At 42.3% G+C, this 143,609-nt stretch overlaps 7 protein-coding genes across 8 annotated transcripts; 2 read left to right on the top strand and 5 right to left on the bottom strand.

Moving 5' to 3' along the window:
* Nucleotides 1-17,777: 17,777 nt before the first annotated feature.
* itga3b (integrin, alpha 3b) lies at nt 17,778-45,100 on the top strand. The gene is made up of 25 exons (XM_061095083.1): nt 17,778-17,956; nt 31,018-31,145; nt 32,254-32,336; nt 33,292-33,541; nt 33,733-33,834; nt 34,050-34,254; nt 35,370-35,563; nt 35,925-36,013; nt 36,108-36,244; nt 36,499-36,585; nt 36,668-36,735; nt 36,913-37,058; nt 37,168-37,314; nt 37,419-37,516; nt 37,963-38,131; nt 38,312-38,386; nt 38,485-38,564; nt 39,216-39,293; nt 39,436-39,538; nt 39,847-40,023; nt 40,993-41,127; nt 41,520-41,633; nt 41,862-41,960; nt 42,054-42,179; nt 43,543-45,100. The coding sequence occupies exons 1-25, from the start codon at nt 17,778-17,780 to the stop codon at nt 43,708-43,710; spliced, it is 3,237 nt and encodes a 1,078-aa protein (XP_060951066.1). The 3' UTR covers nt 43,711-45,100.
* Nucleotides 45,101-45,480: 380 nt separating this feature from the next.
* Nucleotides 45,481-62,539, bottom strand: ace (angiotensin I converting enzyme (peptidyl-dipeptidase A) 1). The gene is made up of 25 exons (XM_061095288.1): nt 62,306-62,539; nt 58,886-59,053; nt 58,708-58,795; nt 57,693-57,836; nt 57,419-57,610; nt 56,893-56,990; nt 56,558-56,727; nt 56,166-56,389; nt 55,921-56,065; nt 55,198-55,296; nt 54,374-54,496; nt 54,081-54,286; nt 53,629-53,765; nt 53,188-53,346; nt 51,911-51,998; nt 51,494-51,637; nt 50,704-50,895; nt 50,164-50,261; nt 49,741-49,913; nt 49,133-49,356; nt 48,891-49,035; nt 48,647-48,745; nt 48,288-48,410; nt 47,752-47,945; nt 45,481-45,674 (listed from the first exon to the last, which is right to left on the bottom strand). Exons 1-25 carry the CDS (start codon nt 62,537-62,539, stop codon nt 45,481-45,483), a joined length of 3,861 nt encoding a protein of 1,286 aa, XP_060951271.1.
* A 6,981-nt stretch (nt 62,540-69,520) lies between these two features.
* abi3b (ABI family, member 3b) lies at nt 69,521-72,285 on the top strand. The gene is made up of 5 exons (XM_061095457.1): nt 69,521-69,759; nt 69,861-70,028; nt 71,087-71,266; nt 71,354-71,415; nt 71,895-72,285. The coding sequence occupies exons 1-5, from the start codon at nt 69,613-69,615 to the stop codon at nt 72,283-72,285; spliced, it is 948 nt and encodes a 315-aa protein (XP_060951440.1). The 5' UTR covers nt 69,521-69,612.
* Nucleotides 72,286-78,534: 6,249 nt separating this feature from the next.
* mpp2b (MAGUK p55 scaffold protein 2b) lies at nt 78,535-100,851 on the bottom strand. 2 transcript variants are annotated; one of them, XM_061095180.1, is made up of 12 exons: nt 100,761-100,851; nt 93,899-93,999; nt 87,166-87,318; nt 86,735-86,890; nt 85,231-85,458; nt 81,607-81,738; nt 81,229-81,331; nt 80,166-80,234; nt 79,905-80,066; nt 79,439-79,641; nt 78,938-79,066; nt 78,535-78,711 (listed from the first exon to the last, which is right to left on the bottom strand). In XM_061095180.1, the coding sequence occupies exons 1-12, from the start codon at nt 100,849-100,851 to the stop codon at nt 78,535-78,537; spliced, it is 1,704 nt and encodes a 567-aa protein (XP_060951163.1). The 2 variants fall into 2 exon arrangements, with proteins under 2 accessions (XP_060951163.1, XP_060951164.1); XM_061095181.1 differs by lacking the exon at nt 100,761-100,851 and having other exon boundaries at nt 87,166-87,320; nt 93,880-93,997.
* A 12,531-nt stretch (nt 100,852-113,382) lies between these two features.
* On the bottom strand, nt 113,383-116,057 carry pyyb (peptide YYb). Its single transcript, XM_061095087.1, has 4 exons — nt 116,037-116,057; nt 115,601-115,788; nt 114,044-114,124; nt 113,383-113,407 (listed from the first exon to the last, which is right to left on the bottom strand). The coding sequence occupies exons 2-4, from the start codon at nt 115,786-115,788 to the stop codon at nt 113,383-113,385; spliced, it is 294 nt and encodes a 97-aa protein (XP_060951070.1). The 5' UTR covers nt 116,037-116,057.
* Nucleotides 116,058-124,018: 7,961 nt separating this feature from the next.
* tut1 (terminal uridylyl transferase 1, U6 snRNA-specific) lies at nt 124,019-129,996 on the bottom strand. Its single transcript, XM_061095196.1, has 10 exons — nt 129,920-129,996; nt 129,113-129,303; nt 128,322-128,528; nt 127,718-127,832; nt 127,473-127,600; nt 127,156-127,382; nt 126,944-127,053; nt 125,939-126,061; nt 125,560-125,652; nt 124,019-125,425 (listed from the first exon to the last, which is right to left on the bottom strand). Exons 1-10 carry the CDS (start codon nt 129,993-129,995, stop codon nt 124,329-124,331), a joined length of 2,367 nt encoding a protein of 788 aa, XP_060951179.1. The 5' UTR covers nt 129,996; the 3' UTR covers nt 124,019-124,328.
* Nucleotides 129,997-130,686: 690 nt separating this feature from the next.
* mki67 (marker of proliferation Ki-67) lies at nt 130,687-140,154 on the bottom strand. Its single transcript, XM_061095455.1, is given in 15 exon segments — nt 130,687-133,523; nt 133,882-133,965; nt 134,060-134,647; nt 134,961-135,101; nt 135,189-135,366; nt 135,940-136,055; nt 136,249-136,587; nt 136,628-136,924; nt 137,049-137,678; nt 137,856-137,931; nt 138,050-138,119; nt 138,473-138,588; nt 138,823-138,904; nt 139,514-139,618; nt 140,027-140,154. Coding segments are annotated over 14 exon segments (5,430 nt in total). The 5' UTR covers nt 139,603-139,618; nt 140,027-140,154; the 3' UTR covers nt 130,687-130,899.
* Nucleotides 140,155-143,609: the final 3,455 nt, after the last annotated feature.

Here is a 143,609-nt window from a genome sequence, read left to right as displayed (position 1 = left end):
TCCAACAATACACGCACCTTTTTTTCCCATTAACCTCCTTATCATCCTGAGGCTGGCACCAAGGTGTTGCAACACAATGGCGACCCAGAGGCTTTCTTAAAAAACCCAAACCTGCAGCCAGACCGTCACCTTAATTGTTTTATGCAATGTTTTCCTAACAGTGCCTCGAGATCACACTTTATTCAGCCCATTGAAAGGCTGCCAGTCAGACTCGCACACCGCCATTGTCATTCAAAGGTGTTAGCGGACAGTGAACTTACCGTGAAAGAGATGGAGCAGATAGGCAAACGACTCTCCTCTGAGAAAGAATTCCTCCGTAGCCTGTGTGCGTGTGTGTCTGTGCCTGTCTGTGTGCGCGCGTGTGTGTGTGTGTGTGTGTGTGTATATTAATGCAAATTTCATTCACATTGTTCATAAGGACATTGTGTTATTGTTTGAGGTACAGGCTACAAAGGAAAATTATTTATTCTTGATTCACTTAAAAAAAACTGTGCTTCATTTGTAAGAAAAAAAAAATCAAACAAACACTGATAAATAATATGTTCTGCAATATTATCTGCGTCTATTGCTGTCAGTCGAAAGCACGGTCTGCAGCACCCCCTGTTGTATTTCTTCATAAATGTAACTTTAGTTTCTTCAGTGTAAAATACATGGATGCAGATTAACACAGCTGAATACGTATAAATGTATTTTTATCACACTCTCCATTGTTTTACAAATTTACAAACTTCACAAAAGCTGTAAACTCATGTTTATAAACGACACGCTGATTCGATCTGTATTTCCCCCTTTAGCCCATAATGTTTGATACACTAGCGCCATCTACTGGTAAATGTGTGTAGCACTGAAGTGGCCTTTTAAAGGGTCAGTTCACCAAATTGTAAATTAGACCACAAAAAATGTATTTCTAGCAGGAATTTAGAGTCCCAACTTAAAGATAACACCAATTCGTTTGGACCCACTACTTTATGAAATTTGTCCGAATTAAACTTTGGTATTTTTAGATTTTGTTTCCACCCACTGTCAATTACAGCACAATATATATGACCTGGGTCCTGCAAATACTTTGTTCTGAATCTGGACTCAGACAAAACTATATTGTATTATTATTAGTAGAAAGTATTTAAACGTTGTCACATTCCATCTCTCGCCATTACGGGTCGCCATTTCACAGTAGCTGCAGTATCTTCACCCCTGAAAGATGACATGAATGTAGAGGCTGATTTTATTGGGTTGTTGTAGTGTCACAGAACAACCGTTAGATGGGGCCTATGTCCCATAATTCAATGTGGCGGTGTCTCTTAAAAAATACTATAGTGTTGTATATGTTTATATGTACCTATCTATACATATATGTACATTGTCTGTGCATCATAAAAACATAGTAAAAATATATGAAAGAGAGAAAATATAACAGAATGTAACCCATTATTGTTCAGTGTTTGTTTATGACGGTGTAGTGCGTGTGTGGGAGACTAATGTTTGATTTTATAACTGTCCATTAGTTTAGGTAAAAAAAATCGTGTGTATCAACACCAGGCTCCTCTTAAGGTTGGATTAACATTAAATATTGAAACATATCGAACGTTGTTTCAACTCATAGACATATTGGTTCATAGTGTGATCTGGTGTCTGTTTAAAGTACAAATCTTTACCTTAAATAATGGTATTTTTCCGTTTGAGAATGGGATTCATCCTCAGGTGAAAATCTATCCTGCTCACAGTCCAATGAACCCTCTGCACCAATCGTCCACCAATCAAAACGCTCACCTCGCAGTAACACGAGACACCGTTTGGGGACATGTTTTGTACTTTTTCTTGTGGTAGTGAGTAAAAAGTGGAGCAGCTGGCTCGGCTCCAACAAGTGCTCAGACCCGGCAAAGTGAAAACCCAGCAATTACTGGCTAACTAGGTCTAATCAGTGTCTAGAAAATAAAATAAAATAAAAGCTTTTGTTCTGTACTTTACAAATGAAGCCATTTTCCTTCAGCGAAAGCAATTTCCCTCCAATTTTAAACTGCTCAAATCTTCCTCAGTTAGCAGTGTGATTAAGGGAAGTGCTTAAGGCCGAACAGAGCAACACTGATGGCAGTGACCCTCAGACACAAAGTATGTGTGAGAATCACAGGCATACCAGTCTAGTACATGTCTCGGGACCTTGACAGGAAGACGGAGGCTGAAAACTTATCACTTCAAGTACAAGATGGACATTTTCTTTCCCAGCATTTCGCCCTGCAGCTCCCCTCGGGTTTTTCAATTTGAAAATATCAGCTCCGGCCTTCCTGATCCAGACTTCATAGACTGTTATGAAGTGCTCAAAAGGAATATTGCACATTCTGTTTTCCCGTGCTCCGGGGAACACTCTCTGAAAGCTTCAAGGGGCTGCAGGTTACATTCAGAAATGCGCTGCACCTGTTTGTTATAGAAGAGTAACAAAAAACACACACACCGAGCATGTATAGACCTAGAACCTACTGAACTTCAGATCTTTGACCCAGCTCTGAACTTCACCAGTACATTAACTTAATTTAAAGGGATAGTTCACCCAAAAATGAGAATTCACTCATTTTCTACTCACCACTATGACGTGTTTGAGTCCACAATACACATTTGGAGTTTCAGGGATAAAAAGCTTAACAGCCAAATACGAATGCGGCTTTGTAGGAGGATATATGGGGTAAAAAAAATTTTGTAAATGACACTGTTTTCCGCCAAAGTGTCTTACGGACACTTAGATGACACCACAGGAGCAGACAGGTGTCATCGGATGTTTTTATCTTTTTTTTTTTTTTTTTTTACATTTGAAGGCTTTAAAGTTATTTCCAACTAAGGAACCTCAACAAACTGAAACACTTCCTCTCTTTTAGTGACCTGAGGGTTGTCTTAAATGCCTTAACTTGGTTGTGGATGAATTTACTTTATTTGTGCATTAGCCCTGTCATGTCTGTAGCTGGTGCAGAATGCTGCTGCCACACTGATAACTCAGGAAGAGACACAGCATCTCATCTGGACTGACATCTCTGCATTGGCTTCCAGTAAAGATCATTTATTTGTTATGTTATTTGTGTGTTCTTTTATCGTGCAGCACTGTGATCTACTGTGGTTGTTGACTTGACTTGAACTATAAGGACGTCTATAGCCACAGTGAATGCTAAATTTAACCCCTACACAAATAAACAACTCATATGGATCCCCACCAGCGCAGCAGTGTGCACACACCTACACTGCAGAGGATGTTTAGACTATAAACAAACTCGGTTCATCGCTTCCCTCCCATAACCATCCACGCAATTTCATCTCCCTTTGAAAATCTCAAGGCAACAGCGCCGAGCTCCCCGGGATAATGAAACGCCACTGGCTAGTTTGTGCTGATCTGATTGAACAGTGGGAGTCAGTGGCCTCTCGTGAGTGGGAGACTCGGAAGTCTATTAACTCTCTCTTTCTCTGGCTCTCTCTCCCTCCCTCTCCCGTCCTGATTAGAGATAAAGAGAGAAGATGGCAATGAGTCAAGGACTTTGAACCATTAGTGTTGTGTGCAGACATGAAAATCACCTGATGCTTTCCCTCTTTCATAAGTAAACTCTTGTCAGTCTTTACTCCAAATGTTTCCAGATACTGTTAAGTATATATTAAGGTCTATTAAGTACAAGAAGAGAAAAATGCATCAAGCTAAACACTGAGCTGCATGAACAGAGTAAGGCACAATGTGAAATACAAGGCTTTCCCCTGAAACCAGCAGCTACTTGAACGCTCCCATCCCTCCAAACTAAAAATACTCGACGTGAGATGGGATTTTCCTGGAAGAAATGATTGTTCCAGCCTCCCAGCGGTGTTGTAAGTTGGCTCAGCTACATGGAACCAGCAAGGCCCTGCGCTTTTCCCAGGCTTCTTCACACCAAGACACTGTGTTGTGCAAAGATATTGCATGTGTGTGTGTGTGTGTGTGTGTTTGTGTGTGTGTGTGTGTGTGTGTTTGTGTGTGTGTTTGTGTGTGTTGCACATTTAAAACCACCAGAAAAAGGAACCATGCAGGTAAGACCTGAGTAATGTGGTCCCAGGGGTCCCCAGTTGCGAAGGAAGTCAGAAAGCTAATGGAAAACACATGTGGCCAGATGTTAAAAGGGCATGACCTTTTCCTTAAATAAACACACACACACACACACGTTCATAAAGATATCCAAAACACTTTCTAAAGCTCGGCTAAATGTTCCCCTGTGGAGCTGCTTCCACCCACACTGAGACAGAGAGGTTCTGCTGCTATCGGCCATCTGATGCCTCTAATGGGTTACTAATGACACTTCTCTCTCTCCAGTCATGCTCAGCAGTTAACACACTTCCTTTCACCCTGTTAGATATTCAGTACCGGTCCCATTTATTGTGAATATGTATGTTCGTAGGCTTGTTTCTAATTGAAGGTGTTGTTTTAGCTAAGCATCTGCATCTCACACTGAAAATCACAAGAAGGTGCACTTTTTCATAATATTTTATCAGAACTGTAATAATGTAACAGAAACATTAGTTTAGTTAACTTGTGGCTGAGTTGTGATTCAACATTATGGTGATACTGATCATATTCTCATATTGTCTAGCATATCATATCATTTGGATGAATGTTAAAATCAAATGTAGGTTAAACTAACAAAATAGATTATTTTCAAAAATCAAATTAAATCAAATTGTAAGCCCATGTTCACAAATCGAAATTTGCCACATAATGCTTAACAATGTGTTGATAGCAACTGAAAAAAAGCCAAAATGGATCCACAGTATAGGATTTGAAAACAATATTGAAAAGGTCACAATACACTGGTGAAGCACATTTTATTGCAGTAAGTACTTTATGGTATTTGACTCTTTGTCAGAAATATCTAAGCTATTGTACTCAGACCTCCTGTCCATGATACAAATATTCATTCTGTTCTCTGATTAGATGTGGGGATGTAAACAAAACAACCTCCTGGATGGAGACAACAGGCCTCTGACCTGAAACAACATTCCATGTCAATCAGCTTTTGCAACAGTGCCCTGTGCTAATTGCGTTGTCCGGCCCGACTCTGTTGTGGGCGCAGTGAGCTGGCAGCCTGACAACCCACTAGTGTGTGTGTGTGTGTGTGTGTGTGTTTATATAGATAAGCCAAGATGACCTCATAAAGATGTGACGCAGTCTTTGTAAAACAATAATTTCCTGTGTCATCTGTCCATCGTTGGTTTTTCTGACGCATATGATGCTTTTTCAGTTTTTCTTTCCTGTGTTGTGTTTTATTGTTGTGTTTTGTGTACATCTGCAACGTTCAAGCCACAAGTATTTTCTCCCACAGTGTTTTGCTGAGGAACCTTCCAAACTATATGAAATGACTGGGGAGTATTTCAGCGGCCGCCATAATAAGAGCTGTTCGAATTCTCTAAATGATAAGGAAAGGAGCTTCAGTGCTTCCTATCTTATCTCCTTTAGCATAGGAAACATCAGACCATCCTTAATGAAAGGAAAGGAGAAAATTCCGCCCCACAATTATTTGCAGCAGCAACATTTAAAGCGACACAAGCTCGTATTTGCATCTGGACACACCCACGTAAATATAAAGAAAATGACACGACCCAGAACTGAATCCTCACATGATCATCTGAGCTCCTGAGTTAATCATCACAACATCAACAAATCTATATAAAAGTTATTTGAATTTGATGATTGTAGAATGGACACAATGATTTTTTTCTCCACTTATGTTCCTCAAATTATTATATTATTTCAACAATTCAGTTTTGTTCACACTGTGGTTTGTCGACACTGTGGTTCACCTTTCCTATCTCCTTTCCGAACTCCTTACGTCTTCTCCTTCACATCTTTCCTCGACCCTGTGACGTATTCCATCGGGGGTCAAGGAATAGTGGTTAGGAAAGGAGATAATTCTGACTTTCCAATCACAGCCCCGGTAAAGCGAGAACGGAGGTTGACGTTTCCTGCATGCGCAGAAAGTGGTTGACCAATCACAACAAAGGGGGCCAGCTGGCCAATCAGAGTAGAAGGGGGGGCTTAAAGAAACAGGAGATAAAACCTAGTGTTTCATACAGAGGCTGAAAAGAAGAGCTACAGCAACGGACAGAGGAAGATTATGTTTTTTCTGAACGTTAAAACCTTTTCAAATAATAATTCTTCTCCTCCCTCTGACGTCTCTCTGTTTCCGCTGACACCCGGTGCTCCCTCACTCCGTCCATCACCTCCTAATGGTCCTCTCCACCATTTCCAGTCAGCTGGCACCGGCACCAGATGCTGCACAGAGCCATCCGCACAAGTGTCCCCATCCTGGCAGCCCCTCACTGACACGAATGCATCTGTTCCCCGGCTCCACTCTGCCAAGAGCGAGTGAGTACGAGTGGCCTGCACAAACAGCTGTCCAGGGAGTGATCAAAAGAAAGAGAGACCTCTTTGATTACTCCCTCTTTGTTCGCCGTCCACTCAAACTTCCGTATTCACTGAGGCCTCTGTGTGAGTGGGCTGCAAGCCAACGGAATGCACGAGGCAATAACTAGCTTTTTTTTGGGTTGAGGATTTATTGGTGGCATGTGTTTTCATATTTTAGAATCTATCCTTTCAATTTTATCCCAGTGATGCTCATTAAGGTTTGCAAATGTCTCAGTGTCCCATGACTCCGAGTACCCAGTATCCCACAGTTCATCTTGACCCTTCACCCCTTTGTCACCCACTTGTTGGTGCTTATCACTGGAGAGTGCATTAAGTCGCCTTGGTTACAGATACACTCTCTGAGAGTCTTCCAGTTTGAGATGCCCTCTCCCAGGATTCTCACAGGAAGCTCCACCCTAATCCAAGCCTGTTTGTTTTGGCTCAGACGGAGATGCACGGAGGACTAGTTGAAACTGCTCTCCTCTATCTGGTGATTATCTACGAGCAGAATAACACCGCTCAATCAAAACACAATCAGATGTTTCCTGGTGTGTTCCCTTCCCTTTGCTTTTTCCCTCATCCTACCCTCATCACAGTCTTGTGAAAATGGTGTGAAAAGAAGTGGCTTTAACACCAACGGCTAGGGTCTTAAGTATAATGTAAACAGTCAGTCTTTAAAGACTCCAAATAAATAAAGCTTCTTTATCTGCATCTTGAGAATATAAAAATCCCCCAATATAACATCTGAGTTTCATCAATTTTCCCACTAGATCTGTTTTAGGACATGCTTCATTGGACATTTTCCTGGAATTTTCTGGATTGACTGTGCGTGAGAACAAAAATGTCTGAGTCAGTTGCTTCGTGCATATTCGGCGCACCTTTCCTGTACAGCTCCCTAGTAAAATGTGCAACTCATCAGCTCGATGAGAGAATATGGCCGACAAATGTCTGTAAAATTCACAGCATGTGAGTGAGCATGTTTTTTTACACTTGATGAGTGAAAAACTGAAAAAAAACAGTAAAAACAATACAAATATCTCAGGATGAAAAAGACTTACAACAACGTAGAAGACAGGTTAAAACGTGTGACATTTAAATGTCCACACCTCCTTTTAAACTACATATAAATGATAAACTATTAATAATGACATTAAATTCAAAAGGTTTCAACTGTCACAACATTGTGACGCACACGTAAAGGAAACCCACAACCTTATTTGTCTTAAACAAAATTTGTATGTACTCGAATGCCTGGCTGGGAATCTTCTGTAGAGAGGTTAATCACAGTCCTGTGTGAAACATCCACCTAGTTATTTGGTGGGCTTGTTCACGCTGGGTCGAGAGCTGTCATTTTTCTGGGCATGCCTGAGCACAGCAGACGTTGGGAGTTCCCGTTCTGCCCACTTTTCCCTCCTCAGCTTACACAAAAACCTCAGAGATGCTTTCTCAACTCCAACTTGTAAACTTGCAGTCATCTCTACTAAATCAAAAGTGGCACAGTGAGTCAGTCAGGCTGTAAAGTCAAGTTGAAACAAAGTGCGTCAGACTACAAGACGCTCTAATCCACCTGACCATGAGTAAGTTTCTGCATTAACATTTAGCCCCAGGAGATTAGCTGCCTCCCATCCTCATCCCTCCCCCCCACGTCTCCCTTGCAGGTCTTTATACTGGATCTGGTGTCCGCAGGGGAGGGATGACAAAATGACGTGTAGTCTAGGAAACAGGGGATTCACATGAGGAGCTGCCCGGCCTTGAGCTGTGATTCTCAGGGTACCTCAAGGGTCGTTTCTGCAGCTGCTTGAGCAACGCAGGCATTTTGCACATGCAGCAAAAAGCTGTGGATTAGCTCAACTATGAAAATACAGAAGTTATATTATATTCACTTGTTGATTCTGCAGTAAGACGAGCACACTGGGTGTTAAGAGTGCATGAGAACTAGTTAGCAAGGTAGCAAGAAGCAAATTGTAAAAGGTCAAAATAGCTGAAATTAAAATAGCATATAGCGGCACAACATGGTTCCTCTGAAAGGGTTGAGGGAGATCATTCGTTACTTATCGACTGTTTATAAAGATGGATGACATGATGGCTCCCTAAAAGTGAAGCCAAAGCTCCTTAAACGCCCCCTGGCTGCTGATTGCAGTATAGGTCATGAACCCTGGCAGCTCCATGTAAGCAGATGGGACAGTGCAAGTCAAATAAATTGTTGGTTTCTGTCATATTAGGTAGTTCAGTGCCAATTTTTCCAGTAAGTCTGGTTTTAATTATTTATTTGATGCTATAAATACAATGTGAAACAACATGATTGACAGCTCAGACTGACTTATGATTGGTTGAGCGTGTGTATCAATAGGATCTTGATACCATGGTGATTTAGTTAATTTCTAGATTTAAACATGGGCATTCAACATATTATTCCCTATATATACCAACGATAAAAAACTAGAAATGCTCTACGAAGTGCCATGCTAGTTCACGATAAAATGTTATTGATTAAAAGCTTGCATGGAAGTTGCGACCACATCGGAGCACGACATCTCAGGTGCTACACATGAACGCTCCCGCCACCCACAGTGTTACAGTTCACAGTGTGAGGGACAGTGCCCCCCCCCCCCCCCCCCCCCCCCAGCCAGGCCTCTCTGTGTTTGGTTTGCTGCCGATTCCCCCACCAGTGTCCCTTGCTAATGAATGGACACTTAATGATCTGAGAGGGCCATTCAATTGAGTGGAAAATGTGCAGGTCTGTAGAGTAAAGCCCCCCCCTTTTTTCATCGGAAACAAAGGGCCTACCTCTGTATTCCCACACACACACACTCTCTCACACACACAAACGCACATACACACAGACACACACACACACACACACACACACACACACACACACACACACACACACACACAAACACACATTAAAGGGGACTGGAGTGGATTCATGCACTCGCTTGAGAGGAAGCTGAACACACAAATTGCAGGCATGCACTCTGTGGGTTTTCACACACTTCCGCACAAATCCTTCACAAATGAGAGCCTGCACAGGAAAGACACCCACACCTGTTGTTATGTTTTTCACGTAGAGATTGAAAGTGATATTCAGCACTATTCAAACACATTTAAACAGTTCTACCAACCAAAATTGTAATGATTGTACCATAGATACTATATAGAGATGGAGGACAAAAAGCAAAGCCAAAGGGGAAGATGGCGGAGTTCGTATCCGAGATATTTAAGCTTCATTGCCTGATAGTGGCAGGAAGAGGAGGCATGTCATCCGTCTTCAAATACAGTCCATACAGTTAAACAGTATCCACACATATTTCTACTTGTATATATTTATTTATATATTTATATTTCTGCTTCTACTGTTGAAACTCAACCACCTAAACACACACACACACACACACACACACAGTTTATTAACGTGATAGCAGTTTTACCACCAATCAAATCTGAACCATCTGCCACTCTCCACTCATTCAAAACAAACAGACAACGACCACCGTGTTTATCTTTCGAAAACCAACACACATGTGCTCAATAAAAAAAGAAAAACATCCTTTTATGTTCCTACATGAACTCGCCGGTCACCGACGCCCAGTCATAAACAAAGTGGCACCATGTGGTTACTTGGGATCGACTGCAAACAGCCGATCAAAAGACTGAAAAAAAACACGTTTGTTTACAGGAGGTCTCGGGGAACCAGTGAAGTGGAGGGGTCGGCCATTCAAACAGCCTATATGCCGCACAGACAGGAAGGAGGCTTTGTAAGGAGCATTGTAAATCATAGCAACTCACTTTGCCACAGGAGGGAAGATGAGCAGTGTGGGAGTGAGCTTGTGTTTGTGTGTGCTGGTCAGATTTACTGCAGTAACCCTCCAGATTGTGTCATTATTCAACGGTCTGTCGACGAGATTACATTAGGCCTGGTCACAGCCCCGTGCATCAGATTAACTGCCCCATATATTCACCTCTTATCCACGGTGAGGAATAGTGAGGCTGTTAACAATTGGATCAGGTGAATGTAGATATAAATATCCAGTTTGTCAGTGTCGCTTACAGACATTTGTGAGCCAATATTCTGCATCATCTCATGATATTAAAACTTAAAACGTTTATATTTAAACAACAACAAAAGCTGTTGTGTTACCTAGAATTAAGCATAAACGTCATATGGGCAGTACTTGTGTAGCACTTTATTGGACCAGTGTGTGTGAACATACAAGGATCTTGAAAAATTGTTAACTTGGGTCTGAAGATTGTTTCGATAGCTTCACAGACCTAAAAATAGCAGACATGGCAAATATGAGAAGGAAAAAAAACAGTTAAGTCAATAATTCAAACTTAAAAATGAGCCACACACATGAACGGTAATAAAGTAAATTCGGTTTAATTTTATGAATAACATTCACCATGAAATCTTCATTGCAACTAAACCAGGTAGGATGAGCACGGAGATTTCTAACTTCACTCTGCACAATAGACTTTTAAAAAGCTCTGTACACAGAGTCCAGCACACAAACAATAAAAAGAAACAGTATATTTCATTACTGTTTGAGAAGCACTCAACAATGACAAGGAATAATTCTGAAGTGGCTCCACAGCATTAACACAGGACAAGAAAGTAGCCCATTCCAAACAGGCAGGTTCAGAACGGGCACTGCATGTAAACAATAAATGCTATATGCAGACAGGGGATGGATATGTGCCTGAGAGTAAAAGTCACCCATTCGCTCACAGATCCATACAAAGCCTCTATACGCAGTGTTTTTTCAACATGTCGCCTCATGTTTTTGTTTTCCTGCAGTGTGCCCGTAGAGGTAATGCAGCACTTTCTGAAAGAGGATCCCAGACAGAGGCAACTGCTCCTTTGGTAAACAATGCACACTGGTGACGGTGTGGTCTTCTCAAGGTTGTTAAGTATCAAATTCAGAGTTAACCCGTCCCGTGGGAGGAGGGGCAAAACCTTGACAAAGGTGAAACGCTCCCGTGACCTTTTTGAGCTCGTGCAGCAGCCAATCCTCATAACTCGGTGGTCTGAAGGAAAAAGTCAGTGAGTGTCCTGTTATGACTGGTTAAAGGTCATTCCCCATTGAGATAGCCCTGTCATCCACCTACCCCTTAAGGTCTTGCCTGATATATACCCGACAAAGCTGCACAGGTCGAATAATAAATGTATGGTTTTAGAATTGTTTTGCAGTGGCTATTGCGTCTCTGAAACTTTCAGACTCAAGAGCACTTTGCCCAAGGTTATCAGTCGTCTGGGAACACAGCCAGATAAAACTCAGACATTTCTTTCTTTACCTGCGACTCCTCTGCTTTGAATTGTTCGTTTTAACACAAAGAGTCTCTATGGGTAGGGGAAGGAATGCTGAAGGAACTCCCTTTTTAAAGATTAAACATTACTGAGCGTGCACTACTGAACAGCCAGTGTTTTAATTCAAACCTGCCTTCAGTGAATCATTAATCACACATTCCTGTAACTTTTAATGCAACATTTACCATAGAGGATATTTTTTCCAAAAGGTGCTTGTTACTACTGGTCCTGATGTTCTTTTCCAAAAATGATTATTCTCTTTCCTTGGTGCTTTGAAAAATGAAAATAGGCTACAGAAGTAATGAACTGCCCAGTTCTAAGTATATTTCTATCAAGTTATATCTCCATTAAGAAATTCATCTCCAACAAAGGTTCTGCTCTGGGTTGTTACTATTTGGTTAGCCAAGAAAACTTTTAAAGGAATATTTTGAGATTTTGGGAGATACACATGTTTGCTTTATTGCTGGAACTTTAGCCCCTTTTAGCGAGACCCCTCCTTTCGCGGCCTATCTTTATTTGCAGTTGACCAAACAATCTAGAAAAATGCTGCCCCCATGTGTGTTTTTATAGGTGACTTGTAGTGCCTGCTGCACACTAGATGGTTTTCTAGTGGAACAATACAATAGATGTGACTGATTCTTTATCTTTTGATCGTGAGAACGCACACATGATGATGCAGTCGAGACGGATCACCACATACCTGGTGTTTGAACACACGCTTTCTGAGTGGCAATTCCAGAGACTTGCATGATCAAACCGAGGATAAAGCAGGATAGAAACAAAAAATGATGGGGACTAGCGCCGTTTGTGTAACGTTTTGGAAAAACAACAGGACACATTACACAGGCACACAAACTGTTCCCACAGTTCCAGAAGTTTGTCCTCCATTTAAATTGTACAGGAGACGAAAGTATTGTCTGTGCTGTAGGCAGCCATGCTTTGGTTCAGTATGCAACATCCAGTTGGTGGTTTCCCATCAACTTGCTCTTCTTGGCTATTGCAGGTTTCTGTTGCTGTGTGTTAGCCTAGCTTAGCATAAAGACTGGGAACAGAAAAAGGGCTAGCTCTGCCCTGTCCAAAGGCATCATCAACTTACACTAGCACTTATAGAGCTATGTTGTTTCATTCTTAATTGTTGTAGTAGTGATTAAATGGCAATTCAGGGTTCATTATCTTGCCCAAGGACACTTCAGTTTTCAGATGGGGAAGACTGGGATCGAACCGCTGGCCTTCTGGTTGGAACATGTACAACATGTACAGATTAGACAAGATATGGCGTATAAACAGATGAGCCTCGGAGATGCTGCTGGTCTGATTTCACAACCTGCCCTTTCCAGTCTTTATGCTAAGTTAAGCTAACCAGGCTCATGGTTGTTGCTTTGTATTTAGTAAGTCTGGTATCGATCTTCTCTAACTCTTGGCAAGATGTCAAATAATCATAAATCCAAAATGTCAAATGAAAAATTCTGGAGAGTTTACTATTTGAGTTTGTGTAACAGCTGTTTCGTGTCCAGAGCACAGTGACTGTGTCCCGCTGTCTCCCATCACTCTGTGTGTCTGTCTGGAAGCTAATCTGAAAAACAGGTGCCACCGGACAGTGGGAGAGTGTTTGGAGCCACGCCTTCCACCTCGGGCAACACATTCCTGCACCTCAGTGTGAACTGAAGACCCCGAAGAACAGCGAGACCGCGATCGGGTCCCAGAGCCCCTGCTGCATCTCCTTCCTGCTACATACACTCAGACACACACACACACTCGGACACACACACACACACATACACAAACACACACATACAGCCCCCTCACTTAGATGAACAAATGTGAGCATATACATATACTCATGGATATTTACATACACACACACATCAAAGACTCAAAGTACACATGCATGCTGACATACAACCCCCCTCACTCAGATGAACAAGTGTGAGCATATACTTTTTACACACACACATACACACACCCACTGGATCCAGGAAATTTAAACTTGGTCTCAAAGGGGACTTTCGGGCCTTGGCGGAGGTATGCGCTCTACTGAGGGCCATTCTATTCATTTTTATACAGTGTGCAGAGCCTTAATACTGGGAGGAATATCATATATCAAAAGACCAGCTGTTCCATATGAGATATTGTTTATAAAAGCAGCATATGTGGTCCAATGTTGCAATTCCATCAAGTTGAATCCCATCTCTCCTTTCATCCAATGACAGATCAAATAGAAGTAGTACAAACATGTGGGATTGCTATGAAGCTAAACATTATTTGTGTATTGTCTCCTGCTTTAGTGGACAGCACTGAGTGGATCATGTTTTATTCCTGTGAAAGGTCATCTGAGCGCAGCAGGAGTCCTGGCTGGAGTTTAAACAGATCCACACTGTCTTCCTCCACAGAAGCTACCACTGCTCACAACATACTGGCTTCATAGCAACTCCCGGCTCCATGGCAACGCTCGTCTCCGTCGTCGCCGTGCAGCGAGGACTCGGTGTGAGAGCGTGCTGTGTTTCATATTCAACCAATGTCCTGCTCGGTTCGTGAAAGTTCATCAGTCTCAGTGCTGTGGATTTAATATTCATGGAAACTGGATGAGAAGCTGACATGGAGTTATTTTGAGGCCTGGTTTATTTTCATGCATTCTAGGCTGCAGTGTACAGTTCTTTTCTAACCCACTGCCTGGGGATTTCACACAAAGCCCACTGAATAAGTAGAGTAATAAGTCAGGGAGATAAGTGTAATGGGACTATAATGGAGCATACTGATGCTCTGCCTTCTCCACAGTGCTCTACAATAGCATGTCCATTTCTGTTATCACATATTCACATCAGGAACTCAACATGGCATCCCACTCACCCGCCCCAAACAGCTCGGTTTCAAAGGGTGCCTTCAGAGGAGCCGTGTGGCGTATACGACAAACCACAAAGCAGCTGGAAAGTTCAGCGGGAACATGATATAATTATGTAGGCTTAACCTACTCAATTAAACGGTGAGAATGAGGCAGAAACAAAATCCCGAGGAATAAGGAGAAGAGGAGGAAAGGGGGGACGGGGGAGGACGGCGGTGGGTTTGGTGATGAAAAAAACAGGAAGTTAGGGGATGAATTGCAAATTGCATTCCATATGTTTTGTGTGGGCTGTAAGACCGAAAGGTTCCAGAGTGGAGAGGACTCTGGGGGCAGCAGCAACTGCACTCGGGTCTTTGTCCCCACAGCTCACACTGACTGGTATTGGTTTACAGTTGGGTCTGGAGACTACACAAGGCCAGAACTGGAACTCTAATTACTGTGACGATATTCGAGGGCTGAAACTGAACTCTACTCTTGTGGGAAAAGTGATCAGATACATATGCTCATTACCAAGCAACTCTATTTTAAAAAGAGTGGTTTATGGTGTATTTACATACCTCATGCTCCTCCATGTTTGTATCGCTTTCTGGCAGGATAGAAGAAGCCAGTATCATCTGTCACTTTGCAGGAGTGACACTTATCAGATGTAAATGGGTGGTTTTAGAACCTAGAGGGGTAAAGGATCAGGTACTCAGCAATCCCCTTTTTGCTAAAATACACGAGAATCAGTCACACGCAGGGAAAAAAAGGGGGAGGTCAGACTGCTCGTCTATTGTGGTGCGCTTGCTTTAAATTCCCATCAACTCTCATCTATCTCACGACGTGTATTTAGTGTCGGGTCAGGGCGGTCACGATAGGTTTTTATTTGAGCGATCGCGTGGATCTGCTCAGTGTCGGCGCCGTGACAGATGCATGCCTTGATAAGGCAGCAACAGGATGTTGATACTGTATACACTGGCATGTTGTTTGCTCATCTTTAGGCTGGCAGGGTGATGTGATAAGGCAAACACAAAGCTGAAGCCTGGATTTACACTGAAAAAGAGTTGAAGGATAAAGTGAACTTCATCTGCTGGTGTCAGTGGGTTTTCACTCCTTTTTGTTTCCTGCATTATTTTTTGTTTTCTGGAATCAAAAGGTCAGCTAAACATGGTTTAGAAGCTTGTCATAGGGGTGGCACGGTGGTACAGTGGACAGCACTTACAGTAATTAGCTTGGCGGTTTGAATCCCAGCCTTTCATTAGTTTGCATGTCCTCCCTGTACACGTGTGGGTTTTCTCTAGGCAATCAGGCTTCCTCCCACAGTCCAAAGACATACATTAGGGTTTGGTTTTGAGAATAATTGACTATAGGTGTGAATGTGAGTGGGAATGATTGTTTGGTCCTAATCTTAACGCTGTGATACGCTGGTGACCAAACACTAAAATGTAAAAAGGGCAACTTTAGGATGGTTTACAGATTTCTTGGCGACTTGTACAGGAGGAACTCAGCCTCTCGTCCAATGTCAGCTGGAATTGTCTCCAGTTCCCCCTGCGACCTTATAAACAGTATAGATAATGAATGGACTGAAGCATATTAAAATAGCAACACCTGAGCCGAACACGCTTGAGAACATCAGTCCCTCCACATGCCAAAGACAGTGTTTGTAAGTCTGTGGAATGTGCTCAGTGAACTACATTCCCCACTGGGCATTTTTTCACTTGGGATGGAGAAGAGTCCACCTCCGGGTGAGAGAAACCCCTGGAGCGTGAGGAGATGCAGAGCGGGAGCTATAAGCTCATCAATTAGAGGAGGTCAGAGATTCCAGATTTCCGCCTGGAGTCGGCCAATAAAGCAGATGCGATGAAAGAGTACTGCATGTCCGCTGTGCATTGGAGATACAAGCGAACGGGGGTGGTTTTGGAGCTGCAGCTGGTCTCTCCACACCACTGGGTTCCAAAGAAAGACAACGAAAAAGAAAAAGGGAAAGGGGGCACTGGGGGATTCGGAAAGGCAAGGGTACTTAAAAAAAAACAACTCTAGCCTGTTCCATGAACTCTCTAAGGGGATTAAGGGTTTAATGAACTGCCTATTGGAAGCCAGGAGTTTGAGCGATAGGCAACGGAGCAGGGGAGGGTGGCTGTCACAAGAGTGCTCATGTGAGGGCGGGCCATGCGTCTAATAGTGGAAGAGTTTTGTAAGGAAGCCTGACTTTCATAATATATCCCCCCTCCTACTCAAAACATCCTGCTGGGATAACTGATTAAAACACAAATCATTAAGTTGAAAAAGCTTTTCTGGGTCTTTTCTTGAAGACAAGTTGAGTTGTTGACTTTTATTCATAAAAAAAAAGTAAGCCAAATTAATAGAAGAATTTGATTTAAATCAAACATAAGATTCTATAATATACTATACTTTACTTAACCATAATATACCAATATATAACATATCCATAATATATATCCTGTATTGATAATTTTTTATGTTTTGTATGTTATGTTTTGTTTATTTGGGTGTGGATTTCATCTAAGCCATTACTCGTTTCTACCAAACCCCACAACTATTTTTAATATTTAATGTATGTATTTTGTATTAAGGTTGTGTGAACTAAACTAAGCTAAATAAATCTATTAAATCATTTTCAACATTATCCTGATTTCGAGTTATGCAACGCACGTTTGGAGGTAAGTTGCAACATGGGTCAGGAGAGAATGCATTATATTTCGGGATGGATTTTGGCTGTTGGGCCTTGGTGGAGTTACACGCCATTCTACTTCTCAAAAAAGGTTTATTTATTTTAGTTCCTTTTTGAGTTATTTGGGGGTTACGAGCAGTGAAACTTTTAACTTCCCAGTGTTAAGAGCCTCAACAGGTGGAGAGTGAAGGAGAGACAGGGGCAGAGAGAGGGAGGGAGAAAGAGAGAGACTGAGTGTGACTGTGAGTGAACCTCTCTCTACAGTGTGTGAACGCTGTACACTTGCCTCGGATGTCTGTGGAGGTGCAGAGAGGGAGGGGGACGGAGCAAGGGGAGGGCAGCAGAGGGAGGCACACACCGACACCTAGGCAGTATCTCTCTCACTCTCTCTCTCTCTCTCTCTCTCTCTCTCTCTCTCTCTCTCTCTCTCTCTCTCTCGCTCTCTCTCTCAATGGGGAGGTCTCTGTGAAGCAGCAGCAGCAACAGCCTACCTGTTGGAGCTCAGTGTCGGACCCACGCTGATCGTGGATCTGCGGGAAGCCCAGAACCAACCTGAACCATGTCTCCCAGGCTGTTCCTGTGCGCTCTGGTTTTGGCGACGCACCAGTGGACGCAGCGCTGCAGCGGATTTAATATAGATGCTCGGTTTCCAGTGATCAAAGAGGGGAAGACCAAAGGCAGCTTCTTTGGGTTCTCGGTGGCTCTGCACGAACAGACGGCGGGCTCCAGGAAATACCTGTAAGTTCCACTTCTCTCTCATTTAGAGGTTAGAACACTGACGCGCTAAACACCTGCTGCGTAACGAAAAAACACCATTTCACTCGCCGCACTTTACGCACACTTGTTGCGCATAGATCCGCCACGACTGTATATGTTTTGAACACGAATCGCCTGTTTATAACCTGCTCTTAACGCACTTGTTGAACTCTTCGCATCACACACGCCCTGGCCCTACACGCAGCAGCATATAGTTCCTCCTCCAGTCTCCCACCTGTTTGTTAAATCTGTGCGGATTGATCCAGGCCTGTGGACACAACTGTTAGTAGCCTCTGTACCAAATCATCACAATGGTGCTCTGTCACCTTTCTGTTCCCCTGTTTTACCTGAACATGTTTCAAAGGAAAGTCTTAACCTGGGTCAGTACAACTGCATTTCAATTTGGAAATGAGTCCACGAGGAAATAAAAGCAGGCATCTGAGCTGTGGAAGCCAGATGCCTGTTGCAGTTTGACATCAATCTCACTGGTTTTCCAACAAACCAATTCTCCCTTTCATTCTTGACATTTCTGTATGGTTTAGGGTTACAGCTAGGGGTGTCTGTATCATGCATGAGCACACACTTATTGTTAAATCTGTGATTAGGACATTTTATAATTGCTGTTACACACCTCTCTGACGGTAATTGTACAGGTGTGGGTGAAACAGTTTGGAACTTGCCTGAGCCTCAATGTTATCATGGAATGTGGAATACTAAATGTAAGTACTTCAAAAAATGTATTTCAGATCAAATATGATATCTCAGATTCATCCTTTCCATGCATACATGGCTTCAGTGTTCATATCCAGCCACTGTGGAATGCAGAGAAAGTCCTGACATAGCCTGCTCTACTTTCTATCCACCTATCCTCAGGCTATCACATTCAGCCGAGACACAACTGGGTTTGTATTTCGCAATAACAGCGAACGTGCATTGGCCTGAAACACTTGTACGTTGTTATTACCACGACATGAATGCTCGTGGATTTAACCGTGTTTGGGAGGATTTACATTCCTGTTGAAGGAATAGCTCATGTTCCCAAGGAGACATCTTTCCTCTTTCCCTATGCGGCGTCTTTAATGAAACCTCCTCAAACTGTATCATTGTTTAGTGTAGGATTTCCCCACGGCCAATTACAGTGGCCCCCCCTCATCCTTCCGCATCCATGATCACACGCCGTGTTCACTGCTGTTATCTGTGTCCCCGTTCTGCTTTGAAGAAAATCACAAGCCAGGCCCCACTTCCTCTGTGTTGTCACCAGTGGAGTGAGTCCGAGCGCAAGTTTATTAGCCTGCTCTCTGTCAACTGGTGCACTGGTGTGCATTACAGAGATTTCCCCCAGTTAATAGAACGGATGGCAGTGTCCATCTGACACAAGATCAATGTGCCATCTCGTCCTCGTCCCAGGAGGGACGGAGTCGCTGTCCGCAGACTGAAACCCAAGAAGGGGGGCACAAGGCGGTGGTAATGAGCCTGGAAGCCTGCAGGGACAAAGAGGTTGTAAAAAGTCTCATTCGTCCTCTGCAAGGTAAAGGGGCTGAAGCAAATTTGTGATCAGTTCTGTTTCATTAAAAGTGTATTTTACACTAAAAATGAATGTAAACTTCTGCTGTCTGTAGGTTCATATTTACTGTTCAGAAAAGAGAGTGCTGTCAATATTTTCATCCCACTCTTGGCAAGACAAAAACAAGCGTATTAAATGTAGTACTGCAGTGACATGTTAAACACGGCTGTTTGTAGTGGGCTGTTTGCTGGGCCTGTGGGGATGATGAAACTGTAAAAGCGACCCGCATGAGCCGCAGCGAGTAAAGACCTGCTGCAGATCCCAGTCCACAGAACCATGAAGCTGCACCACAGCTGCTGCACAATGAGCTGTTCACCTCAAAACGTGGTGAAAGCTAGACGCAGCGCCTCAAACTGGAGAATCCGTTTTCATCAATGTCCCTCTCGCTGATGAGTCTAAGGCAAACCTGCTACAGATCGCCTGTATCGCAAGTTCTAAATGCACCGAATTCGACAGTGCGCTTCCTTGGGCCCTTAAGAACACGCATGCCCACTGTGACTGACTAAATGAATGGTTCTTGAGATATGCATATCACAAGATGACAGACAGAGATTTCTTGAATTATCATTACTTCTCCAAATTGCTCTTGTTTTGTCGTCTAATGTCGGCGAGGCCTGTTTCTGAATTTAGATTGCAAAAAAAGTGAGACTCTAGACAACTGTGAGACTTTCAACCTCAATGTGGTTGTGACCTTTTCTTCACACCCACATGTCTGCTACCAGGAACTCTCCTACTTTACACCAGATGTATGTATGTAGATTCTACTATTTGTATTTCCTTCAATAGCACCTCCGGTTCCAAGAGTGTTCTCGCTACCAGCCTTGGCTTGTAAATCTGTGGAGCCACCGGTGATAACGTCTTTCAGTACTCAGACATCCCTCCTCATGTACTTTCTGACTTCCAAACATACAGTAAAAACTTCTGGATGTTTGTTGTTGTGCTTTTACAGCCCTGTCTGTTTCCTCTGCGTCTGGCTTCTTTTGTGGCATCGTATCTGTCTCACGGCACCACGGGGCTGTTTGCTCTCGTTTACTGGAGCGAGGCAAGACAGTGAATATTTGAAAAATGCAACAACTATCCATGTAAACCAGTCGTGACATGTACCTGTACGCTTTTCAAAGTGGCCCCTCTTTCTTGGTCCATTTGTCAGACAGAGTCCAGGAAGAAAAGAATAAAAAAAGCAAAGACAGAGGGTTTCCTCTCCCAGTTCTATAATTAAGTGAACGTAATAAAGTTTTTCTTAAGATGTGGGCTATTATCCCATTAGGCTGAATCTACCAGTGTATCTTGGCTGAGCTGAAGCAATTTAAAAAATGTATTTTGGATCCTGGTGAATAATTAGTGGACTAACTTCGTTGGGGAAGGGCTGCACCTGAATAATCTATGGGGGCTACCTGAGGCCAATTTGTTCAGGGCATTCACTCCCCTTCTTCTCTTTGAATTCCCCCGTTTAAAGAGAGATTTATTTTCCTGTGAGGGCTTTTTTTGTTCTCTGTTGTAGCAGGGAGGAGGGACTGGGCAGTCAGCTGGCCACCTATTGGCTCTTCCAGTCCCCTGACCCCACGGTATGCCTGGAATGTATTACCCTTCTCTGCACAGTCACAACCTGCCAGGTTTCAGGTTGAGACAAGACAGGAGTGAGAATGATGACTCTGGGGACTGCTGGGAAACACACCCACCCACAGCCAAACTAAAAAGGCTCAGCTAAAGTAAAAAAAAAAAATCCCCTCATTTTACAGATGGGAACCTCTGTGAGCTGGGTCAAAGAATTTAATTCCTCTGACTCTGACTGATGAATATTTAATCAGTGCTGAAGTGCCTTCGCCTTTCCAGCTCATCTCTGTCTGACTGCTGTGGCCTGAGGGCATGAAAGTCAGCCATTTAATTTGACAGGGGCCTTCCCGTTTTTTGCTGTGAGATGCATATTAGATTGGTCGACTTGCTGTAAGGTTTATAGTCACTAACAATCTGATTCTCGGTTAGGTTCTGCTTTCCCTCAAGTCTCTTACAGACTGATGGAATTAAATGTCTCCTGTTGCCTCGAAATGCGGCTGCAGAAGGTTTGCTCCCTGAACTGTGGGACGGCCTGAATACACGACAGTCACAAAGGGATACAATGTATTCCAATGGCAGCGAGGTCTCACAGCAGGAAGGAGTATGAATGTGTGCTCGGCCTGGTAGTATGGTATTGTGTTGGGCCTGTGAGCTCTGAAAAGCTGCTCAACAGTACTGTGACGTCAAATCTCTCTTGAACGTCTAGTATCTCATTGCACAGCTAATGTTGGAAAGTAGATTTCTGTAGTATAACCTCAACTGAATGACCCACTGTGATATATTATATATATATTACACTACGTAATTGTGCTAATGTAAATGATGCAGGTGGGTATGTCCAACTTGGCCACGATCCAACATTCCTTGTCAGTGCCAGTGGTCTTTGTCTGTGAAGTGGGTCTGTCAGAGCACAAGTGTCATGCCAACATTTTCAGATAAGAACCCTGCTTTGTGATTTACACCCTCATACATGTTCTTCATGAGAACCCGGCATGCATTGGAAGCTACATAAAACACTGTATATTTAACACCTATTCCTAAACCCTTGGCAAAAGAGCACTTATACTACTATAGTAAAAGTGACGTTCACCCATTCATGTACACCTACAACATTGTTTCTATCACACATCATTCACACACTGTCACCATCAGGGGAACTTTGGGATTTAGTGCCTTTTTATCTTATCTTGCCCAAAGACACTTTTGAACACAGCCTGGAGGAGCCAGGTCTATTTCCTGAGCCTCAGCCACCAAAGCATTTTATTGAAGTAGTAAAATAAACCTGATAGGTTTGTCAGTTTAATGTCATGGTTTTTAATGTTGGGTCCTTTTTCTTATAAAGAAGCCCTTCACGGAGATTCATGAGTATTCATGGATACTCTAAGTTATATATAATAATCATTTATATATGCTTTACAGATCAGTCATAAGTTGAGCCTAAACAATATGTATTTTTGGGGGGGATGCCAATATCCATATTAGGAAGTAAAAAAAAAATAGTTATTGTATATATATATGTATATAAAAATTGGCAATAATTCCTTATGACAAAGAAATGTAGATATTCATTGTAACCATAGACTTTATCCTACATTGTATACATTTTTTTTACATAAATACCAATATATCTGTTTAAAGAGATATTGGCAAATGTTATTGGCCAAGCAATATTATGGGCAAACGTGTTAAGCTCATTTGACCACTTGTAACACAAAAAATTAACATTTTCAACTACAGAAATTATTATTTATATCAAGAGAGAAACTCAACACACACACCTGCCTTTGGAGTGAGTTACAGCTGTGCTATAAACCAATAAAACCATGAAATCAAAAACAAACTGAGGTGCCAAACAGCAAAAGGTTTGTACAGTAGCAGGAAATATGTATTTGGGTTATTAAAGGGTTTGGGACCAGATACTTTAACAGCACAAGACTTTGTAATAATTCCAAGTTTGTCCTGGTGACTGAGCCTAATCTTTTCGCTACTTATTGCCTGTATCCAATCCGTTGGTGATGGCAAGGGCTGCATTTTGTGTAGTGGCCGAGTGAATGACAGTGTCTAATAACACGTTGAAATGGATCCCAGCGGGACCCTGGGCCTCCTGCTAATCTCCACAGAGGAGATTCTGTATGGAGGGGCTTTCATTGGGAATACCCGCAGTGAGGACTGTGTCTGTCCTAACAAAAATGTAAGAGATCCCCTCATCTCCCCCTGATTGTACAAATGCCCTGGAACAGCAAGGGAAAGCTGGTGGGGTTGGCCTCTGGGCTAATGATGGTTACCTGTGGCTAGAAAAACTATACGCTTCCAAACCTTTGTGTCTTCGTGCCATTTATCATCTTTGAAAGGGAAATGATCCTGAAGTATTGGTTTACACTTGGTGTGTGTGTATGCAAAGGACAGTGTGTGTGGTGTCTTGTGGCTCCTAACAATACAACATGTTTTAAAAGCCATTTTAGTATTTTCTATGCATGTCATTTATTGGAGGTTTTCCAAGTTTCAGGAGACACAAACAGATGTTTCCTGCTCAAACCTGCACTGCTTTTAGATAAGTTGAGTAATATGTGAGTGAAAACTTGGCACTTGGCTGGAGCGCTACCTCAGCTCCATTAGAGCTGTGAGGTATACGGCCCACCTGTAAACCCCCAAGGTCTCTCTCTCTCTCCCTCCCTCTCTAGGGGTCAAAAGGTTAATGGATACACTGTTACTGATACTGTGTGTCTCGTGGATTCTGCTGTGGCTGCATGATGTAAGTCTGCAGGATGAATGTGTGCTGGTGTGATGTTGGGTCACTGACAAACGTGCATCCAGACTCAGTCCAGCTGTGCTTGCGTGTGCGTACGTGCGTGTACGTGTATGTGAAGCCAGTCTGACATCATTCAACCTGCAACAGAGGATGCTGGGTGGCCACAGTGAGCAGACCAACCAACACATGTAAGCCAAATAAACGTTGTCCCTGTCAGACATGCAGTTACTGGTTGCTAATGAAAAGCGAGTTAGTGTATTATCAGGGGACGACCTGCCATGTTTGGTTTGTCGCACCGGGGTGAAATGAGTTTGCTCTCGTGTTACTGTTTCACCCACGGCAGATGGTGGTCCTCAAACAGGATGTTTGCCCAGCTGAGACGCCCGGATTGACTGTAACGTTCGTGTGTGTCTGTGTAGAGCGCAGGTGCACAGTGATATTTAGTTTTATCGTAACACAACCTCTTGCTCTGTGGCATTTCCTCTCTTAATCAGCACTAATGCCTTGCATTCAAATTCCATCAGAGCTTTTCCCGTTGTGGCTAAATTACTATTTATCCAACCCACCTTTGTTTTCCTACATGTAATGCACAGTCTGCTTCTCTGTTTAAAACCTCTGACATGAGCATGAACACATAGATAGATAGATAGATAGATAGATAGATAGATAGATAGATAGATAGATAGATAGATAGATAGATAGATAGATAGATAGATAGATAGATAGATAGATAGATAGATAGATAGATAGATAGATAGATAGATAGATAGATAGATAGATAGATAGATAGATAGATAGATAGATAGATAGATAGATAGATAGATAGATAGATAGATAGATAGATAGATAGATAGATAGATAGATAGATAGATAGATAGATAGATAGATAGATAGATAGATAGTTGCGTTGTCTATAGAAAATGTAAATGTCTTTAGAAATGAAGACAGCTACAAGTGAAAGTCCTGAGAATCAGGTGGTGCCATAAAGTCTGTACAGTCGATGATGACCAATTCCAGGCAGCAGGTCGATACCAACAGGTCACTGTTTGTCCAGAGACGACTCATCTGTCTGCATGTTCCCCACGCGCAGGCTCACAGTTAGTGTGTTAACAACAAGGCGTGCGCCCTGTGAATGGTCTGATAGCAATGTTCATTCACCGCCCCACCTACTGCTTTGTAAGTGTTTCCTGAAATGACAAAGACATGGGTTTATCAGAGTGCAGCTGTAAAATAATCACACCGGGAGCTGACACACACTCCACACACACACACACACACACACACACACACACACACACACACACACACACACACACACACACACACACACCTACCTTCATCATGTGACTCTATGTGCCCTGACCATTAGCACAGCAAGTGCGGACCACGCTGTAACACGTTTTTATGAACTATCCTCTAATTTTTCAGTCAAGTCATTACACCATGAAAAGAGCATAACATCTCAGTCTCAGCCCGACTCCTCTTGTCCTTGTGCTTCATTCAATCTTCAAATTGAGTCACTCAATTCTATATTGTCTCCATGTATTTGCTTTGTGGCTCTAAGTGGCTGTGTTTCTCCTGGATTCAGTCTACTGCTATAGCTTCATACCATTGCAACAAATACCAATGATGCAGTATAGGTGAGTGTTTTTGTGACTGTGTGGGTTAAATGGATTTGGGATTTAGAGTATCCGTTCCTTGCCTGCACTTGTTTGCAGTGTTTGGTAATTTTGTGTGTTGCAATGAGAGAGTACTACCTTAGTTGATTCACTTATATTCCTCAAAATGTAGATGTATCCAGTGACACAGACATAACTCCACTTGTCTTCCTGCTATGACTGTGATGCCAGTAGATAAAGAAATGGCTCATATCTGTCTCTCACTATTGTCATTCACAGCAGCCAGACGGCCTTCCCCTTTCTTCAGCTGATCCCTCTGTGCAGATATAGTAAGCCAAATGTGTGCTCCCACTGTGTGTTATCAAGCTGTAAACACACACTCAAGTTCCTGAATTAAATCAAACGAAATGCAGCAACGGCAATTTGCTACAGCATTTATCATCATACAGAGTTCAGTAAAAACATACACAGTTTAAAAACAAATATAGTTCAAACTTCTGTCTCCGAATTATATCACTGAAACACTGAACTTCCCATCCCCTCTAATCCTCGCTCTGGATCTTTGTACAACCTTGTTACCTGGGGCAACAGTTACGTGTGTCTACTCGTTTCCATTAGAGATTTTTAATTGCACAAGAGGACGGCCTGTGGATCTCTGTGTGATGCAGGAGAACAGAGGATTGTCTTCATAAGAATCCACATCCTGTGTATGTGCCTTGATTCACAGAAAAATATAATGTTACCTTCTGTATTGTAAAGAGATTGACTCCTATAGAAAGAAATAGATGTCGTAACTACTGTAAAACACAGTAATCTGACAAATCATGACTTCTTGTGACCTCACATGTTTTTGTATATTTTATATGTCTTTTCCAGAGTTAAAAGAGTTCACTGACAGTGAAACCCACGCCCTGAGGTTCTCTTTCATGTCGCTGCAGATTTGGTCTTTTTCTCTGCCCTGAAGGCCACAGCCACACCCTGTGACAAACAGGTTGTCCTAAGCCTTATCCGGACACATCATCCATCCCTTGCGTTAGGATCAAATACTGGCAGTGTGTCCATAGTCTCATTTCCCTAAGCCTCAGCCTCTTTGTCTGCCACTTTCTTTTACTTTCCCATTTCAAATATTTACATATTCTCATTTGGTAGAAAGTGACTCACAACATGGGGACAATCCTCAAGCTTTACACTCAACATCTATTGCACGTCTCTCCGTTCAGGGCGACAGATCCCGCACATGTAGCTCTCTCTGAGGTTTGTACCGTTTTTCCCCCTGTTTAAAGTTGTTTTTTTTGTAGTATTTCCTCACTCTTGTTGAGGGTTAAGGACAGAGGATGTCGCACATTGTTAAGCTCTGTATGATGCAAATTTTTACTTGTGAATATGGGCTATACAAATAAAATTTGATTGATATATTTAGTAGGAGAGCTCGGAGGAAATGCTTTAAAATCAGTCATGGATCTAAGATTCTAGAGAAACTGTCATATTACTTGTTAGTATTGTTGCTAAGTGACTAGTTCATTAGAAACAATAATTCTACTGACAGGACAGGGGCTTTTTTAGGGCCTATTGTATTTCACCCGTGGCCAGTGGCCCCTGACTCTGCCCCTGGATCCGCCCCTCATTCCCCTTGACATTCACAGTAAGGACCAGCAGGGTGTGTTAGCTATACACCTCTATCACGTGTGTCATCACAGTCCTGTTCAGACTGGACCCATTCAGATGAAGACAAATGAGAGTGCGGTATGCTCCTCTGTATACGTGACTGACTGGTGCGGCACACCGTCTCTTCTTGTTCCTCATACAAATCTGGGATGGAGGAAAATGTATTGCACAAGGTTTTAGTCATCTGTAATTAAGTTGGTTTCCTGCTTTCGCTGCCAGTGTTGCCTGGATTAGTCAGGTACGAGGTGATTGATCGTTAACTTTAAATAACTTATTAACTAACGTCTGTAAATCGAACTGACACAAACTTTCGCTCTTTGTCTTTCTATTTGACAAGAAGCGATCTTCCTTTTGCCCTCTTTATAGCTACTGAGCTTTTTCAACACCTCCCCCTGCTCCTGTGTTCTTGGTTCACTGGAACCACTGGATACCTTTATTTAAGTAAACACCAGTGATATGAACATGCCACAGTTCATCTAACTCCCTTCTGCTGGAGTGTTTCTTACTCCTGAAGAATGCAGCCACTCTCACCTTGGCTGCATGGGCGTGTTTGCCACGGTAAATGTTTGGTTTAGACAGCCGTTCGGATCACCTCATTGGGAGAGGGGGGCAAATTTCAACATGTCCGCAGGAGGAGGAATTCAGCTGCCGGGTGCCCCTCTTCCCTTCCCCTCCCTGGGCCCTTGACAGCCTGTTTATGAGGAGGCGATGAGCAGGGAGGTAGATAGGAGGAGGGCACACATTGTTGCAGTTGCGGCAGGATATGAGATGGGCTGTCATGGCTGAGTCAACTGTTTGTATCTCAGGTTGTGGTCAATTTTATGAGCAGGTTATGAAGAGTGAAATCCTTTCACATCCCTTCTCGGTGAAGCCCCCTCAGAATCATTGAGCTGGTATGTGCTGTCCCGACTGCTCAGCACTGCTGGTACCTCCCAGGTCACAGTTTGTCACAAAGGGAGATCAGGCTTTTTGCTTTCAAAGCCCCCCCACACTATGGACCCCTGTCTGCCTACTGAACTCCCACACACCACCTCACTTCTTTCACATCTCGTCTTAAAACCTTTCTCTCTTTGAAAGCTTATGGGAATGTTTGATTTGCATTTATTTATACTGTTTTTATTGGTTTTATTAATGTCTGAAAAACAAATGAGTCTGTTCTGTTACATCACGTGGAGCAGCCACAGGTCGTCCTCTTCTGCAAAATACACACAAACTGTTCAACTTAAATTCAACAAGTTATATCAACACAACTTGAAGTGGAAATAAACCTAATTTGTGTGTTATCAGTTGGAGTCTTTTTTTAAAATTGGTCCAACAATTATTTTTTCAGTGTAGCTTCATATTCACTGTACAGAAGTTACAATTGTAATCACCTAATCTAATTTGTTGTAAGAAATCAAAAAAGCAAATTTCCCGAAACAACGCCCTGTTTCTTTGATTAGTTTCCTGTGTAAATGATCCGTCTCCAGCTCCACTCAGGCTGAAAACACCACAGGTCGGTTGTAAAGCGGTGGATGTAAAACCTGGTGGCATCAATCTGCTGTGCTGACTTACCACAACAAACACAGGTGACCCTCTGCTGAGACAGTAAGACGAATGTGTTATGAGTTCACGTTGACCTCTCCCTCCCTTCGCCAAAAGAAAGCACTCTCTGCCCTCCAACATTTCCCAAGCCTCCCTGAAGCATGGTGCATGATTAGCGCTGGACTTTGGGCCCGAGCTCTCCTTATTTTCCATTCAGTGTGAGCAAAGTTCATAGTGACTGGCCTCTATAAGTGTTTGATAGGAGTTGTGCCGCAGCTTGACCCCGGTTCTCTCTTGTTATTTCTTGCTCTGCGTAACGTGCCCTGGTTTTCCCACAACAAGGGCTAACCTTGTACGTCTGTGTTTTGAGACACGCCGGGCTGTAAAACTGAAAAACACATTGGGTGGCCATGACTTCTGATTTACTGGCCATAGAAGAAAGGCAAGTCATGTAAGCAGCCACTCGCTCATGTGCTTACACATTCTGTATGGGGGCACACACACACACACACACGCTCACACGTGCACACTCGTACTTCCTCACAGTGGGACTCCGTGGCCCTGGTCCTCCACACATGTGTCAGACCTACTACTACAAACCTCTGTGGAATCTGGGATGCTGTCTACAGCACTGAATGATTACCTGAGTCACAGCCGCTTCCTCCCAGTCCACTGGAAACTGCTGGCCCTCAGAGGCCATCTTGGCTCTTTCTGGTCGTTACCACTCTGGCAAGATAATTGATTAATGGCTGATAACCAGCTGGAGGCAGAAAGAAGGGACAATTGTACCTTTTTTAAATGATGCATGCATGGTGATGTCTGTTTTTTATGAATTAGAGGAAATAATTCGTCGTTGACTTTTAGGGATGTGAGTTTGTACACATTAGAAAGCAGAAGACACAATGTTAGCACACTCATGTAGTTCTGTTTCTGTTTACTTTTCTTCCTGGATGTAATGAAACGTAAAAAGTTAGTGCTTCTGCCTCTACTCCTGCACTATGGCCCCATATATGGATATTTTGCAAAACATACTTTTTCCTCTGCGGCATAAAAAATTATTTAAATGTTAACAAATGCAGCTATTCAAAAAACTCCAGTCTCTATGTTTCCTCGCCTGCATGTAAAACAGAGCATGTTAGGCCCACAGTTGCTTTAAGTTTCCTATTCTGTTCATGTCACGTGTCACATTCAAATGATTATATTTGTGTCTGGGCTCTTGAGATGTTCTCATTAATAGATTGTAAGTATTTATGGAGGCTTTTGTCTCTGTCAGGGTGATGCAGTGGTTGAGACCGGTGGACCACCTCACTCACAAGTCTCTCAACACAATCTGTGTTTAAAATCATGACTAACAAATTTAGCTAAATCTATCAAGTATTTGTAATTTTCCTCCTAAGTCATAAAACAATTTACCTATGATGATTCAACCTAAAACAAATATTCTATCTTCAAGTTGGAACAATGCAGAGTTGAGTCATGATTTTTTTTTAATGGCACTATGAGCTGCAAAATGTCTGTCTTCAGTTTACACCCATTATCTGAATTAGCTCTTGCTTATCAGTAAGGAAGGTAGCTACCCCACAGTTGCAGTTAATATACCGCCATGCTTGACTAATAGCTTGACTCTGAACTTTTCACCATTAACCGCTGCCAGTAACATGTCAGCATTCAAACAGGAAGACATGAGGGTTTTCACAAAGTTTGAATGAAAAGAGGAACGGGCTTCACATCCAAAACCCGGAACCATTCTGTCTCCCACAGCCGAGTCCCGCACGCTGGGAACAGGACTGTCTGCACCTTCCGCCTGCAAAGTGGAGCTAATAAATCTTGTGCTGACAGTAAATAGTGTGTCCAGGCACGGAGCCGTGCAGTGGGGGTAATCCCTCTACTTCAAAGTTGTGTAGTGCGTTAAAAGGTGCTGATGTAGGGAGTGTCTGGGTGAGTGGACAAAAAGAGCAGGTCCATCACAGAGAGGCTAGTTTGTGTGTGTGTGTGTGGGGGGGGGGCCAGACTTGTTACGGGTCATGCTCGAACTGCTCCTCCGGTCCAACTCGTCACATGTCCACTTTGTGGAACTGAACACCTTTTCAAAATCGTAGGTGTCCTCTTTTTAAAAATCCTGTACTTAATCATGGCAAAGTATCCGGTTTAAAAAAAAAAAAGGAACCTGCATGATTCTTTTCCTGTGTTTAGACCAGTAGAATTATCTGTGACATCGTCTAGCTCTTTTTGTTGCTGCCTGTGTCTCTGCTTTGTGTTGTCTAACACCATGACACGACTCTGATAATATCTGACGGTAATCATCTTTATCTGTCTTTGTGTGTTTGTGTGTGTGTGTGTTTGTGTGTGTGTGTGTGTGTGTGTTCAGGCTTCTTGCAGGTGCACCCAAAGAGAAGGCCAACTCTCTACAAAATGTCAATGAAACAGGTGCCGTCTACTCTTGTCCAATCAACACGGACACCAAGGACTGCTCCAGGATGGACCTGGTCAGCACAAGTAAGTATGATGGTATGAAGCCGAGCTCTCAGAGGTGATCAGCTGTTTATGTATCAAACAGAAGAATGCAGAGTTGCAGCATTACAGCTGAGTTGAGCAGGTCCTGTTAGTGATTCCAGTGAGTCTAAGGGCACTCTTCCCCCAAGCTTGTTTAGTCTTGATCTTCTGATCTTTCAGTTTAGTCCAAACAAAGGGATGAAAAATAGTTATCATTTGACTTATTGTACTTTAACAAATTTGTAATATCAGAAGTAAAAAGTTATAATACATGTCATAGGTCATACTACGTGTCATTAATGAGAAATGTGGACCATCTTGTTTTACTTTAGTATTGGTTTTAAAATGACCTAATGTATCCTAATCTATTCTATACCTTTATTCTCGTAAGATTATGATTTATTTAATGCAATTATCAGACAGACAAATAAACTGACCTAGACCTTTCTTAGTGAAATAGGTGGATTTCCCCCTTTGACACATACAGGTGATGTAGAGAAGAAATGTAAATAATACCCAGCCAATCATAATCTGGTAATCAGCTTACTTCTTCTTTCTTCGCCAAGGACAGAGCTAGTGTGTCAGAGAGTCTCAGAGCCTGATCTCCGGCGTGTCCCGTACCACTCGGGATCATTTACTGCACCTTCACAATGAGCGCCAGCATACAAAGCTCTGAAATGTGCATCTTTTCTAAATTGAAGGTTATTAGCTGATAGGCTTACTGCTCTTCTACCGTGAGGTGAATAAGGCCCCCCCGCAGGCTAAAAGTAAGAACCGTAATAAAAGGACTCAGCATCTCTTTGAATGTTGAGCTTGAAGTGGCGGTTGCTGCAGTCACAGCACATTTTTTGAGGTTGATATGTGTCAGGACATGACTCAGGCTGAATGATGCTTCAGTGTTTGGGTTGTTTCTTCTGTGACTATGATCATCATATAACGATGAATGATTTTTTTTCTTTATAATACTGGTTGATTGCACACGGTTGACTATAGACTGCATACTGGTTTGATTGTTTCAAATAAAGTATACATCATTTGTTCTCTGTATTTCCATGTTGATTCTAACATTTTGAACCCTCTAATGTAAATGATAATGATTTCCCATCCATAGCGAACCCTTCTGAGATGGTGGAGGGCATGTGGCTGGGTGTGACAGTGGCCAGTCAGAGGGACAATCTGTCCAGACGTGTGATGGTGAGGAGACGCCATGTTTGACTGTGTTACTCAGTGTCACAGGTGACATATTACCAACAGCATCCAGGGACTTTTCCTGCAGCATTGAGGGGCTGCAGCGGGAGATAAAACCCTTTATATCACATTATGTTGTGTCACAGGGGTCACAGTGTGCTTATAGCGATATTTACTGCAACACACACACACACACACACACACACACACACACACACACACACACACACACACAAACACACTTGTACTTATTTTCTTAGTGAGAACACTCATTGACAAATTACACTCCCTTGCCCCTTAACTTTACCTTTACCTTAACATAAAACTTACTCCAAAGAGAAAGAGTGTGGACCGGCCATATTGTCCTAACTTTCGCAAAGTGTCCAACTTCAGTAAGGTTTATGCACAAAATAGTCCTCACAAAGGTATAAGTGCAGGGACACACACACACATATGCAGATGGTAAATGTCATAGAGAGTCATATTCATCCTATCTTTTCCGGAGGGAATGTTTAACCTTACTCTTTGGGGTCTTTCTTTCTTTTGTTGAGGAAATATTCTTTAACTATTAATGGCCAATAAACACACACATATATTGATAAATTAACAATTCATATATGACGCTTTAATATACAGTACTACTACAATAAATAAAGAACATTTATTTATCTGAGCATTTATTGTTCAATTTTTTTCAAATATAAGATGTTTTTTTTCTTTTGATAATATAGTAAAGAGATCTGTAGGCTGAATTAATGTATTTTCTTTTGTGTTATTTTCAAGTCTGTAATGCAAACTACATTAGAATAACACCTACACAGTAGAGTACATACCTCTGCTAAGGCCCAATAATCACCTCATCATCACCACATGAGCCTGGCGGAAGTGATAATAGCATTTAATCTGAATGTGAGTACTTTATCAGAAGGAGTTAATCCATCACATCTTCTCTGGCTTGCAGGCGTGTGGGCATCGGTACGTGAAGATCATCAACGCCGGTGCTGGAGAGCAGCATCAGATGATAGGGAAGTGCTACGTGAGGAGCAATGACCTGACCTTTGACCAAAACGATTACTGGCAGACTTACAGTTACGAGGTCTGCAACCCCAACTTAGACATGAATGCCGAGGCCCTGTGCAACATGGGCATCTCCGGTGGCATGACAGACACAGACATCTACATTGGCTCCCCAGGCAGCTACACGTGGCAAGGTGGGCACTGAAGAGTTAACGCCGAAAGGAGCTCGTTTTGCTGCTTGACATTGAAATAAACGGGTATTAAACACATCCAAGATTGCCCGGTGTTCGTCTAACACTGGGATTATTCTCTGTTTTCGGAAACCTGTAGATGGTGCATTAAGCAGATTTTAACCCTGTTTTCTGATTCTGCTTTTATTCTAAAGGAAATGTTCACACGATATGGAGAGATCAGGATCCAGCAAATGCATGGGACTCCAGGAGTGCAGACTTTGGCGATCTGAAAACGAAACGAAACCGTTATATGGGTAAGTAGAGTGAGTTTTTACATCATGTAAATTAAAAATGGATTGATAAATACCCGAGTGTCAATACGAATAACAAGAGAACGAAATAAAAGGAAAAGGTTTTTTTTTTATCGCACAACATCCAGTTTCATCTGTGATATTAAAAAAGGTCTGTGTTACCTTTGCAAAGGTCAGATAACAGTTTATAAGTAAATCTCTTAATCGCTCCACCTAAGGTTATTCCGTTGTCGAAGAGAAGAAGCTGCTCAGCCATGACAACTACACTGTAGTGACAGGGTCTCCCAGGGATGAGCACAAGGGCTCCGTGGTGCTTGGGACAAAGATGGACAAACTGATCAACACGGTGCTTGTCATCCCCGGGGTACAAGTGGGCTCTTACTTTGGAAGCAGCCTGGCTGTCACCGACCTTAACAATGATGAGTGAGTTTCTCTACCCCAGATTGTGTGATTGTGTTGAATATATGCACACAAATGTATTTAACCTTTTAGCCTGTCATATTGTTTAATACTATATTTAGAATGTAAGGACCCATAGACTGTATTTCAAAGTGGATACCACTATCCAGAAATGAAGCCAAAATATTCTGGATACAAACGCTTCCATCTCATGTATTTAGAGCCAGAGTCTGCAAACTAACTATGGGGGGAGGGAGGCACGGTAGTAAGGTCCCATCCATAAACATGCTCAACCAATCCTGAACGTTTCACCCAAATATTATATCATCAAATACCTAAACAAAACTAAACTTACTAGACTAATAATCACCTGAACAAACACCAGTTTGATAAAAAGTACATAAACTTATTTGACATTAATTTGACTTGTCCATGTCCCCTACCACTAACCTGGAGGAGGCAGGATTCATGACCCGTACTGCAGCCGGCCACCAGGTGGTGATTGAAATGCTTTAGCTTCACTTTTGGGGAACATTCATATTGTCCATCTTCAGCTGGTCTGTGTTCGGACCTCATACTACACATGATTGGAATCAAAGTGACAGTAATTACACTCTATCTTTAGTTTGACAGCAATCTTAAATTGGGATTTAAATCCGAACGATATCCTCCACAAATAAACAAAAATCAAGAGTCTGTCCAGTGGATCCAAGCTAATTTGAGACAGCCGCCCAGCTCTCCACTTTAAGTTGCATTTCAGCCACATGCTGCTTAAATCCTAAATACACACGGTTAACAGACGGAAAGCAGAAGTGTTATGTTTGCTCAGTTAGTATGCTCTAGCAGCTGCCTGTAACTGCCTCTTGTTCTTTTAAGCGCCTTCATGGTCCAGTGCTCTGTAGCTATGATATGGCAGATTATGCAGAGAATGCAGGTCGATGATGCACGTTTGAGCTGAGATCAGAGAAAGTCTGTCCCTGCAGTAGCTCTGATAAGACGTTCATCATGACATCATGAGGAAATCATGCTCGATTTAATTCATGAGTCAAACCTTGTTAGATATGTGGTGCATTTAGGAATACGTAAGTACTGTTTGTGTTGGAATATGAATGTAATTTCGTTTTTTTTGCCTATGACAGCTGGAATGATCTGATCGTGGGGGCCCCGTATTACTTTGACCGTAAGAAAGATCATGGTGGAGCGGTGTATATCTTCATGAACGAGAACGGGTCGTTCCAAAAGGAAGCCAACGTCGTGCTGAGGGGTTCGTCGGGGTCCGGGTTTGGCTTTGCAGTTGCTGCCATCGGCGATGTCAACCAAGATGGATTCCAAGGTAGGACTGTGAACACAAGTTGAAAACAGCTTCAACTACAAAATGATCAGCATGATGAAAGTTTAGTTAAAGTCAATTCTATGATGTTTTTCCATCACATCTACGTTCTAAACTAAAAGGACTGCGCTGCTGGTGTAGAGGGGAATTATTGTATTAAGACTTTGTGTGATTGTTTACGCAATTATCTCAGCAGTGAAAGATTATAATGGAACTTGTTTCATTTCAGACTTTGCCAAAGCCTCGGCTGGCAATTTACCAATCGTTAGGTGGTGCACTGCTGCCACCTAGAGGGCGAATACATTCCTTCTGTCACTTGTTTTCAGCTGTTTCCTTGACACATTTCCATTCTTCCTGGCTGCAGACTTTGCAGTCGGGGCTCCATTCCACGACACAGGGAAGGTCTTCATATGGATGGGAAGTAAAAAGGGGATCTCGGAGGAACACAGTCAGGTAACATGTGATTCAATACATCGAATGCATTTCACATATAATCTTATCAGGCATCCAGATTTATTGTTATATATGCAACTGTTGCCCTCTACAGGTGATTGTAGGTAAGACATTAGGTAATGGTGGTTTCCAGACCTTCGGCTACTCCATCAACGGAGGGATGGACATGGACGACAACAGTTACCCTGACATCTTAGTTGGCTCTCTGGACGACCGCATTGCCCTGCTCAGGTAAAAGAAAAATGTGTGATAAATAAGGAATTTTCCCCCAGTTTTCATTCAGTTAAAACATTGGGGAATGTTTATAGTATTAGCAGGGTAATACAATCCTTTAATAAGCCAATGTTCAAACAGAAAATAAAAGTTATGCTTATACCGGAGTATGTCTCAGCTATAAATAGTAAAAACATGTACTTTTGTCATATGAGAATATAACTAATGTAAGGTTTGATTCTATGTTTAATTTTTTTATTTCTTATGCTCAGAGCTCGACCAGTCATCCACTTAACTAACAACTTCACTGTTAAGCCGGAGATTGTGGACACCAATCAGTGTCCTGGAGATACAGTATGGTGAGAAGACATGTCAGAATACCTCATTCAGATTAGTTACTTTTTTGTCTAAAACGTGTTTCTGTCTCTTTGTGCTTTACAGCATTAAAGTGACGCTGTGCATGGCTTTCACGCCGAGCAATGGAAACAAAGACTTCAGGAAAAATATAAGTAAGAAGTCTTTTCTTTTTCAACTGACTCCTTATGTGTAAATAAATATTATTTAAAATTTGAATGGAAAAAGGCCACAATTTTGAATCGATAGCCATACTTAAAATATATAGAATTACTGGCTTCTCACAGACCTTGCGTCCTGTAATGTCATGTACGTGTTTCTACCTTGCAAAGCGGTGAACTACACAGTGGAGGCGGACATGCAGAGGAGAAGAAGCCCCCGAGTTCATTTCCAGAACAAAAATGACAACACATTCACCGGCCTACTGAGCCTGCCCTCCTCCAAGGCCACATGTCAAACTCTAAACCTCGTCGTAGTGGTAAGAGTTCAACAAATATGTGTTATGCAAGTGTGTCGACTTGAAAGCTGCGGTTGCCAAAATCATGTGCTTATTTTGACTGGTAGTACATTTTTGGGTGGCTTTACAGGGGTCTGTGAGGGACAAACTGGAGCCAGTGGTCTTTTCCCTCAACATGGCTTTACATGAGCAGAAACCTCAAGCCAAACGCAAACTGCAGAACCTGGACTTCTACCCAGTCGTGAGCCCGGAGCAGAAACTCACACAAAGAGCTGAGGTACGGTGTGGTGCATTCACCACATTCATCAAACACATTTCATATAACTTCAACCGTGAGGAACATGTTACAGTATATACTTTGATTTCTTACATTTCCTGCAGATTGACTTTCAGAAGGAGTGTGGCTCAGACAACAAATGCAGCAGTAACCTGAAGCTCACGGCTGAGTTTGTCGACGACAAAGATAACCCTTACCCCCGGTGAGATGAAATTCTGAAAACCAAGCCTTCTTTTTAAAGAGATAAAGGGATAGAGAATAAGATTGATACCACCCTAATGAATGTACAGTACATATGAACCCATATAGTCCAGCAGCCATTTAGCATAAACTTTTCATAAAGACTGGAAATGGGGATGGAAGATTTTTATATTTAAATTGGTTAAATCAGTAAAACTGTTGTTTCTCCCTGTTTCACAGCTGTGTGCTGAGCTGGATTCATGTAGAAAATGAATCCCTAAAAAATAACGGTTTTGCTACACTAGTAAAGTAAAAAAGAGCTCTACATGCTTTGCTTAGGCTTGGGGATTGCGCCTGTGTCATCCTGTAACGCAATATATGTTATTTTGGTTTTGTTTTAGAATCATTACACTCCTAAAAACATCAATAAAGATAATAATCATAAAAATACATGTTGTCCGTGCTTAGGAAGGGCAAATTCCAGGTACTACAGTTCAGCAGCACTATGAAGATAATAAGACTGAAGGTGGAAGTGACTAACTTCCCTTCCGGGGGGAAGCTGGGTGAGGACGCCCATGAGGCCATGCTCAACATCACCATCCCAGAGGCACTAAGGTACTCTGGCGTCAGGTCAAAGGTACGTCCATCAGAGGGCAGCAGACGACTGAAAGATATCCATTTAATAGTTATTCCCTCTGTTCAAGTCTTAACTCCTTTTACCAGTATCACAAAAATACACTTTTGGATTGTTAATTTCGCTCATTATCAATGTTTGAAAATAGAACACACAGTTTTAATATTCTGCCTGTGCATGTAGGACGGTGAGGTGGAATGCAGTTTGGACAGCGAAGTAATTTGTGACCTGGGGAATCCACTCAGAGGCAACGAGAAGGTGAGTGAGCCTTTGTCCCTCAAACGGTTTTGACTCCTTTCTTTCTGCTGAGATACATTTGTGACAATTCTCATTCCACCGCTTACTCTCATTATCAGGTGTCACTCTTCCTCAAGTTTGAAACATCAGGGATTAATCTGAACACACAAGAGATCCTGTCTCATCTGCTTCTGTCCACGTAAGTGCTGAAGGTTGTTAGATGCAGGCCTTATTTAATCAGATTTATGCCCACATTTGCTTATATTTGGGTCCCTGGCTTGATTTAACAGAAAAGCATGACGGGCTGCTACCTATTAGTAAAACATGAAGTCACTTGTTAAAGGAGACATATTAAGCTCATACACATTCAATTTGGGATATTACTTGAAAATGCATCACTTTCCTTAAACTCTCCATTGCTGCAGGTTCTCTTTTCATGAGAAGCTTGGTTTTGTTTCTCCTGATAAGGCCCAGTCTACTCTGATTGGCCAGCCGGCCCGCTCTGTTGGGGTTGGTCAACCAGTTCCAGCGCATGTAGGAAATATCGGCCTCTGCTCTCCATTTACCTGGCTCTGTTAGAGGAGTATTCATAATGTGCATCGTGACAATGTAGGTCATGGAAACATCCAAACGGTGCAGAGGGTTTCAGGAGCCTCTGAAGCAGTGTGTTCTGTGGGAGAGAGGAGTTCCCTTTACTTTGCGCTTTTTAAAATTGCAGAACTTTTACATACACACACAATAAAAGGGGAAAAACTGGAAAAAAGAAAAGCATATGTCTCCTTTAATTAGTGCTGATGTTATTGTGGACACCATCTGGCAGGCAGTGTTGTAGTAAAGTCTGTTTCTTCAGTCTCAGTGAACAGAGTGACCTGAAGCCTGTGCCCGTGGCCCTGCTGATTGAAAACACCATCCATCCAACTTTATCCATGTGAGTACCATTACGTAACAACTCCTGACAGGCTGTACACACACCAAAGAGCGGAAGCATTGAGAGTCACATCAAATTATCCTCCACATCATGTTAGTGTTCGCACTTGTGCACAATCATTTCCAACTCTCCTCCTGTCCAGAGAGAAACCCCGCGTGCAAACAAAATTCGGTGGGACAGTGAAGGGCGAGATGGCCATGATCAACACCAGTGACGTGGGCAGTCTGGTGGAGTTCACCTTCGATGTGAGTCACCTCCACCGCTCTTGGTTACATTAGACCTCCGAGACTGTACGTTGCATCTACAACACGTGTGCTGCTCACTCACATTTCCCTGATCCCCACCCAGTCTTTGAAGCCAACACTTTCATCCTTCAGAAGTTAAATATTGCATGGGGGAAAGGGTTGTTGTGTGAGACATGGTTTGTGGTGTGAGCATGACCAGGGGTGGAGGCTATTTAGGAGAAAACGACAGTCTATTTCTGACTGTTATTGTTCATTCACACAATAGGTTTGATTTCCTCCTTTGTGCTGCGGACTATTTTCTCCTTTAGGTGAAAATGAGGGGCCAGCCTCTGGGAGACCTGGGGACCCTGGCTATTGAGTTTGATTGGCCCTATGAGGTTGACAACGGCAAGTGGTTGCTGTACCTGACAAAGATTGTCGTCATGGGGGAATCGGAGACGGAATGTAACCCTGCTGAAGCGGTCGTCAACGTGCTGAACCTCACTGTAAGGCTCTGTTCAATACTGTCAAAAGGAAATGGTAGCTGTGTTGATTTCCAGCCTTGGACCTTTTATCCGTGCCATGTTTTTGTCTTATAATATTTACATCTTTATAATTCTTTCAAGCCTACTACTGCCCACACCCATGATATATATACCAAAATGTCCCCTTTCTGAAAAGATACAATCATGGTTACAAATAAACAGAGGTAGAGGCTTTAATGAAAGGCCTTGGACCAACAGTAAGAGTGTACAGCGTGTGAGGCTGACATCAGCATGCTAACGTGCTCACAATGATATGTTTAGCGTCTCTGTTTAGCACATAGTCCATAAAGATGGACGACTTGACAGCTCTCTTAAAGTGAAGGAAAACGGTCTAGTAGCTAGCTGCAATACAGTTCATAAACCCTGCCACCTCCATGTTAGCATTTGGAACATGGGCTAAACTAAAAGGCCAAAATACAAGTTGTATCAATTTTCTCAAAGAAGGTTTCTGTCATTGTAGGTAGTTCTTCTCACACTGATGTTATACAAACGGAATGAAACGTCATAATTGGAAAAGGAGACTTGTGATTGATCGAGCGCATTCATGTGTGCGACCTTTCCACTGCTGGTCCACCTTGAAACTCGTCCTGACGTCAGTGTGAATTGAAGAAGTCTGAGCAGAATGAGTAAACATCAGTGGCAGAAAAGTGGTGTGAAAATGGGTTTAAAGCCAAACCACAGCTGTTCAGAAATACATTTTGGAAAAAACATGTGTCGCCTCATGCAAACCTCACAGAGCCCCAAAATAGAAAATAATTTTGCGTGTGGCCTGCATATAGACAGTGGAAATGAATATGCTATTCTGAGAAGAATTTGGTAATGTCTTTATCAAAACCAGTAATTACCACGTAACCCTCTGATGTAATGTCTCTGTCTCCTCTGTCTCCTCTGCCTCCCTCTTTCATTTTCCCTCCCTCTTTCGTCCTCCAGTTGTCAGGGAGTGGACCAAAGCGCACTAAACGGCAGATCGAGGTGGATGGCGCTCAGGATGTGACCCAGCCACAAATCATCGAGCCACAAGCTGCAATCTCAGTGGGCGCTCATCGAAAAGTGTCCCACCTATTGGTAAGAAGGGAACCGCCTGACATGTCACATGACGTATTCGATTTAATCGCCAGAGTGAGTTTTTCACATTTCAACTGTTCAGCAGATAGATGCAGAAAATCATGCAACAAAAAAAAACTTCAATTTTACATAGAGACACTATATTATCAATGTTTCCAGTAGATGGAAACATTGTTTACAGAGCGAGCACAAGTATAATCACAATTCATAAAATAAAAGATGGAAGGATGGATGGATAATGTTGTATCATGTTATCAATGTTGTCTCGCCTTAGCTCTTTTAGGCTCTAGAATTATTAGTATTTTACGTTTTTTCCAACAATGCCCGCATACTCAGTTTCGTACATGTTTGTGTCCCTGTGTTTAATCGTTCTCTCTCATGGTGCGTTGAAGGAATGCTCCAAGGGGACGGCAAGATGCGTGAAGTTCGCCTGCCCACTGCATAACATGACAGACTCAGCCAAGATTCTTGTGCGGTCACGTTTGTGGAACAGCACAATGCTAGAGGTGAGCTCAGCCCAGTTTCATCCACCCACACACACACACTCACACACACACACAGGATAAACACCTTGTGATTCAATGTCACGTTTTTTTATGAAACCCTTCCTCTGCTGGGAAAGAGTGTATCTGGAATTATGGAAATTTACAACGTTAAAGTTCATTGTGAAAATGTTTTGATGGTGTGTGTGTGTGTGTGTGTGTGTGTGTGTGTGTGTTTGTGTGTTCCTGCAGGACTTTTCCAACGCTCTGAGAGTGACAGTCAGAGGGGAAGCCGAACTGAAGCTCATTACAGATAAACCAACCATCAAGATTGAGAGTGTGCCCATCATGGTGCGTAACTGGTGATGATGATGATGATAAGAATTTTGATGAAGATAATGATTTTTGATGCTTTGAACCTGATTGCCTCCACCTTAACTTTAGTTCACAGTCGAAATAGAGCCGGAGGAGGGAGTGGAACCACCCTACGAGCTCCCGCTGTGGATCATCATCTTGGCAGCTGTAGCTGGAGTTCTACTACTGGGAATCATAATTATTATTCTGTGGAAGGTGAGCGATGCTGCACTGATCAAACCCTCGTACATACACACGCTGTGTATCCGCGGACAAATCTACTGGAGTGTTTGCTCACTCACAGCAGAGCTCTTCTCTGGGTCATGCAACAGCCGCTGACCCCCACTCATCTGACACATACAAACTCCATATCAAAGCGTTAGTCTAACTTTTGACTTACTCCCCCCTCTCCCCCACGCACTGTCCTCCTCCTCCTCCTCCTCCTCCTCCTCCTCCTCCACCCTCAGTGTGGCTTCTTCCAGCGGGCCAGCACAAGGGAGATGTATGAGGCCAAGTCCCAGACGGCTGAGATGAAGATCCAGCCATCTGAAACAGAGAAGTTGACTGAGGACTACTGAGGCCCCTGGGGGTCCCCAAACAGCACACACCAGTGGGGCTTCTGGGTAAAAATGGATTTTCAATGGATGCTAAGCACTGAGCTTAGGGGTGTGATTCAACTCACTATGTGGCTTTCTGAGTCTTTAAACTAACCTCTTCTAGTTACTGTCACTAACATTTCCTATGTTTCCCTCCCCCAGAGCTGTTCACTCTGCTTTCACTTCTTCATCTGACTTATTGTGGGTCTTTCTGTTACCTAACCTGAATTTCTTCTTCTCAATCCGTCATCAATCTGATTTGTTTGTTTTATTAATCTTTATTCAAGGGTGTGTTCTTTCAGTTGGAGAGCAGGACACGAACACAAGTGATTGCAGGTTCAGGTTTTCTAACTCTCTCACTCAAAACCCTGATTGTGCTTAGATGTCCTGTGCTCAGCTTCTGCTCTTCTCCTCGCGCTCACGCTGCTTCTGTGCAATTGTGAAACATATGCTGTCAGATTTTTTTCTTCTGCTCTCTGGATTCATTGTGCAAAAAGTGGCTGACAAGTGAAAATGTCCCACCCTGACTGTGGGTGTGTTAGCTTTAAGTCTTTAAGAGTCCTGTGTGGGCGGTTACTTTAACCAAGTCATACACTCCTGCCCTACTTGGATTTAAACCATTTTCCTGTCTTAATGCCTGAGGGAAAAATTATGACTCCTTCATAGAGTGCAGCAGATTGCTGTTAAATTTATTGTAAGGAGCTCAACTTTTTTATGAGATGGGAACACTGTTGCTTGTGACTATAAAAGCAAAATAGATGCCACCTTTTGTATTTTATGGGAACAACAGCAAAAGTAACCAAAACAAAGGTGGGCAAATTTAATTTGTCAGCTTATTGTGGGTCTTTCTCTTACCTAATCTGATTTTCCTCAGCCTTCGAATTCTAAGTCTTCTTCTCAACCAGTCATGGATACCTGCTCTCCTGCTGTTTGAGTGCCTCCTTGATCACAGTCACTTCCTTCTCTCCCTCTTTACTCTCCAGCTTGGATTCTTTAAGCGGGAGCTCTACTACCGGATGATGCCAAAGCACCAGGGGGTGAAAATTCGCAAGTCTGAGCGCTATCAGCTCAATCTGGGATTTCAGCCTGATGAGCCACAGAAAAAGTATTGGATAACCAACTGGACAGAGATGCAGCGTTACTACTACTGAGGCCTTAACTCTGAACTCTGAACCACTCCCGCTCCTCACGGGCTCGGGCCAAACAAAGGGCACTGGGTTCCGTTGAGCAACATGGACTTTGCAGTGCATGGACCATGGACAAAGCCCTGAAACTGTTTTTAGTTTTTTATTTCCATAAGATTTCATTGACTCTATCAGTGCAATATACTGAACATTTTTGTTTCAGAGATTGTAATTTCTTAAGTATTTTTCGAAGAATGCTGTGTTGTACGTTGGAATTGGGGTTGCATTCAGGAGTAATATGTAAACTGTTTTGATTCACGTTGCAGGATTTTATGTACTGAACTCTGTGTTTGCATGAATACTTTCATTTCTTTTAATTTTTTGAGCAAACTTACTGGACATTCCTCATGTTTATTTTGCACCATATCTGTTTTATTTTAATTTTCTGTGATTGCTCATGCGCTTTTCAGCTGCCAGGCATAGCGGGTTTATAACCTAAAACAGACCTTTTTTCAACTGCACTTAAAATATGTTGACAATATGTATTTTTGTTCATGTCTGTGTTTGGAAGGCATCACATAGAACCAGCATCTGAACTGTAGCTGTGGTTGGACTCTCATTTGCAGAATGGGAACTTTTTAGTTTTTAAAGCTACCTTGAAATATTGCTTTTCTAAATTCAGAGAGGTACAGAGAAAAAGTGGTACACAGCCGCGAGCTATAACGTTTTATAGCCAAGCTGGACATGTTTTAATTGCCCCTTTTAAAATTCCATTCCTTTAAAAACTTCCAAGCACCTCAGCAACACATTGAAAAAATGGTTCTTGTTTGTCCAGAATTATCCAACATTTTACGATGAGATCATGGGATCACTTGATATTTATTTATTACACTCTTTTGTGTTATTACCGTAAAGAACCTACCTGGATATCTTACATATATCCCACACAGGGAGTCACAACACTGGATTAAAGAACACACGGTATTATGTCTGTGTGGAGAAATTATATTTTAAGCTTCAGCATTAATAGCTGCATCATAAATTGTACATAGTGACAAGTTATGTTCAGTTAACTCTTTGAATGAATGCATATATGATTGGCCTTTGTTGTGTTACTGTCCAAAGCTTGTGTACAAGACAGTAGGAGGACCCTCTGGCCGACCCGCAGCACTGAGGATGTACTGGATCAGGAGAAGACGAGTCACTGAATCGTCTCTGAAAGGACCGAGCGTTGCATTGCTGCTCTGGTCTGTGCTACCTAAGAGCCCACAGCTCTCCTGTGGTGACAGTGGCCATTACAGAGGCTCCACTGACTCTGAGTGAAGAGGGAAAGGCTGACTGCACAAATCTGTCCTCTGTGGTGGTGTTGTTGTTTTCTAACTGTACAGTTTCAGTGGAATTAAATTGTTTTTCACGATCTGTGACGAACGGGAAACTTTCTTTGCTCTCTAAGGTGAATTTGAACACACAGGGAGAATAAATATTTCATCTCTTTATTTGTAGAAATGCTGAAAATTTTACAAAAAACTAAATCAAATGTTCAATAATGCTTATACATACAACTTTACATTCATTTTTTAAACATCTTCTCCCTAAACATTCAAATATAACAAATAAATTACAAAATAGTGGTGTGCTTTTGCATAGGCAAAGAAAATATACAAGACTAGGGAGGCAGACCATAAACAAAAGCAGATTTGATCATATGCATTGTACAGTACACAAAACGCATTCACATTGAGGTTGGTACTGTTCCACCTACAGTAAGTCCAGTCTTACTTCAGCCTTCATTGACGACTAGTCCTTTTGCTTGAGCTCCATCATGGATAAGGACTTTCCCTGCTTCCTTGACTTCCTGTATTTGTTGGCCAATAGGATGGTGGCCACAAGGAGGACCAGGCCAATGGCCAACAGGACCCACTGTCCAGCTACGGCAGCTGGGCCATTCACGCTCATGCCCAGGAAGTCCACTGTAGATGCTTTAGTTTCAGCTGTAGCTGGACAGACAGACGAGATACAGAGTAAGTGCCGTGCAGGATTGATCGTTTGTCATGAACTTGCATGTTTATATTTGGAAAGCAGCCGAATCTACACAAGAGGGAGTTGTTCAGTGATTTTCAGAGCTAGTCCACAAATGCCTACTTAAAAGCGGGATAGCCTGACGCAGCGATTTAAACATTGAAAAAGTAAGATAGACTTAATATAAAGCTCCCGAAGAGTGAAGCCAAAGCTTCTCGATCGCCCACTGGTGACTGTTTACAGTATAGGTGTTCTACATTTCAAAATTTTAAACTGTTTGCTAAATAATTCATGAAGGTTGAACACAGGGGCGTCGTTAGGCCTGTTTTAGGGGGGCTGAAGCCCCCCTAAAATGTTCTTCAGCCCCCCCAAATAATTTTTGGGATTTAAAAAAAAAAAAAAATTTAATTTTTTTTTTTTTTATTAAACTATTGCTTTACACATGGACAAGTTATTTATAACTCTAACATGCTACATATGTGAGTGCGTTTCTGCTTTGTATGTTTTCTCCAACTTAAAATTACAATCCAACAGCCTCTCATCATACTTAACAATAAAAGACAGGGCACTAGGACCTTGCATTGCTGCTGCGCTGGCTTTCTCACTCTGCCAAGTAACGTCTCTCATCAAGACAGCAGGATTACAGCCAAGGAGTTTAGCTCATAGTAAATGATGCACAGAGTGAAATTGTAAGTACAGGTGGTTACAGAATGTGACTATCTGTAGTTGTTAACGATTGTTACCTGCTTAAATTTAGGTTTACTTGAGGCAAATGAAAGGGAATATTGTAATGAGCTATGTTAACACTAAGCTAGCTAGCTAGCTATTTTGTTAGAAAATGTCTCCAGTGAGCAAGAGTGTGAACGAGCAAATTTGAAATGTAAGAAATAACTATCGACAGCTCTCTATTCTTTGCATTAATATCTATCTCTAGTATTTTAAAACAATAATATCAGTGCCTATAGAATGTTTTTGTTTATAATCAGTTAATGCTAGTGAAAACTAAATGTCATAGTGTCCCTCATAACGCTATTGTACCGGTATATCATCCAATTCATTGACCAGATGGATATAAGAAGATTCTTTAGCAGAGGTGACAGATAACTTCTGTTATCTTATACTGAATGAATGCAAGCAAAGATACAGAGAAAAATCACACTCTTTTTGCGCTGCGCGCGCAAATATTCAGCATCCTTAGGGGCTAAGCCCCCCCTTTCTTTCAATCCTAGAAACGCCCCTGGTTGAACATAAATGGATATAAAACGAAATTGAGCCTTGAGAATTTATTTTTCTTTCATGAAAGCGTAATAGTTACCTTTACAGCGCCAGATACCACCAACATGTAAATGTCAGTGTTCAACAAGAGCCCAATTCATAAAATAAATATTCAAGACCAAAGACGCACCAGAGTGGGTATAAATATTCTGTTGTTCTGGTCTCTACTGACGTTGTCTGCAAACTATCAGGAAAAAACACAAAAGTACACTTGAGACAAGATGCTACTTTTCTTAGTTTTTCATTCAACATGTCTAAATCTTTAAACTGCTGCCTCTATGGAGCTCATTGCTGCAGTTGCTAACACTCAATAATCCTGACAAACATATGTCTCAAATGTTTGAGTATCCTGTAAATGCCACCTAATAAAAATTGAAGCCAGCAAAAGTCATCTGAAGGAAAAAAAACTCCTATTTAGATAAAGGAGATATTTTCACATTTAATGATCTACTTTCTCGATCTCTCCAACAACAGCTGTGGTCTCCTTTGTGCATCTATCTCTTCCCAGCGCTCGTTGCTAAGAATCTCATTAATCTAATCTGTTAAACATCCTTTCAGCAGGATCTCATCAGTAAAACAAGAGGAGCCGCAGATTGATTTCACTGTATGATGCAGCAGAGGGGAATCACAAAATGAAGGCCCCTGTGAGCCTTTTTCTGGGAAGGAGTTCAAGAACCATTTGGCTGGTAGATTAGAAAGCTTGCTTCACACAAACCTCAAGTAAATAGACTCATGCATATGAAGTATTAAAGTGTGTGGATGCCTTGCATGTGCTGGACATACTTGATGGTTGCCAGGCGTACTCGGGCCACCCGCGAATTTCGTTGTTCTTGTTGTTCTCTACCTCCAGCCAGTCAATCAGAGGTTTGAAATACTGCATGAGTGGCTTGGCACTCATTTTGGGCTGGCCGGTGATCATGGTCATTGCCTCGGGCCAGGGCTTACTGAAGCCCAGCTTCATCACGTCACTGCAAACAACAACAACACAGGTCAGGGAGCAGGTCGGGGAAGACAGGGATCAGTAGCAAGAGTGTGTTCTAGAGATAATTACACACATGGTATGAAGAGCGTTTTCACTGCCTGCACTTACAATCTTTCAGCTGTCTAACGCCAGTGTCACAGTTATGTAATTTCTTTATAAAATAAGAAATAAAACATGCTATACATTCTTCTCTTGGTCAGTTCTGGTACGAATGTATATTTCTTTAATGGTGAAGATTTGACTGTTCTGATGTCTTTCATGTTTCACTGTTTCTTTTATGGAAAAATGTCCAGCGGTTGCACTTCTGGGTGAATGTGTGTGTACTAACCCGAGCAGCTTCCCAGCTTCTTTAGATTTATAGATATCACAGTTATGGAGAAGCCCAGTTTGGTTGGCAGCGTTACACAGAGCCTGGTGGAACTGGAACTGGACGATGAAGCTCACAAAGTACCTGGTGGAAGTTCAGCAAAGTACTGTCACGACCGCAACAAAACACAACGAAACACAAGCTGGAGCTGTGTCCTCAATTGCTCGTAATGGCGATTGATTTTTTTTGTGAGCCATGTGGGTAAGTGCACATTATGTTTTACCACATTTATATCTTATCACCGGCTGATTAGAGTGAGTTGAAGCAGTCTATCTGGACTCAATTATCAGCTAGTGGTTTGTTCCGTCAGGAGAATTTACCTGACGTAGGGCACATTAGCAGGGATGTGGAACTTTGCACCGGGGTCGAAGTCATCCTCAGTGCGAGTTACAGGCGGAACCAGCCCCTGGTATTTCATTCTGAAGCGCAAAATAAAGGAAGAGTATAATACGGATTTTATTCAGGGTTGAATAATTCATTTAACGATAAACCACCCACTCGTTCATTTCCTTCCATTTAACAAACAATGAATATGGCAGTTGTTAAAGTGCTGGTGAACTTTACCTGAGGTTCCACCACTCCTTATTGTACTCAGTGGATGGGATGCGTCCATCGAATACTTTCCATCTCCACTGGTCCATCAGGTAGCCAAAAGGCAGGAAAGCGATCTTGTCAAGTGCCATGCTCATCAGGAAGTTGATTTCACTCTCTAGGGGAAAGGAGAGAAACACCTTAACCATGAGCTGAACACTTATGTTACAACAAAACATTCTTCTGCAGAACACCTAGTGGTCATTGTCCCCCACCGTGGTTGTTCTCAACTTTGTCCAGGAGGCCGATGCTCTGCAGGTGTTTGGGCGTGGACACAGAGAGGGCCAGCACGTCGCCGATGGCCTCGTGGAATCCAGGGTTGGCCCCATCGCGGAAGGACACGGGCCGGTCTTTGTACTGCAGGAAGTACTGGACGTGGCCCATCTCGTGGTGCACCGTGATCAGGTCATCCATGGTCACAACAGTGCACTGTTTGATCCTGGAGACACAGACAAGGCAATAATTACAGCAAAGAACCCAGACCTCTGACAATTTCTGTACGGAAAATGATGTAACTCATTCTTATAAATAACTTTGGGCTGCTTTACTTGACAGGACTGTGGCGTTTTCATTCCAACGGATGAATTGTGACTTTGAATTCTGCATCACTTTTAAGAATGTCTGTGATTTTCTCGCTCTCTGTCTTATCTCTATAATTAGTTATGCTGTACTCAGGTGTTATTTGCAAATAAGACCTTATTCTAATTATTAGAAGTATTGTACATATATTTGATTTACAATGAATAAAAAACAGACTATCAGAACACTGCTAAGGGCCTACCAATCAATTAGGATCACAGAAAAAATTTAACTGAGGATTAACCTGAAGTCTTTCCGGTTGTAGAAGTCCCATGCCGACGCATGGCACACGACCTTACGTCCGTCAGACGGCTTCTCCAGCATGGACTTGTCCCAGAACTCTTGTGGCATTGGTATCAAACCAAGAGAGGTGAAAAAAATGTCTGATTCCTTAAACATTCTGATGGCATCCCAGCCCTGAACAAGGAAAAAGAAAGATAATCAACAAGCAGAAAAAGAAACAACGACACTGCATTTATTTAATGCAGTTAAAATCCTGTGTATTTATCTACATTCTGCATCAGCGTCCACTTTGAGTCTCATTTTAACTGAAACAAACTAATCCTACAGCTGTGATGTGAGTTGCGGGAGAAAGTGATTGAGTCCTCGGTTATTCATGTGTGCAGATGTGATCAATATGCAACAGCTGCTTCATGAGTCCATTCACCTGTGCCACCATGGCTGGTGTGGCGTCAACCTGCGTGGCATCTGGATAGGGGATAGCCAAATCCATGATGCCAGACCACGTCTGTGCCCACATGTTACCTGAAAGGACAGAAAACAGCATTGATATTTCACATTTTGAAGTCTGAGAAGTTATGGGGCAAGTCATCTTCTGCTCTGACAGTGTTTAACCAAGTAGGATTTATGACTGTGGGTCATTCCAATCCCTAATTGTGAGGAACTGTCAAACGCTATCTCATGCTTGATGCCTCTGAAAGCAAATTAAATCCCATCTAAACCCAAATACTTCTACAGCCAATGACAGAATATCTATGGGAGTATGCTCTCACACGAAGGGAGAGTTTTTGGCTGTAGTGTTAAAATCCTTTGGATTCCATAATGAAATACTGGCTTAAGTGACCTCAGCCTCAGCTCCTGACAGCCTGGTATAATCAAAACACATTTCTGGAGGCTCTCGCTTCATGGAATAATTTCCAAAAAGCTGCTGCTGCTCTTTCAAAGAAATTTAAATTTTGTTACCTACCGAGCAAATGAGCAGGGATGGGTCCCTTCAGGTTGATGTGCTCGGCGCCGTACTTTTTGTACAAAGCCCTGCGAACATAGGCATGCACATTCAGATAGAGAGGCTCCAGCTCCTTCCACAGACTCTCCAGGTCCTCCTCAAAAGTTGGGGTTTCATACAGGGAGCGCCAGGAGGCCCCATTGTCAGCATGACCTGTGGAGAGTACCACGGATAAACACAAGGTTGGTAATGCAGGTAGTGCTGAGTTTTTAGCTATCATGTCTTATGAGCAATACTGCTTATGAAGCAAGAGTACTTCTTGTTTATGTCCTCCTATTAGTTTGATACGGACCTTGTTAAGTCCAAAGCTAGCCTAGCTAAGTCCAAATTTGGCCTTGCTAAGTCAGAAGATAGCATTGCTTAAGTCCAAAACTAGCTTTGCCAATTCCAAGTTGCTGGTAGGCCGATTATGTTATCACTGGACAGGGCCATGCTAGCTGTTTCTCTCAGTTTCCTCTCTTTGTGCTAAGCTAAGCTAACAATCCGCTTGTAGTAGTTGCATATTTAGTCTATGGACATGAAACCTGTATCAATAATCTCATTTAAATCTCTATATGAGGCCTACTGATGGAACTGTTCAACAATGGCCCTTTAATTGCAACACTTTAACCTGACCACATTATCTTTGTCCTCAGAGCAACTCCGCTTCTCACTTCTCTCTGCTGATCTGATCTAAAGATGGTTTGGATATATGTTTCAAAATAGATGAGGGAGAAGATGGATTTAAGAGGATCCACTTGAGGTCACATACCATTGAGTGTGGCAGCTTCGTTGGCCAGTTCAACATATCTCTTGTAATCCTGACGAAGCACTTTTCCTGCAGAGTCTCTCCATCCCTTCCAGGCAAACAACAGCTCGTCATAATCCCTGGACTCTGCCATGATCTTCTGGAGATCTGAAACACAGCAAAGTTATTACAGCAACGGTACTTTACAGTGTAGCAGAGCACAATGTCTTTTAAATTGTGTTTTCAGGTTTTCTTGTTAAATACTTTGCATATCCCTGTAAAGTGACAATTACAGCACCTTTTATCGGTAATATATTATTTTAAGGTAGCTTTATGTAATAATGTACAATTATCAAACAATACTTTTCAATAAAGTACTGCACTGCTCTACTTCCTTATTAACTTAATGTATGACACTTAAAGATATAGGCATAGTCTTACCTGGATCCAATGGGTGGCAAGTCCCATCATCCCTGCAGACCTCAGCCACACTGTACTTGGTCTCCATGTTGGACAGGAGAGTGTTGTACTGACAAAATAAAAGTGTCCGGCAAAAATTAGATCACAGCAAAAATCATCAGCAATCACATTTCTGCAGGTGCTCTCTATAGTGGCTCAAATAGAGGGGCGAGGGTATGAGTGTGCAAGACAAAAAGTGAAAGTGTCTTAAAAAAAAGGAGACCTATTATTATTATTATTTTCTTCCTAATGACAGCAGCAAAAAGGGAAATTTAAATTTATGGCTTAGTGAGTCGATCAACACTGTGCATAATGGCACAAGAGACATGTGCTCCGACTCAGTCACCTGAACACTAACCCTCATGTATCTTCCTCTTTCCTCTAATTCCATTGTTCTTTCTCAAAATATTAACTATTTTTACAATCTCTCTACAGAAGCATATGTGCTGACCCTTTCAGTCTTTTCACTATATATATGCAGGATACATTTAATTGGAATAATAGTAGTTGTGTGCATGGAATTTAAGTCATTCAGTTGTGCATTTTAGCGAGTCTTCTGCCCCGTCGAATCTTTTGCCCCGCTCTCACACACACACACACACACACAGACACACACACACACAAAGCTCTTCCCAAGTAAAAAACAGTACAATTAAATTGTTCTCATTGACTCATTTGTGTTTAGTTTATTTAATGGGGTAATAATTAACATTTGTCTAATCTCCCCAGCTCAAGTTAGCCAAACATTAGCCACTTGATAACCTTGGAGCTTTCATCAAAATGTAATTATGAAAAATGTACTTAATAGCCTTAATGACGCTGCACAGCCCACTGGCTAATGTTAGACTAATTGTTCAGTCAATTAAGGGTAATTAGAAAAGTAACATAAACTTAAAAAGGCTTTTCTTTTGTAAACTTTGTGATTTCATTATAGACATTATTTAGGCAGCATCAGTATAAGTACTTCACTTGGCAGCAGATGAAGGACATTAGATATAAAAAAGCTAATTTGTGTATTCTGTGCTACAATAGCTGCCATTTTTCTTGTTTGCTGGCTAAGAAGATGATGTCTACCACCGAAAATGTCTGTATATGGGTTATCACTATTATATGTTGTCTGCTTTCCTGTTGCATCCACCTTGTTGATTATTTGTTGTGGGAACCACTTGCAAATGTTTGCCCTCTGTGATGCGCAACAATTCACGTCCCCCACAAGTCTTTGATAAAAATATGCTAAACTAAAACCATTTCATCAACACCTCTTCGAGCTTTGCAGGGGGAAGTGCGGCACGTTCGATGTCGCTGAGTTTTTTGATGATGCGTTTCACCGAACCGTCCTGGAAGTCCGTGGTGTCGTACTGACGGGCCTTCTGTCCATACTCCAGGGTGTGGGCTGCCATCTCCAGGCTTTTTTCAAGCTAGAGAGGAATAATGAAAACTCTTTAATCTTCCTGTTCAAACATTATGTGGCAAATGGAAGCAGTGTGATTAAATGGATGGATGCACTGGTTTAAAGATGAACAAAGAGGTGTATAGGTTAAAGTTCAAAAGTTAAATAGAGTTATGCATACATGCATTGATTAGTGACTCACTGACTCAATCAATAATTGATTAATTGACACATTGTTTTGATTAACGATCATTTTATTGATTGATTCAATGTTCAGGTAATCATAGTGGAGTCGGTCAGAGGGTCTCACCATCGTTTCCTTATTGGCTTCATTGATGTCGGTGTTGTACTTCCAAGAGGCCTCGGTGTAGGCGTTCCACACAACCTCAGCTGTGCTGTTGTACTCGTCCAGAAGCGTTGTTGCGTCGAGCTCGTCTGTATTCTTGCCTGGGTAAACAAAGAGAAGGAGAAATCAGCTCAAATGCAGGAGGCACGCTGTAAATAAAGACACGTGTAATAAAAGGCCGGAAAACGCCATCACATTTTAGCGAATTATGATTACAATGTGGGGGTTTTCATATTTTAATGCGTCAAATGTAGAAGACAACTGTTCTGTTTGTGTGTGTGAAGAGAAAATCTTTGATCAGACTGTGAGAAATCTGACTAAGGCAGAAAAACAGATGCATCAAATCTCCTTGTTATTTGTTACTTTACCGGTAATTTTGATTGCTACTATTGTATGTGCTGACGGTTCCGTCTTACCGATATCCGCCGGGTAGCCCTTAGGGACGGGTGGAACCCAGTCGAAGTCAGACCATCCCAATTCCTCTTTCACATTTTGCTTTTCAAGCCACTTAACAATGGGGTCAAAGTATTCCATCAGTGCGCTAGCATCCATCTTGTTGGTGCCTATGGCCTCCTGGAGCACAACAGGCCAAGGCTGGGAAGAGCCAGACTGGAGAACTTTCCTGTTGGAGGTAAACAGAAATTATTCATCTTTACTGATCTCATTAAGCATTATGGTTGTTTGTGAACAAGATAATTCAATCCCGTACTTCAAGATGGCGCCTGCTTCTTTGGACTGGTAGATGTCACATGTGTGCAGAGGACCAGTGTGATTGGCTGCTTCGCATAATTTTTGATGAAACTGGAACTGCAGGATGAAGCTGACAAAATACCTACAGGGGGAAAGATTGTCATCTCTTCAGTGCACCACATTCACTATATTCCTCTTCTTCAAACATTTTCTAAAAAGTACACAAGGAAAATATTATTAAATACTTAATAATACTACACCAAAATAATAATAATAACAAATAATAGGATCTGTTTTTTACCTTCCTTACCGACTTTTGGCGTAGCCTTACATATGATATTTATTTCCTTTTATTATATAATATAAAAATATGCCTGCTAGCTGTAGCCTTTAGTATCTGATTTATTATGTGCAGTCGCTAAGCCAAGTATAAGGCTAAGAAGGAATTCAAATTAGTCATCTACTTATAGATATAGACAGATTATTTTTTCATATTTTCATTATATTTCTAGAAATTCTAAAATCTTTCAAACGGCTTGATACTTTAACATCATAAGAGTGTCTTTGTTTGTTTGACTAAATGTGCGTTTGACTAACTGTCTTTCCACACAGTTTAAGAAAAAGTGGTCAGATACTTTTATAATAAGGTCCCCTGCCTCTGCAACAAGCTTCCTGCTATTGTGGGGTTGTTGAGTTGTTTAAAACCACAACCAAATGACAGGATTTCACACACAGGCCATCAATCCTCGGATCGCCAGCCATTCTTTTCTGCCAATTTTTTGTTCACACAATTATCTTTATCCCCTGCTGTTACACGGTGGTGTGGGGAAACCATGATGCTACCTGATGTACGGTGTGTTCCCAGGGATGTGGAATTTTGCCCCAGGATCAAAGTGTTCCGCGTTACGTCTGATGGGTGGACAGATGCCTTGATATTTTGTCCTTTAAAGAAAACAAGAAATAAGAAACAGATGAGACAAAACAGTGCACGCTGGCATGCGGTTACATAAGTCCTAGAAATAAGAAATAAATCAACCGTTATTTATTGTTGTTAAGTATCAGCTGGGTATGTGTGCTCTCTTTCCTGCAACACCTCACTTCACGGACACACGAATACACCTCAGTTTGCATTCTGGTAGTGCAACCGCTGTTTTCTACTGTTCCCACTGACTGCAAATTCACCCGAAAAGCTGGTTCACTCTCTCTGCTTTCATAGTTGGTTGGTTTTGGTCACAGCAGTCTGTTTTCAGCAGTAACGTGCTTTTAAAATGCACTGCACACTATCTGCTCAGCACCAAACAGCAGTTTACCAATCAAACACAGATTTGCATTTATAAGATAGAGCTCTATTCAGTTAGGAGATGGTGGAGACCAAAAACAGAGCAAACAGAGAGGGAATATTGGACTTAAATTCATCCGGTGGACATAAGCATTACCCCAAATGAATGATACTGTTGCTCTGGATCGACTGAGCATGTATTGCTCCTCTCATCTAAAGTTTAGTAAGAAAGCAAATGTGTTTTCCCCCCAAATTTGCGAAATATTTTGTAAGTATATTTCTCCTACCTGAGGTACCACCAATCAGAGTTGTAGCCATCTGGAGGAGTGCTTTCACTGAACACGCCCCACCTCCACTGGTCGATGAGGTAGCCAAAGGGAAGGAAGGCAATCTTCTCCAGAGCCATCTTCAACAGGTAGTTGATATCACTTTCTGTAGAGAAAAAAAACCAATGCAGCATGAAAAAGAGACAGTGTTTGAGTGGATTAATATTATATAGTTATATAGTTTCTTTCTGTTTAAGTCTCTTTACCAGGGTCGGAGGCATCAGTTTTCAGCAGGCCAATGGTTTTAAGATGTTTGGGCGTGGACACTGATAAAGACAGAACGTCCCCAATAGCCTCGTGGAAACCAGGGTTGGCTCCGCGACGGTAGCCCACAGGCAGGTCCTTGTACTGCAGGTAATACTGAACGTGCCCCATCTCATGGTGAACAGTGAAGAGCTGCTCCATCGTCACTGTGGTGCACTGCTTGATCCTAAATCGAATGAAGCATCAAAATAAGAAACTAAAAAGGGCAACAGGTCTGAGTGCTATACACTGTGGATGTGAGGATCTTTTTGGCAAGTAATATAAGTAAATATTTAAGCTGTACACTGCATGAACTGATGACACAGTGAATAATTAACTTGATGCTACATTGTACCTGAAGTCTTTGCGGTTGTAAAAGTCCCAGGCAGACGCATGGCACACCACCTCTCGACCCTCAGGCTTCTCCAGCATGGATCCATCCCAGAACTCCTGAGGCATCGGCTCCAAACCCAGAGAAGTGAAGAACTCCTCGGCCACACGAAACATGTGTGTGGCGTTGTAGCCCTGTGAAGAGGAAACAGTTACACACTCCACCTCAGAGCAATGTGACAAAACCACAATTCCCTACAGAGAGAAACAAGTAGATATTCCTGATTTGAGGTCAAGAACAAATCAATGAATTTTCCTATATTCCGTCACAGTGGGAGAAAGTCTTTCCAACACACTTACTTGTCTGACCATCTCATCAGTCACATCAATGTTGGGTTTGTCAGGAAACGGGATCATCATACCATAGATATTGTTCCAGGTCTGGGCCCACATATTTCCTGAGGGTTAGGAAGAAAAAACACTCTGTGAAAACATACTGTGACAGGATTCAGATTCGACAAGCAGATATGGAATCGGATTCATATTTTGATATAATATTATCAAACCCCATTCCTAATTACTTTATAGGCTAATTTATGAATTTACATTTGTTGCCGCTAAGAATGGAGAATAAAGAGATGGACAGAAATAATGTTCAGATTAAGGAAAACAATTTAACTATCTTATGGCATTTTTATGGCATTTACGCTTTATTAAGAAAATTTGAACTAAAATCTAAGTTCAAATTAATACAGTAAAATGCTATAAAATAACCTTTTTAACAACCAGTCTGATGTTACTTAAATATTTACAGAGAAGGTGATATAAAATCTAAATCTACCCCCAATCCCACCTATCAAAGTTAGCAACATATGATGTGCTGTACCTAGCAGGTGGGCAGGGATGGGTCCTTTAAGGTTGATGTACTTGGGTCCGTACTGGTTGTAGAGCTGGCGACGCACAAAGGCGTGCAGGTTCTGGTAGAGGGGCTCAATGGTCCTGTAGAGTTTCTCTAAATCCTCTTCAAAGGTCTCAGTCTCGTACCATGAACGCCAGTCCGCTCCAGTGTCGGCAAACCCTAAACAGGACAGAATGTTTGTGTTCTTTCTGTATTTTTTTTTTTATACTTTCAATAGCAAAGGTGAAGTGGAAGATCTTACCATCAGCTTGAGCAGCTTTGTTGCTGAGCCCTACAAACGTGGGGTAGAGCTTCATGAGAGGTACACCTGATGCGTTGTGCCAGCCCTCCCACGCGTACAGCAGTTTCTTGTAGCTTCTGGAGTTGGCCATGATATCCGTAAGATCTGCAAAACGATTTAAAAAAATGCAACACACCCTAAGTCATTAAGAGAATGGCAAAAATATCTAGATTTCCCCCAAAACAATTAAGATTCATCCGTGTTTAGATGACTTCGTGCTCCACGCTCTATCAACAGGAAAAGGCCAGAATAGACACACATTTATCCAAGAGATTAGCTCTGACTTATGACAACTCCATGATACTCCGAGTGTAAAACAACATTTGACTTTAAAGTGCCAGGAATAGGAAAAAGGTGAAGCTGAGGAGCACTTGAGATAGTTGGAATGGTGGAAACGGAGATAGCTGACAGTCTGTTTGTTATTTCAGTGACAGGGTGCGCCTCATACTTTGAGTAACCCTGCTCCAGTGTGTTTCTAGGATTAAACCAACCATTATCGTGGGTACTGCACCTTGATGAGGTTATTTATGTTTCCAACCTCTTCTTTTACCACTTTTTGCTCCACTCGTCGTATTGTGTGTGTGTGTTGGCAAGATTTTCTCACAATTATTTCTGGGAGCTGTTCCCGACAAAGCAGGCGGTCATTGTTCACAATGCATGTCTGAAAGTCTTAAAAGCCGCTGATGTTGTTTCTGCCGCGTCTTACTCGACGCTCGTGGGCACATCCATACCACTTCCTCTGGAGACCTCTCTGAAGTGATTTTGCTCATCCTGTTACTTTTCCAAGAGCCGATAACATCTCAACCACTTACATCTGTTTTTGTTCCTATAGACTTCCCCCTCCACGCTACTTGAAACATATTCCTCTAACGCTGCTGTGTTCCTGTTTCTTTCAGGGAACATATTGACGTCTGTATTGTAAGATGTGTGCATGTTCAGCCTCAGGCCCAGTATTTTTTGTTCTGCGCATACTCACGAGGTTCCAGGCTCCAGCTTATGTTTGGGTCCACATGGACCTTGGCTGTTGAGTAAATATTGTCCATGTTACTGAGAATGGTGTTGTACTGCGGACAAGAAAAAGAGACGTGAGTAGATTCTTTCATCTTCAAAAAATCACAAAGCAAATTTTCCTACCAGATGATATAAAAACAAACCTCCTTTCTTTCTTCCACTGGCAGATTGGCAACGCCCAGTAGCATGATATTTGCCATCAGTTTCCTGTCTGTTGCAATGAGCGAGTTGAGGACCTCGGGAGAGAAGACCACCTTGGCCTTCTTGCCCCAGGCTTCAGCGAACGCCTGCTCATCAAGTGATGCATTTACCTAATGGGGAGAGGAGAAGGAAGTGAATGACAGTGATGTGTCGGATCTCTCCAAGTCTGCCAAGGTGGAAGCAAATATTTATTCAATATTTAATATAAGTCTTCAAGTCTGTTTTTACAAGCAAATGTTGCCCCCAGTGACAAGACTGTGTTGTTTTCCTGTATCATCAAAGCCATTTTTGCAACGTAGCGTGAGTATGCCCATATCAGACATGTTGACAAGCATTGGATGGTTGACCATGAAACTTTGTACAGATTTTCATGTTTCTCAGAGTATGACCTCTAATGATGGTGGTGACCCCCAGATGTTTTGTCCGGTTCTATTATTCAGGTTTTTACTGAAATTTCTTCACAACCATTCAATTGATTGCTATTAAATTTGGGAGGGCGATTCATGGTGCTCAGAGGATGAATCTGAATGAGTTTATTTATCCTCGGCCTTTCCCTCCAGTGCTCGGGGTTTCACCTATTCTAATTGACTGGCACAAATTTCATGCAGACATTGTACAGGTTGAATCCGACCGATTTTGGTTACTCCCGGACTTTTCGTTTACTGGCAGTTTGACACTTGACATGTCTCAACAAATGCTGGATGGATGACAATGCAATAAGATACAGACGTGCAGACTCTTGTTGAACTTTGGATAAGCTTAGACTCTTACTCACAACATAATTTGTCGTTTTTCTAGTTTACTGGTCTTAGCAGTGAACTACATTGCCTCATAGAGCATCACAGTCTCAGTCCTAGAATTCAACTCTGTCAACATGTCTTCATTTGTGTTCCTAAATAGTTGTTCCAACACATCGTTCCTCTGGGATCGATAAGGAACAAGGACCTTGCTGCAAAACAACCCCGTGCAAAGGAAATTATTCGAACAAAAAGCCTTTGTCGCTCAAGTGGGAGTTTTTCTTTATGGCAATCTGGAAGGTCACACACGACATATGCACCTTTTCAGTGTATAATGTCAGTGCTGGACGGAGTCAAGGCTGCTGTGGGATGCTGCATGGATGGTGTGTGCTGAACATTGCAATGATGAACTGCTGCTGCATTGTCACAGCACAACATGACACACATGCTGTTTTATTTCCCAGAAGAAGAAAAAGCATTGCAATTCGATACGATGAGTCTTATCAAACTGTTAAGTTGACCTAAGTTGACAGAGCTGTAGCTTCAGTCCTGTTTTATGTTTTCATTCTGTCGTCGAGCCGACACTGAAATAACAGGCTGCAGGAGGGAACACTGGTGACAGTGAGTTGAGATATTAACTCTGACCTTTGTGCGCTTCCTCTCAATCTCTGTCTTTTTCATAATCGTTTTTTCCAGCCTTCCTACAACTGCCTGTCCACTCAGATAATCCTGTTCTCTGCAAATAATAAAGATAAGGCCGAAAACGCCTTTTTCCTCAGCTTCTTTCACTCAAGGTCTTTCTGTTACACAAGCTGCAAGGTGTGTTGTATAAATGTTACACTGTCTTGCCCATTAAAAATTCTTCTTACTCGTTCACTCTTTTAAAACATAACCTGTGTGTGCAACTGTTCTTTCCAGTTAAATACATTAAAGTTAGTATTTAATAGTTTGAGTGAAACGTATCCAGAGTTTTTGAATTTTAAACCTTTCTCCCTAACTCACCTCAGAATAAAAGCTCTGAAACTTCATATTCCAGTCACATAAAAAAATGGCGATACGCAGTGAAATTAATGACTGGTCTGATTGTGACACGTGAAGGCGGCTGGTATTTTATTCTGGGGTTCAAAGGATGTCAGTCGCTGATTTCTACTTTCATATTCAGCATGATTAGAAGCCTGTGAACTGATCCGTATTCTGTTTGATCCTCTACACTGTCACTTCTGCATGGGCTGACGAGGCCGGAGTGCGTGAGTTTGTTCGTGCATGTGTGTGCCCGAATCGTTTTGTTACCTCCTTAGGACCTTTTTCAGCATAAGCACCAACCTTGTAAGGACCAGTAAACCTCCTGGGGTTCAAAGCCCTTCCTAATGAAGCAAAACTTTGTTTCTGAGCTTTTGGTTCAGGTTAGTGTTAAGATGTGAAATGTGGTTAGGATAAGGTCAGAGGTTAGAGGTTAGACATTGTGAGGGATAAGGTTTTGGTGAAGCTGTCCAGAGTGAATCAAAATCAATGCAAACCTGTGTGTACATGTTGTTTCATGTTAACTTCGTGCGTGTGGGTGGAGTATAATATTTAAATAATTGCGATGCTACTCCGGTTTATTTGAATCATTTCTATTTGATGGATTTAAAGTGAAACGTCAACGTTTGAAATTGTGTCTGTGGAGCTGAATGGCCACGCCCTCCCTAACACCACCAACCCTCCCCCCCCCCGGCTGCCGGATCAGATGTAGCTCATTGCTCTTACTAACTTTGATCCCATCTTTGAAAAGACAAGGAAAAGAGAAACAACTCGCTCATGCATGGCGACTACGAGCCTCCTCATCTTTCTCTCTTCGTCCCGGATGCACGCTGGAGAGCAGAACACATTCTGCAGCCTGACCCTGTCGACACTGGTGTGGTTACATCTGTTCAGTCGATTAGCTGACAAGATCCCAGCGTAGTGAAGTCCTGCTGTGACAGCTGTCCAAGCACATAAGAGGGAGGAATGTGTGTGGACTGAGTGCACTTGTTCTGTTCTCTGCGGTTTTATTGATTGCTGCTTGGAACTACTTTTCTCCTGCTTCATGCCGGTATCTGCTCTCCCTATCTCTTTTTTTACTGCTCAGCCACATGGTGAGTTGAGGCTGAAATTTGCATTTAATCTAAGTTGCATTTTGAAATTCCCCCAACACAGAGGCATTTCATCAATTGCAGTTATTGTCACATTGGACCACAGAGACTCTTACTGCAGGAGAACCTGTATTATGTAGAAAATATCAACAGACCTTTAAACTACTAAATAAACATAATAGCACACAAGCCCCCCACGGAAATGTATTCAAAGCTTGAAGACGGTCGCGCAACAGGCGTTCAAATCAGTTTTCTATTTTCTCTGACACACAAGCTGAGTTGGCTCCATTGGGAGGAAGCTGAGCATGTAAACCTGGAGAGACATGAATAGGAGTGATCTCCAAATCAGGCAGGGCTAAGCTCCACAGAAACCCTTGACCACACATGCATTTGTGGTGATGAGGTGCCAGCGCGGCAAAAAACTAATCTAAATGGGCCGAATTATTGTCAGCATGAGAGGAAGGTTCAGCTAAGGCGTCAACCTTTAACTTCAAGACTCCAGGAGAGGTCCTACCTGAAGCTTGGAGTTGAGGTCTGTAATGTTGGTGTTGTAGTTCCAGCTGGCGGAGACGCTGAGGAATAACACCTCCTCGGCAGTGTCGTTGTAGTTATCGAGGAACCTCAAAGCATCCTCCTTGTTGTTTGCATATTCCCCTGGCAGCCAGCTCCCTGGCAGAGCCACACAGAGTCCAATGGCTGGCAGCAGCAGCAGCACAGACCACAGAAACCTGTCCATACCAGTGCCCATGGCTGGCAGCCACCAAAGAAAGAAAACTTAATGTGGAGGACTTAGGGCTAAAAAACACTTGCTTTAATGAAGTGAGAGCACGCAGCCTTTGCCCTGGAGCGGTTATATCATCTACTCTTTTCACTGCTCCCTGATCTGCCTCCCAGCCCGGCTGCTGGTGAAATGCACAGAAGCCAAAGCGAGCTTCTTTTTAAGTGCCAGTTTAACCCAGCCCACACTTTACTGCAGCCGTCCCTCTCACCACTTTACAGCACTGGGCATATTCATCCCCTCCTCCTCCCGTCCACCAGCCTGCCGGGATTGAGATTGCGCCATTATCCTTGATCAGATCTAGGTTGCTGTTGAAGATGAGAGATAAGATATGACACTGCAGCTCAGTCCGCCTGTCTGCCTGCCTGTAGAGTGGAGGCTCCACTGAAACCAGCTCTGTGGGTGAGTGTCTGGGGAGGGACTCCACATACTTTGCTCTCAGTTCCCTCCTTCAGCTTGGAGACAACAGCAGGAGGGGGGAGTTATAAAGAGAGGGGGAATTAAAGAGAGAAGGGACAGGGGGAATCAAATAGGAAGGGTCGACAGGACTGAAGACTGAAAAGGCTGCAAGAGATTAGCAGGAAAAGTGAGATGGAAGCACAAAACGGTGAAAGGGTGTTCGATCGCCTTTTATGCAGAATCCAGGCTTTATGCAGCACAGCCACGTCGCCCCAATGAGAGGAAAGAAAACATTTGCAATGCAACAAACAATGGCAAAATCAAACTCCTGCAAGAATCCTGTTAGTCAAACCCCTGCGGAAAAACCGAGAGAGATGAGCGCTGTCAAACAGTGGAAGCTGTCTCCACTCGTCTGTCTTGTTCCTGTTTGGCTTTGAGGAGTAGTCATTAAAGTAAAGGGATCGGGGGGGGAGGTATTATCTCCATGTGAGGAGAAGAAACACATGTGCATTTTTTCTCTCTATTCATTGCTTAGTAATTTGGCCAAGTTTACTGAGTTGCTCTCGCTGTTATACCAACGGAATCCTTGAAGGTCAAATGAGGTTATCGTACACAGAAGGTGAAGTGCAGATTTAATAGGAAAAGCTATATCCTGTTCTATACGTGGTATATATACAAAGCAAATGGCCTCATGAAGAGTTTACACTAAATGCGTTCAGGGGAAATTCAGTGGCAACAGAAAGAATCTGATCCATCCTGACCTTTACGTCGGTGTGGCAAACCAGCCATCACCTTGGTTGTGAACAAGATTACACAACAAATGACGGAAAAGAGTTCTACAAAACTTGGTCAAGGATGCGATATGGGTCAGGAAAGAACCCATTTAATTTTGGTGCCATTCGAAACCAGAGGGGCGGATTTTGGATATATATATTTTTTTCTTTAACATTGTGAGAAAGGGTTGATAAACAGGAATGTTTATAGGACTGGGACTTGGTGGGTCTATTTTGACTCCCCGCCAACATCTGAAGGGAATCAGTTAAGGAATCAGAGGAAATGAAAATTCTCACTGGGATCATCATCACAAGCAACAACTTTCACATGACACACAGTCATTTGAGCCCATATTGACATAAAATACTGATTACAGCAACTTTAGTTTTTTTTTTACATCAGACCAGGAATATGAAGAAGGTTTCACACACTGTTACTCCATTTTATCATGGCAGATACCTTCTCTTCCACTTTGCATTTATCCTCCTAAACACTGCACAGCTGCACGCCATGTGACCTGGTTCAGTGCAGCGTTTCTACAGGTGCACTCATACAAATGCTACATTCATTCAGAGTCTATCCGATGTCACTGGTTCTGCGTGCTGTCACATTTACCTTGTGATCCCTTTTTATGTTTTACAACCATGTACACACACGCTCACACACTGTTAAAATCCCTCAGCTGCTTGTGTTTTGCTACCAACCAGCTGATCATTCACCTGATCCTCGACCCTGACTTCGTTACACTTTGAACAAGAATTATAAAACAAGGCACAGTGAGTCCACAGATTTTGGTGCCTGCTGTCTTTCCTCTTGCTATTTTCGCTGTAGAAATAAAACTCGTTAGATATGTATTATATGAATATGTTTAGCCATCGTTACAAAGTCTATTTGAGTTTTGTGGTAGAAGATACAAATATATATACACTCAAACAACTAAAATGGCAAAGTGCATACCTCCAACAGTGCCCCACATATAAATCTATCAGCACCAAAAAGCGCACTCTCTGAATATCGGTCCCCTAAACATGATTTTTTGACATGATTATTCTCTGAGAAATCAACAAAAAAGGTTGAAAAACTGCTTATCTCACAATGTTAAAGAAAGTGAAGAAAGAAATCCTGGATCTGAACCCTGATCCAGATCCTCATCCACGAACAAACGGAAAGGGAACAAAATATAACATTACATTTCATTTAGCTGACGCTTTTATCCAACGCGACTAACCATAACCTGACAACTTGATTAAATGTCAAAGTCAAAGTCAAGTGCATCCAAATCCCGAATTCGTTTTTACCCGGGAACACTTCAACTATATGGGGGGATATTTTTGAAGATTTCGATCACGTTAACAACACTTTAGTGAGTTAAACTGTGAATGGATTATATAACTTGTTTTTCAACGCTCAAATATTAGTAATAGGTGTTGCTTTATAGCGGCCATTAGGAGACAATCAACGTTGTTTATTAACCTTGATAATCTCATGTCTGCAGGGAATCAGTTATTATTGTTGTTCAATTGGACCTTATCCATCAGCAAAGGTCTCTACATCAAAATCCACACAGAATGTCTTGATGGTGTTTCTGCTGATTAGGCATTTCTCTCTGCGTGAGATAAAGCTATAATTCTAATGATGCTGACATTTTACTTTTGAAGCAAATGGTAATGACAGATAACGCACACAGACTAACACCAGGTTGGGGCACAGATCTTATTATGATTCACTGCAGCAGACACCTTGAGCCAGTCAGACGAGTGAGTTAACGCTGACTTTGACTTAATCTCTTCAAAAATCAACTGATTGGACCTGAGACAACCTCCACGTGATCAGTTTAAGATTCAATCTGTCAGACTGAGTGGTCTTTGTCAGGTCAAGGCAGGAGGAGCCATTATCACCTCACAGACAGGGTCACGGCACGTTCATCTTTGGATTAGGGATATAATCGCACTACCCTGTCCGGAAGACTGTGCTGTGATCTTCCACAATCACGCCGCCCTGAGGTCACTATCGATCACACTGTACGCCATGTTTTCCTGTACACACACATGCTGATGTCTCCGGAGAACGTGAGGCACATGACAAACATGTGAGCGAGCTAGAGTCGGCTGGCTGCTCATTGACAGAGTATACAGTTCACCCGTGCTGGTCTGATAGGAACGGGCGATGTTCTGAGATGAAGCTCGGTCTCGACGAGGTCACGTCAGAACTATCTGTCAAAAGGGTGATGAAAGATATGTTGAAGGACAAAAAGAATTTCATATCAGGGATGAGCAAAAAAAAAAGACAGTGACTCAGGAACTGATAAAAGTTGGAGAAAAGGGCAGCAGGTGCCTGAAGACTAATTGGAATCGAAGTTCACAGTTGTGTGTACCAGAGACAATAAAAGTGTCCGCACAGAGTGTTAACTGCTGCATGTGTGTGTGTGTGTGTGTGTGTGTGTGTGTGTGTGTGTGTGTGTGTGTGTGTGTGTGTGTGTGTGTGTGTGTGTGTGTGTGTGTGTGTGTGTGTGTGTGTGTGCGTGTGTGTGCACAATATAGTCCATTCTGCACACTCCGGCACAATAATTGAATTTGGCTTTTTTCCTTTAATGGAAGTCTGTGGAGTGTGGAAAGGCTGTGATAGCCCAGAACATCCAATCTTCACAAACAGGTATATGTTGCACACCATTGGACATGGATGCTGCGGGGCGATATGAGCATATGTGTGTGTGTGTGTGTGTGTGTGTGTGTGTGTGTGTGTGTATGTGAGCGGGGTAAAAGATGACTTGCTAAAATGCACAAATGAACAACTTAAATTCCATGCACACAACTACTATTATTCCAATTAAATGTATCCTGCATATATGAAGTGATAAGACTGAAGGGGTCAGCAGCAGATATGCTTCTGTGGAGAGATTTTAAAAATAGTTAATATTTTGAGGAAGAGCAATGGAATTAGAGGAAAGAGGAAGACACAAGAGGGTTAGTGTTCAGGTGACTGAGTCTGAACGTATGTCTCTTGTGCCAATATGCACAGTGTTGATCGACTCATTAAGCCATACATTTAAATTTCCCGTTTTGCTGCTGTCATTTGGAAGAAAATATAAAAAAATTCCCAGCTGGGTTCATACATACTGTACGTGGATGGGTCAGCTGCGTAAACAACACCATAAAACAGCCACATGCTGTTCATGCCGTCCTTGACTGATGTGCATCTAGCAGGAGGGGGGGGGGGGGGGGGGCGCGATAAAATGGCCGGTTCAGGATAAACATAACGAATTTGTTTATTACTGGAGACTATTTACAAATAGGACCTCTCCAGTGCTGAGATTCCAGACGGAAGAAAGGCAAACAGTACGAGTTGCCGGATAAAGACTGAGGTGAGTGTTACAAAATCACATTTGAGGCCAATGAAGAAAATTACATAATGGCAGGAAGTATAGAGTGTTCTTCCTCTCCTCAGCTGCAGCAGGTGTCTCCATTCTATTTCATATCACTGGGCCATTTGTGGGGTGTATGTTCAATCCTCCTAGTCTCTGTGTGAGTATACATTGTGCATTAAATCATGCAGAACAAGGAGCTTCTAGTCTAACGCTGCATAACATACTATATGAATTTAAAATAAAACACCAGATACAGAAATTATGTAATAAAAAACATACAAACTACTCTGAATCTATTATCTATTAATCAATTTCTTCATACCAGAAAATATAGAGTTTGTTAAACTGAAGCAAAAAGCAATAGCCAAATAAAAATATATTATATCAGCAATCAGCGTTATCATGTAAATGAACAATCTCAATTTGCACCTACCTGGGAAATTGCGTATTGATATATAGTTTTATAAACAAGATAACGCTTGCGCTGAGAACAGAGCAAAGAAATGTTCAATAAAGAAATAAAATCATTTATGCCTTATCAGTAAACAAGGATCCTGCTGATGCTGCGGATCCTGATTGTGCAAAACGAGCTGCCACAGATTGGACTTTATGTACTGAAGAAGAGTCAGTCACATCCAGGCTGAAAGAAAGCTCTGATCCCTCTCAAAGTCTAAGTGAACTGTTATCAGAGCTTTAATGGAACATGGGCTAATCATTTTCTAAGTGTTCATTAAAAAAAAGCGTATAAAATCAGCGGGACTTTGTTTACCCAATATTTGGATACTGACACAACAACACTGACATTTAATGGAAGAAGAAACACATGATTTTCCCCTAAAAAAGGCAGAACATGACAGAAATTATTTTCTTTTTCAAACTTTCCAAAAAGTGTCATCACAAAGTGGCTACAGTGAGGTCACCTGATCATGATAACTTATTACTGAGCACAAAGTGCAGCAAAGGCTGATGGGAATGTTTTTCAATTCACAATTGTATATAAAGGTGTATGACAAGACAACTCCCCCAAAGTGAAGCCACAGAGTCTTGATCGCCACCTGGTGGCCGGCTGAAGTATGGTACATACATCCCGCTTCATCCATGTGGATGTGATATGATCCAAACCAAAAGGTCAAAGTACTTGACATACTAATGTATGTTTAAGTAGTATATTTTTCCAGTAAGTTATTTGATGCTATAAAAATGTTGTGAGACTGACTCCAACATATAAGTGGGACCTCGTTACTGTGGCTCCATCTCTGATCGCTACTGCTCGGACTCTGGTTCCACATGAACAAGATGGCGGCACTGGTATCTTGGATATTTTGGCTTCATATCTGGATAGTGAGAGGAAGTGGAGATGCGTCGTACATCTTAATATACAGTCTATGTCTGTAACAATTGGACAATTATAAAATTGGAATCAGGCCCATGAAAATATTGTGGACTGCTTTTACGCACACAGAGTCGAGGACGAAAATAATTGTTTTTACATGATATCCTGGACAACACAACGCATTTTGTAATCACGAGTAAAACATCAGCTATTATCCGCTGCTGATGAGTTTAACTGATGCTGAACTTTACCAGTCAGTGTTCACTGATCATCACCAACATCAATCCACAACCCCAGCCTGACTCAAGCCCCGGGCTGGAAGAGCGCAGAGGCCAGGTAAACAGCACCATCTCCAGTCGTGGAGGAAGAACAGCAACAACAAAAGACAGACAAATGGATTTCAAATTTTGACTCTGGGTTATAACAATCATCATCATCATCATCATCATCATCATCATCATCATCATCATCATCATCATCATCATCATCATCATCATCATCATCATCATCATCATCATCATTATCAAAAACATAATTAGCAGCAGAAGCAGCCTCAGACAGCATTGAGAGACGAGCTCTTCTCTACACCATACTGCCCACTAGTGGATTTTATAAATAGTACATGCGGCTGCAATACACTCTCCTGTTATACCATTATAAAATGCATCATTCATAATATTGATATAATCACTATCTGTGTCAAACAATAGCCTGTAACATTTTTTAAGAAATCACCATCATCATCAACAACATCATCAAACACAGTGCAGAGAGCAGTGAGAACGACCGTTTTCCTACACAGCACTGCCCTCTAGTGGATTTCACAAATTGTGCCTGTCACACACTCCCGTGGTAGCATACAATATATTGTTTAATTCATATTATTGACTGTGTAAAATAATAGCCTATAACACTATGTTAGGCACGTCATCAACATGTCTATAGCATGCTCTTCCTCATCAGACAGATGTTGCTGCAGTCTCAGTGCATGTTCACCTTGTGCAGCCCTGCCCTCCTCCCTCCAGCTGCTGAGAAATCTTTACCCTGCGGAAATACCTCGTTCACCACCTCCCACCTCATCCAGCGACTCTCCGCTACACCCTCAGCTCAGGTAAACGGGGAAGTGGACCTGCGGGAGCGGCTCTGAAAAGGCTTCACACACCCGCAGCGGACATGACGGGAGAAATTACCGAGCAGAAGAACTTTTCTGAAGTCATAAGCCAGATATTGCAAAGTGCGCCAGATGCGAGGAAACACCTTGTTGACAACCACAGCAACCTCCTGCAAGTGGCGGATTACTGCGAGAACAGTTACCTCCAGGTGAGTGGAGATCATCACAACTTTAGTTTTAGTTTTTAGTTTAAATAAAAAAGCTTGTGAAGGATTTTTCAACCTGTCCTGTGTGGTTGTGTGTTCTGCAGGCAGAGGATCAGACCAAGGCTTTGGATGAGGCCAAGGCTTTGACTGCCCAGTCTCTGGCCAGTGTCTCCTACCAGATCAACAGTCTGGCCACTACCATGCTGAAGCTGCTGGACTCGCAGGCCATGCAGATCAGAGCTATGGAGAATTCAGTCAACCTGCTGTCACTGGTGAGCAACTCCTTTCACCTACAAACACCAGGGCCGTCACTGGCATTCTGAGGGGCCAGGTGGCCAGTGGTTAAAGACCAAGGAGGTTATGCTTTCTTTTTCAGTTTGTTAGCAGGATTATGCAAAAACTACTCAAGGGGTTACGGTTCAGGGAAGAACTCATTCTGGATCTGGGGAAGGATCTAGGAAATGTTCACTTTCTTGCGAGATAGAACATTTTTGTAAATCGTACTGTGAATAATTAATTCTGGAAATCTGGAATGTTTATAGAACTGATATCTGTGATTGTATGGAATTGGGTGCAGCTAGATTGATTGTAAAGTGGACTGTTAAGCCTTAGTTCACTCTACTGAGTGTCATTCTGTTTGTTTGTTTGTGAGCAAGAATGAAACCACAGGATTTGTGTTTCACTTCCTTTAACGCTTTTTTAAACAACATTTATTAGCGTGTCTGACTGGTACAGATCTAAATACAAATGCGGATCAAGAGAATATACATGTGGTTTGAATAGAGGAACTGTTTGGCCTTGCCAGAAGTGTGCACTAAACTGTCACTCTAGTTTGTAAAAATGAAACTACATACAGTAGCAAATCTATTAACTACACATGTATTTATTTGAGTAGCCATGCAAACCTGATTTTAAACACAACTCAAACTACAGGATTATGAATTCACACAGAGAAGATGGTATTGCCGTCACTATTTCTACATTTATCACAAGAACAGGAAACAACCAAGAAAAGAATGCAACATGTGAGTGCTAATAATTATTCAAACCTTTACCCACAAGAAAGAGTTTAAAAGTAATTTCATGGCATTGAAATGTATTTCATTTAAGGTCTTTAACTGATTGCTTGTATATAAATTGCGAAAAATGGCTTTTACTGTATATTTGTATTTTTAAGCATCCCTTTTAATATGTGCTCAGTTCTGTTGCTTTGTGTCACGTCAGCAACTTTTTGTACTTTTGTCCATGCTGTAACTTTCTATACTTTTTGAAAGAGAATGAGTTTGCCCATGTTGTAGTCTGAGGCTGGTTCTCTCATGCTCCGCTCCAGGCTGCAGCTATCCACTTTGAGAAGGTGTCGAGGAGAGAGATTGGTTCTTACACTACGGCCAAAGACAGGACTCGCTCCAGGCTGATGGCTCTGCCGCCTTTAGGCAAGGAGCCAGAGAGGAGCCACCTAAGGGTGCCCATATCGTACTCTAGCTTGGACACTATTGGACACTGCTTTCAGGTAAATTGGAGATTACATTGAGAGAGAGAGAATTGAACGCAGCATTTACAACATCTTTTTTTCAACCTCATCATCTTCTCTTCCCAGATCATTGACGATCAGCCCAGAAAGAGAGCAGACAGCATACTGAGCACTGCAGACATCGTTGTGTAAGTAGTTACTTTTCACAATTTAATAGTAACACCGTTATTATAATCACTCATTACAGACACTAAGAGAAAGTAATGTTAGAATTTATCCTCATATTATAACAAATTGGTTCTGCAGAAATAGTTCGACACTTCATTTTATTCTTAAGCTGTTTTCAGATATGAATTACAGAACATTAGGTCTGTACATTTTGGGGCTTTCACATATGCAGCAGGCAGCAGGAGATTGTCTGAGTCGGACACGCTCACAGCAGCAAGTAAAGAACAGATACCTGAAAAGTACTTTGTTGCCTCCAAACTGGGCCTACTTGTAGGTTTTAGAAGGCCCTACTAGTCCGCATGGACCAGATGTGTGTTCATTCACTGGCCTGTAAACAGTCAAATCAGGTGAAATGTTGAACTATTCCTTTGAGAATCTACAGGATGTTAGTTTTACTCACAGTAGCTGAGGGTCTATATATTTTTTGTCTTGTTTACAGAACCAGTCTCGGCATCGCTGTGCCTCCTCCGTCAGTCCCCACCTTGCAAAGTGTCGCCAACCCCTCCAACGACAGCCTGCCCCCACCTCCTCCTCCGGCCTGTGGCCTGGACCCTGGGCTGCCCGCCCCTCCGCCCCCACCGCCCTTCTCTTCCTCCATGGACTACGGCCTCCCCCCTCCGCCCCCCATGACCTCGCCGACATGTCAGCCCCCGCCACCCCCGCCGCCGCCGATCGGCCTGTCCAACGCAGCCTACCCACCGCCTCCTCCGCCGCCGCCATCATCGGGAGCTGGACCTCTTCCCCCGCCGCCTCCTCCTCCTCCTCCAGTGTCAGGAGCTTCATCTCCCCCACCTCCTCCTCCTCCACCACCTCCCCCTCTCCTACATTAACAAACAATATGGGTCATGTTGTCGGATGGTTACAATTTTGCGAATGCAAAGCAGGTAACAAGTCTGAGCAGACATGCTGGGTCTTTGCCATGAGATGAAAGTGTAAAAGATATTTTCAGGTCTGTTTTGAAATCGACATCATGTGCAAATAAAAGCTGGAAACAGTCGAAGTGACCTCGAGCTGTTTCATCTGTGTTGAAAAGCACAAAATGAGCCTTAGATTATGATTTTTTTCTGGGACAGGAAATCCCCCTTCTCAGTGACACAGTGTGCTGCGTTGAATGCTGCGTGAACGCTGCTCTGAGAAGCGTGTTTCAACAGCCCCTGCTCTGCATTCCTGTGAAACAAGCTCAAACAAGGATTTCCACATTTTCGTGTTATCTTCAGTTTTGTGTGTCCTGTAATGTGATTTCTCTTCTTTATTATATCTTTTTGTTATTACAATATTCTTAATCCATTCGAGTGACATCAAAAGCTGGTGGCCTTTTACACTGTTACTCTACTGTGTGGGGAGAGCACTATCAGTGACGATAAGTTGTTTACGTCAGATGCTTCTTTAAACAGGTCAATGAGGCTGTAAAACGTCTGTTGCAAGTCAACGCTCTGCTTAAGCCGCACTACATGGCTGCAACTTGAAGGTAAGCTTCATTTTCAGCATGGGAAATATCACATTAGTCAGGGACCACACTAGGCCCGTTATTTTATATTCATCGACAATGGAGAGGAAAGGTCGACTACGGTCTTCTTTTACTGTTGTCTTTATCTTTAAATAGTTAAAGTCTATAATTGTATATGTTAACAACAGCTAATAAAACCTACAAGCCCGCGCACCATTATCTTCAAACTGTTGTGTTATGCGGACAAAGTGGTCATCGTGAGAATAAAGTCTGCTGCATGTCACATGAAAATTATAGTTTTGTCCAGCTTTCACACAAACAGTAATTATGTCATTCTGGTAATGTCGTGTGACGTGAGGATCCCAAGAGCAACACTGACAAACATTAAAAAGAGATGTAATCTTCAGGTTTATAATCAGTTCTGTTATTTTTTACTAAAAACCACATTCAGAAAATGAAACTGCCACAGTCCTTTAATATCCTTCTGTTGAGTAAGTATAAGATTAAGTAAAATGAAGATTAATTTGACTTTCTGTTTGACTCATTGAAGGCATGTTATTATGGTATTTCAGATGTTCTTTTAGTTCAGGATTCCCATGTTGTGTCTTGCAAAGAAACGCATAGAAAATGAGGGCTGGTCCCCTGAGGCTTGAGGCCTCGGTCTGTGTACATCATCCCTATAGATGAGGAGGAGGAAGATGAAGAACTGTTGGATATGCACTGTAATTTCAACCTCCTCATAGAGACCTTCCCATGTATAGCTGAGTGAGCGTCAGTCCATGTCCGTACAGGGTGCAGCACTGTTTGGGTCCTGTTCTCATCACTCCTTCAAAGTATAAAGGTTCAGTGTGTAGGATTTAGTGACATTAGTGGTGGAGTTACACTTTGCAGCTGAATACCCCTTAGCTTACCCCCCTCTTCCAAGCACTATAAAGTATGTAAATATAAACAGCCCATTCTAGGGTAAATAAAACAACAATTTGTACAATTTAGGTTATTATGCACCATTGTGAACATCACTAGGATTATTTTATATTCAATTGCCGCCAATAACCCCTTTTTAAGCAGTGGACCTTTAAGAACACGGGAAGTAGGGGATGCTGAGGGGGCTCCAGCTACTGGCAATAACTAAAACTGCAAGGCCAAATTTTTTTGCAAAATAAATAAATAATACAAAACAACTCTCAAAATGCATTTTCTTAGGTAAAATTTTGAAAGTATTTTCAGTGCAGCACATCGGATGTACTAATGCAAAACGTCAGTTTGAGCTGTCTGTAGCTGAATATGGTACAATACTGTTTTGACACTCAGAAAGTTAGTTTTCAAGTTCTCACGCTCTATAATCAAATATCTTCACTTCTCTTTCTCAGATCGAGCCCCCGTCTGACTCAGACCCCCCCCCCCCCCCGGAGACCCTCCATCGTCCTCAGAGCGGCCCTGCTCCTCCTCCACCCCCTGCACTTCAAACCCCCTCTACAGCCGGAACACAACTTACTTTTTATTGTTACCTTATGGAATTCTATAAAGATCAATAGAAGTCTGAGCTTGTGAAAATGATGCTCATGAATAACTTTGTCAACGTGCATCAGGACTGAAAGTGTGCAGAAAACCAATAGTTCCTCAGAGACTCAAAGCAGAAACTGAAAGTAAAAGGGACACAGGTACAATTTAGTTTCATTGCTTTGCTATAACCTTCAGTGCATATATGTGGTTATATCTTGAGACATATGTTTATAGAATAATTTTGACGTCTACAATGTCTTTAATAAATTAACGTTTCTACCATTTGTACAGTCTATACATGCATGTATACGTGAGGTAGGAAGAAATAACTACTTTTTAATTGCAATAATCAGCGTGTTTTAATGATACTGAGGTTACAAAAGTGTATGTAATGTACAAGGTTAAGTCATTTATATTTGAATGAATAAAGTTAAAAACACAATGGTAAGAATTCAGTCATCATTACTAAGGTGGAATATATAATTTGTTTGCTATCTAACATATTTCTAGTGGTCTAACAGCTGAACTCTGACCTCAGTAAATAGTGAATGAAGTCATTCAATGTAAGAAATGTGACATGGAGAGTGCCCCAGTGAGTCCTGTGTCTTTAAACAATAAAATAATGCTGTAAAACCTCCTCATGCGGTTCACTTCCCCATAAGTGACACATTATCCTCTGCTAGCAACCCACAGGTGGGAACAGTTTTTCAATGTTTTTTGTTCTTTTGAATAAGGTAAGGATCCAGTTACCATTTAACTCTGAGTCATCAGTTTGATTTGTGTGTAAATTACGTTGTTTCGCAGATTTTCTATTAAAAGTTGCAGTGAGCAGCAGATTTATAGGATGAAGGTCCACTGTCTGTTGTTAAACAGTATAAAGTCAAACATTGTGTTACTTCATCTGCCGCTAACAAACTGATCTAATCTTACCTTTTGAACTGTACTGAGCCGTTTTCAGTGGTTTTTAAAATGTCATAATTGTTCCTGAAACTCAATGGGGTCACAACAGGTCACAACCCTGTCACTGTGTTTGGTTTTCGAAATCTCAAATATATGTTACTGTTAGCTTTGCGAAAATGCTGACGTATTTTATCAAGTGACTGATCCACTTGTTTAAAAAAAGTGGTAAGTGATTTTAATGGCTTGTTTATAACAGAAAACCAATTTAATATAATTGTTTTAAACTCCATTTTCCACATAATTGCATTGTCGGACAAATGTAAATTTTTGGGGCAGATACCAATTATTTTACTTTTTAATATATATATATATATACATAGCATTTTTTTTAGTACCATAAATAAAAAGAAAACATTAATTAAGCCAACTAATCCGATCCCTTTTTTGTCCACAGTAATGTCAGCATCTTGACATAATCCCAGACATGACTGAGGTACAGAATATCTTTCAATATATGTAAGTAATGAAAGAAAATGAGGGGATTTACTGACATGAAGAGTCTTGAAAATGATTGAAACGTTTCTCTCTAGATTCCCAGTCTTGATGGTGTCCCTAGCTGTGGTACTCCTCTGCTTCTATGTTCACGCAAAAAGGAGAAGGGCAGTGTATGATGTCACCACACCGACGACACAGGACAACAACCCTGCTGCCGTAAACTATATCGTTTCTTCAGTAGATGACGAGGACAGACATTATGACAGACTTCCTCCTCCCTACAGCAGCTTGGATCAACCACCTCCGTACTCACTGGTGCGTTAGTCACTGTCGTTGGCTCCCAGCACAAAGATCTAACTGACCTGTTATTCCAAAGTATTGTTGACACACGGGAGAATCTTTTATCTTTGTCATTCTTTATATTGTGTCAGAGAAAAATCAACATTGGAATTAAGGCTCTGAGTCACACATTCATTTCTACAATTTTTCAAAGAACAATATGATTTTGGAAATGAGCAACAATTCTACAATCAGATCTATTGCAAACCAACTAGAATGTGGCACTTTGGTTGTAAGTGCAGTTTAAATTAAATACATATGTTTTCCAGGTTCTCATGAGGTCACTGTGAGGTTTGACCACTGAAACCTGATCGATTAATCCCTCTAAATGAGCATTTGTGACAAACCTGAAAGGATTCTCTGGAGATGTTCATATGCATGTTAACCAGGCAATAAAGGATTTGTGAGGTCACATTGACCTTGACCTCCGAATTCTAATCAGGTCATCCTTGAGTCCAAGTAAATGTTTGTTCCAGACGTACATTTCTTATTATATTCACAAGGAAATGAAGTCACCTTGAGCTTGAACTACTCAAATCTAATCAGTTCATCTTTGAGTCAAAGTGAAGAAATTCACTCATGGTCATCTTGAGATATCATGTTTACAGTGGAGCCATGAAAAGTCTAATTTTTCACCTTCTTCCCAAAAGTCAAACCAGAAGATTGATACCAATCTTAAGTATAAAACACTGGGTAACACTTTTGAAATGCATTCTGTGTTATACGGCTAAAAACACGTACTTACTTTTGACTTCACTTTCATGCAGTTTGACCCCGTGTTGGCAAGTCTTTGGCCGGCGGACTCGCTGCCTTCCTACGGGATGTATCCAATAATGCTGCCTCTGTCGTCTCATCACTGAATGACCCCGTGGGACCTCTTCCTCCAAGACCATCACCTTCACCCACCAGACGACTACAGCCTCAGAGGTTCCTGCAGACACTGACACAGAGGATGCACCTCCTCCTGTTTCTGCGCATTTTGTTTTTTTATTTAACGTTAACGTGGTTTCAATTTAAAAAAAAGAATTAATATGAACTGTAGACCACAGAGCAACTTTCTGAACATTTTTAATTTTTATACGAACATCAAAACTACATTGTGTGTACATAGTCATCCAACTGCATCTACTCGCCAGCAGAATCATCAAAGCACCAAGTGTTTCTCTATGTCATACTATATACTCTTTATTACAATACAGTACTTACAAGTTTTAGGGAAAAATAAAATAAATATTAAATAAGTTGCCAGTATGATCTTTTTTCTCTCCTATTTTCTAAGAAGGAACTTGTACAGTGACAGAAGTGAAATATACCTTGATGAAAAAATAGTGTTTCCTTGGCTTTCGAAACCATGTTAAGGCAAAAGTAAGATGACGAAGCCACCAATAAATATTTGAACTAGTTGAAAAATAACAAAGAAAGTGTAGTGTTGAGTAACATGTTTCCCTTCATCATACAATCAGTACATACTGTAGGCTACTTCTTCGTTTTTTTTTTTTCAAATAAATACGGTTTAACTGTGTCAGTGCTCCAAATGCGAGTCTGACAGAATCAAGCAGGCAGTGGTTGTACGCCTCTCACTGCCAAACAAACCAAATGTGTTCCCAGTATCGGACAGGAAGTGTACAATGTAAGCCACATTTAAGAGGAAACTGAGACTTCAATATTAGATTTTAAATCCCCCACTGCTCTCACTGTGTTTTATGCGTATATATTTATGTATGACATGTGAGCAGATGTATTGCACATATAGGTTTTTTGTATATAACTATCTATTGCTGTTCATTTTCAAATGAGTGGAGATACAGGATAAAGCACATTTCTGAAGACGTACAATCATACTTTATGATCAAATGGTAAAATATAGAGAATTTAATACAAACATTACATTTGGTATCTTTCCGCAATTGTTCCTAGTACCGATCCGATGTAAACATTACACTACATGGAGTCATTAAGATTTGAAAAGGCTAAAAAGTTGAATATCCTTCAATGCAAAACCTCAGACTGAGCACTTTTATCTGCAAAACACACTCTAAGCCTAGTTCCACGTTTATGATGACACACGCCCACTCACACTATTGCACTAAACCTCATCACCAGCTCTAAAATCCTTCTCAACAGATATCAATGATGATTCCACTTCTGGCAAATAAAATACAACTTGACGTGAGGCTCGACAGAGGAACACTTAGTTTTTACAAAAGAAACGCTCTACATGAGGCTGCTCGTTTGCACGGACACGTGACGCTGGGCCCTTCTCGACAGGCCTCCACCACCGACGGCTGCGCGGACAATGCCCCCCCCCCTGGAGCGGCGAATTTTAAAAACCGTCCTCCGACCTTTGACCTTGCGGGCTCTGACACTTTAGCCGCTGAGCTCCTGCCGACGATTTTCAGAAGACCCAGCTGACGGGCACCCACTGCTGCTCCGATGCCAGTTTGTCCAGCGCCAGCCGTAGACTTCGGAAAGCCGCCTCCAGGCCATCGTTTATGATGCAGATGTCAAAGTAATGTTCGTAGGCTCTTTTGATGCGCTCGCTCTCGTCCACTGTCCTCTTTAGTTCAGAGTCCTGCAGGGAGAAAGTCAGGGGCAGGGACAGTACAGTAAGACAAGTGAAAATAAATGCAATGAGCAGGTGATTAGTAAACAGTGAAACTAGTGAGCAACTGTAGTACTGTCGTGAGTTTGCATTAAAATTAACTTTCTTTTCGGCATTCAACTTAATTCTTGTGAAGAATTTAGACAAGAATGTAATCAGTGTCTAAACCAAAAAGAAAGTAAAAAAGTAATCTCACCGTTAACTGTTTTGTGATGACTCCTGACTCTTTTGCAGTACGATTCATGGCTTTAAGAACCTCAAAGTCTGGGGCTTCAATGAAAACAACATAAGGCAGGAACTCTGACGTCCGCAGGACTTTGATGGCCTTTGTTTAAAATAATAAAAAAGGACAACAGATGAATGAGAGAGGTATAGCAACGGTGGCAATAGTAGAAACTGAGACACATTTATAAAGAAAGTGATTTGAAATTCAGCTGCTGTTCTTCATCTAACAAATTCATCAAGGTAATGTGTGTAAATAAGATTAGCGGAGTGTTTCAAGCGAGTAACGCTGATCATTAAGAGATTCCTTTTTGATAAATACTGTTGATGTGCTTAGACTAAAAACTCCTCAGAGTCAATGAGCTGTACATAATTGGTTTGAATATAGAATTTCAAATGTAAGTCATTAACAGTGGAAAACCAGTTTAGAGTAGAACGTGAAGGAAGTGAAACAGTGCAATGGAGCTTCCTCTACCTGCGGGTTGACGTCCAGGATGCAGATCTTTCCTGTGTCTATCACCTCGTGGATGGAGTTGATCTTCGTGCCATACAGGTTCCCGTCGTACTCACCGTGCTCCAAGAAACGGCCGTTTTTAATGTCACACTCCATTTCACTGCGGGTCATGAAGGAGTACATCTGGCCGTCCCTCTCGTCCACCTTTGGTTTTCTGGAAGTGACTGAGGGATAAGATAAATCCAAACACAGAGACGGGTCAGTATTTGATCACTAATTAGTTTTGATAAACTAATCAAACAACAAAGTACTAAAAGATGAACTCCTCAGGGGGAATCTAAAAAAAAAAAATTTGAATACTGTCATTTTTGCTTAGATTGTTTGAACAGAGCAAAACAGAAGCTTAAAATGCAAGGGTGCCAAAAATGGGAGAAAGATTGATGGATGTTGTATGTGGTTAAGCGTCATGATGAATGGCTGCACTCACAGGGTATGGTGGTGCCGTACCGCTGGGGATCCGACACCAGCAGCTTGTTCTTCAGACTGCGACGGCCGACCCCCTGGGCACCAATCAGAACAAGCGTCTTCCTCCTGAAAGGCGGGACCTTGGCGACCTCTTCGTAGATCCGCAACTCATGCCGATCAAATTCTGGTGAGAAACCAGGAATCAGGTAGATCAGTAATCTGCAATCACTCTGTCAAGTGGAGTTAAAGCTCAAACAAACTGGGATGTTATAGGTTTTAATACCTGCATTCTTGGTGGTCAAATACATCATCTTTTTTTTCTTCTTGCCGCCCATCCCGGCACACAGAGGACCTGAGACACACGGCAACACACACAACACAATGAAACCATCAACCTTGGTGCTCGTCTCTGCAAACAACTTCAATAAAGTCCCTGATAAAATGATTTATCATCAGCAAGGTGAAAGCTCTGCTTGGTCACAAGTGTTATAGGGAGACAACACCACTAGGTGGCAGTGTGCACTAATGTAGATGTAGAACACCTGCGACTAAGATTTGCTGTCTCTCTGTTTGGCTGATTATTTGGCTGCTCTATGTAAAAAGATTGGCATATAAAGAGCTATGGGCTCAGTTGTTCATTTTCATGATGAAATTCAACTCATCCAGCAGTAGCAGCCAAATATTGTGACTGATTTCCGAGATGATTTCTTCAATTTATGAATAAGATCTACAATTTTCCGACCTCCCCGTCCACAGGTATTCAAATGTTTTAAATAAACCGTTTTGGCAGTCGGTATAATATGTGGAACACGCGCCAGCAGACAGATGTGCCCTTCGTGGCTCCAAGGACAGTACCGACGGGCTGTCATTTTCCTCAAGTTAAGGGCACGCGGCTGGCTCTGACTCACCACCTGTTTTGTTTCTGCTGAGGACACTGGACCGAGCAGATAAATCTGAAGGAACAGAGCCTCTTTTTCACCCCACGTGTCATAAGAGATGTTTATCGGTCTGGTTTGTATTTACAGAGGTCTTATCACCTCTCCTCAATCAGGGCTGTTTGTGAATGTCAGGCCCCACAGCTTAATAAGCAGCAGATTGGATCAGGCAGCCTGAGTCACGTTGATGCTCATTACCAGTTCTCCACTGCTCGCTGGCAGAGCAGCAGACTGGTTGAGAGAGAGAGAGGTGAGAGGAGGATGAGCGGCCAGCGCCAGATGAAACGCTTGTATGATATGAAGAGGAGCAGATGTTGCCTTTGTTGCCGGTGTTTTTGTGCAGCGAGGAGTCTGTGTCGAATCTGCATAATGAGGAGTGCTTCTCCGCTCGGCTGCCGCTGAGAGGTGTACCTGTGGTAGTGAGCTCCAGATCTCTCTTCACAAAAGCTTTCCTCTTCTCCTCAAGGAGCTGACTGGGAATGAGGCCCGCGCTGCCTCCCTCTATGTGACAGGCCTGCGATGGAAACACACATGTTCACACAAACAGAGAAGAATAGTGATCAAGTTAAAAAAACAGAGAAAGCTAGAGCAACCTCTTTATACCTCGAGAAAAACGGTCGAAAGATCCTTTTAAGAGAGTGGAAATCTGTTGATTTACCTCTGATACATGTATGTTTCATTATTTTATTTGCGGGGCATACATGTGTTATTTCTACATTTGACCATTGTGGCTTTTATTGTTAACAAACCCAAATGGTAAGTAGCTGTGTGGAGAGGTTGGCTACTGACCTGCCACCAGTTGAGGTCCTCCTGGTTAAAGATCTGCAGAATGTCTCCGCTGTTGAAGCCGAGCCCCGCCTCCTTACAGGGAATCAGGTTATCGTGAGAGGGGTCGTAGTCAAAGTGACACTTGACGAAGGCCTGAAAGGATCAGAACATTGAAAAGAGGAAACATCTCAGTGAAAACATCCGTGTTAGCCTCAATCACAGAGACACTGTGTATGTGTGTGTGTCTTGTGCACTTCTGCTGCCCCTGCTGTGGTCTCTGTGACCTGTGGTGGATGGATTGGGCAAGTAAGTGCCCATCAATATGAAAGAGCCTTGCCCACTTTAAGCCTACTCCATCTGTCGCCTCACTTTCCCGACACCTCAAGGCAACGGGATTCAGCTCGTAAACCAAACTGACTCCGAACCGCCACTGACAGGACGAGAAGTCCGAGGGACAGACGGAGAGAGAGAGAGAGAGAGAAAGAGAGAGAGGGAGAGAGAGGGAGAGAGAGAGAGAGAGAGAGAGAGAGAGAGAGAGAGACAGGGGAGAGAGGGAGAAAGAGAGAGAGAGCCAAAACATGTAGCCATGGAAACCATCCCCTCCCCCTTGCACTTGATGCCTTCTCATGAACTGAACTGAGGCAAGCACACAAAAAAGCCCTTACTGTACTGTGTGTGTGTGTGTGTGTGTGTGTGTGTGTGTGTGTGTGTGTGTAGTCCATAACACATGTTGTGGAGATCTAAATCTATTTACAGGTTATGGAGACTTGATGTTAAGGTTAAGGATAGTTAAAGGTTAGGTTAAGGATAGTTTATTATTAAGGTTAGAATAAGTCTCCAGGAAATCAATACAAGTCAATGTAATGTCCTCTGAAGTCATGGCGACAAAACTGTGTTGGTACATGTCTGTGCATGTCTGAGGACACGCCGGGTGGACAGACACGCTCACACACACACAGTCACAATCACAGTCTCCATCGGCCGAAGGGAGCTGTCAGCTCAGTTTAGTCACCAAGCCGTGGCCGAGCTCCAGGCGTAAATCGCAGACCGCTGGATACATTCAGAGAGAACTTTTGGGAACAACTTTAATCAACACACAGCACCACATCCACCTACACAACTCTTAACTATGTGAGCGATGACAAATTACTCCTTCATATCTCTGACAGACAGCCTCTAAGTGTCCACAAGGAGACACTTTGATGAATGGGGCTGACACGACAGGAAAAAGGAAAACTAAATACATTTACACTCTGGTTTGAAAAAGCTATTAGTCTACAGACTTTATTGTGTGGAGAAATCTTCATATATTTTCAGACCTTTTAAATTGACTGAAATTGTTTGGGATATTACGTTTTTATATGTAGACAATGTTTTGTCTTTCTGCAAGAATGTAAAGGAACAAAGAAACACGGCTGAAAACAGGAGTTTCACAACAGACTACATTACTGTTCTCACACATTATCCCAGCTCCAGTTTTGGTAGATTACATGCTTTCATTTCATTTTCATGCATTACACTGTTTGTCTAGAGGCTGAAGCAATTCTCTCATCGCCCGAACTAATTTAAAGCCCAAACAATAACATAAACACAGCAGTGGCTTGTGGCGCTGTGAGGCTGTACTCAAACACAGCAGTGCGTTGAGCTACACTGAATGCTAATGCTAGAATCATCTTTCATATGGAAATATATCCGGTAATTGTTGAAACATTTCACTCAGAGGCACAAATTTCAAATTAGCTGGTGCTGGAGGAAAAGTCAGGGGATCATCTGAGTCAGTAGGACAAGTCCTCTGGGCATCACGGATATCTGCACCATAATTCATGGGAATCCATCTGACAGTGGCTCAGATATTTCACTATTGACAAAGTTCTGGATGTATATTGCTACAGAGGCTGCAAAGGAATTTTTATCTAGTGAAAAACAAACATTTTCAAGGCCTGTAAGTTTTAAGGTAAAACTTTTTTCAGTGCCAGTCACCGTGACCTTTGACCATGGAAATCTAATGAGTTAGGCCGACAACTTGCATACAGGCACTGGATGTCATCAATGCAGACACATAATTACGCTAATAATTGTAGCAGACAAACCGTTTCTACATTATTTCTAGTAGATTCTTCAATGGCATATTTTGGTTCGGTGTTATAAATTATTTTATCACAGCTTTTTAAATGTCCACTGTTCCTCTCCTCTTTAGGACGATCAGTCATGGAGCCTTGAGCCTGTCACTTCTGTAGATGGGTCACAATCTCGATGTGACGAGCCTCCTCTGGCTGAAGCTAGTGTTCATTAGGTGTCATACACCTACAGCCAGAACTGCAAACACACGCTCAGCTGTTGAAAACCCTGCACTAATAATTTCCTACAAATATTTGATAATGCAACGTATTGTGAACTTAATACGATCGTGTGAGGATTAATCGAATCACGGATCACACTTTTTCTCTCGTTGATATAGTCGTTTTGAGCCATTAATCACAAGCAGAAAAATACTCTGTGTTGCCAAACACTCAATGTCATCTCCAAAGTCCTGCTGGAGAATTAGATGTATGAGTGTTGGCACCGTGTACAAGGTTACAGGCTGCAGGAAGAATGCCAGCAAGGACAGAGAGCTGTGCTTATTGACTGAGGAAAATGCAGTAACCTTTCAAACTCACAATATTTACTTCAACATTGGTGTTTAAAAATGGGATTCTGATTTGAAAGAACGGAGATTCAGAACATGGTGCACACGCAGCATTTGAGCCAGACATTTAAGTATACACAATCATTGGGTCTTATTCTGCTAATCTACTGGCCGTTTTGAAAAAGAAAAGTTTGGATAACAGGTATATCTTCATTCTTCATTGCATTGAACATTCATTAAGTAAATTATATTTCGAATTTACAAGTATTTGATAAATACGTACAATAAAAATGTATGATGCAAAGAATAGATAGCATCTGTATGCATGTGTGTGTGTGTGTGTGTGTTTGTTTGTTTGTGTGTGTGTGAAACAAGTATTAAAAGAAAACACTAGGACAAAAATAAAAGAGTGACCAGCTGCACAGATGGATCTATTTTCAGATGCACCACAGGGCTAACAAACATCGATGACGTCTTCAGCGCAAAACCAAGCTTAAATACAACCTAAATCACTTTGTTCTGTTCCCCCCCCCCTCCTCTCTTTCTTCTCCTTCTTACCTCCCTCCATATTTTACCTTCTCTCTCACAGTCCATCTTTCACACGGTTAATGTGCGAGTCAAGCATCCTATCTCAGATCAACAAATCTGAGCTCAGGACATTTTCCAGAGCATTTCTACTGTAAATTGGATATTTTATTGATATTTTCTGGATGTGCTGTGTCAGAATGCAAATGTTTAAGTTAGTTGCTCCTGGCATTTTCCAAAACCCTTCCAGCCAGCCCCCAAGAAAAATGTCCAGAAATTATCCATGTGAGAGCAGGAAAATGTCTACAACTTGGAAAGATGACGAGATTCAAGAGATATTTGGTGATAAGGGGCGACGCCGATGTTGATATCAGCAGAATTTATACGTCATGTCCTGCTTCCTGCATGTTTTACACATGTTGTAACAGAGCGTGTCGGTGTGACAGATGAGAAGCACCATGTGTTGCTTTTATGCATGTATCCTCATGGCCCACCTGTCTTGGTGTGTGTGGCTCCTGGTAGCTGGGCAGGATCTTCAGCACCACGCTGCCGCTGGCCTCCTTCAGCATCTCCTGGAGCGCTTTGTGGTCGTTGCCCACCTCTTTGCCGTTCACCTCCTTGATGATGTCACCCACGTGCAGCAGACCTTGCTGGTCGATCATGCCCCCGTGGAGGATCCTGGCAATCACCAGCTCGCCGCTCTCTACTCGAAATGTCACTCCCTATGCAAACAGACACAGTTCAAATATCAGAAATTTTGAACAATTGTGCAATATCTTCAGTCTTCAACACAGAATGACATGAGTGATCAAGGTAGCGCTTTTCTCCTTTGTTAGCATTATTAGCCAACAAATTTTGACATCTTCTAATTCGCCACTGGTCCAGAGAGGCTGATGGCAATGTAGAGTGTTAGCAGCCAGTTTGTGTCCGATGAGCTGACTGTAGAGTGTTAACACATAAATCGTGAGATTTGGCTTCACCTATCAGACAATTTCCTCATATAGTGGGAGGTGGTTGCACAGTGTATGCCAAGAGCCTCAATGGCTGATCCCAGCATGTCTTCAACTTATTAGTGTAATAGCCTCTAGATGCTGTCTGCAAACATTCCCTACTGTTCCTTTAAGTATATATTTAGGACTCAATACAGATACACTTAAAGGTGAGTTTCCTTTGTTATCCAAGGCTAATTTGAACAGTCTGTGTTGTTGAATTTTGAGTCCACTTATGCTGCTTCACCTGAGATAAACAACACTTGTTGAGAGGAGTTCTGTGTCTGATAACCCTCCAGAAATATAATAAAAGACTTAACCAAGAGGCGTCATGGAGTCTGGGTTCAGAACAGAATAGAGCACCTGGTCTATGGTGTAAATTAACAACGTGTCAACCTAGTGCATCACTCCCGGTTTGAGCTACAAAACAGGATAAATCTGACTCCTTTAAACAAGCAACACAATAATCCAATCGCACTGAGTGCATGTGCTTCTTCCGATGCATAAATTAAATTTTTATTGAGGAGTAAACAATTAACAGGATGAGCTCAATAGTACTTAAATAATTACAGTGTGAAGCCCTACAGAAATACAATATACAACTATTGTTGACTTGTGTCAAACCCAGAGAAATCCTCAATTCTATACAAGGTTACGGGACATATCACTGTTTTCATGTCCACTTTACCCGATGCTTTGCCCATCTCCGCTTTAACTTCCGGGACAAATAAAAAAGGAAAGACACACTGCTCGCCAGTTAGCCAGTCTGCAGTAATCCTTCCACTATTTGTATTGGTCAATAGTAATGGATCATGCTGATTCATCGCCGTTTGCTGCGTAACGTCACTAAATCTTTAATACCTAACCTCAACCGTAAACGTGATTTGCAACTAATTGGTTTCAGGTTGTTGTTTTTTTTTGATTTTTATCTCCCACGCTGCTTCACAATGTCATCAGGAGGCATTTTGTTATTGTTTTGGATATATAGCATTAAACTGAGCAGACTTACCAGGTGTTCACCGGACACCTTTCGGATCCCCACCATCCTAACTGCGTCTGGAGGCACCGGCTGGTTGTTGAGGGCTGAGTCCATGAAGGAGCAGGGGCTGGGAGGAGGGGTCTCATAGTTCTTGGAGGCCACAGAATCGTGGGTCTCCAGGAGCGACTGTGAGCGGGACGAAAGGCCACACAGACAACACCGGTGATGATGACAGAGCTGGCAACATGCTGCCGTTCACAAATAACATGTTCTCACTCTGGTCTGTGCACGGACCATAATACAGACACTACTGTAGCTCTGAATCAATTAAACCCATACAGGCACAGCACCCATCATTAAGCGTGAACCTCAATTTGAAAAGTAAGCCAAGATTTTTTTTTCCTGGTTCCTGTTCATTAAAGCTACCGTTTGCTGCTAGATGTAAGTTCTGTCATCCCTACCCGGAAGTGGGGTTCCTTCAGGATGTCGGCCAGCTCGTCGGCTGCCTGGCTCCTCTGTGCGAGCGGCCCGAGATCCTTGAGGATGTCCTGGACCAGCTCCATGTTGTTGTCCCTCACAGCCTCCAGCTTTGGCTCCTCGAATCGCTCATGGGCCTGTTATTCAAAGAATTGAAAACAGATATTACTTAGCTCTCCCATAACAGAAGCCAGGGTTGATTGATTGTCTCTGCTTCAAAAAGTTAGATATTCTATCGGCTTTGGAAAGGAATTTATAACTTTTAGTTCCATTTGCACGTCTCCTCGGTGAACAGCACCGAGCTAAGTTACAATGCAATGTTTTCTGACTTCTGCAGATTTGTTTGATATAAAAGGTCACAGGAACCAACAACAAAAGCAGCCAGATGAAACCAAGCCACTGCTGAGGACACACAGTGTGCACTCATAAATCCGGACTGAAAGATACAAAAACCAAGAAAATAAAGCACAAACTTGAGTCAAGTCTTTGGCCCTGTAGTTTTTTTTCTCCAAGTGTGCTGTGCGAGATTAATATTTCAGGGAACATTCATTTTTCACTTTCCCTTCCTCTGCTGCCGAAGGCCGGAGGCGTCTCTGCTTATTGGACAAGGATTCCACATCTTTGGTCCAAGGTCACAGATACAAAATAATAAATTCAAACATCGGGTCGTAAAACGATTTCAACAAATAAGTTGTTTCAGAAACAACTTACCACCCCTACCTTTAAGCCAAGCCTACCAAAGCCCACAGAATTTAATTACACATCAAACATTTTTCCGAACCACATGCAGATTAGCTGATGTACAGAGTTTACAGTGGCACCAGTTGCAACGGCACACCAAGTGATGTTGAATTTGAAGCCTGACATTATCAGGCGATTCCCACAGAGGATTCGTCTGGTGGGACTACAAACTAATCTGGCAGCCATGATGTTTGTTTGCTGAGGAGGAGAGGAAGAATCCCTGCTGAGAGACAGGATATTGTACACACACACACACACACACACACACACACACACACACACACACACACACACACACACACACACACACACACACACACACACACACACACACACACACACACACACACACACACACACACACACACACACACACACACACACACACACACACACACACACACACAACTAGAATGGCAAATTCCTGCATGTAAACACTTCCACACTTAAATTACACACACATCGACACATAAACACATGCATAGCATAGATACTAGCACAGACAAAGCTTTTTGCACATGGATTAAAAACACACACACACACACACTTACACACAAACAAACACACACAGTTCATGGTGCAGCAGCAGTTTGCTCATTTGGTGGTTCTGGCAGAAGTCTTTGTAACCCAAGGGAGCGATCTGTCAGCCACAGTTACTTTGGACAACCTGCCAGCACAGACCCTTCGCTATTTGATTACACTGCTTAGAAAACCATGGACACGACATACAACATTTCTAAGGAATGTGTCTATTTTAAATGTGTTGGTTACATAAAATTTGAGTAGTTTGAGGCTGTTGACGATATGCAGTCTATCATTGATAGCAATAATTCAACAATTATTCTGCCAAGTGCAAGATAATCTTTCTAAATTTCTATCTATTGTAATTACAAGACACTTTCGCTAATTTCCGTTATAAAGGCTAATGAGCACTACTGTTCTCGAGGCAAAAAGCGAAGGCTGTGTTGTAATTGTGCTTTATTTCTCTATGAGATATTGCTGCTCGAGTTTTCTGTTTTAGTCTTCTAGACCTTCAAAATCTTCTCTTTCACATTGTGTAAAAAAAATACCATATAATCTCACTAATGTATATTTGATCAATTAAAAACAATTAAGCTTATTGTGGCTTGCTCAAATTTTTTTGGGGTCAGATGTTTGACAATAGCCTCTCTACTCCTTTCATTTTATGGTAGCGAAGCCAAAGCATCTTGATCCCCACCCAGTGGCTGGCTGCAGTGTAGATTATGAATCCTGGCACGTCAAATACATTTTTCCCAAAGATAGTTTCTGTTGTGGCACAGATGCGTGTTCAGGTGCTCTCTTTTCTGGTAAGGTGGGTTTTGTTATTTGATAAAAATGGGGTGAAACATCATGATTGACAGCAGATTGATCAAGTGTTTGTGTCAGTAGGATCTCGGTGCCACGTCTACATCTCCCAATCGATAAACTAGACAGACTCTCTAAATGTGCAAGTTGGCAGCATTTGTATTTGTGATATATCATTTCTGGTTAGTGGGACTTCATTTATAGTCTGTTCTCTGCTGTTTCTTTTCCTTTTTTTTTGCCTCCGATTTTGTGTGACTCTGCATTTTAACTTGACTCGTCAGCCAGCTCGCAGCACATTTTGTCTTTTTAACGTCTGACTGGCCAAGAGTCACTTGATTCATGCCTCTTAACTTCCAGTCATCCATGGTTTCCCCTGGATAGCTGAACACAATCCCCAAATGGGCTACTGGACTGATTTTAGGCTGGAGTGGGCACTGTCATGCTGTCTGCCTGAGACACACTCCGTCCTCAGTCCCTAGTTCCTCCTCTCTTGAGTCCAGAGCCTGTAAGGTGTTGCTTAAATACCAGAATTTGCTGCTTGAATAGTGACCTCCTCTCTGGCACCTTGCCCCCCAAGTGTCAGTTCCTGAGTTGCAGGATATGGAAAAATGCATCAGCAGGTCTTGCATCATTCGTCCTTCTTCACCCACAAGCAGGAACAGGCTTTTTTATTGACAAGAAGGATAAGACCCTTTGTCTCTGCATCTATTATCAAGGACTTCAGAAAGTGAAATGCAGGTTCAAACTTCCATGCATCTCTTTGACCTTGCTCCAAGGTGCCACTGTTTCCAATATACTGGACTTCATCATGCTAATCAATTGGTCGGTATTTAGGGAGGCCTCAACTTCCATGATATTCTTGTCTCACAAGCTGTTTTGTATAAAACCCGAATTGATTGTTTTGGACCAAATGATGTTACTTTACAAAAGACCTATTCTTATTTATAGTCTGAATGTAAAATGTGATGCTTGGAAGCTGGACTCAAAAGCACAGGGAACACAACTAAAAGCAGTGTCAGGTCACTTAACTTTCCTAAAAGCCTCAATAGTCGTCATTGCTCAATGAGATACAGAGCTAATCACTGAGCCACAGTCATAACAGATATTAATAAAACACTGCGGCGGCTCTTTTGCATGAGAACGCCTGTTCTCAATATCTGCACATTGTGAGACTAATCATCATTCAGAGTCATTACAGAAATGTGGGTTTGTAGAAGCGAGTGTGGTGCAATTAGCACAACATACTGAAGTCACCATATCCACACATGCATGCGTGTTCCCTTACTCTGCCCTTGTGTTAGCGTGTCTTTTCCTCTCTCAGCACATGTAGTGTCTAAAGATCCACGAGAAGCTATCGTCTTGCAAATCCTTTTTCACATTCTTCAGCGGAGCCTCTTCACTCACAGCTTGCATCAGCACATTCAATATTTATGAGAATGCTCATCAATACACCGGTAGCACCTGCCTCAGACATTCAGAATAAAAACAAACACCAGTGTCATGCTCTGGCACACATGTACACTCGCATACTGTATTTCCCCAAACAAAAAGAAAGGATGGCAGTCAGTTAAAGGAAAGCTCTACAAACACAAGCCGGGGAAAACAATGGGGGGGGGGATTAAATTAATTGATGTGCCAACAGTTTTGCATAATGTACATGTTATATTCTATTAATATAATAAATCCAACAATATAGTCGTGCTATTTTCACACTTTGATGTCGTGGATTAGTCATCTAAGTATTTTTATAATATTTCAGTCGCTACGTGTGTAGCTTTGTTGTACTTTATTCTCCACTGACTGTTGTTCCCCATGCCTGAAAATGTTTCACCTTTAAAATGCTGGTTTTTATATGAAATACAGGAACTTTAACAATTGAAAATGGTAGCAGACAAAACAAGCTTCCTACTACACTATGACCAATTGTGCTTATTAAAAAGAGGAAATAAATAAAGACCTGCCTCTAACCCAAGTAAAAGCCTTCGGCAGTTGAGGAAAATAAAAAGCCCTCGGCCACTATTAAAGGGAAATACAATATGAAGTTTTCTGCAGAGGAAAGATCCATCAGTACTGTGTGGAAAAGAAACTATAAAACAAAGAAAGCAATAGAAGGCCAGAGAGAGAGAGAGAGAAAATGCGAATTGAAAGGAGCTCAACAGCTTGTGTTTTCAGCAATATGGGAGGTTTTTGATGCAGCACTCCCTTACTGTTCCCTGTGGATAGTCCATCTCCAAATGTCCTGAACACAACAGCCTTTGAATTACTGAACGACCCTGCACGGCTATTTACCTCCGGCCCTGTCTGAGTGTGAGAAGAGGCTCACACATCGATGCATCTTCCTGGACACGAGGAACCTCTTGGCCACAAGCAGCTTCCACCTCAGTGAAACTCAAGTAACAGCAAGTGTGCAATCTTGAAAAGATGAATGTGGTTATCCATACTAATGCTATGTCAACATAAATGAAAAGAATGACTTTACGTGTATAATCTGCATCTTTTGTTTTTCCTCGCAGTCTTTTGCAATGCACTGCAGAGTATTTTTCTTTCTCTTTCCTGTTTTGAAAATCATTTTTTTAAAAGGCTTGTGAAACTATTCTTGGCGAGAAGTGAAGGGAGAAAGACTTTGACAGGAGAGAAGTGGGATGAAACTCTACACAAATATGTAGAACTAGCTTGGATCACTTTCATACAAGGGACTTTACACCAGGAGAAGTGTTAAATTAGATTCAAACATCTGCTTCTAGGCAGATAATGTACTTCTGAAGTGGTTCTGGGAATCTGTAGGAGTCTAATAAAGTCTTCAGTGTAACTAAGAGACATGCACTGTCTGAGTGCCGAGGATTTGGTTTAAGGTTATTCAGCAATACCACAAGTAATTTGATAAACAGATAACTATTGTCTACATTCATTTGAATACTTAAAACTTAAAATAGTTTCAGGCCAAAGTCCAGACACAAGCCTAACTGAGACTTTCTGTTGAGAGAAGAAACTAACTGAGTGTAACTGACTTAAATCAGCTCTACGAAAAATATTTCCTGATTTATAGCTGCTGGTTTCACATATTTCTGTTTAAAAGATGCCAGAGTTTTCTTGGATAAAGTTATAATGTCCTTGGAATTGCTTCACTCATTAGCTTCCACACAGAAATTGCATTGAGCCAAAGTATGGCCGACTTTCCAAGAGAATTCTGTAAAACTGCAACATGGATTTATAAATTGATCATGTTCATTCTTACACATATACAAGCAAATAAAAAATACACATATATATATATAATCCACATTGGTATCTACACTGGAAATCATCCTTCAGTCTAATGGAAGTGGTTTTGGTGGCACAGAGAGTGAATGACAAATTCCTGCATCAGAAGGGTATGTGACTACTATGACAGTCTGACTGTCTGAGTGGAGGGCCACACCTTTATGAGCGATAGAGCGCACTGCAAATGGTGCCGCAGATAGTGCTGCACACAGCTATAACATGCAGCAACGGCGCGGAACATCAAGCTCGAGATCTCTTCTGTTATTATGAGAAGTGTAAGCATTGTTTTTTATTCAGCGTGAAACTGTGGCAGAACAAATTGGAATATGGTGGGCTGCCACAGTCGAGATAATTAATGGGGAACACTGTCAGTTGTCTCTCTCCTAATAATAGGCATGAGTATATATTAGTATAATGTACTTGTCAGCTTGACAATCTCATGGAGGAAAACTGTGAAGCCAACTGACTGCTGTTTCAACCTTTTGCTCATTGCCTTGTTAAAATGACTGACGGGTGGGAATGTTCAGAGTCCAATAAAAACAAAGATGCTTTTTGCTGTATTGTCTCACTTAATATTGTTATATGCCAAACACATGCTGGAAAGACATTTCTCAGAATGTTTGCTTCAGGATGACAACCACATTATAACGACATTCAATAGACTATTCAATAAACAAATCCGTGCCCTCATAGAAACTCTGTGATTCAGTTGCACGAGCCAGGTGCAGTGTCTATTATCTGGCTTTAAGTTTGTCCAGCATTGTCAATAACATTAGCAGCTCTCTGAAGATTCGCCTCTATACATTTGTGTTGTCGTTTTATGTACGTCTCTACGGCATGATACAGAGAGATAATAAGAAGAACAACCAGATGGCTCTTTGATTTTCATTTCCAATTAATGGGAAAACAATGAAGTACGGCCATTTAAATGCTAATGTATTGCAATTGATGAATTAAATCTGTTTTTTTGGGGGGTATAAATATTGCAAGCAGAAAGTTTGGTGGTGAATTTTAAGTTTCTGTTTTTGGAGCAATTGTTTTAATAAAGCTTCTCATCATGCATGAAAATATTATCATATTATGATCTGTTCTGCATCACGTATCACTGTTGAACAAATGCTATTGTTTAGGCATGAATGGAAAAGACTGCATTGCCTATTTTAAAATTCAAAAGTGTATCATGCATGCAACAAATAAACATAACTTTGCAGTGGTTATATCAACTGGCATCCAAATTAATATAACTAGCCTGTGTTGTTGCAATCTAATTGTAATTTATATAAAAACAGTTATTTGTCATTGACTGGTCCATTACAAACTTTTTTCTGCACAGCACACACACACACACACCCCTACATTTTACAGTGCATTAGATAAAGTTGTTCTTACCACAGGGCTCTCCATAATGCCTTTGAGGAAGATGAGGTCCAGGTCGTTGGCGGTTGTAGAGCTTGTGCTGTCACTCAGTGTGTCCAGGGCCTGATGCATGGCTACACACACAGAGAGAGAAAGAACAGTTTATTTCACTTCACTCCCTGTTCGACAGAGACCCATGGGAAACTAAATAGATCACCTCAAAGAAAGCACACTGACTGTACACTACATAGCTGAAAGAAAAGAGAGGGAGAGGGAACGGGAGCTGCCTCGCACTTTTTCCCAGGCAATTCAACCTCTGTCACTCGCCCTCCTCTCAAGTCTGACAGAAGCGACAGAATCTTTCTCCCACAACTTCCTCTCTCTCCCCCCCTCCTACACACAGGTTCATAAACAAACACATTCCATCTGAAACCACGATAAAGTCTCTGAAGTTGCAGAGAAAATAAACATTTTTACCATTTTTCAGATTGGATGCCGGCACTAAAGTGCACTTGGCAGACTGGCTGGGAATAAATGTGAATATGGCAAAGGCAATGATGCAGTTTATCTTTCCCTGTTTTGCTGATTCATGGAGGGGAATCGGTGATAAGCCCATAAAAGAAATTCATGCACACACACACATCCGTATCTCAAAAGATGTAAAATCAAACTGCTACACCACATGAAATGACCAATCAATCAGCGGATGCAAGGTGATGTCAACAACTCAATGGAGGTTGAGAAATGTTGAGTCTAGCTTTAAAGCCGACTTATTATATGATAAATTAAGATGCAGAACACACCGATATCTCCTGCCAGCAGCATTAATTACAGCAGATGGGACCGTCATAGGAGTGAGCATTTCTATTCACAGGACACAACACCAAAGCTTTTATTTCCAAAGCTAAATTACCCACTTTCTTTATCCTGGCAGACCATCCACCACATTCATATAAGACACAAGACACTGAATAATGATGCATTTCAATAATAGAGCAATGGCACAAAAGCCTAAAATGACCACGACCGTGCTAGTAGTTCTGTGAGGCCATTAGTGACAGTGGTGTGTTAAAGTAAATGTAATCACTACCAGGACAATATGCTCATGCTAATGATAACATGCTGATGTTTACATGTTTACCATGTTACTCATCTAACAGATGGGAAACTTTTAGATTTCCAGCTACACTGAACAAAGTACTGGTATAGCCTCATTATAAAATTGATGTGATGATGGCGCTAATATATTTCGAGAAGTACCGAACTATATTTGGTATCGAAGTGTTTCTACATCTACAATAACTGCACAACCATGAAAACAAGACACATGTCTTCCACTCCGGAAAAAGATCAAAAGACAGAGAGATATGAAGGCAAGACGGCCAGAGGAAGACGACCTCGGTGATTACACAGTCCATCTGCCCCCTCTCTGAATAATTTGATAAGTAAATTAAATTAATAATTACACAATTCCGCTGTGGAGTCTTTTTTTCCCTTTTACACCAGCTCTGCTCTGTCAGAAGAGTTACCAGATGTGTGCCTGGCAGATGACAGAGGACCGGCCGGCTCGACTTACAGGTCCTGCATAATTCTGTGTAATCATCACACCTCCACGTAGTGTTGCTGCCATGTTGACCCTTAAGCTGATGTCAGCTCATCTCTACTTTTCAGGGATACTTGAACTTTTCCCCTGAATGTCCACACTCTATCAATATATTGACATTTCACTGATCATTTTCTCTTTTCAAAGGGATAAAGAGACGGTGTGAAAAAGAACTGCAGAATAATTCCCATTTTTCCAGCGCCAAGTACGCCAAGGGTCGTTCTATTATTGATAGGGATTATTAAAAATCCAACTTGTCCTCTTTCTTTCTTGGGTCTTGCTGACTTTCTTCTCTCTACATGTATAGATAAATAGGCTTCCTCCCCTCATTTTCCCTGGCGTGTATCAAAGCAAAGACAACAGGGCTGTGCAGGTCAAAAGTTCACACAGGAAGAGGTCCGGACGTCAGGCTAAGATACCATCTTTATTCCTTCCTCGTCAAACTGCAACTTTCTCTTGAAAATAACGTCCTCTTTAGAATTCAGGTGGAGTATCTCATCTTGTACACTGCCACTGTCAAAGCCAGCTTCCCCTGCATAAGCCTGCATAAACTTCCAATAAAACTGCACAGCCAGAACCGAACAGCTTCTTTTATCACCAACAGTATTTATCCTTCTGCTGCTCGTGTCTCATATAGGCGAGAAAGTCACATGTATATATTTGGGGAGCGGTGAGAACTCAGGTGGAAGTCATTTTTCGCTTCAGTGAACGTAAACTCCCCACATTAGACCCTGTAACTTGATACCATGCGAGAACTCCATTAAGCAGGTGACGGCTTAAGAGCACAAAAGGGACTCAGGTGTGTAGATGGAGGAGCAGCTACAGTACATGTCCGTCGATGAACGCCTCAGAGCTCACACTTCTTGGGAAAGGCTGCGAAACCTAAAGCCCTTTCCCTACTTAAACGAATCTTGTTTTTACAGCATTTTTCTTCGTCTGTGTGTCAGCTGGATTTACAGAGACAGGGGCGTCCCACTGGAGCAAAGAGATAATCATGACAAAAATCTTAAGTTCCCAAGAGGGTAGGAGATCTACTTTGCCAGCACTGTGTCATTCCGCTGACATCTGCAGTAATAACACAACAGTGGTGGCCCTCTGTATCAACTCCCGACAAATAATCCCAGAAAAACTGTGTATTTTACCGCGGTGCAAACAGCGGACGTGTAATCAAAGGAAACCAAATTAAAAGGTGCTTTAGTCAGTTAAAGTCTCATCTAAGTGCCAATTCACCTCCAACGAGAGTTACAATTAAACTCAATGCCCTGGGCAGTCATTGTTTGTGCTTACAGAACAGCGGGGGGTGGGGGGAGACAACAACCTCTTAGCCGGTGCTTATTGAAGGTTGTCTGTTGCTATGGAGCGGCAGTTGGGGAGAGGGGGGAGCTGAGGGAGGGTGGAAAATGGAGGGAGAGATGTGGGAGATACAGTTGTGTTGGCCTCTCTCCACGCTGAAGCCCCATGGGGTCTTACGCACAGAGGAGCGCAGAGTGCAGCTGACAACACTTCCAGTCTCTGGCTATCAAAACAGTCTGACCTGCAGATATTTACTGACATAAACGTCACATCTTAAAATACAGATGCATGCAAAGAGGCACCTTGAACGGGGCACTCAGTAGATTAAATATCTCTGCCAAGGCCCAACTATCTCTTTATGAAAGCCCATTTAAATTCACCAGCTCCAGACTTTTATTGGGATCTGCACCAAATTGTACAAACTCATTAAGATCAGTCCCCTAAATATAACATTTTTTAAGATTTGTGAATTATACTCTGAGAAATCAACGCCCTACATCGCAATCAGCTGACAATGACAAACAATTAGGTCTAAACTTTAGTATCTGATCTATTACATCCACCAAAAAGGTTATGCTGCATTACTGTTTGTCTGTTTGTGTTTTAGCAAAGACCATGCAAAAACCATTGAACTGATTTTATTGAAGATGGTGGAAGGGTGCTGGGGTATGGTACAAAGAAGAATTCTCTAAATAAAAAAACTATTCTTAAACATTGCAAGATAGAGGCATTTATCAACATGGTCAGTTTTCCTGGGGAATAATGCATGAATTGTGAAGAATAATCAGGAATATTTAACCGATATCTATGAATGTGCTTAATTTGGTGCAGCTTGAATTTGAAATGGCAGAGGTATTTGATCTACTGGGTACCATTGGTTTGTCTGTTTATGCAGGATTATGCAAGAACTACTCAACCCATATTTCCATGAAAGGAAGAACCCATTACATGTTGGCGCCGATCAAGATAAACAGGCGGATACAGGATTTTTCTTTAACTTCCTTTAACTTTGGGAGAGAGATCATCAGCCTTGGCGGAGGTATGCACTTTCCTAACGCCCTTCCTGTGTTATCCTGGTTCTCCTACAAATAGTTAAATGTGAAAAATGGACTTCAAATTCTCTGTATAGCAAAAACTAAACTTTGAAAGAACACTTAAAGTCAGCCTCAGCCAAAACCTGGAGGTGATTAATATTGGCTCTTTTACTGGATAAGCCCACTGCTATGCTATGCTATGCTTTTCAGTGTGCAGACTGATTATGCATTCATAACAGCAACATTATTCCGCGAAAACACAAACGGATATCTGAGCAGTCCTGTTCTCAATCGTATTTTCATTCTGTCCTGGGAGTTACTGCAGCTTTATTCCCTATCGTTCAGTTAAAAGGACAGAAAAGCAACATGTTGACGAGGACAGTGAGACGCTTCCAAATTACCAAAGTCACCCCTGTATAATAAAACATTCATGGGCCTCCACAGACATTATTAAATGCTTTAAGGTTTCTCTAAGATTTGATTCTGCTCCCCAGCAGATATAATTACTATCAATCCCTCAGGTAGAGAAAGATGAATGTCTAAGATAGTGGGGGTGAAGTATATTGGATTGGAGTATATCCCATAGAGCTGTGCACCAGCCCTGATTAATCATTTACGACTGAAGTACATAATAACTTTGGTTTTTTACTATTGGATTCTTGACTCTTTCCATGTTAATGTCGTTGCAGAGTATTTTCTTCTCAGACGACAACTGTCACAGCTAAAATGTGAATTCTTCTCAGAATACTGAAGTCAACGTCCCCATGGTGGAGCGTCACTGAAAACAAACAACATGACAAGTTAAAGGAATGTTGTGTGAAGCCTGTGTGGGCATATCTATTGTGTAATGTACTTTGTTGGTAAATCTGCCGGTGTGTGTTTGTGCGTGTGTAGCTTGAACATGCTTATCTTCCAAACAACAGCTTTCCTCATCTGGTTAGGATACACTTAATAACTGCATTTTATTTTATAGATATAGTTGAGCAATCACTTTTCCGGATATTATTTTAAAGTAAATAAGGATCATACATTATCCTTTTTCATTTTTAACAGAACAAATTCTATTCTATTATGCTGTTATCTACTACAGCAGTGTGCTTGACTGTCCCACGAAAGGCCTCATTACTGGGGGGGACTTGTTGCGCTCGTCCAATCAGCAAGATGAACCCTCATCTAAAAGCCCCCTTTTAAGACACCCCATCGCCATGGTGATACTCGCTGGTATGGGTGTGAGCTGGATCGTCTTATTAGCTGGCTGAAGGTCACTGCTGGAGACAACACTTGTGATATTCGTGACATTCTGCAAATGGACAGCTGCTCCCATTACACCTCACACCAACGGCCGCAGAGCGCCACAGGCGAGCGCCCCTTTTCAAGCGATCAAGTTTAAATCAGGGAAATTAAAACAGAATGAGTAACATCGACTGAACTTGCTGTGAGGAGGCAAACATTTTGACTTTGAGTGTATATTTGTTTTCCACGCACCAGTTAATGAAAGAGCAAACAGAGATCGCCAGGGTGCGATACGGATGAAGTAATTGCCAGTGTGACAGTATTATCGAACACCCTCAGCCAGAACAGAATTAAATTGTCCCATTCTATTGAAACCCAGTGATTATCTTTGACGCCGTAATCCTACCCATACACTGTTCGGAATGATCCATCATCTGTGTTTGAACACCACTACATTAGTCCGGTCGACACACACAATAATTCTCTGATCGCATGGGACTTCAGTGGGTGTATGTGTGTGTGTGTATATAAAGAGATGATGGGGGGGGGGGTGAAAACGAGGCAGCCTGACAATTATTTGAAGGTTGCGAGTCTGACACTTCCAAGCTCACGATCTCTGATCGGAACACTGTTGCATATGAATCACCCCCCTACTTACTGACCATGAATGTATAATGCACTGGAGGTCTTGCTTTATCCTTCCTTCTCTCTCTCTCTCTTGCACACACACACGCTCTGAGCTGATAGACGGGATGCAAATGCTTTGACGGAAAATGTGATTCATTATGGCTGTCACTGCTGTGTTGTCTGGCTACATTACAGAGCAGAGGATCTCTTGCAAGGCAGCACACTGTCTGACATGCACTACACTGGGAAATTATGTAACGTCTGGGTGAAACTTGACGAATTAAACATGACACTGTAAAAAAGTTGCTTTGGTTCTTTTTATCAAGAGTCCAAAAGTAATTTTACGTGTGTGTGTGTTTTTTCTACTTACACATGACACCAATGGGTCAAAGCACTCATGTAAAATGATGCAAGTAAATAAAAGTACATAAATAGATATAGACACACACTCAGAACATAATACTGGGGGGTATGCTTCTCTATGCAATATTAATGAACCCCCATCAATTATGAACTGAATGTATGGTGCTTCCTGCTCCATTCTATGTGCATTGTCATTCAATTAAAAATACTACTTCCTCTTACGGAGGCTCTTGCTCTTTAAATAACTTATTATGTTTGCTTTATTTGCTCAGCTCAAGCTCCAATCTGTCTTTTTATCACTCTATATTTCTCATTGTGAATTAAATGAAAAGAAAATGTGGCATGTTTTCATCCTTTAGTGAATATTTATAAAACACCCTGCTGTCTTTTCTTTTGACGGCTCCCTTCCCGCCTTTGTATTCTGCTGTCTCAGATTCCTGTGCATCACATGCTGCCCTGGGTCCTAATCTGTCTCTGCCCATCTTCATCACACTCTGGAGGTTTCAACCAGCACTTCAGGAGCAGGTGCAATGCGAATATAAAACAACAGCTCAGTGGCCAACATGTGCACAAGCATAGTCGCCTGTTAAGTTGTATTTTAACTGATTCAACATCTAATTTAAGCTTCTGCCCAGTGCATCCTCCTTAGCCTGTAAGAAAACACATATCCAGAGAACTTGTTTGTTTGTGTATCCATCCTGCATCCCTCTCACGCCCAGCAGGCAGGGACGTGTGTTCTTACCTTCTCCATCCAGCTTGATTCCCAGGCCCTCCAGGGAGTTGGCCGAGTCCCCTTCCTCCAGGGAGAGCCTTCCAAACAGGCTGCCAGCCATGGTGAACAACACCTCACTACAGTGCTCACAGCAACACACCCAGTACAGTATATGAGGCAGACTGAGAGATCTCCCTCTCTCTCTCCCTCCTAGTCTCTCTCTCTCCCTCTATCCCTGATTCTCTCCACTTTCTGCCAAAAACAGCTCCTCGCTATTTCACCACCCACCCCCCTCTCCACCTGCTCTTGACGTGAATGTGTATAAGCTATGCCTGGCTGAGTGTCTTCTCCTCCGCATGAATGAATGCAGATGAGAGAGGGTTGAGTGCATGAGCAAAGGAAGGTGTGTGTGTGTGTGGAGAGAGAGAGAGGGAGAGGGAGAGGGAGAGGGAGAGGGAGAGGGAGAGAGAGAGAGAGAGAGAGAGAGAGAGAGAGAGAGAGAGAGAGAGAGAGAGAGAGAGAGAGAGAGAGAGATGGGAGGTGTATTGTGCTTTTCTCCAGGAGGAGGGGGAAGTAAAGGGGGAAGGAAGATTTTCCCTCCAGGTTTCCCTGCAGGGGGTTACTGTAGGAAAAAGCAGCAGAAGGCTGGCGTGTAGGAATTGGTCAGACACATACAGTATGAGTGATGACCCTCTATCCTCTATAACACATAGGAAGAAACACAGGCAGCCTCACAGATTATATTTGTCCTTTTCTGCTCATAACTCGAGGCAACGCATCTGAGCTTCTTCTCTGACAGGAGTTGAAAAACATCTTACTGCTTTGAATCAAAACTGACCCCTCTCTAACCTTTCTGTCATCCAGCCTGCACCACAAAGTAGCAGATCTGAAAAGACTGCTTTTCAAATTAAAAAATAGGACATGAATTGGTTCGAGGAAACTATTTACTGTGCTTTACTAAAAATCACCAGTCATCCAGACTCAGCCTGAGGCTAGTGTACAAATCAAGACTGACCGACAGCCCAGTACAAAAAAAAGGAAACCGTCAGTGGAGCTGATTTTCTCCCTCTATCCAGCAGTCGACCGCTGCAATTTATTACAGCCTGATAAAATATAATGAAGCTTCGAGGTCTACATCTGACTCCCTGTTAACCAATATTCTTACTGTCTTCGTTCTCCAGACATCTGGTCATCACTTTTCCATCTTTTATCTAACAGATTAAGTGCCCTTTGCACCGATACGTGCCAGATGAGAATTCAATCCAGGCACCTTTTTTGGCACTCATAGGAGAAAATATAATTCTACTGATGTAAAAATATCGCAGTTTTAACTTTGATGTCACTGCCAAGGCCTACACATGAAAATTCCCTTTGATGTGACGCAAACACGAGACAGTGAGATTATATCACACATAACGACGATGAGATGCCAGATTTAACCTGGATTCCAGCAGATCCATGGAAACGTCTGCACATGTGTGATACTCGCTTTTGTTGTCGGCAAAATAGTTATACATTATATTCTGGAATCCGTGGTATCAAGCAGTTTGGAATACACAGTCTGGGATTTTATTGCAAGACACAATGCAGTTTTTGGAGCCGTTGCCATGTTTAGTAGTTAGAGATCATGCTGTGAAGTCCACACTGAATGACTTTATCTTAATTTTTACTTTCAATTTCCTTATTTTAAGTATTGCAGTGAAGTATTGAATTAATCCCAAACTGTCTTTCTTGAAGACATAACATGAAATAGTTATATTTCCGTCGCCTTTTAATTGTGTCGCAACAGGATTTGCAGTTATTGGGGTAACTTCAGGTTTACTTCAGGTTTGCTTCAGGGTATTCACTCCCACGGTTCATGGTAACTGAATGGCTAACCTGAAGGTTAAATTGGAGATGAGAGATCAACCCGTATAAAATCTCCGCCCACTGATTAATCAGTTTCTTTGAAACATGACTTCAGCGTTCAAAAAGGATCCGGTGGAGCTCGGTGTGGATTGTTGTTGGGTCTCTGCGGAGGACGAAGGTCTTCAGAGACCAACAACATCCTCTTGCCTACTCTGATGAGTGTCTTTATGAAAGATATAGATTATCATCAAAGGGAATGATAAACCTTTGTCAACCGCTGGAGCCGAACATAACCAACCTGACACTTGGGAGCAATATGCTCACAGAACCACAGACTGCATTGATCTACGTTTCTTTAGTTACTGATATTGATGTACTGGGGGTGTTAGCGTTGGAATAACCAGACAGTTTATATTTTTATCCTCCTCTTTAACAAGGTTTATCCTTTCAAATTAAATATCTATTCAGAATGAGGGATAGATTGTTTACAGATTTACCTGGTGACCACCCCCATCCCTCCCTCCCCCCTCTCTCTCACCAAAATGACACTACACTGTTGCACACTGTCCTTAAAGGGAAGCATAACAACGTCTGGTTGGTTAAGTCAATCCCTGCCCCCAACACACCCAGTACACTCAATGTCCACTGTTTCCAGATGCTTCAGGTTCATCCTGTCATCAAAATACAAAATGCGCACAGTCATGTTCGGTGGATCATGGCGGTCCATAGGTTTTTATTGACTAGTAAACGTTTCAGTCACAGTGAGCTCAGAGTCAATGCAAACAGTGTGTGTCAAAGTAAAGCCCATTATAGAGGCTGAATCATGTGATTAAGTGAAACGTTTAATCTCTTATCCAAGAGGCTTCTTCAGTTCAGCTCCACAGGTAAAGAACAGATTCATATGTCATGGCCCTTGGAGTTATTTATCTTGCGTTATTATGTTGTTGTCAAGTAATATATATTTTCCCCCAAATGTCACCAGTGGGCTCCGTAACTTAAACATTCAAACAAGCCCCTTTTATGTGCTCTCGCTCAGATCCTAATGAGGTAAACCTGGGTTGACTTTCTAAGTTGATATAAAGATCGTTTTGACCACTTACTCTGATTGAGATTTTTAGGTTCAGTTCACCAGGATATCGGAAAGATATCAGAAAGATAGCCTGGGTATGTTGAACTTGCATTGTAGTACAGGCCGCTAATGGCTGAAGTTACATATCGCACCTTTATCATTAACAATATTCATTCGCACATTCATTAGACATTCTTCAAATAAACATCCATATATTCACAAAAAAGGTTGAATAGGGTAAAAACTGAGCTCTTGTAACTATAATTGACAAACTACCCATGCAAGACACTCGAATCCTGGTTGCAAATCAATTAACTGTGATTAGTCATTATTAATAGTAAAGGACTCCAAATGCTTCCAAAGAAAAATTTGAAATAGTGTGAGTGTGAAGTTTTTTTTATCAGTGGCTACGGCTGCAGATCTGAAGGGCGCGTGTGCCCGAGTGGAGGACAGGGAAGGATACAACAGCAAATCCTTTGAGGCATGACTGATCCAAGACTGAGGTTTTAGCACTCTATTAGCCAGCTCATTAGGTCACATTAGAACTTGAGAGATGAGATACATGTCCTGGGCGCTGGAACAACCACAAACCATTCAGTGTCTCCACACACACACACAGACTGACACACACACACAGACACACACAACGATACCCTGATCACAGGGAGACCGAGCCACTTACCCGAGTCGGAGCTGGATGTTGCCACAGGCATTTTGAAAATTGGTTTTTCCCTGAATCCCCCACAAAAAGCGTTCGATCAACTGCAATGAAAAAGAGAAGAAAAAGAGTGAGGGGAGTTGCACAGAAAACATTAAAGAAGTATTTTGAACATGAATAGATTACCCCATACAGAGGCAGAATTAAGGCTGAAACAAGACAGGGTGGAAGGTAGAGTTGTGCTTTCAGGGATCAGTGGACGTCTTAATTCAGCGATGGAAAAGAAAACAAATCCTTCTGTGTAAAGTACTCGTGCACACAGCTCATTCCTAATTCGTCTAATCAAGCTCCCACACACGACAACTGGTATCTAACTTTATTAATACCCCAAAATAGAATTACCAGTTGCTCTGGAAACACACAAACAGTTTTAGCCATCGCTTCCGTCGGGAATATTTTTAGCAACAGTTGGAAAGAAGGCGGGCGAGTGAGTGGGCAGGCCAGCTAACATTAGCTCACAGAGGATCTCTGTTGATTCTAATTGATCCATTTAACATGAGGCGGCAAGAGAAAGCAACAAACATCACAGGCGAAACAGAGGAGGATTAAGCATCTGTTGTCCTGCAGATCAAAAACTGGCTTATCAGGTGAAGTGGAGTTGTGAAACACACACACACAGCGAATGGCAATTATGAGCTAAAGGAGAGTGTGTTGGTGACAGACAGAACCGGCAATCAATGTGGAAGAGAAAGAGACAGACATAAGAAAATACAAGATGGATGAGGAGAAAACTGTCAGGCAGGGAGCTCTTAGCTGTGAGGAAACACAAGGTGTGTGTGTGTGTGTGTGAGTGTCTGTGTGTTTGTGTGTGTATGGGGAAGGGGGGGGGGGTTACGTCGACAAGAACAATGGCGAGGAAGAAAAGAGTGCAGCTGACGAGGGAGACTGTTGTATCCAAGGATGCTAATTCCTGGTTGCCATGACAATAGCGATCTATGGTGGAGCCGGTGGCCAAACCCTGCAATGTCACCAGAGGGTCACTGTGTGTGGATGTTTGCGTATGACAACCTCATCATCACTAATTGGGTTTGTAGCTATGAAGGAGCACTTAATGGCCAAATGGGGGCGCTAATGTTCAAAATGACTGCTGTATTCTAAACGCCATGCCTGCCCTCTGATGTCACTTATTTAATAAACTGGATTAATTAATTTTCTTCCTTCGGGTGGCGTCACTTTTCTCTTCAACTACAGAGCAGCTCATATTCCTTAGCTGGTGTCCTGGGTGACATTTTTCATGGAGACAGATTTTTTAATCACTCTCATATTTCTTCTCCGCAGCCTTTCAGTGGTCATTAAACACAAATATCAAAAGGTCTGCAAGCCCAGTGCTGTGTCATCTTAGTAATTTGTTCTCTGCACAGATTTAGAAATTCTCCCAAATCCTATTTGCTCAGATACTTGAAAGGCTCTGCTGTCCAAGCATTTCATCAACACCTCCTGGGGCACCAGTTAAGTATTCATTTTGTTCACAGACATATTTCAGTCATGATCCGAAGATACTGATCCACCACAGACAGGGATGCCTGGAGATGCATTGGAGCTTGAGTTCTGGAACTACTACTTCAAACCATCGCAATACAGGATGGAATAGTTCATTTCAAGATATTTAATAAACTTTATTACTCTTATAAACAGCTTAGCTTTAGATTTATTCCTCTGTGAAACTACTTTCCGTCAGCCATTAATCCTTGCAATAACCCGGTTCATTCTGCTTTATGTTTTGATCATGGGCATGTTGTTTAGTAATCTATGTTTAACTATCTTTGTCTAATGTAGTTAGTTAATCTATCTCTCCTAACACACAGACATGTCGTGTTTGTAATATTATGACATAAACTCAGGGTAACTGATCATGTAGGAGTAGATGATTTCATTTTTAGAGATATGAAAGTTCTTATTTTTCCTCTATCTTTAAGCTGCAATGTTTTCTTTTCACTATCCGCGATGAGAGAGAAAGACGATAACTTGTTTAACAGCTGTGAAACTGTTGCCGCCGCTGTGACACTGAATCAAATTCTCTCCGATGCTGAAGGACCCAGCGCTTTCTACAAAACTGATCTATGCGGATCAGGATCTTAATACCGCATACCAGTCCCCCGGGCTTATCCGTGGCATCCCGTGTTTGCACTGTGAAATGAGCTTGTTAAAAGTATGCAGAGACCACACGGCAGCTAAGAGGTCAAAGCCGATTGCAGCGGGACTTGGCGGTGCCAGAGCTGGACTGACACACTTGGAGGAGGGGCAGGATCCTCTCTGCCCTCTGCCACTCACACATGACTCCTATATTATTGACCGGGTAGAATAAGGAAACATCTAATAACGGTGCAGTTATCGCTGTTGGTGGCATTTACTTAGTGATTGGTGACAATTTCTGGCAGAAAAGTGTGGACTTGCACGCTGTTATCAAGCTCTATGATCAGGGATTTAACAAGCATTCTCAAAAGCGTGATCGAGACTGTCGTTGAGAGATCCTTCATTTTGTTATTTTCACACAACTTCTTTTTCTGCTGCAGATGGAAAAAGACCCTGCAGTTGGTGGTCAGTCTATCTCTACTGTGATATCTTGTATAAGTAAACACTGTGATTTTCACTCTGTGTCTATTAGTTAAACCCAACACACATGCAATTACACAAAAAGACGAGATGTTCCGATACCGAAACCAGCATCAGCCCTGCCAAAAATGCTGGGTCGGGCATCAGCATGGATGGAAATCTGTGTACCAATCCTATATCATGTCTTAAAATTGTATTGGCTTCACCCAGATAAAACTGTAATTCTTTTCGTGGAAATCACTTCTTTTTCAACACTGCAGTTGCGCTGTACTGCCACTGGCAAGTACTGTTTTATTAGAGCAATAATGAAGAAGGTAATGTAGTGTTAGTCAGAGCAAGCTAAAATGTCAGCAGTTTGGAAATATCATCATCACTTTCATGCAGCGTTAGCAGTATAAAGCTGTTCAAATACGTACACTTTTTCTGTTAAAACAAGAATCCAGTGTTTGGTGTGTGTGCACGAACACGGATCTATAATTATATTTTTACACATTTTCGATCACAACTATCCCTTACCACTGTAACAATACGCCTAGTTTAAATTCCTGCAAGGGCCAAGTCGTACCTAACCAGTAACAAGGGCAAAGGTCGAGGTTCTGTTGCCTTAAAATGTCCCTGAAATTCTACAGAATAAATGCTACAAACTGTATTCTTTCACTTTGAGTTTGGATGGTCTCTTTCTACTATTCATTGAGGTTTGTGACTTATTTGATTGAAATTACTGTTTTTTGGCTCAGTAGGAATTTTGCCTGCAAGGACTACAAGCCCATGTGGCCAATAATTTCATCACACACACTGTATTTCTCTATCAGTGAGGATTCCCAGCAGTTGTATCTATTGCTTGAAGGTTGGACTGGCAGACGTGGCAAAGAACTGGAACTAAAACCTGCAGCCGAAGACCCTTTTTTTGGCTGGAGAGAAGCATCTTCCAGCACATTTTGCCCTGAAGCAACGACATAATTGGCAGCCCAGGTGTTTGTATGGCAAGTGTAAAACGCCTCGAGCTGTTCCCACAGTGAGGCTGCATTAAGGCCTGTAAACATGCTTACACACACACAGTCACAGTCACACACATACAGTAACACACACCAGTGACCAAACAAGTCTTAATCCACACATGCAGCCTGGCGTCAGGCCTATAAATAACCCTGTGCTCCCACAGGTTCAGCTCCTCTCATTACTTTACAAGGGAAAACTGTTGTATCCAAGACAACCATGAGCAGCTCCTCGCTTTTTTTCCCCCCGGTGCTTTGCCATGGCAACAAGGGAAAATGCGTAAAATAATAATAAGTTGGAGCTAAAATTGGATCTTCAATACAGACTCGCTCTTTATCTGAGGAAATGGTTTCCTATCCACGCAATAGTTAAAAGAATTTCCCACAACACGTCAGGGAATACGATTTAACAGCTGACAAACCAAAAGTAGCCTACTGCTGTTACAACATGTCTACAAATGACGTCTGCAATGAAATCAGGCAATGTTTTCAACTGTGATTTCAAACCTTGTGTTTATACAAGAAATGTACAATTCTAGAGCTGAAGAAAATGTGCCAATTCACAATGGCGTATTCAAAACAATGAATAGCTTCCTCAGAAAGAGAGTTAATCCCGTCAGAGTTTACACTGTTTTTACAAAAACAATGAAATGTCACCTAAGAGGCTTTGTGGAAACATAAGAGCTGTTTTAGTACCTCCTCTTGATGGAAGAACCACAATGAGTATGATTTCCTTGTTGTCAGACTAAACTCTAAAAGACAGCGTGAAGCAGTTCCCTCTCGCCTGCTGATGCTTACACCAACACACAAGTTGCTGCAAATTCCTCTACAAATCCAAACTACACACTGTGTTTTGAATGACAGCATACATTTAAAAGCAAGTTTAAGACAGTCGGTGGCTCGGTGCAGCATGGTCGAAAGGTTTAAAAAAAATCAAGGTCTACATGCTCACTCACCCACAACATGGAGGAAACCTTTACTTTAACAAGCATTGAAAATCTAACTACCAATCAATAACAGCGTCAATACTCATGAGCCACATGAGCAACTCAGAGATCCTCAAACAGTGAAAAATCAAGAGTCAAGTTAGCTATCTCCTGTGTTATAAGAAGTGTTTTTGAATTATGTATCTTTTTTCTGTTAATCTTGATACAAGAATTGGCTATTTTCTTAGAAGCACAATGATACAAGTATGACCACCTCCGCCAGATGAGAACAAGACCTCTAATGAAATCTGATCGTCTCAGTGATGCGAGTCGTCCCCCTCCCTCGGCTCCACACAGATTGTGTAATTTGTGTAATTGGAATTAAATGTCATGTACATAGCACTGAAAGGCTAAGTACTCAGGCAAAGTGCAGAGGGCCACTCTGGGGAAGCATCTACAATCACAACCCTGCCTGGATTTCATGACACGTCCTCTCCCCTATTTCTTTTCTTTCTTTTTGAGGAAGTTTCCACAATGGACTAAACAAAATGAATGTCACAGGTTTTCAATGTCACTAAATCTCCCCGGAGAGTGAGTTCCAAAGAAAATACCAACTTTTATTACGCCACGGCAATATCATTATGGTATTAGTAAAATGAACGTCCTTTGAGGTTAAGATGAAAAGCATTCCTGCGAGCCGCTTCGGCTGCTTTAAATTCTTCTATTGTTTAATGCTGTCTCAACTTCTTGCAATTGGTCTGACAGTCTTAAATATCCCTAAAAAAAATTCACATTGCAAACAAACTGAACCATTGATCAGTATGATCTGGGCCGAGACCACTTCTTTGTTTTTTTTGTCCGTGAATCTGCACCTTGGTCTGAGACACCTTTCCCTGCTGTTATTTTGGTTTGGGCTGAACTGCGAAGTCTGAAGGTCCGGACCAAATATGATAGGTGTGAAAACCTGTTGGTGCATTGTGGGATACAACAAGTCCACTATAGAGGGTATAAAAAGTCTCACTAAACATTCGGACAGCGCCACAAAATATAAAAGTCAGTAGTGGGTGGTGAATGATTTCCGACACAGCAAGATTTTACAGCCATGCTATCAGTTCTGTTAAGTAGAAAAGTGGTGCTTTGAGCTAAATGCTTATGTTGGCATGGTTACATGCTCAAAACGTTAAATGCTGATGCCTAGAGTCGCGTTGCGGTGTAGGCAGAAAATATCTGGGTTCCCTATGTATGTGAACAGAGGAATGAAAATGACATTATGCAGTCGTCACTTGAACGGCTCTGTGTATGGAGGTCTGTGCCCATGAGGGTGAGGTGGCAGGTGTGAGAGTAAATGAGCCGATCATTTGTATGAATGACACCACAGAGATTGGTGGAGAAAAGATGCCGAGGCTACATGAGCCGCTGCCGATTTATCTCCCGGTAGAATCGAGCGTTGACGGGTTGGACTTCTACAGCCTTCATCTCTGCCAGCTACAGTTGATTACAATTCCTGCTTGATGCAGTAATGAATCACCCAAGTCCGTCAAAGCAGTAAAACTGGGGCAGCGTCACGGTCAAGCACCACTGGAGGCGTTCTTATGAAGGATGACACCAGGATGTCCTGACCAGGATCGGGGTTCACACGAGGACAGCTCAAGCGTAAAGGAGTCTTCCTCATTTCATCTTTCATACAAGATGTATTCAAATCATCCTGTGGGAGTCTGGAGTGAAGAGTCGAACGAGTCTGACTTCCAGCAGAGTTCTGAAACCGTCGCCTATGTGCGTTGAACATGTTTCTGTTGAGGTTTAACCGGACCTTCTGATCTCGCAGCCAATCCCCAAAACTCTCTGAAGCAGGGAAATTTATGGTAAACCTCCAACCGCCCAAACTGAAACTGATACAAAGGTTTAGTCTCTTTAATCCCAATGAAAAAGCCTTTTTTGGAAATGAGACCTATCGGAGAGGGGTTCAAATCCAGCTGAGGGATTTTCATTTTGTTCCAACTATACATTCTACATCTTTAGGGGAAATAGTAAGAAATATAGTAAGAAGAGGTTTAATTTCATATGATGGCAACAAAATAACAATATCATAAAGGTCCTTAGTAAAACAGATGCTCTGCAGACCTAAACACACTTTGTCTAGAACAGTCCGTGACAAAGTTTAGGAAACATTATTATTATTTGCTGCTGCACTTTTGTCAAGGGCACAAGCCTCGAACAAAGTTTTTATTTCACTGACATAAATCCCCGACCAAGTACACATTAAATCTCTAAGGTCTAATGTTGTAAGTTATAAATGTAATTTATGTGTAGAGCCTCCCTCCATAAACACAGTGCATATCTACTATCACTAAAAAATACAATAGCTTCTCTCTCCCTGGCAGAGGTCGTTTAAATCCTTTCTCCACTGTAGAAAAACGGCCTCACAGTCTGACGAAACAGAAGACAGAAAATCATCACAGACATCTGAGCACAGATTGTAAACGCACCGTATTTATTTATTTAGAGCTGTTGCAGTCTAATCGGCCACTCAAAGCACTTTACAGTCACATTCACACAGTGCTTGTATACGCAGCACCTTTTCCATCACACTCACTCATGGGCCGTCAGCGCAGCTCTTTCCCAAAGACACAGAATGCAGTGGAACTGGAAGAGCCTGGCATCGAGCCACCATTCCTCTGGTTAGTGGCCGACCCGCTCTACCTCCTAACACACAGCCAGACCTGAGCAGCAGCAGCTCAGCATTGTTTCAGTGAGTGAGTGCAGCTTCAACTATTTAAACAACTTCAATATAAAAAGGTCAGAAGGGAACAAGTGTGGTTTAGAGCTTTCTGGATAGAAATACAATCAGATATTTAATTGTCTTTTACATTTGTCTTAACAATTAGAAAGACATACACAAGCATACACACGTAGATACATAAACACACACGACCATATACATATACACACATACAAGCATATAAACACACAAAGATACATACAAGCAAGCACACATATGTACAAATAGATACATATACACACACACATATACTATTTGTATTATTATGTTGTCAACTGTACACATCCACTATCTTATTCATTTCCATCCTCCCTACATCTCCCTCTGTCGTGGTGTCGGTCCACATGTGCGTGTTCTCAGACAGAGTGCGCATGCGCAGTGAACAGACGTCCATCCTTGACCAACACTATTCTCTGATGACATGTTTATTCTCCACACACACACACACACACACACACACACAACACACAACACACAACACACACACACACACACACACACACGTTGGCTGAGTCTCACCTGAGGCCTCAGTACAGGTGGAAACAGCCTGAGGTAATTTCATCAAACACACACACACACACACACACACACATAAACCCACACAAACACACAAACCCAGGTTCCGCTGCTCTCCTCGGTTACCTCAGTAAAAGATGGAGGTGGAGTGAAGTGGGCTGAACCGTCGTGTGTGAGTCTCCCTCAGGGGACACGGAAAACCTGAGTGTGTCCACCTGATGAGTGCGGACCTCAGTGAAGACACGTCGGGGACATGAGAGATGAAGGTGGAGGCTCCTCACCTGTTCTGCTGTGTCCGAGTGACGAGGCTCCTCCAGAGGTGGTGTTCGATGCTCGTGTCACTCCCACACACACACACACGCACACACACACGCACACACACACTGCTGTCACACACACTTTAACCTAGACGGGCTCCATTGGTTCTCAGCTAGTTGTGTGATCCGCTGCTGCCTGCAGACGACGGCCGGGGGACGGGAGGGACACGTCCGCCGCGGTGAGAAGTTCGAGTCCGTCTCCTGTCTTCAGTAGTGTGCAGCCCACACAGCAGCAGCGGTCCAGCCAACGTGCAGGTGCACACGGACACTTCCTGGGGCTGTAGCGACACCCAGCGGCAGCAAGAGCAAGCGCAAGCAAATTCAAATTTTATTTGTATAGCCCATATTCACAAATCACAATTTGTCTCATAGGGCTTTAACACCCTCTGTCCTTAACCCTCAGCAAGAGTTAGGAAAAACTACTAAAAACCCTTTTAACAGGGTAAAAATACGTAGAAACCTCAGAGAGAACATGTGAGGGATCCCTCTCCCAGGAGGGACAGAAGTGCAATAGATGTCAAGTGTAGGAAAACATCATCAGTATAAAGGTTTTAGCAGCATTGATGAGGGTCAACATTTTGAAGGATAACTTCAATACTATATGTCAAGCAGTCCTGCTGCAATCATAGTCTCATGGTCAGCAGCCAGCAAGATCATGATCCACCGTGAAGGCAGATTAAAGGACAAGAAAGCACGTGTGTGTGTGTTTAATACTTTTATTCCATTCAGGCTTTATGTAAAGTCATTGATTTTAATACAAATTATTTACATTTTTGGCCAGCAGACATATAGACGTATATGCAGGGAGGGAGGGAGACTGGTATGCACGGTAGGTAATTTTGAAGTCGCAGAGTCCAGTGCACGTTTGTCTCTTGAGTCCCTGTGTTGTTGTCTCTGTCTGGTCAGTGAGGAATCGAACCGTTGGGGTCTTTCACCACTGGTCGCCGTAGTCCGAGCTGCAAGAGAGGAGACGTTGTCACGCTGCGTGGTTACATGGCCAACGATCTGCTGTACAGCCACAGTGAGAGGAGACGCCAACCAACACTCTACCTACACCTTTAGACCAATATACACATACAGCCCTATATGCCACAAGTACGTTTAAATTGTGGAGGAGGCTGATTCATTGTGTTAAGTGTTTTTATGGTACATTTATAATCCTAAATTCAAACTGTTTGCTAATGGTAGATGAAGTGTTGGTTGATTTTATGTAGGTCTCATTAAATTGCATCTTCCTCTTTAGTCAATAATGACAAATTGATGACTGTCACATTTAAAATCATAATGTAGAACACGGCGTGGCTGATTAGATTCTTTCCCTAATGTTTTTTTTTCCTGAATACTGGATATTTGCCATTGATTCAGTTGCCAATATGATGTATACGTATGTATTTTCTTAATTTCTTTATATATATATATATATATACATATTTAAATATATAATTACCCACATTAAATCTGAATTTTTATGTTTCATCCTGTGAATTTTTATTTCACTGGCATTTCTAGCTTTAACAGATTTTCTTTCATTTCAGCATGAAGTATGATCCATGGTGATTAACCAGAGATTTACTCAGATCGGCTTCTCTCACCGAGGATCTGTGTCTTGGCTTGAATCGCCTCCGAACAGCAGCCACGCCATCGCCTGCTCGGGGGTTGACCTCTTCCCATACCTGCAAAAAAACACCAGCATGCAATGACCTTATGGCAACACTAATTGGAGACTCTCTCCCATGAAACCCCCCCCTGTGCCCTGAGCAGCCACTCAGTCAGCATTTCACCGGCTGCTCTGGCCTGACCCCACCTGCCTATGAAATTCAACCACTGGACTATTTTCTTTTTTGAGACTCCTCCAGCTGTGAAGAAGGCCACTTGGCTGCATGCACCCTGTGGAGTTTTCTCTCTTTACCACCACTGCCTCTCCGCAGCACAATCCAAAAAGTCAACCTGGCAATTATCTGACAGAGAAGGAGACTTTTCGAGTTCACTGCCCAGTGTCCAGCGAGGCAAACAACAAAACAAGCTCCTGCTACTCCAATGCAAAAATCAATGCCTGGTCCCTGAGTTAACCTTCCTGTGTGTGAACGGCGGGGGGGGGGCTGCACCGTGTGGCACGCAGTCTAATGGCAAATCAAGCCTCTTTAATTACAGAGCCGGAGGGTTAATGGTGATGAGACTGTGCTCAGCTTCGTTAGTTTCTCCAACAGAAGTCAACAGACCCCAGGGGCCACACAGAAGGGATCATGTATGGATATAGAGCGATCATTTATCATTATTTATAAATTATCTAAAGATAAAACTTCCATATTAGTCAATATTGATTATTATCACAATAACTATCATATTATTAACTCTTCATTATCAGAGAAAGCAGCAAAACATCCTAAATGTCGGAGGTAAATCAATTTTGTGTTGTAACTCCTCACAGTGCAGCGCAATAAGCAAAATATCAATATATTGGACTTTTAGTGAATTGCTATCGATGACAATTATTATTTATTGCTCTGTCCTTATTGGATTCTCGCTTTTTCATACACCTTGTCAAATCTGTAAAACTGACGCAGTATTTAAGGCACGACAGATAAGAAAGTAACCTTTGAGATTTAATTACAAGTTTACAATATTAATTTAAAAAACTCTTAGCTACATGTCAAAGGTCACAAGATTCTGAAAACCTACTGAATATGATTCAGTCTTAATTCAGCTTCGGACAAAGAAAAGGAAATGATGATTTCCTTTTTTACAGGATCTTACTTCTCTCCGGTCTGAACTTTATTTACACATCAGAGGAACACGACAACAGAAATGGGTTATAACTTCAGGGCAATGACCCTAGAGTGCTCATTATTGACTTTTAAAATTGAATTCACATCATCATTGCCAACTTCATTGTCACATGAAGGGCTGCAGACCCTCTCTGACCCAATATGATGGAAAGTCTCCAATTCAAAAAGCACAACACCTTCTCCATCACCTATTAGTCTCTCAGTAAGTTTGTTGCTGTTGTTTTTCAGGTGGATTAGAGTTAATGATGCTCAGAAAGCTGCTGTGGCTCTAAAATCAAATCAACTCTGAACCCAGACACTGTAACCTCTAGCTCACAGGAGACGTGGAGAAATCTGAGACGCAGTTAGTTGAGTCTGACTCACCTCTGTCTGGTGATGAGGTTAACGTAATGCCTGACAGCCGCGTGGTACTTGGCCCACTCCGCGGGTGAGGCGTTGCCCACCGGACTCTCCGGTTTGGGAGGGTAAGCGTCCGCCAAGCTGCTCAAACACACCAGCAGGCACAGGACGAGCACTGCGAGCATCATCCACGATCTCAACATGTTGGCCATCTGAGGAGAGAGAGAGAAGCACCAGGACACGATTTCACTTTGAAAGAAAAAACCTTGAATAAACTTTAACTACAGACAAATTTATGTGAGGATTCTGTTCCATTTTACGCAAATACCTCCGTGCGTAAAAGTGTTCCAAAGATTCTAAAAATACATTAGCCGACGTGAAGTTCATCGAATCAAATCTACAGATGATCCGGGAAAAAAGTCAACACACAGCAAAGTAAAATCAAAGTGCGCAGACTCACTTTTTGACAGTTGTCTCTCGGTGCGGTTCACTTCGCTGGTTCCCTGTGGTGTCGCTCTCCTCTCGGGTCTCGCGGTTATATACTGTGTGGGATGGATACCTGATGCGCACTGAGAAACACGTGACCGCACCCCTCGTTGTTTCCTCCAGCCCCATCGATCAATGGGTCACTTATCTGTGAGAGAAGCTGGACGACCAGTTGACAGCTGAACTTCACTCTCTGGCTTAGTGAAGCTTCATTTTTCACAATAAAATAAGATTAAAGGGATATTTTCTCCAAGTACTTAAATATCAGGTTTTAAATGTGTACTAATAGCCTTTTATTGTAGACTGCTGCTGATTTTAAGATGAAATTGAATGAGTTGTAAACGTGTCATTTGCTCCACATGATGGTACCAGGAACACACAGATGAGAAAAGGGTTCCCTCCCCTTTCAGCACCACCAACAGCTCCAGGGCACAGCCACAGTCCAAGTGTTAGAGTCTCAGACCAGTAAGCTTCATGTCTACACTTGGAAATCCAACCTGCACTTATCGGCATTAAAGTTATGTCTTCCAGTAAACAGGCTTATTGAGCTGAACCGTGGCTCAGACTAGAGCTCGGAAAGCACAACACACACACACACACACACACACACACACACACACACACACACACACACACACACACACACACACACACACACACACACACACACAAACACACACACACACACACACACACACACACACACACACACACACACTGACCCTTCACACTTGAAATAGTAAGCCAGCACAGAAACCATCATGCATCAGCAATTGGAGAGAGATGGGCTGAGTGACCTGAAAACACATTACTGCAGCTATCACAGTCCGAAGCTGGAGTCGCTCTCCACTTCTTCATTCCTCATGATTTCTGTATTTTTGTTATACGCGATCCACTGAGTCAAGCAGGGTTTCTGCTTATAGTGAGTTTTCTTCAGCAGTTATACAAGACGTCAAAGTCTGGACTGTGCTTGAGATGCAGCTGCTGTTTGATTTTTATTTAACAGGGTTTGAACCCAGCCAAGAAGCAGCAACACAGTTTCGACAGTAACAGATTAATAACTTGAACACAAACAACCCCAGTTCAAGAGATTTTACCAGAGCTTTAAACTGAAAATCAGCCTGTGAATTATTCCATCCATCAGGTGCTGTGAAAGTAAAAGCCAGAACTTTGGAAACAACAAATCGCAAAATGTCTATAAAAAGAATATTATGCCTTCTTTACTTCCAGTTAATAAGAGAGGAGATGAATTCTGTCTATGAAAACACACCAGTGACTAAGGTAACGCTCACATGATCAAGACCAATTTGATTTTGAGTAACAATGGTGAGTAAGAGAGAGACAGATTGTCAGTGTCCAACATTATCCAGCGTGTGAGGACAATGAGCTCAGGGATTCCCAGACAACACGTCTACCAATTCATATGTAGTTCAGTTTAATGTATTTCACACAACATAACAAAATAAAATCACAAAGTGAATGTTAAAAATGGTTTTAGAAACCAGTGATGGCTTTTATGAAAACCAAAAATATAACAAAAGAACAAAATTCAATTCAAGTTATTCATGAGTATAACAGAGACAAATACACAGAGGGAAGAATATGTGGTACGAATACAGAATGAATAACAAGATAGCTCCATTATATTTAATAGAAAACTGACCACGGGGCGTTTTATACAAAGGAGGATGAACACTGGCCAAGATTTTCTTTTCTTTTCCTTAATGAATTAGTTTTCAATTTCTCCGGGATGTAATCAGACTCCTCCAGTAGTTTTATTGACTCGGGTGTAAATTGCACATGGGTGGGTAATGAACAAACACATTAACCCCCTGGTAGATACACAGAAGACACAAGGGGAAATACTTGTTCAGACAAGATCATTATCCGGGACAACTTTAGCCTCCTTTGTGCTCATCGCTCCTGCATGCATTATTCAGATGATGATGATGATGATGAAGATGAAAGCAGCCATAGGGCCTGGAGGTAGAGGTCGCAGATCACACTCACTCATGTGGGATCTGAAATAGCAGCAGCAGCAGCAGCGTCAGGGATAGTCATTTCAGTAATTCTCTTATGATTGAATCGAGTGATTCACTGAGGTGGATCAAATTTCACTTTTATTAACCCCTCACATGATGCCTCTTCAAATCTCATGTCCCTGCCGGGGCTCAGAGGAAGAGCCTGGGCACGTTGACGCTCGCACGAAACAGACACTGTGTCCACAAATACCTTTCAGGTCTCAAGTGCTGGGGCGCATGTGAGCGCCCACGTTTATGACTGGTGCCACGGCTCCTGATTATCTTGGATCTTCACGGTCTGTTGTTCAGTTCACGGCACATGAAGTCGTCCCTTATCCGTCAATTCGTCTCTTTGTGACTGTGTGTGCACGTCCAGGGGACTGATGTCTGTCCTCACACAGGACGGAGACGTGCAGATGTATTTGTGCTGTCTGCAAAACTGTAAAGAGTCTATTCTTTGATATTACATTTTTTGAATAGGGTCAAGTACAATTAGTTTTTTCCACATCATCCTGAGGAGTTCTAGGTTAGTTTGGTTGTTTTTGAATTGATCAAGTGAAAAATGTTCATCCTGCAAATGTTTGGTTTCTTATTTTTCATCAAAGCATTGTGTGATCTGGCGTGATGGTCGATTTTAGAGAGTTACAGACCAAATGTATCACAGTTCCTCCAGTTCCTTCAGCCACTATAGTGGAGAACCCTGCCATTAACAACAGTTTGTCTTAGTTTGGAAATTGAGTCGTCTACAAGTAGTAAATTATTTCCTGTTCTGATATGAACAAATCTGGGTGTGACATGTGCTTATTTAAGGAAGCCAGACATGGTTGAATAACTTTTGAGATACTATTGTCATAGTATCCATCGTGTTTGTGTGTGTGTGTCTGTGTCTGTGTGGGATTGTAGTCCTAATAAAAAGGCTTTTTTAATTGGGCACGTAGGGAAATCATTGACTGTTTGCGTCACACCCTGCATATATGTGAGGTTGAGGCCCTATTAATCTACGAGCAGATTTATCTTGCAGCTAATAAAACTGCAGCAAAGAACTGGTGAATTTTCAAAATCATATAATTTACATGTCCATCCCCTGTCCATGCAGTTACAGTATTTATTATTTATTTCATTGCACTACTTATGGCCTTGGTCATAAGTCTTTCCAAAATATTGTGTTTTCTCCTAACTTCGTTTCACATGCTATTGAACAGAACAGTCCAGAACATCCACCTCAATAGTTTAAATATTTTTGTACCATTCTTTGACTTTGTTGTTGTTGTCCTCGTCCCAACAGCTGTAAGTCAATGTTTGTGTAGTTGCACTGAGAGCAATGTAACACCAGAGTCTAGTTTCTTCTCTGTTTAAACATATTTAAAGCTGAGGTGACTGACAGCAGAAACATCAGGAAAGTCAAAGTAACACTGATGCTTATATTTATTAATTTAAATGTTTAATTTAATTTTTGGGCATTTTAGCTTTTAGTGACATGAGAGGAAGACACATGACAGAGACAAAGAGAATCAGAGGATGTAGTAATTCCAGCACTCTGTGTGGTGAATGCATCTCCAGCCACTGGGCTGCAGGGACACATCAAAGACTTATACTCCAGAGAATTGATTATTATCTAGAAAGCAGAGGAAACTTGTCCAACAAGAGAAACACAAAGGAAGACTTAATAATTATATTTAACAGGCTCATGTACGAATCAAAGGAACCATCATGTTGCCATGTACAACATAACATGTGCATGTCGTCCTGCTGAGCTCCCTGAGGATGCCACCCCCCCCCCCTCTCTCTCATGTGCTGTTTATAGAGTCATAAAAACCGTGGGGTTTTCTTTTGTCTGCCCCTAAACCCTTGTCAAAAACTTGATTTGGACATAAATCCCAGCTGACGGCCGCAGAAGAGCTGACAATAAACACGCAGTTAAAGTGGATATGACCTCGCCATAAAGGCTGCGAGTGGATTGTGGTATTACACCTAGATTGCACTTTCCATTTCTCGGCAATCGTTGAACCATAATTCAAAGTGATATTGAGGGACAATTAGTGCGCAGCGGTTTTTACACCGTGCCGAGCGATGGTGAAAAACAAAATAACAAAACCGACGAGTTTAAAGCCGTCCTGAACGTTCAGTTTGTTCTACCCCAGTATTCAACCTGTCTGCCTTCACTCGACAGGCCATAAAAGTCAATGGCAAGAGACAACAACATCCCCAAGACAAACTCATTAACGTGCTCCAGTGTTTGCAGGTAAACACTGAGAAAGTAACAGCCCCTGAGATAAGGGGAAGAGCAGACAGTTCACGGCCCAATAAACCCCGGCTAATGCTCCACAAGAGGCGTACAGGCTCCTGCAGAGCGGGAAAGGGTTTGAGTTGTCATCAAGGCAAACGTAATAGGAGCTGCAGGAGGCCAAGGCTTCTTTTTTTTCTTTTTTAACAACTTTTCCAACTAGCAATGTCTGCGACTTTGTTAGGAAAGACACGTACAATTTGCAATATTTTATCTGAGAGCGATAAGTTGAACAAATCAGGAAGGCGGAGGTTTACTTACAGAACGCATCTACCTGGGGCCCTAAAAGCTTTTCTCCTGAACCTCTGCCTCCACCTTTGATAGTAAAACCACCTCCGTTTTCCATTTGCATCACACACGCTGCCGAGTCCAAATATGAAAAGAAGATTACACACAGACACACGTTTGCACAGAAGTTCATTCTGGTGTAAGAGCAATCTCCCAGGAGAGGCTCGGACTCCTTCCTGTCATCGCAGACAGAAAGGGGGAAATGAGTATGAGTTTTTATTAAGCCTTATCTCCAGAGTAGGGGAGCCACTAATATGAACAGAGTGCTTTTCAGTGCAGCCAAGTCTGTTTGCACAGCTCAGGGGACACAATGAGGGGTTGATGGCGGCCCACCACCACAGGCCAATGACTCACAGGCATAATTGGCTCTAAAAGGGGCCACAAAGTGTCAGAATCCCGACACATAACTAAGACTTTTTATTTTTAACTTTTACCGGAGTCCAGTGATGTCTGCATTGGGATTTATTTGAAGATGTGTCTGAGGTGATCTCAGTTTATACAGACAAACGGAGCAAAAAAAAAAATCCTCAGGTCAATCTTTACACAAGTTGAGCCCCTCTCCCATGGATTGTAACAACAGAGAGGTGGATGAACCGGGGAGACCTTATGAGGAGGGGTCCCCCTATAAGTGGACGTAGGGGTACAGGACCCGACCAAATGTTCCACATTGACAATGCAGCCCTATAAGTTCCAGGTAATAACTTCTGTAAAATCTATTGTACAAAGATGTTGCATAATAATAACAACTACTGCAGAGCTCGTTTTAAAAGTGGCTGTTTGGATTGGGCTGTTTTTTTATGTTCCTCCTTCCTGGTTTATCTGCACTGAAGATTTTGTCATGGAGTGAAACACAACTTAATTTGTTATCTGCTTACGTGTGATTCATACATGGGTTGGAATGATTTACTGAACTGGTGTTTCACATTTCACACAGTTCCCATTTTTCTAAATAATAGCTCAACATTTAAGCTTGATATAAAGCATTGCTGCCACAATGTGGTTGTACTTTGTAGACAAATTGCTGAAGAGGACATGATTCGGTGAATGTTGTTGCATGAGCGCCTGTGAATATCTGGGTCACACTATCAAATACAAAATGATCTGGCAGCCATTTTGACCCGATGTTTGACCCAGTTGCCGACCACTTCTGTTGTTCGCCAGAGGACATAAAAGAAGACGGGTTCAACTCGGTCCACAGACTGAAGGCATCTGTCCCCACTGACCGCTACAAAGCACCTGTTTGTACGTTTTTATTCATATTGAATGTAGCACCAATCGCACCAAATTCGACACTGCTCTTCCACGGGCCATTAAGAATAAACACACAAAGGGTGAAGCCGATAAGATGAACGGTTCTCGAGATACGTGTTCCACAGAGAGACAGACATTTGTGGACTAAGTAGGTCGATAAAATAAATAAATACAATAATTGTCTTGGCTACACTTGCACAAACAAAACAGCAGTCGTGTCAGTTCTAATCACACATCACTCAACTCATGGCCTCTCATTTGCTCATTTGTTCTCCAAACCCTTGACGCCTCATGAGAGTCTCTGCCCCCCCCGAGCGGACTGAAGCTCCTCTGCCCGGAGCAGCAGCATCTCTCACCCCATCCGTCTTTTTGGGAAAAAGCAGAGCCGGCCAATTATGGCAATATCCCAGCGACTGATGTGTTTATGAACGAGCCGGCCGCGGCAGCTTCAGGTAACTCGGATGGATCACGAGGCGTGTGAGAGGAAAGGTTGATGACTCTCCATGCACAGCCTGTTCTCAAAGTCCCAACAGGGCTGGGAAGTCAGTGTGATTCTCATGCATTAAAATCACCCACCGCCCTCTGTAATGGAGAGATGGAGTCAGTTTCTTACTCACCTCTCCTCCACATTCTTGGAACCAGATGTAAACCTTTAGCATGACACTACAATACAAGATGATTCATCAATCAATGCATGCATGCGTCATAGTGAACTGGACAATCCTGCAAGCTGTGGAGATTTCATGTCTCTGGAGGCGTGACTCAGGATCTCATCCCAATGGACGCCAACTACAATAACCATGCCTTTATTACTTTCTCTGCCTCTTGTTTCTGGCGATCTCTAGATGAAGAATCGGCTCCACGCTCAAGGACACGCCTCGCATCAATGCCCACAAGAATCAATTCTTAATCGCATTTACAGCAAATGAGCTACATGTTTTTTAACTGGCTGGTCGTCAATACCTAATGAAAGCATCTCCCATGTGCTGCTGTGCATCTTTACAGGGATCTGACCCCAGATTGTGTTTCCTGATGAAGGGAACTTGAGGAAAATCTGAAAACGGTTTGTTTTCTTGCTTTTTGGCCGATGGCAAAAAGAAAAAAGCAATCACACACACACACTTTTGTTATCAATCACTTTGACTGTGTGGCTTAAAGGTGTGTGTGAGAGGCCATATATCAGCAGCACCTTTGAAATAACAAGGGCTGGAGATAGAAACGGCTAAAGCTCAAGTGATGTGGCATCGAATCCACAGAAAATTAGAAACACCAATGACAACAGTTTCAACACGGAAGGTTTAGACCTTTTAAGGCCATAATTTATGAAATTTAAGACCTAAGTCCAGTACAACAGATGTGAAGGAATATCACGGTGCCAGAATTTTATTGTAGATCTGATCTTTTTCATCAAGATCCATGAACTTTTCCCTGTGAAATAAAGGAAAATGTTAAAAAAACTCGTTATTTCGCAATGTTCACGTGAAAGAAAAATATTGAACGGGTTCTTTCCTGGTCCATCCCACTTCCTTCCACCAGATTTTATAGTAGTTACTTACATTTAGCTTTTTTCTGACTCTTACTGAAAAACGACATTATGATTTCTGGTGGATCACAATAGTATCAGATACTTTTGGTTCCTCATCAGGTCTTACATTTTATTTTCGCAGCCACAGCAAACAATCAGAGATGTGAAGCAGCATCAGATAGTCTCCTTTGAACGTCTTCATCATCACACTCATCTCCATCCTCCCTATCCCCACCTCACCTGCTGGCCATCTGCACCTCCCTTTAAAAATGGAGATGAATGATGTTGATCTCGGGAGCCTTGTGCATCCCTCAGCTCCTGCTCCTCCTGCCGTAATAAAGCAGTCTGCCTGAGTAATTACTCTCATCTGTCTCAGTCCTGTGAGCAAAGAAGAGCGGCCCGGATGAAAGCTCCATGCACACGGCCCTGTTCTGGCAGAGGACGACCAAGCATCGATGTGCATGAAGAATGTCTTCAGGTAAAATTTATTTGTTACATTACCTGACCAATGACTTCTACTGTAGCCAGAATGAGGCCGATTTTTCAAAGTTTTTTTAATATTTATTTGTAGATGACATCAGACGTTTTGTACAACAAATATCTGCCACCGCAGTTTCCCTTCAGAGCTTCATCTTTTAAATAAACAGAGGTTCACTAAAACATAGCCACGTCTCAAACATAAAAGAAGAAATCTTACATAGAAACAAACTAATAGTATAATAGTATCATAGTGTACAAAAAACTTTCTGACAAAGCCTTTACACAGTGTTACAGTATAACAGATGGCTGGTAACGGCATATAAATGCTTTTTCATGTCCCGCTCTCAAAAGGTAGTGGCAATGATGTCATCTTTGAAAACAAAAAAAACAAAGATCGAATCTGAAATAGGCTCCATTTTAAACTCCTCCTATTTCCTTCTCCAGCAATGTCTCCACCATCTTGGGTAAAAACACTTCCAGGAAATGAAAGAAGTCGTTAAAAACTCCCGTCATGTCACTGGTCGGCTCCAGCTTGAGAACCGCTTTCGTGCTCTCCGTCCCGCCCACCATCTGCGGCTGGACCTTGAACTCCAGGGGCTCCTTGAGCTCCGGCTCTTTGTCAATGATGTGAGCTGTGACCTGGGTCTCCATCTCCATGCAGCTGCCCTCTGGCCTCGTGTCTGTATCTTTGATCAGTTCCCTTCTCACCTTCCTCCTGCCAGCCCACACCATGTGCTTCTGCGTGCAGATCCACGGAGGGATATCCGGCTTGCCTCTTTTAGCCAGCCGTGGCTTTTTGCCGTGAGGTGACACAGAGACGTCGCTGCCTGATGACAGCAGCCTCTTGGCACCGGCCTTCACTGTAGGGCTGGTGTCGCTTTGGGATTCGACGCTGCCGAAGCTGCTGTTCATCGAGGTGTTGAGGGACGCTGAGGAAGCATCCATTTCCTCGCGGCCTGTGGAGGGAGCAAGGTGACACCTGAGAACACTGGTGAGAACTCCCTCCACAGCAGAGCACACCTTCTGAAACCACAGCGGCCGGAAGTCATCTCCCGCCATGTGCAGCTGACTACGCAGCCCTTCAGGGAGCCGCGCCGATTTGAAGGGAATGCTGATGGTCAAGGCGTCCGCTTTGTTATGTGGGACTTCGCCGTGGGGGGTGAATAAACGCACAAGCCCCCACATCTTCCCCTTGGTGGATTTGCGCTTGTACTGCAGGCTGCGGCAGTACTTCTCGGCCTCCTGGCACTCGGTCTGGAAGCAGCGCTGCGAGCGCTCATTCAGGTTTCCAGCTACGTTGTGGGAAAGCTCAAAGGGGTCCAGGAGATTTAGGGGGGCCAGCTTGGGACTGTGGTGAGGGGTCCTGGTGGGTTGTTCCTCTTGCATGGCCTCCTTTTCTTTTTTCTGGCCGAGGAAATCAGTGATTGGGAGTGCACGGCCCTCCCTGACAGATATGACACTACTGGCAAAATCAAACTTGGCGTAGAAGGAGAAGAAGCCGGACAGCAGGGTGCCTGGACAGAGAAAACACACACGTTAGATGAAGCTGGGATTAAAATTAATGAAGATGCTTGGTTCAGTGAGTCACCGGAAATCACTGAATAACAAATCACATATGTTTCTTTGCTTTTTAATTCCTTTCACTTACAGAGGTCCTGTGTATTCTTGCTGGGCGGCACAGAAATGGGCTGACTGGGGAAGGTGCAGTTCCAGCCCTCGATCACACATTCCTCCTCTTCACCTGCGAGGATGTGAAGAAATGATGGTTAACGAGCAGAAGTAAATGAATATCATCTCATGTGCATGCAGCAAAACAGAAGATTTGACTATATAAACAATATGAAACCTAAACAGTGTTAAACAGTGATAACTCTGCATTGAACAGCTGCAGAAAGTCTTTAAACCCTCTGCAGGGTTAACTGCATTTTTTCTGTCATCTGTTTCTCACAGTAAATTGAAGCACCAGCCAAGTTCAGACTGATGAATAGTAAACCTTTCTGGTCAGGGTCCAGTGGTGCAGTACTCACAGGCCATGTCTTTAAGTTGCTCCACTGTGGGGAGGACAGGAGGCTCAGAGTTTTGCAGGAAGAAGATGATCAACAGTGTCAGAGCGTAGTTGTTGAGAAGTGGACCAGAACCACTGGGGTTACCTGCGCACAACAAACAATGTGTGTGTGTGGATGAGACCAGAGTTACAAGGACATGAGAATATACAGGATGAAGAGTGCTAAAACAAACAGAAACAAAAAACTGGTTGTTACACTGATGTATAAGGAAATGTAAAGGATACCAGTGTAGCCAGCTCTCAGATATTTACTGCATTTGTACTGTATTCTAGTTCTTTCTAATATTAAACATCAAAAATATATATAATATTTTCAACATCGGTTCTATTTGAAACCAGCTTAGTTATTCATTGTGTGTGTGAAATATCAGTAATGCTGCAAACTGATCATAGATTTGCCACAATTCTGTTGAGATCTCAAAAGTCAATGTCACCAACAGACACCACTGTCAGTTTTGTCCTCCTTTGGATATTAATCTCTGGTTCATTATTGTTTGTTTCACAGAGTTATTGGTACAACAATAATATCTTAGTTAACTGTTTCCTTACATATTGAATGTGTGCATGTGTGTAGTTCAAGGCTATTTACTTTTATTTCATTGTATTTCTATGAATATTTGATTTTTGCAGATGACTCTGCACAGGAGGCTTGTTGAAAGTTGAACTGGCTGCTGCTCCTCACAGGAACAGAGGAAATGTTCCCCAGGAGTAAAAGTAATTTGTGCACTCTACGGAGAAGAACACTAATTAAAACACTAGGCACTAAAAGCTTCTGCAAATCAGTATCCAAACTTTTACTGTGTTCACAGAGTGATAAGTGATACGTTCTAGTGACATCTGCTGGCCAAAATGTGAAATAACTACTTGAGTACACTCTTTTATTGTAAAGAAAGTGCATCTGGTTTTTTACACTAAAACCAGACTTGTCCTGTAGTGATATAATATCTGCTGAGTTATTTCTTTTTACCGGCCAGCTGTCTCTGCTGGGCCCAGTAGCGGATGGTGTAGACCAGAGGTCTCAGCCTGTCGTCCATCCCTGAACACAGCTGCAGGAATCGAGTGTTCCTTACAGCCAGTCTAGTGAAAGACAGAGTAATTCTGCTCAGTGTTCAAGATGAAACATTTTCTTGCCACTTTTAAAGTCTGTTACAGCTGCTTAGTGGAGAGAAGCCGACAGACCTGTTGTTGATGGTGATGTCACCCTGGAGGTTGAGCTCGCGGTGATGGAACTTGGCCACAGGGAGACGAGCGCTGCTGACCACATTGACTTTGTGCACGCTGGGGACGCAGCGCGTCAGGATCGCCGCCACGAGGTCCAGGACCTCTGCCGGCGACGCTGAGGTCAAGTCAATATCGGACAGGATGGAGTCCTCAGAGCGGCCGTCATCGGACGTGCCCTCCCCTGCCTGAGGAAAGAGGGGAGATAAAAGAAGGATGATTCAAAGTTAAATTATCTAATAAACGCTTCAATTTGTTGTACTTAAAAAGCATCGGACCTGTTCTGTGGTGGATTTGGCACGAGCCTGGAACACTTTAGTGTTTTCCAGGTCCAGGAAGAGGTCCAGGTCACAGGAGTGGATTCCAAAAGTGTTGACGGATGAACCAAATGGCAGAATCTGGCTGTCTGCAACCCAACAAAAAATGTTTTAAGAGAGAGAACCAATCTATGACAATCATTTGCACAATGATCACTTTGAAAGACAGAAACGGACTCGACTGTTTGTATGTTTGGAAACATCACCTGGAAAAAACTCTACGAAAACTTCTTGCAGGAGTTCAACCAGTAAGCTTCTGGTCTTTCTTTCATTCTCTCCCAGTTGAAACCGCTCGACGACGCACTGCATCTGTGCATCCACCTGGAAGGGAACAAACAAAACCATAAAAACCTAACAAACCACTAGGATAACATACAACATGCTACAATAGGTCCAGATATAGAGCAATCTAACAGGGCATGATTTATATTTGTTTCTTTAGTATGCAATAGATAAATATTGTATATTATAGCAAAAACTATTTACATTAAACCTCATTATTACATTATTACTTACATCTATAATTGCAATATCTATTTTGAATATATTGTGAAAAGATAGTTACATACAATCAAACACAAATAATTTATGTTTTAATTTTATGTTCTTCTCATTTAATGTGATTCACATCATTTAGTCATCGTCAACATTTTATATATTCGTCACAGTCTATGGTTTATATCATATGTACTGAATGTAGTAAGTATGTTTTGCTCCACTTCGTACAGCCATGTGTAAAATCACCGTTTCCACAAACCCACACGTTCATGGCCCGGAGACACACTTCAGATCTGACAACAGGATGCTTACAGACAGCAGCTGACACAGCTGAGGCTTGAGACGGTTCAGAACTTCTAGCATTCTCTCCGCGTCGCTCCTCTTCTTGGGAACAAACTTGAACTCCTTCTTCTCGCGGGGTTTGACGCGCAGCTTCATGCCCTTCATCTGGTGCTCGAGGCAGGAGAGGGTCGCCTGCAGGCTCTCCGTCTCGCTGAACTGCACGATGGCGAACACCCCCTGTGAGTGCAGAGCGAAAGTTATGTTTTCTTCTACTCAACCGATTTACGTGAACATTTGGAGGGAATAATTCAATTTTGGTGTAGCTGTGGACCAGGGGGCGGATTCAGGATTGGGTTTTTTTCACTTTCTTTTACATTTATGTTGAATATCAGCCATGGTTAGGGGACTGATATTTGGAGTGTGTGCAATTTGGTGCAGATCCAAATAAAAATCCAGATCTGGTGAATTTAGATTTCATAAGAGGACTGCTGGGCCTCATCTTCATACATCTTCCGCCGCAAACTAAAAACATACCTCTTCCGACTATACCTTGAATAAAAAAATTAAAAAAAATACTAACAATTTTGTAAACTAACGATTTAGTAGCACATACTTATATCACTTTGTAGTTTTGCTTTATTTTTGAAGAAATTGTACTCTCTTGATTCTTGTTGTACTTGGTTTGTACCCTCGGGGTTGAATTCACCTATTGTAAGTCGCTTTGGATAAAAGCGTCAGCTAAATGAAATGTAATGTAATGTGGAGGTCAGCGCTCTGTTGAGTGTCTCTATGAGCTCACAGTTCCTCATTGCCTGTCTGACCTTGTCTTTATCCATGATGACGTCCGCCACCGGTCCGAACTGCTGGAAGTGCTTGGTGATGTCTGTCTGTGAGATGTGAGGTTTGATGCCGCTGACGAACACGCTGTGCTCCTCCTGGCTCTTCCTGGTGTCCCGCACCGAGCGCAGCGTCAGGTGCTTCCTCCCTTTCACATGCTGCTCCAGACTGGACGCTGCAGGACAGAACACCAGCAGAAGTCAATCTCCACATATAATGAGGTGGCAGAGGTTGGAACATGAAGTACGGCAAGTACACAGGTAGGTGTATGCATGGAATATACATGGTTTAGTATATAAACACCTATTTTCCTGTTACCAACCTATTTATCTTTTCCTTATGGTGCTGTTTAAATCCCTTCCTGTGTATGTGTACTTGGGGGGTTTATACAAAGATATACAAAGCACTTTGTGTTACATTTTGTCTGTGTGAAAAGTGCTGTATAAATATGAAGTAAAACCAATTCTGATTGATATTCTGAAACAATATCACGATAGAGGATTTTACATTGCAGGACATTGACAAAATGCGGAAACGTCATCGACCTATTTTGTTTGAAATTCAGGATTTATTTAGGAAGTAGCCATCAGTAAGTAATAATAAGTAACATACAATACTTAAGTGTAAGGGAATATAATAAAAACGAATGTAAACAGGGTAAAAAACAGATAGCTAAGTGCAGTGAATGAATTGCGCAGTTTCTCTGTAGCTTGAAGCTAATTCACCACCTGCCCGGACAACGTTACGTCTCAAGTGTCCTCAGTAGTTTGTGTGTTAGCTTCGTGACTCACAGTTCGGTAAGTTGACGTTGCACAGGACGCAGTTGAAGCCTTTCGGCGTCTCTTTAATGTCAATGTTCGATTCCATGATGACGAGAATCACTAGAAAATGAGGAGGTAAGAAAAAGGAGCCACTTGTGTTCTGAAACCGAGCGTCCTGCACACGCCGCCTCTTAAATCTCCCTCCTGCGTCTACTTTGCGTTGGTTCCCGGTCCGTCCGCGTAATGGGTCCGGGTTGTTCTCCTGTTCTACCGTACAAGTTCCTGTTTGTTTTGAATGGCTGAGATGCCTCATAGTACTTTAACAATTTAAGTTAAATAAATGATGCGAATATAAAATAAGAATATTAGTAAAAAATCTATTGTTTATTCCACATAATAGGCAGCAGAAAACCGTTCCTTCCTTATGGCTCAACCTTCATTTAAATCAGTGTCATTTAATCTATTAAGTCTTTCACCTGATCCCACAAAGACACTATCCACAAGGAGCTGTAATAAAATGTTTTGTACTTTTTTAATCTGCATATGTAAAATGAGACCTGCATCACTACTCCTGTCGTTTTCACCTTTGGTCACTGACAACACATGGAAATGAATGTAAACAGAAAACCACACCAAAATCTTCAAATAGGCTTAAGGATTTATTTTTAAAACATGAATCTTTTTAAACATGAAGTACCAGATATAACATATTCAGATAAAAGTATATTCCAAAATATGAGAAATCCACACCAGCTTTTGAATTGTACAAAAAATTTAATGAACATTTTCCCCCCACTGTTAAAATTGTTGAAAGATCGAAAATGAATAACGTACAACTTATATAAATGGTTAAGACAAGATTCCCTGCAGTTTTCATTAATAAAAAAAATCTAGTGCTCAATTTCCTAATAAAACGAATCTAAAAATACTAAAAACAATCTAAAACATCACAAATACAAAATGTATAAAGAGAAAAATGTAATTTTGACTAAATATAAACACAAATGCCTTTATTTCCTTGTTGATCTTCCTTTGCGGGTTTTGGGTTGTGTCTCAGCTTCAGCATCTTTCTTGGGATCCACTGTTTCTTCAGTGACCTTTGCTACTCGTCTGGCTCTCTTGACGGGCTGAGCTTCAACAACTTCCTCTGAGAGATCCTTCTCTTCAGTTTTGTCCGCATCGCTCGACGTGTTTTTGCTCTCAGCGTCAACAAGTTTGGACTTCTTTCCACGCACAGCTTTGACGGGTGTTGCTTTTGGAATCTGGAGGACCTCAGGGTCTGCTTTCCACCTCACGGATCTTTTCGACCCTTTGACCTCTTCTGTAACTGCGCTGGTTGAATCTTCTGAGCTATTCACCTGATCGCTGCTCACTGTCAACTCATCTGTTGTGGGCTTAGCTGCTGCAGCCCGTTTCCCCCTCTTTGCCGGCTCTGCAGCTGGAACATCCAGGGCTGTGGATTCTGTGTCCTCAGGGAGAGTTGCTGCCCCCCGACGTGCTCTTTTGGCTGGAATGACTTCTGAGACTTGATTTTTCACAGTTCTCACACCTCTTGCCCTCGTAGGTTTAGCGACTGGAGCGTCTGACTCAGCAGTTTCCTCCTCAGCCTTTGCCTCTGGTACTTCAGCAGGAACTTCAGTAGCTTCTTTTACTCTCCTGCCTCGTTTGGGTTTGACAGCAGGCACTTCTTCGACCTCAGTGGACTCCACAGGTGTTTCACTTTCAGCGGCTTGTTTGGCTTTTTGCGCTCCTCTCTTGGTTTTTTTTTCAGTGACAGGAACCTGCTCATTCTCCAGTGGTTCTGCAACAAGCACAGATTCAGCCTCCTCGGGGACGATAGTTTCATCAGTTTTGATTTCTTCTTCCTTTGGTTTTACACGTTCTTCCTTGGTTTTCCTGGTTCTTGTTGATATTTTAACTGGCTCTTGGACATCAGAGGGCTCGGGTGAAATAGTCTCGACATCATTCTCTTGCTTTTCCTCCTCCTGTTTGGCGTTTCTCCCCCTCTTTACCCTGACTGGGGGCTGAGACTCCTGCTTGGTCTCTACAGTAACCAATGTGTCTTCTGCAGCCCCAGTTTGTTCAGTGGTGTCAGATTTGATCTTTCGGCCTCTTCTGGTTTTTGCAGCAGTGGGAATGGGCTGTTGAGGCTCATCACTCACTTCAGCGTTCTCCGGCTCTGGTTGAGGAGGCGCAACAGGTGTTGGTTTTGTTTTTCTCCCTCGAACAGGCTTTACTACAGCTTCCTCTGCAGGGGGAGCAGTCTGCTCACTCACAGCTTCAGAGGGAACCTCAGGTTGCATTTCCAGTGATGTCTCTGGGGCAGCTTCAGGTTTATCATCAGAGGCGTTTCCTTGAGACCTGGCATTTCTGGTTCTTGTCGTTTGTCGGACAGCAGGTGCTGCAGTGGCTTCGGTTTTCTTCCCTCTCCTTCCTTTGACTGGAGCAGGGACCACAGGCTCCTCTGAATGCTCCTTTGCTACATCCTGCTGCTCTGGCTGAGACGGTTCAGTTTCTTGTTTCAGTTTTCTCGCTCTCTTCGGCGCAACTTTCTCCTGAGGGGCTACACTCTCATCTGCCTTGTGGTCGACTTCAACTGCTGTGATCTGTTCGCCCTCAGCCTCTGGTGCATTTTCGGTTTCAGTAGCAACTATTTCAGCTTGATCATCAGAAGCCTTTTTGGCGTTTCTTCCTCTTCTAGGCTTGGTGTCGATTTTTGGAGGCTGAGAGGCGCTTTCTTCCACTGTGAGATCAGCATCCTTGCTTTCAGTGGTTTTTGCGTTTCTTTTTCTTGTCTTCGGTTCAACAGTAGATGGAGCTGGGGTTTCAGTCTTCTTCCCTCTTCTTCCTCTGACTGGCGCCGGGGTGACAGGTTCCTCAGTATGTTGTGATGCATCTTGTTTAACCTCAACTGCCTCAGGTTCCACAGTCTTTGCTCTTCGCCCTCGAACAGATTTCTTCTCTTTAACAGGATCCACGGCAGCAGTCTCCATTTCTGTGTCTTGGCCAGTTGAAATCTCGATCACCTCAGGTTGTTCCTCAGACAGATTCTCGACAACTGCTTCCACTTCGGGTTGTTCCTCGACAACTGCTTCCACTTCGGGTTGTTCCTCGACAACGGCTTCCACTTCGGGTTGTTCCTCGACAACGGCTTCCACTTCGGGTTGTTCCTCGACAACGGCTTCCACTTCGGGTTGTTCCTCGACAACGGCTTCCACTTCGGGTTGTTCCTCGACAACGGCTTCCACTTCGGGTTGTTCCTCGACAACGGCTTCCACTTCGGGTTGTTCCTCGACAACGGCTTCCACTTCGGGTTGTTCCTCGACAACGGCTTCCACTTCCGGTTGTTCCTCGACAACGGCTTCCACTTCCGGTTGTTCCTCGACAACGGCTTCCACTTCGAGTTGTTCCTCGACAACTGCTTCCACTTCGGGTTGTTCCTCAGACAGATTCTTGACAACTGCCTCCACTTCGGGTTGTTCCTCGGACAGATTCTTAACTGTGTTCACTTCTGGTTGTTCCTCAGGTAAACTCTCATCTTCAGCTGCCTGAGAGATGGTTTCCATGACATCTGAGGACTCCTTTTCACTTGGCTCCTCTTCCGTGTCGTTGACAACTTCATCTGAGACAGCTTCTAGAATAAGACCAACACAAAATCAAGTTCAGGTCCCGGGGAGATAGATGCATCAGGTTCAAGACATGTTTTGTGAACACATTTACACAGCAAGGATCATATTCGAAGATAAACAACTTTATGTAGTTCTAGATATTTAGGGGTTCACATGCAACATTCTGTGTGAATAACCTCAATTTTCCACATTTCTTTAGTGCTAGGGTGCATTCAAATTGTGTAAAAACTTAAATTAGGACACTAAGTTAACACTTTTCTGTAAAGAAAATACATAATTCCTTAAGATCAACCACAATGCAGATTGTCCATAACTCTCCACTTCAGGAAACCCATCTGGCAAATTCAATATACCACAAAATACCTTTTACTGTGTCAACTTGGGGAACCACGTTGATCACATCTGATGGTTTGTCTTCTTGTAGATCCTCATTGGCAAAGTCTAGTTCTATGAGAAACAGAGAATAAAGCCATACAAAGTTTAAACAATGATCTCATCAGTATATCTCAAGCATTATTCTTATTATACTTAACTAACTGACCTTTTTCTAGACACAGCACTGGAGAGCTCTTTGCATTCAGAGTTTTCACGTCAGCCATTTCAGACAGGTCCTCAGATTCTTGCACATGTGCTGGTGTCTCCTGAGGTTCCTCAACACCACAGAGACTCACATCATCAGCCTTGAGAGCTTCCTTTTGTGGGGTCTCGAAGATTTTCTTAACTCCAGTCAAGCACTCTTGCTGTTCAATCTTATGTTTGGGAGTCTTCATGATTCTCTTCACTCCAGTGAGGCACTCTTGTTGTTCAGGTTTCTGCTTTGGAGTTTTCAAAATCTTCCCCCTCAGGTCCTCAACAGGTTCAGGTTTTTGTTTTGGGGTTCTTGTGGTCCTCTTCGATCCCGACAGACACTCGGGTTGTTCTGGTTTCTGTTTGGGAGTTTTCACAGGGGTCTTCTTCACCGTGGTGCTCTGCTGCTCACTAGATTCTTCAGAGGGAATCTCTAATGCAGGGATCACACTGACAAAGCTGGAGTCTTTATCTTCATTCAGGAGGCGTTGAACTGCTTCACTGTTGTAACTTCTGTCTTTCACTGCAGATGCCAGATTCAGTGGAGAAACCACCATTTCCCCTGTAAAACACAACTCATTTCATTAATTTATAAATCAATTTTGACACCCTGTCAGTGTTTGTAATTATAAAGAATTGCCAATGTCAAGCACTGCTTAACCCATGTGAACTTGTACGACACAAAAACAAATGCAGCAGTCCAACAGAAAAATGAACATGATACAAGCAAAAAAAAAAGTCTTCTTATCCCATACTTAAAAGTCAACTCTACGGTGTAGTTGTTTCCATCAGAGAATAAATTCATTATTCATTTATTTGTATAGAAAAATGATATTTCAATCCCCACTCACAACCAGTCTTATCAAGCACTTTACCTGGTCCCTCTGGTGTGTTTAGAACGGATGGTTCAACCACAGATGTGCCCAGAACTCCCGCTGGTGTCTTGTCGACGCTTTCATTGATGGCAGATCTGTTCTTCCTTTCATTTACTGGGGTTTTATACATTTCGGGAATTCCTGAAACCACAATGCACAACATAAATCAATACAGTAAAGAACAAGGTCTATACAATCAAATTCGTTAGAGCAGAAAAAGCTTAATACCAGTCAAGTCCTCGTCCATTTTCATGTTCTTTCTTAAGAGTACAATATTTGGGACCAGTCTTGGAGCAGCCCCAGTTGGGTGTAAGGCGCTCTTTGTGTGCGCTCTGCCCACAACGATGGTAGCAGGTGAATCTGCGTGTCCGGTGCTGACGTGGCCCTTGATGTTTCTTGCAGGTGTCTAAGAAATTGAGAAAGACAATTATTAAATAATGCAAACATATATTTTTATTTAAATACAATTACACATTATACTCAAGTGAGGGACCTCCAGTAAGGAATAAAATGTCTTTTTACAGAAGCAACAATTATGCATTTAAATAATGCTAAGAATGAGGGCATTAAAACCAGGGTTTATCACCAATATTCAGCATGAAAACTTACAAGAGTTTGGTGTTTGTTACTAGGGTTGCAACAGTATTAGATTCTTATGTTACTATTACCATCCACAAAATGTGTCATGGTATACTGAATTTCAAATATGATTAACTACAATGAGCAAGTGTTTTGTGGCTGTGACGACCCGCCATAATTTATTTTGTCCTGCTGCAGTTTCAAAATAATCTAACACTTTTCATCATTAGATCAAACTTGTTTTGCTACCGTCTTGTGGCTGCAGAGGTCACTGTTGCTTTGACAGATTTATTATGAAAAAGTCATCTGTTGTTTATAATAACTCTAACAAGTTAGTTGTTGCAAGACTTGCAACGAAGCAATGATGTAAATGTGCCATGTTGTTACAGTATCTGTTTACCTGTGGTTTGCACACAGTCTTCTTTGTGGTCTTTTTGGGAACCATCTTTATAACTGGAGCAATCACTTGAGCCTTAGGTTGACCAAATTTCACAATGTCCACCCAGGAGTTTTGCACTGAAAGGAAAAACAAAATTAAATGTATTTTTTCCCCATCGTTTCAATAGTTATAAACAGCACTGATGAAATACTATAACTCATGTTATAATACACGGATGATAAATGCAGTTTGATATAACTATTCACTGTTATTAACACGAAGAAACATTTCTAATATAAAAGATCTTACAGATTTCAGGGTATAATGTACCTTTCATAGAGGCCCTTGAGATGCCACTCCTGCGGATCCCCTTCACAGCGCTCTTGGCGATAATTGGGGTCTTCCTTGAGGTTCCCTTCATGCTCTTCCTCTTCAGAGGGATTTTGGGGGTAAATGTGTCAGAGTCTTCTGTCACTGGAGATGGCGTGCTGATGCGGGACACAGAGAAGCGCCCTTGCACTGTGGGAGTTGAGGGAGAACTTCCTCTTACAGAAGATGGGGTCTTGGGGGATCTCTTTGCAGGAGTTGCTGACTTTGGCGATTTCTTTCCAGGAGATGCTGCCTTGGGAGAAGCGGCCTTAGAGTTTGGCGACTTCTTTCCAGGTGAAGAGGCCTTAGGCTAGAAAAGATACATTTTAAACAAGATAATGTGAGTCATAACTGTGTTTATGGTCACATTTTTATACACGAGTCACAACCTGTTAAAATCTTACCTTCAATAGTCCAATGACTGATGCTCGTCTCAGGAGTGACTCTTTGGGCTTACTCAGACACAAGCTTCTCCGTGGAAAGGCTCCCTTGCATAATGGAGAGTTTGGAGGAAGTCGTTTATCAAACAACTCTGGGCTCAGTGCACCTCCAAAGGAAACACGCTTCCTCTTCATTTGTGATGTGGGCAAGTCAGCCGCAAGTTGTCCAGCTTTGCGCTTTTTGGTCGTCTCATTTACTAAAAATGAATAAATGGTTATTGATCATGTTGTCATCCACCAAACATCTTAACACACATGAATGAATAATGATTGCAAATTAGTCAAAACACTTAAATTGAATTTGGACAAGATTGTCAATACCTTGTTCAGCTTTTCCCGAGTTCCTTGGTGATTTCCTCTGAACGGGTTCTGGTTCGACAGCAGTCACTGCTGGTTTAACTGGTGTGGTCTCCCTGCTGCTTCTTCTCACCGGTGACTTTGGAGTTTCAACACAAACCTGCTTCATAACCTCAGCTGCAGTGAACTTCTGGGGGGTTACACGGGTTCTCCTCTGAGGTGAAGTTGTTTCAGACTTGATCACATGATCAACTTCTTCAGCTGCAGGTCCGGGATTCTCAGATGATGTTGGGGATGACTTCCTCTGCTTCTTCACAGACTTTGGGGTCTCAGGATTACAACTCTTATCTTCAGGAGTTACTTTAGCCTCATTCTTCATCTGAGGAGTGCCTTGGTCCTCTTTGAAAACGACAGGTTTCACCTCACTTTTCCTGACAGACGCAGGTTTTGGGGTGCAAAACTTCGAGGCCGGAGTTTGAAGCAAACTGGCAGAAGACTTGCGAGGGGTCTTGACATCCAGAGACTTTTTGATCATTTGATACAGATCACTGAATGGGGAGTTGGTCTTGTTTTGCATCTGGGTGGCATCCTCCATGGACTCCACCTCCACTGTGTTGTCCAGGGTTCGTCGGATGTTGTCATGATTAGCTCCATCTTGCGAATAAACAAAAAAAACGTTGCGTAAATGGCCAGTACACCCAACAGTCCAAATATAAATTGGAACTAAAATCTGATACCCTAGGCTTAAGTAAAACTGGCATCAAATTCCTGCCCGTCAAATGTAGCACTAGTATTGTCCTAATTCAAATTAACCACCATCAGACAACTCACCTGTGAACACTTCAGAGATCTTCTTTTCTCCTGTTTCAGCAGTGAGAGTGTCCACCACTTGCTGATCCTTAAGAACCTAGGCAAAAGACATTTTCCTTAACACATATATAAAACTATACAGAGGGAAGGTACAATTTGAGGAGCTAGGATGGCTGAAAGTTGAAGTGATAACCAGTTAATCGGAATTAAATTACTTTGAGGGTTTCACTTTTGCCTCCTGTGGAAGATCTCTTCTTTGGTGTTGGTGCAGGAGGATACTCAAACCTGAAACAACAAAGTGCAATAAAATGTACCCATGATCTTTCCCACATTGCTCATGAAAATTATTAACGCCTGAGTAAAGAGCGTGTGTATTTTACACCTTTATTCTGTCCAGGAAATGTTCTTTAAGATAAAAAATGGTATTCTTATGTTAAATACCCATGACCACAAAGGTAAGTGGAGAAAAGGAGCAATCAACAAAAACATACAGGTTTGTTAGACCTTCAGACATAACTGTATAACTGGTCCAACAATGCATGTATGTAAGGGTCATATTATTACTTAATAGTAAATGCTATAATACACAATTCAGTGGAAACAATGGGAAAATGTCTCTTCCTACAAACAGGACTCACCTGAAAGAACGGTCAATAACTGTTATCACATCTCCATGCTTCAGACGCTCAGCCTGCTGCAGAGCCTCCCCGTTGATCCGGGTCGGATTCACTGAGCTCAAATTGGTCAAAACAACCTGGAAGACAGAGAAATAAAAGTCACTTTAAAACACTGTCTAAAAGTAGCTAAAGGAAAAATACTACTACTACTACTTGTCAGACTTAATTTCAGTTGTCAATTCAAATTATTTAAGTATTCCGATTATCTTTAATATCTACAAATTGAACAATAAATTGACCTGCAACTATTCAATCACAATTAAGGTTAAAACACAGATATGTTCATATTGTCATGTTACAAGCAATGTTACCTCTTTATTTTCATTCAGGTCAATTCTGCAGTGCTCCTTGGAGACTTGAGGAAGCTGAATGCGAATGTCACAGTCGGGTTTCCTGTGAAATCACAAAGAAGTGTGTCAACAAGAGACACATTCAGCAACATGTAATCTAAACGTCACCGTGCTACGTGTCACTGAACCACTATCAGTAAGATGGAGAAAAGGAACTGGGTGTGTTGGCCCTGGACTGTAAGACTGGTGCTGGCTGTATAGTTACAGAGGACAGACGTCTCCTGGCTCCTATACAAAGAGCCTTTGCAGCTGTTGAACATGTGAGGCCCATCAACACGTGTATATGACGGTCATTGTACTTAATGTCATTTTGATGGTAAATGAATGAAATGTTGCAACATGTGAACAAGTGACCTGGAGGTTTGAATTTTGCAAAATGGAGTCTGCAGATCTTCTTGTAAGAGCAGGAGAGAACACGCATGTAGGATTGTGACGTGAGAGGCTGATGGCCCGCCTCAAAACCACAGAGGACTTTTACAACACTTTGTCCCTCTTCATCACACTACACACAGTAAATTGTTTACTCTGACATTGTGTGATTGTAATATGTGTTACACTAAAGAGGGACATCTGATGGTGAAACACAATCCAGTGACAGAAAGGCTGAGAACACACGTTGATCTCTAGAAAAAACAAATTAAATGGATCTCACCTTCCGAACATGCATGTGGCAGTGAGAGGGAACTCGGTGCCATCGCCTCCACTCCTCTTGATCACCACTATCTTCCCGTGTAGAGGCATTTTACTTTTACTTTACCTAGAGGCACACAAGCACACACGTGTCAACACAGCTAGCTACAGAGCAGCAGCACAGCGGAGGGTGATTTAAAACAGGACATTTCACCATCAACGTTTAACCTTCATGAAACACGAAGCTAACAAAGGGAAACGTGTATTTAACAGATCGCTAACTGACTAACTAGTAGCATCTTTAACGTGTATGTGATTGGAAATTAGTTAGTGTGAGTTTAAACACACGTGTCTCCCCCGTGTTCTCCTTTTAAAACATTAGCTCATCACACACAGATGCCAAAGGTTTTAAATGTCGTTATGTAGCATTAGCAACAACAGAGGGAAATGAAAACCAGTGAGACATAAAGAGCTGAATCCTGTGTCGACTACAATTTGACGACTTCCCTGAATAAACCCGAATATAGGACCTTACCTGTAGTTCCGTTCAAAGACACGTTGACTTCGGACCGTCCATACACTTCGAGCGGGTCGCGTCGAAGAGGAATCTCACTATAATATCATGTCCGACTAAAAGGACCGTGGATATTCTACCGTACGCTAAAATGCAACATGGACGAACGGCTAACTCGAGCTACCTTAACCGGCCGAGCCTCGGTGCCTCTTCCTGAGATGCGCTGTGGTATCACTCCGCCGACCGACACACACGCAGTAAAAACTCACAAAATACTCGGATTACCAAAAAGTTTGGAATTCAATACTCGTGTTATTGTGTTATACTGTGTTTTTAAATATTAATGTATGTGTCTGAATAAAACAATACGCGTATTTGTATAGAAGGGACTATTTTGTTTTGAAATACGGCGGAACGATATCGCTTCCGCGGAGGGACATCCATTTGAATTTGTTTGAAATTCCGCGCGAAGGGCTGTGATTGGTCGAAACGTCATCAGCTCTGAAGAAGGCGGATCATAAGGCCGACCAATCACCGGGCTTCTTCATGAAAACGAGTCCTAGGATCTGAACCACAGATGTAGTACATTGTTAAGAATAATTCATAAAAAATGATAGTGATACTACTACTACTACTACTACTAATAATAATAATAATAATAATAGCAAGCATTTACAGTTCATTTAAAGTTTAAAGATTCAAAGGTGCTGTTGTAAATCAGTGATACTGTTCCTTGTAGGTGTGTCCTCAGAGGACACTGTCCACACGGGCCTCTGCTGTGACACCAGCAGCAGGACATGGTGACCTCTGTGTGGGGATACTGGGAGCAGGTCACCTGGGTAGACAGCTGCTCCTCTCCCTCCAGGAAATGACAGACATCAAACCATTACATATCATGGTTTCCACCAGAAGACCTAAATCTGCAGGTTTATACACAGACATTAAAATGAAGTCTAAGCAACGTTGGTTTATGTTGCCTGATAAATACTAATAAATGTTTTATATTTTTTTCTCTGCAAGTGAAAACGTACTATACAAATAACGAATGTTCTGGAGAGTAATTGATACATATATATCAATGTATGTATCAATTGTATCAATATATATATGTATCATATATATATATATATATGTATATATATATATATATGCTTGGACAAATGCTTATGAGCATAATGATATAGATAGATAGATAGATAGATAGATAGATAGATAGATAGATAGATAGATAGATAGATAGATAGATAGATAGAAAGATAGATAGATAGATAGATAGATAGATAGATAGATAGATAGATAGATAGATCGATAGATCGATAGATAGATAGATAGATAGATAGATAGATAGATAGATAGATAGATAGGAAGTGGCAGGAGGTGTGCAGTCCACTTCTGCGCAGGTAGTACATTAAAAGTTAAATTAAATTAAATTGAAAAAAAGCCCTAAAAAAGCAAATTCATTTGCCTGCAAAATAATAATAATAATCGTTACAATTTCAATAGGGCCTCACTGTCTGTCAGTGCCTGTCAGTGCTCGGGCCAAAATAATAATAACAATAATATTATAATAATAACACTTGTAATAATACTCTTAATAATAATTACATTTGGTTTGTCTCTATGATTTATGAAAGATAGTTTAAATACCTGTACTCGTGGTACATCATCATAACAGACCCCTTCCACTCAAATAGATAAGATTAGATAAGATGTACCTTTATTGATTCTCTGTAGAGGAAATGTACATTTTACACAACAGCACAAGGGAAAGTAGCAGCCAGCAGTGCAAGGGCCAAGGGGTAAGTACGTAGAAATACTATCTGCAAGAAATAGAAATATTGGATACCAGTCTGCTTTTATAATGTGCAATATAAAGATGAGTAAAGATGAGGGTAAAAGATGGCGCCGTACTAACAGCAGCCTGTTGTAGCAGCTCCTGGTTCTACCGTCGGTTTATTGTGTTTTTATTAGGTTTGCTGTTTGTTTTTTATATTTATTTTTGCACTGCTCTAAGCATCGTCGTACCGCACAAGGACGAGGTGCTTTTACTACTGATTTTTACACTTTTTACAACTTTTAACTGCACTTCGGTCTCTTCGGATCACTGGGAGCATGCCGGCTACACACGCCGGCTTTGTTTACACCCGCGACCAGCTGATGGCCCTGAGGCACACAGCCCTCTTGGCCGGAGAGAGACCCACCATCCCGGAGGAGTTAAAGAGGAGATGGCGAGGCTGCAGAGCGGGACTTAAACTGAGGATGGAGAAGAGAAAGTTTAAGCCCTTCATCCCTGCAGTCATCACTGGTAACGTGAGATCCCTGGCGAATAAGGTGGACGAGCTGGAAGCGCTCATCAGGACGCAGCGGGAGTACAGGGAGTCCAGTGTTGTGTGTCTCACGGAAACGTGGCTGCACGAACAGATACCGGACTCCAACGTCACCATCCCCGGCTTCCAGACGGTCCGAGCCGACAGAGACACCACCGCGAGCGGCAAGAAGAAAGGAGGGGGCCTCGCCGTGCTCGTAAACAACCGGTGGTGTCACCCCGGGCACGTCACGGTTAAACAGCGTGTCTGCAGCCCGGACATCGAGCTCGTCGCCGTCGGACTTCGTCCGTATTATCTGCCGAGGGAGTTTACCAGTGTTTTCGCCATCACTGTTTACATTCCTCCATCCGGGAACGCGGAAGCAGCGTGTGACGTCATCCACACTGTGACTGCGGGATTACAGACACAACACCCCGGGGCCTTCATCTTCATCACAGGTGACTTCAACCATGCCTCCCTCTCATCCACACTCCCTACCTTCTTCCAGTTTGTGAAATGTGCAACACGTGATAATAAGACTTTGGACCTGCTGTATGCAAATGTGAAGGATGCATACAGCTGCACTGCCCTGCCACCACTGGGCAGGTCAGACCACAACCTTGTCCTGCTCTCACCATCTTACAAGCCTGTGGTTCAGCAGCACCCAGTCACAGTGAGGACTGTGAGGAAATGGTCTCCTGAGGCCATGGAAACACTGCGTGGAGCCCTGGAGGCCACAGACTGGGCTGCTCTGTATGAGCCACATGGTGAGGACATTGATGGCCTGACTGACTGTGTCTCTGAGTACATTGGGTTCTGCATTGACAACACCATTCCCACTAAAGAGGTTCGCTGTTACCCAAATAACAAGCCGTGGGTAACCAGCGACCTGAAGGCCCTTCTGAACGAGAAGAAGAGGGCCTTTAGATCACGGGACAGTGCAGAGCTCAAACGTGTACAAAGGGAGCTCAAACGCAGCATCAGGGAGAGCAAGGACAACTTCAGGAGAAAACTGGAGCACAAACTGGAAGACAATAACACCAGGGACGTCTGGAGTGGGATGAAGGAGATCACCGGCTTCCAGAGGAGAGGGGGGGGAGCAGCGGGGGATGAGGGACGTGCGAACGAGCTGAACACATTCTTCAACAGGTTCAACTCCAACCCCCCCACCCCCAGCGGACCCTCCACTGCCTCCTCTGCTTCTCCGAACAACAACCCCCCACCTCCCCCCATCACCCCCTACCCCCCGTCACCACCTCCCCCCATCCCCCCGCTGGCCTTCACCACAGACCTTCCCA

Source organism: Limanda limanda, chromosome 21 (assembly GCF_963576545.1).
Source record: "Limanda limanda chromosome 21, fLimLim1.1, whole genome shotgun sequence".
Taxonomy (NCBI): domain Eukaryota; kingdom Metazoa; phylum Chordata; class Actinopteri; order Pleuronectiformes; family Pleuronectidae; genus Limanda; species Limanda limanda.
The sequence above is the reverse complement of the archived record's forward strand: the minus strand, read 5'-3'. Positions and strand labels throughout refer to the sequence as shown.

What these genes read in the sequence shown, in the direction of transcription:
- pyyb (XM_061095087.1), bottom strand. Translation starts at nt 115,788, where the DNA reads ATGGCCAACATGTTGAGATCGTGGATGATGCTCGCAGTGCTCGTCCTG. An exon ending in AACCTCATCACCAGACAGAG is followed by an intron (nt 114,125 to 115,600) that starts GTGAGTCAGACT and finishes GTTTTTTTGCAG; the next exon opens with GTATGGGAAGAGGTCAACCC. An exon ending in AGCCAAGACACAGATCCTCG is followed by an intron (nt 113,408 to 114,043) that starts GTGAGAGAAGCC and finishes CCTCTCTTGCAG; the next exon opens with CTCGGACTACGGCGACCAGT.
- tut1 (XM_061095196.1), bottom strand. Translation starts at nt 129,995, where the DNA reads ATGGAATCGAACATTGACATTAAAGAGACGCCGAAAGGCTTCAACTGC. An exon ending in TCATCATGGATAAAGACAAG is followed by an intron (nt 128,529 to 129,112) that starts GTCAGACAGGCA and finishes CTGCACTCACAG; the next exon opens with GGGGTGTTCGCCATCGTGCA. An exon ending in CCAGCAGAGACAGCTGGCCG is followed by an intron (nt 126,062 to 126,943) that starts GTAAAAAGAAAT and finishes TGTTGTGCGCAG; the next exon opens with GTAACCCCAGTGGTTCTGGT.
- mpp2b (XM_061095180.1), bottom strand. Translation starts at nt 100,851, where the DNA reads ATGGCTGGCAGCCTGTTTGGAAGGCTCTCCCTGGAGGAAGGGGACTCG. An exon ending in TCCTGGACGTCAACCCGCAG is followed by an intron (nt 79,067 to 79,438) that starts GTAGAGGAAGCT and finishes TTTTAAACAAAG; the next exon opens with GCCATCAAAGTCCTGCGGAC. An exon ending in TCATCACAAAACAGTTAACG is followed by an intron (nt 78,712 to 78,937) that starts GTGAGATTACTT and finishes TTCTCCCTGCAG; the next exon opens with GACTCTGAACTAAAGAGGAC.
- abi3b (XM_061095457.1), top strand. Translation starts at nt 69,613, where the DNA reads ATGACGGGAGAAATTACCGAGCAGAAGAACTTTTCTGAAGTCATAAGC. An exon ending in CTATTGGACACTGCTTTCAG is followed by an intron (nt 71,267 to 71,353) that starts GTAAATTGGAGA and finishes TTCTCTTCCCAG; the next exon opens with ATCATTGACGATCAGCCCAG. An exon ending in AGCACTGCAGACATCGTTGT is followed by an intron (nt 71,416 to 71,894) that starts GTAAGTAGTTAC and finishes TCTTGTTTACAG; the next exon opens with AACCAGTCTCGGCATCGCTG.
- itga3b (XM_061095083.1), top strand. Translation starts at nt 17,778, where the DNA reads ATGTCTCCCAGGCTGTTCCTGTGCGCTCTGGTTTTGGCGACGCACCAG. An exon ending in ATCCATCCAACTTTATCCAT is followed by an intron (nt 39,294 to 39,435) that starts GTGAGTACCATT and finishes CCTCCTGTCCAG; the next exon opens with AGAGAAACCCCGCGTGCAAA. An exon ending in TTGAGAGTGTGCCCATCATG is followed by an intron (nt 41,961 to 42,053) that starts GTGCGTAACTGG and finishes CCTTAACTTTAG; the next exon opens with TTCACAGTCGAAATAGAGCC.
- ace (XM_061095288.1), bottom strand. Translation starts at nt 62,539, where the DNA reads ATGGGCACTGGTATGGACAGGTTTCTGTGGTCTGTGCTGCTGCTGCTG. An exon ending in AAGCCAATAAGGAAACGATG is followed by an intron (nt 53,347 to 53,628) that starts GTGAGACCCTCT and finishes ATTCCTCTCTAG; the next exon opens with CTTGAAAAAAGCCTGGAGAT. An exon ending in CAAAGTTGAGAACAACCACG is followed by an intron (nt 49,036 to 49,132) that starts GTGGGGGACAAT and finishes CCTTTCCCCTAG; the next exon opens with AGAGTGAAATCAACTTCCTG.